Here is a 144179-nt window from a genome sequence, read left to right as displayed (position 1 = left end):
TGAAACTAGTACCTTCACTTCCAACACGAGTCCTCATGTGGCAACCTGGACAAGACATCTGCAATTGCATTTTGCTTTGAGGTGCGATATTCAATCATGCAGTCATATTGTGACAACACCACTGCCCAATGTTCCATTCTTGATGCGGCCATTGCAGGGATGGCAGATTTGGGCCCCAATATTACTATGAGTGGTTTGTGATCAGTTATCAGGATAAACTTTCTGCCGATCAGGTACTGTTGAAATTTCTTGATTCCAAACACTATGGCGAGTGCTTCCTTTTCAATTTGCGCGTCGTTTCTTTCGCTCTTTGTGAGGGTTCGCAATGCGAACGCGATTGGTTTCTCTTGGCCATCATCCATTACATGGCTTATGACAGCTCCCACACCATAGCTAGAAGCATCACACGCTAACTTAAGCTCACGCTCTGTGTCGTAGTGCGCAAGTAGAGCATCACTAGAGAGACTTCTCTTACAAGTGTCGTAAGCTTCCTGTTGTGTTTTCGTCCATTTCCACTGGACATCCTTCTTGAGGAGCTCATGCAATGGAGCTAACATGGTCACTAACTCAGGTAAGAAACATGCATAGTACTGGACCATTCCAAGGAAAGATCTTAACTCAGACATGTTCTGTGGCTTTAGAGCATTGATGACAGCATCAACCTTTTTCTTCACTGGTTGCAAACCATTTGCATCAACTTTCAGACCAAGGTACACAACCTCGGGCTGCACAAAAGCACATTTGCTCCTTTTCAATTTGACGTTGTGGGAATTCAACCTTTGAAGCACAAAATCTAACACCTCTAGATTTTCTTCCTCGCTGCTTGTTGCGATCAGTACCACATCTTCATTGCATAAGTAATTTGGAATTCCTTGCAAAATCTTAATCATCGTAGACCAGAAGATTTTGGAGGAGGATTTTACACCATACGGCAGCTTGGTGTATGAGAACAATCCCTTGTGTGTGTTGATGGTGAGATACTGTTGACTCGTTTTGTCAGCATTCAGCTGAACGTAAGCTTGCGACAGATCAAACTTGGAGAAAATTTTTGATCCAGAGATTGCTGCATACAAATCTTGCGATGTAGGTAATGGGTATTAGCTCATCGTCAACTGCTTGGTTGATAGTAACTTTGTAGTCACCGCACAAGCGTACAGTTTTGTTTGCTTTGGGCACTACCACAATCGGGTAGCCCATTCACTTTTCTCAGGTTTTACTAGCACTCCGTTCTCTCTCAGCTTCGCTTGCTCTTCCTCCACCTGACTTTTCAACACATAGGGGATTGGCCTTGCCTTACAATAGACAGGCTTCACGTTGGACTTGATGCGGATATGCACATCATACCCAGTGATGTCCTCATAACTGTCTGTGAACATGCTTTTGCACTTGTTCAGCATTGTGTCAAGTCACTTCTTTAAAGCATCTACACTGAAGATGTTTTTCTAGTCTAGTTTTAACTTTCTCAACCAATCTTTGCCCATGAGGGTTGGCCTGTTGTGGCTCGCTACAATAATAGGCAGCTTTACTGACTAGCCATTATGTTGAACTGTACATTCCATTTGTTCACATGTCTCTAGGATTTCTCCGGAGTAGGTTTTTAACTCTTTGTAAGTGGTATTTGATTAAACTTACTCTCATATGTGTCCTTGCTCATGATAGAGCAGTCCGCCGCCGTGTCGATACACATATCAATATATTACTCGTTGATCAAACGTTTTGCACGGAAGTCTTTCTCATGACTGCTAGCATTGCTGCTAGTAGCTCCAGGGAAAGTGAAGGATGCATCGTTTGAAGACATTGATGCCTAGATCTTCAACAGCAGGTGTGTTCACTTCAAAATTGTGAACTCCTCCCTTTTGTTCTCACTGCTTTACATTGCCACTATAATGGTTCTTACTTCCTACTTCAGATCTAGCTCTGCAAGCTGTTGAAATATGGCCTTGCTTCTGGCAATGAAAACACTTCACGTTTCTGTATTGGCAGGACTGTGGTGAGTGGTTTCCATTGCAGCGATAACAATTCACTGAACTGCTCTCACCGACAGGCTTTTGACTCGGTCTCACAGCTGTAGGTTCAGCGATGGCTTTGTGACTGTAGACCTCAGCTGCTCTAGTCACTTGAGTTGGACGGAGCTCCCTAGCATTCTTAGATGCCATCTCCATAGATAGGGCAATTTTGCATGCTATGTCAAACGTTAGGTTCGGAGTGTTCAGTAACTTGGACTGTGTGCGCTCATCCACCAGTCCACACACAAACCTATCTCGCAATGCACGATCCAAAAGTGTGCCGCAGTTACAATGCAAAGACAGGTTCTTAAGAGCTACAATGTGCTCACTGATGGTTTCACTTTTTTTTTGGTTTCTGGTACCAAACTTATAGCTCTCTGCTATTTCAACAGCTTTGGGTCAAAATGGTCCTCAAGTTTCTCGACAATGTCTTCAAATGATGCATCCTTCGCTTTCCCTGGAGCCATTAGGTTTGTCAACATTCCATAGGCATCTGGCCTGATCTCCATTAGAAAAATTGCTTTTTTACATTCATGAATTACTTTATTTTGAGCTTGAACATTCTCATCTGCACCTTCGGTCTCAATAATGTAATTCGCCTTAAAAAACATCTCCATCCACTCAATGTAAGAACTGAATGGTTCGCGAGCTCGATCATACAAGCCGAGGCTTCTGATGAATCCCATAGGTGCGACCATGATGGTCCCAATCCCTTCCAACAGTGACTCAGCATGCTACCTGTGTACCTGTGAGAATCAACGCTGCTGTTGCTGTGTATACATACACGCGAAGGTGAAGCACAGACAATTCTGCATCAGCATTAACAGTAAAACATCGCAAAAATTCAGTTTAGGTGACACAAATTCACCTTAAACTTTTACACATGAAGGTTAAACACTGTGTCCTTCCATGATCCCTAAAAATGGCTTTGGGATCCCATCCTTATCACCAAAATGTAATGTATGTGGGTAGAACAAATGAAGGATAGCGACACGATCAGTTGCTAATCTATGTGCTTGCTTTACTAGGCCAGAGCGAACTGAGCATGCTCATACTAAACCATGTGACAAACCATATGATAACACGTTATAATACCTGAGGTGCACCCCTAGTGGCACAGGAGCTCGAAAAGGCCATGCAACTGAGGTCACCCCCCACTGACCTTGCAAACTGCAGCAGCATCAGTGCTGAAGGCCACACTGGACACACGCTGGGATGTCCCCTCCTCCCCTCTGAATATTTGGCCACTGCCTTTTTACTTTTGAGTACCCAGGTTTGAATCCAATTTGGCCAGATTGCATGATATCCTCTTCTGGCTATAAGTATGCTATGCAAAATGAATTTGGAAAATCTTAGGCTGGTTTCTCATAGATGTGAGCACACAGTTACAAAACTTGAAATCATTTGGCATTATGGGGTAGATTTGACATATTATTGCTCTGAGAGCAGATCTTCGCATGGCAGAGGTCGTAGAGGTCACTGTGCCCAAGCTCTTACTATGCCCCCTACAGCACGAAGCTCTGCGACAGGGAGCTAAATCCTAAACTGCATCCTTGTTTTAACAATCTCAGTCAGAAAGATTTTAACAATCTGTCAGAAAGATTATAAAAATGGCTGCTGTGGGAAATGGAAAATGCCACACTCGTATGAAATTGGGACTAATACACATTTCGAAGTAGATTAAGTGGAACTGTGCCCTACCTGAGAGTGCTGGATGCTGATTGCATTCCATTTAGACCATGAGCGCAAAGCTGGAGGGCATAAGCGTGAAATTAAGAAGCCTCAAGTGAGACCGGAGATTAGGAGAGATTCTTTCCCCACGGAACAGTTGATACACAGAACAGACTCCCAACCAAAGCAGATAATCCTGTGTAAAGCAAGAACTGAATCAATATCTGCCAAGGGGTAGAATTGAATATTTTAGGGATAAATGTAGTCATATATTGTCAATTGCTTCTGGTTTCACAGTAATGTTGGAGACAATCTCTTGTCTGAGCAGTAAATGGGAGCTGGTGGGCCGTAGGTGGGGTGGGTGCAGAGACCTGGCAGCGGGAATCCGTGCTATTTTCTGGGTAACCTGCTCATTACTATGTGGCTGGTTGAGCTTCTAGCATGAATCGCACTCTCCAATGGCAGCTCACTGAATTGGAGATGAGAAATTGGGCCGTGTGTCCCCACTTCTTAAGGGCCTACTAACAGCAACTTAAAGGGGAGGTTTATTTTTTGTATGGCACGAAGAGAAGAAACACTGGAGCAGCAGACAACATGAGTTCAGAACATACAGCAGCTACTACAAGCACATTCAAATCCTTGAAGGTGAAAAAACCCACAAGTTACAGCAAGGAAAATGGCCGGAATTTTCCACGGTGGCGGGTCGGGTGGGAAGTTGTTATTTTTGACAGCGGGTTGGGAACCGGCAATGGCAGGTGACCCAATTGAGATGATTAACAGTTGGTTGTCAGACCCTTAACAGGCTTTATTCACTTAATTTTTAAATATAACTGCATGGCCATGGGAACCAAGCTGCCCGGGAAGCATGTCTGTCAACCTGAGGCGGGGGTTCCATGGTCATTGCTCTAGCTGATTACTTGACAACATGAAATGTACAGTAAAAGCTCCCACCTGACAGATGATCACTTTCATCAGGCAGAAGCTGTTGCTCAGTCCATTTCCAGCAGAGATTCTGCAGGCTTTCCACTTTCCACTCTCCATCCAGTCTCACCTCATTGGAAGAACTCTCTCACCATTGACAGAATGCTTCTGTCATCTCTACTTCACCTGCCATCTATTCCATCAACATCGGTGTCATTTATACTGTCTCACCTTGGTCCTCAGAATCCGACCACGATGAGCCTCAACACCGGCAACACCAGGCACATCAACAGCACCAACCTTCTCTATAATCACCTGATGCTACACAGGACAAAGGGCATCAGCACCTGAGCATATTGCTGCCCGGGAGGCCAAGGATGGCCTCACCATGGCCAGATTTACTTAACTTTACACTGTACACCCATATGGCTGCCACATGATGTGCCAGGTTGGAATCACCCCACAGCAACACCATAACGCATCCCTACAATGATCAAAGCATTCCTTTCACACTCATCACCATTGTGGGGGTTACCGTTATGTCTCACCATTCACTGCAACTTACTAAAACACTTCCAAAGGTGCACACCAATCTGTCCAAGACTGGAAAGTGTTGAAAATAAAGATTTTTATGTTTGTCACCACATTAACATAAACTTTACAGAAACATTGGATAAAACACCCAAGTGGCTATCCTTGTGTGTTGTTAGTTGGTATATTTGCACGAGGATGAGGGTGAGTGTGAAGGGTGGCTAGTGAGATGGGGAAGTGATAATGTAGATAGAGAGGGATGGGTGGTGGTGCAAGGTAAGTTGGTGTGAGTAAGGATGTGCCGGAGTAGGGTAGAGAAAGCAGAGTGATGGGGATGTGGAGAGAGGCACAGCAGGATGAGGTTGAGTGGGGCTTTGCACTAACGTTTCCTGATCTAATGAGATCATTGAAATGTTTGCTGCACTGCACCCAGGTCCTCCTGACCATATCCCTGCTTGTGACCTCCACTGCAATCTGCAACCAGACTGTTTTGGTCTTCTGGGGAGGTCTCTTCCACCCATTGGAAGGGAAGAGGACCTCCCTGCGTGCTCTGACTCCCTCCATAAGCATATGGAGGGAGTCATCAGAGAACTTGGGTGCAGCCTGTAATGATCAGTAACATGTCATTCTAGAATGGTACACTAGGTGGAGCTGTATCTTTAGTAGGGGGCTACCCACAAGGCAGTAGTCCACATGGCTGAATAAATGATTAGCTCAAGCTAGCTGTTCAGAATGAAAACGTCTACTTATTTATGAACATAACATGGTACCATGATTGGTAATATCTGCTGAATATTGTGAAACACGACATGGAGAATTTGAAGCCACCGGAGGGTTTGAAACTCATGGGGAATGTCGACTGCAATTGGCGGACTTTCAAACAACAATTAGAACTCTACATTGCTGCCATCGGGTTCGGTACGAAGCCAGAGGCAAGGAAAATAGCGTTGCTGCTCACGTTTGCAGACCCGCAGGCGATAGAGGTATTTAATATGTTTGTATTTGATCAAGAGGACAGAGAAAAAATGGACGATGTGCTAAAGAAGTTTGATACACATTGTTCTCCTACAAAGAACGAGACCTATGAGAAGTACATGTTCCGTTCACGGACACAGCAGCAAAATGAGACTTTTGATAGCTTTGTGACCGATCTGAAACTGAAAGCACAGACATGTAATTTTTCTGAACTGAAATCATCCATGATTCGGGACCAGATTGTGTTTGGTATTCATGATAAAAAGGTCAGGGAACGTCTGTTGAGAGAAACCGAACTAACATTGGAGGATGCTGTGAAAATATGCCATGCCAGTGAGCTAGCTCAACAGCACGCAAAGACTTTCAGTGAAATTAATAATGATGCGACTGTAATGAGTGACTGTGCTGCTGTTGGTGCTGTGTCCTACAAAGGGAAGAAACATGGGCAGAACAGAAATGCAAAGCAATCGGAGGGTGGAATTTTTAATTGTAAACGCTGTGGTTACCAACACCAGTCAAGTGTAAGATTCGAAATTTTCATTAATAACCACGCAGTAAATTAGGGTTAATAAGACAGTTTTATTGACCAAAAGATGCTTGTACAGAGAAACCTTTGATAAAAGGGCACACAAAATGGCCGCCGGACCTCGTGACCAGTTTCTGGGACCATTTGAATTTCTGTTACTGCAAGTCAGACAGGCTTGTGGATTGAGGACATTAAGCCCGCGAAAACCAGTTTCGGGAAACCGAAACTCAGGGAACTGAGCATACATATTGATTAGATTATAGGTACAGGACAGATTTGGGTAGCAGGATGAGGCCCATCAAGAAATGGGCGGACAATTGAACGAACACTTAAACCCAGTTACTGTACAAAGAAAAGCCGTTTAACAGCCATCAAGGGCAATCTCCAGACCGATCAATATACAAACCAAGTTACGGTGACAAACCAAAGACATTATCGGCCCAGGAAGGCCAGTTCAGCTATCACCGACTCCCGTTATGAAGACAAAACACCCCTGCAGAGAATTCTGCCGCCAAAAATATTACAAAGACAGGACTATGATTTGGTGGGAGATAAGAATGTTCCAAAAAGGTATAACTGTGGATTGAAAAGGTCCATCAGCACGCTCAACGCTTGGGAGTAGCTTCGGAACTTCTACAGGGCTTCACTTCGGTTTTCATTTTCTTCAACGCTTCGGAACTTCTACGGGACACTTCACTTCACGATTCACCACGCTTCACTTGTAGTACACTTCTTCAGGATGATTTGTAGCTTCGGAACTTCTACGACTCTTCGGTTCAGGCAGCACTTCGGTTTCGGAACGTGGTCGGTGTTCGGCCAGGCAAGGCTCGGCCACGACGGGAAGCCGACGAGGGTGGCCCGGGTACTTTTGTCGGGAGATCATCGACGACCCAGGCCGAAGGAGAAGACACCCTCGGGGAAAACGACGATCCAGGCCGGAGATAAAAGGACACTCCGGGCCCAGCATTCCAGTGCCTCAACAGCCCATCGGTAACGGTAACACAGGTGCATTCAGTGCTTCAACACCACGCCGGTAACAGATTCATCCGTGGCGAGCGCTCACCAAGGCTGTATCGGCAGCCTCATCGCGGGAGAACCAAGAGGAAAACAAGTTGCGCCAGAAGTTTCCAAATCCACGTGACGACGGAAAGCTGTGCCAAAAAGGCTGCGAACCCCTTTTCGCAATTCTGAAAGTGGTGAGCATGATCCCGAGCTCCTCAAGTCGAAACTTAGTTAGGTCTAGGGGAGGGGGTTAAGGGTAGTTGTAATGTGTTACCCCTTTTACGATGTGCCGTGTGTTCCCCATTTCCATAGAGTTAAGTTCATAGATGTGTGCATGCTTGTAGTAGCTTTAATCTGTGCTTATGACATGTATTTTATAATGCTGCAAACTGTTTAATAAAAGCATCCATTTCGTGCTATTCAACCTGGTCTATTGAGTTTTTCTCTGCACTACAGTTCCCTGCACCTAAGTCCAAGGTCTAGAACCGTAGGGAAGAGTGGGTCGAACCACTCAAGGGTAATTATTGCAAGAAGACTGGCAGGAGACCAGAGCAAGCAAGAGAAACCCCCTACAGAGATGGCGACCGTGGCAGGACCTTGGCAGCAAGAATGTAGTGTTTTAGATGAAGGTCTGAATAAACGAAATGTGATGGATGAGAGAATAGCGGATTATGTTTTTGGGAAGGTAAACCTTACGAAACAGTGGATATCTGACCTATTAAGAGATAGGCGCCCGCTAGATGCAGCCATCAAGTGGACAGAAAGCAAAGAGCACAAAAGATCTGTAGAGAAGGCGGTCTGGCTGACGTGCTACAAGAAGCAAGTCCAGCTTTTGGACCAAATCGTTGTAGCACAGACAGCCCAGATAAAAGGGTTACTAGCAGAAGTAGAGGAAAAGGTTGCGGGAGGTCAGAAACTGATTGAATCGCTTAACGCGCTGAATCAGGAACGCCAATCCGTAACTCACCGCCATGAGACCAGGATGGATTACTTGGAGTGTCAGGTCATTGAGGCCAAGGCCAGTGAAGGTAGGGTGAGAGACAGGTGTTTCCGCCTAGCTAAGCAGGTAGAGACACAGGAGGAAAGTATTCTGGGAGCTAGGGCAGCATACAAGATGGCCATGGAGAATAGGTCTGAGAACACCGACCATAGCGCTTGCCACAGGGAGCTAGAGGACATGAGAATGGCCCTAGCGAAGGCAAATGGCTTGGTGTGCCTCATAAACCCACCAGCGAGCCAGCTACTGCTAGCCAAGGAATCCAAAAGACCGATTCCGCAAGAGGCAGTTGGGGTACCAACCCCCGAGCCCTCGGCACCTCCCGCCTAGACTGAGTCTTGGACTCCGGGGAAGGAAACGATGAAGTTAGACAAAGAGGTTCATGAGGTAGAGCAACCCCAGGTAGCAGAGTCGGGGCCGGCGCCGATGTGACAAACTCGACACCGGAGGCTCGGCCCGGGTGTAGCGGGTGGCGAGGATGGACCCCTCGTGAATCAGATCATAATGCCCCACAGCGCACAACAGCTGAGGGCAATGATAAGTCACATCCCAAAACTCTCCGAGTCAGGAGATCCCTCCGTCCATTTTAGGGACGTGGAGCAGACCGCAGCAGTTAATGACTGCGATGGGGTTGAACAGTCCAAAATGCTGCTGTTCTCCCTGGACAGCTCGCTCCTCCAGTGTCTCCCTGACGAGAGCAAGAGAGGGCACAAGGCATATGAGGAGTTACAGGACGAGATCCTGGAGATTATAGGGGAGGGTGACGGAAATCCGTTCCTCCGATTGGAAAGGACAATACAGCTAGAGGGAGAACCCCCGCGGGTTTTCGCCGGAAGGTTATGGCCAGTGTATCGGCGCAGCTGCCCGGGCGGGCTGGCCCGGGCCGGGCTGAATAATGACCAAAAGGCTCATTGGCTCCGGTGCCTGGTCGCCAATTGCTTGCCACAGGTGAGGGAGCAGGCCAAAACATGGTTTGACCCCACTAACCCCCGCTCCACGGAAGAGTTAGTACTTGATCAGCTCACGATAGGTTACAGGAACAACAAGAGTAGGGATGTGCCTTCCTCAAAGGGAAAGGTGCATGAGGCAAGGCCTGCAGCTCCTGCTAAAAAGGAATGGCATCAGGAGGGGAATCGCCCTCCCCAAGCCAAGAGCAGTTGTTACGGGTGTGGGAAGGAGGGTCATTGGCGCCGGGACTGTAAAAATTCCTGGAAGGATTTAAAGGGAAAAACTCCCTCAGCCCCAGCCCAAACCCAAGCCGTAGCTCCTGCCCCAGCACCAGGAGCGGGTGCGGTTGTGGATCCCGCTGCGATTGAGTCAATCATACAGACAATGCGGTCTCTGATGACCTCGCAGGGGAAAATAGCTGTCACCACCGGCCTTGGCGCTCCCGAAACTCCGATCGCTGTCCCCAAGTGACTAGAGTTGGCGCAGCCCGTCTACCTGTGCCCGCTCCGTTATGATGCATGGAGACGACCCCTCATAGAGATGGAGGTAGAGGAGGTGAAGGAAACCTATCTGTTGGACACGGGAGCATCGTGCACCGTAATCCACGCAGATAACCCCACCGCCTCGCCTCTGTCCACCGGGGTCCCATATCGTCTGTTGGGCTTCACGGGCGAAGAACAGGCTGGCGCACATTCCCTTCCCCTCTCCATTTGTTTAGGACCACTCCGCACCACGTGGCAGTGTATCCTGATGAAGTGGGAGGTGGGAGGTGGAACGGGAGTCCTGGGGTCTGATTTCTTGGTAGCCCACGGGATCCACGTGGACCTGAGAAATCATTGTCTCTGGGGAGAGGGTACGAGTGTGAAGGAGATAGAAAGTGTTAAGGAAACCCCTACGAAGGCGCGGGTTGGCCGGCGAGAAGTAAAATTCTTGGGTCTAACCCTATGCGCTGGCAAGAGAACCGTAGACCAGGAGGATGAGCCGGAATCGGTGCAAAATCCGCCGGTCTGCGCCACTCATACAGTAGAGGTGTCCCGACGCAAAAGGTGGTTTAACATGAAGCGGTGTAAACTGTTTAAGCCGGGTGCACAAGGGCCAACAACAGGGGCCAGGTCTGAGGACAAAAATCCTCAGCCTGCGACAGAGTCACAGACCACACAGGCTGGAACTGTAGCCTGCGTGAAGGGAGGAGTCATCCCATCGGAGTGGGAGGTCTCCCCTCTAGTTTGGGATTCGGACGAGGAAGAACCCGAACAGCTCGACCCCGCCCTTGACTCGATCACGGAGGAGGAAGAATCGGAGGACGAAGATCCCGCCCTCGACTCAAGCCTAGGGGAGGTAGGGATTGGGGGCGGAGACTCTCCACCTGTAGGGACAGGTGAGGTGGAGTCGGATGCCACAGATCCCGGCCCCGGGGGGGCGGAGCCTGAGGAAAGGGAGCCGGAGCCGGCAGCTGTGGTGGGACCACAGGCTGTGACGGTGAAGGTCCCGATCCCTGGTCCATTAGCCCTGGGAGCCTCGCCCAAGGCGCCCCCTCGTAGGTCGGTTCGGACGCCTCAGCCCAGAAAGACTTGGCCAGATTCTCCGTATTTTCCCCAACCTCGGTCCAGGGTAGCCCCAGGAAGACGCGGTTCCCGTTCAGCAGCGACAGGCTGCGGGGGATCAAAGCCGAAGGTCAGTGCAGCCCCGCCACAGGGAGCGGCACGCTGCAGCCCTCACAGGAATTAGGTAGGCTGCCCGAAGGAGGGCGGCGCTGTACATAAGTTTAGGTAATAATGTTAAGTTTAAGTAATTTTAATGTTAGTTTAAGGTATGTAAAGTTTAAGATGATGGGGATGTTTTAAAAGGTAGTTTTCGGAGTCTGCCCAGTATGTGTGTGTGTTTGGAAGCGGGGTCAGGGGACCCCAGCGTCCGTTTAATTAAGCCAGCACCTATTGGGAGCTTGGCTACATCATCTTATCGGTTACAGAAACCAGGAATACAATGGAGAGGATTCTCGTGGTGCTCACGGCGATCGGGTGTGGGTTGGCCTACCGAGGCCGCACCAAGGACGTCATCGTGTTCGGATGCTCCGGGGACACAGCCCCCATCGCGACAGATGGGACGGGGAAGCGAGAGGTTGAGGAAACCGCCACCTACTTCCACGAAGGGAGATGGCCAGGATGGCTGGGGTCGAATTCCACAGAATACACCAGCAAATCCGGGTTTGCCTACCAAGAGACTTCATTACTGTGCCCTCGGGTGAGGATCATTGCACCCAGAGTCAGCGTTACCATGGGAAAGAGGATCTGTTTGGTGTGTAATGGGAACGTACCGCTAAGTAGATGGTGGTGGCTGCGAAAGCTGGGAAAGAATATGAAGAACTCTACAATCGAGTGGGAGCGACTGGGTAACAATACCCATCGGAAAATTACGGGGACTCACGGACAGTTACGTGTGTGTTGGGACAAATGGTGGGAACCAGATGAAGGGATATATGTCTGCATGTGGGGTTCGAAGCGCGTTTGCCCCAAGGGCATATCCATCTTTTTCCAGAGGCAGTGGCAGGATGAAGGAAAAGGGATGAGGTGGGACGTCAACACCCGGGCGTGCGGAGCCCCATCCTCCCCGATTCCGGTAAACGCCACTGAACTCATCACCCGCCCACGCAAGCCCCTGCCCACGATTCCGGTAGCACTAGCCCAGAAGGAAAGGTGCCCCACCACCACAAAGGGACCCGGGAACGGTTTAGTATTGGTACCCACCGGTCAGGTGCTGTACCAAGGGGTACACTACGCGGTGGCCTCAGTGATTTTAAACCTCACTGAGGTACGATTGCCGGAGTGGTGTCCCAAGGAAACGGAACAATTGTACCAGGTCCTGTTAACCAGAATGTTCAGACAATTTTACGAGTTTGACTTTGCCGACATCGACAAAGCCAAATTGTACACCACACCACAGGAAGTTTTGGATCGGGTAGGGAGGCAAAGAAGGGGTACTGTAAATGACATTTTCACTGCTTTTAGTACCGGGACATCTGTTGTCAATGCTCTAGACAACATGAAGCTGCAGACACAGGTTAATGGTTTAAAGGCCCAGTTAAGGAACATACTGACAAATGAAAATAAGGTAGTGGGCTCTGAACTACATGAGGATCAGGCCATGACACTACACTTAAAAGAAATAATCGCTGAGCTGGAGAAACACGCTAGAACGGTAAATGCACTCATTAGGGAGGATCGGAATGCGTCCGATCAGGCAGCACAGGACGAGGCTTGTGTGCTATACGGGGCGTGGTTACTGGGCGAGGGCCGCAGTAATCTGGAGAATTTAAAACAAGGTTTGGTCCCGTCCTGGATCAGCAACAAGCACTTGCAAGCGCTCCACCCCTTTGAGAATGCATTAAGTCTGTGCCAGCTCAGACTAGCTGCAGAGGCGTACCCAGTCCCAGTGGACTGCGGACGCTCGAATCACACTATCATGGGAATAGTGGTAAGGATGCTGGTGTTGGGTCCCACAGCAAGGCCCGCCCCGGTATACAGGGTGGAGAACATTGGAGTCATACAGGGGGGTGCGCACATTCGTTACGCAATGGTCCCGCCTTACGTCATCAGATGGGAGCGTACGATGACAGGCACTGACCTCTCGGGGTGTCGTAGCCGGGGAGCACACATCATCCTGTGTCCCCAGCACTTGAATGCCTTTTGGAAACCACAGTGCGGGTTCAGAGCCGCTTGCGCGAAGCCGATAAATTGCACCATGGAGGCAATGGCAAAGGACCATGTGCCCCCGCAGGTGGCATATATCGGAGGTGGGACATACTGTGTCACCACTGCAGTGCCTCACTACCACCACGGACAGCACGGGTGGTGTCCGGTCAGTGACAGCAGTTTCTGTTTCAAACCCAGGGCTGAAGTTCAAGTGGCACAACAGCGAATTGTCCCCATTCCTGTACCTTCCACCATTCACCTCACTGTTAAAGAGAATTTCACGGATTTATAGCGATTCGTTGTGCATTTTGGTTATGTCATTCCCCCTCTCCCCGAACACCTCACCAAGATTTTAAAAGCCGTAATAGTCTCACCGAAGCATTTTTACACATTAGAGCAGAAGACATTGGAGATAGGGAACGACATATTAGACATAGTCACCCCACCATGGTGGGACCTGTTCACTAATATAGAGATCCCACCCTGGATTAGAATAGCATCCCATATCCTAGTAGTGTGTCAGGTTTTGATTGTAATATTTTTATTGGTCGTGCATTGCAAGAGAGGCAAACGCCTCCAGAGGCACGAGAACACAGGAGAATGGAGAGAACGCTATGTACGAGTGGGTGAAGAGGACACCCCAGTTTAAGCTGCTAAGTACTAAAGGATAAAGTGTCCCTCCACTCTTGGTTTTTAGTTACTGTATGATTTAAGTGTGAATACTGTTGCGTTATAGCCGTTCAGAAGGTTTTCGTTTTTTTGATTAATAAAATGTGTATGCAGGTGGTGTAAGGGGTATCGGCCCCTTCACATCTGAAAGATGAATGTGTTATAGTTTAAGGTAGTACTGCCTATGATTGTCCAACTGTACACAATGTAATTTTCTGAAATGGGAACTGAATGTGTCATGGGGGTCATAGATAGCTAATTACCAGGAATGTTTGGATGTGGGGAATCAGGGAAAATTTGCTCACCAAGGGTCAATTGATACTTTAAGCAAGCTATCAGTATCACAGGAGGGACTGTAAGATTCGAAATTTTCATTAATAACCACGCAGTAAATTAGGGTTAATAAGACAGTTTTATTGACCAAAAGATGCTTGTACAGAGAAACTTTTGATAAAAGGGCACAAAAAATGGCCGCCGGACCTCGTGACCAGTTTCTGGGACCATTTGAATTTCTGTTACTGCAAGTCAGACAGGGAAATCGAAACTCAGGGAACTGAGCATACATATTAATTAGATTATAGGTACAGGACAGATTTGGGTTGATGAGTTTTGGGTAGCAGGATGAGGCCCATCAAGAAATGGGCGGACAATTGAACGAACACTTAAACCCAGTTACTGTACAAAGAAAAGCCGTTTAACAGCCATCAAGGGCAATCTCCAGACCGATCAATATACAAACCAAGTTACGGTGACAAAGCAAAGACATTATCGGCCCAGGAAGGCCAGTTCAGCTATCACCGACTCCCGTTACGAAGACAAAACACCCCTGCAGAGAATTCTGCCCGCCAAAAATATTACAAAGACAGGACTATGATCTGGCGGGAGATAAGAATGTTCCAAAAGGGTATAACTGTGGATTGAAAAGGTCCATCAGTACGCTTCGGAACTTCTACATGACGCTTCACTTCACGATTCACTACGCTTCACTTGTAGTACACTTCTTCAGGACGATTCGTAGCTTCGGAACTTCTACGACTCTTCGGTTAAGGCAGCACTTCAGTTTCGGAACGTGGTCGGTGTTCGGCCAGGCAAGGCTCGGCCACGACGGGAAGCCGACGAGGGTGGCCCGGGTACTTTTGTCGGGAGATCATCGACGACCCAGGCCGAAGGAGAAGACACCCTCAGGGAAAACGACGATCCAGGCCGGAGATAAAAGGACACTCCGGGCCCAGCATTCCAGTGCCTCAACAGCCCATCGGTAACGGTAACACAGGTGCATTCAGGGCTTCAACACCACGCCGGTAACGGATTCGTCCGTGGCGAGTGCTCACCAAGGCTGTATCGGCAGTCTCATCGCGGGAGAACCAAGAGGAAAACAAGCTGCGCCAGAAGTTTCCGAATCCACGTGACGACGGAAAGCTGTGCCAAAAAGACTGCGAACCCCTTTTCGCAATTCTGAAAGTGGTGAGCATGATCCCGAGTTCCTCAAGTCGAAACTAGATTAGGTCTAGGGGAGGGGGTTAAGGGTAGTTGTAATGTGTTGCCCCTTTTACGATGTGCCGTGTGTTCCCCATTTCCATAGAGTTAAGTTCATAGATGTGTGCATGCTTGTAGTAGCTTTAATCTGTGCTTATGACATGTATTTTATAATGCTGCAAACTGTTTAATAAAAGCATCCATTTCGTGCTATTCAACCTGGTCTATTGAGTTTTTCTCTGCACTACAGTTCCCTGCACCTAAGTCCAAGGTCTAGAACCGTAGGGAAGAGTGGGTCGAACCACTCAAGGGTAATTATTGCAAGAAGCCTGGCGGGAGACCAGAGCAAGCAAGAGAAACCCTCTACAGAAGACAATGCCCAACGTTTGGGAAAATGTGCACAAAATGTAATGGAAAGAATCAATTTGCCAAACAATGCTTTTCAAAACTAAAAACAAAGAAAGGGCAACAAGTCAATGTGATTGAGGACACTGATTTAAGTGAGACATTTTTTGTAGGAATTGTGTCATGTGACAATATAGAAAAGGATACAGAAAATGTGCAGCCCTCAGGAATGGACAATGCTGAACATAAAGTTAATGCAGTAAAAGAGGACAAATGGATGATGCCACTGCAGGTAAATGGAGCATTCGTTACATTGAAACTAGACACTGGGGCAAAAGCAAACTTAATCAGCATGAGTGACATTAAAAATATGAAAGGAAAGCCCAAAATACAGAAAAAGTCAGTACTACTGAAGAACTATAATGGACAGAAAATAGATAGCTTAGGTGTATGCAGACTTAAAGTGACAGTCAAAGATAAAGTGCATCATCTCATGTTTTCTGCTGTGGCTGAAGGACTTGATTCACTACTAGGTGACAAAGCTTGTGAGGACTTAGAACTGGTCAAGAGAGTCTACCGTATAAACTGTGCCATAAGCAGACCAGATGACTCAATGGATTCTGTTGTGAGTAATTTCCAGGATGTGTTCAAAGGATTTGGAGTTCTACCATTCACTTACAAGATCCAGCTAAAGGAGGATGCTCAACCAGTGGTACATGCTCCATGGAGAGTTCCAGCACCCCTGCGTGACCGGCTCAAGAAAGAACTGGACAGAATGACCACACTAGGAGTCATCAGGAAAGTCGAAGAGCCAACAGACTGGGTTAACTCCATTGTATGTATAAAGAAAAAGAACAATGATCTAAGAGTATGCATGGATCCAAAGGACTTAAATGCAAACATAAAACGTGAACACTACCAGATTTCCAAGCGAGAAAAAATCACCAGTGAAATGTCAGGTGCCAGATACTTCACAAAGCTCAATGCCTCACAAGGATTTTGGCAACTAAAACTGGATGAAGAGAGCACCAAATACTGTACATTCAACACACCATTTGGCAGGTATTGTTTCCTCAGAATGCCTTTTGGGATAATATCTGCATCTGAAATCTTTCATAGAGTGATGGAGCACATAATTGAAGGTCTGGAAGGAGTTCGGGTCTATGTTGATGACATCATCATTTGGGGTTCCACACTGAAAGAACACAATGAGAGACTGACTAAAGTGCTACAGAGAATACGCCAGAATGGACTGAAGCTCAACAAAGCCAAGTGTCAGTTTGGCATCCAGGAAGTCACTTTCCTAGGAGATAATCTACCTGGTAAAGGAATAGAGCCAGATATGGAAAAATAAATGCCATACTCAACATGCCCCGACCCACTGACAAAAAAGGAGTGCTACGCATCATGGGGATGATAAACTTCAATGGAAAGTTCATTCCTAACTTGTCAGCCAAGACAGCCTGTCTGCGAGACCTGCTACATAAAACAAATGAGTCCACATGGACAGAAAGACATGAACAAGCGTGGATGAACCTCAAAACAGTGCTGACAACTGTTGTGTCCATGTATAATAAGACACAGACTGCGGAGAACAGTACAACAGGTGTTTACTCAACGTGGCTCACAGTGGAACTGATCTGTACAGATTACTACTCAGGGCTATAGACAGGTGTGGTCACTGCCAGTACTGCAGTATACATGAGCTGTAAAAGATAGTTCCTCACTTAAAGGTATATACATTACAATTCCTCCCCTTTTAGATTAACAGTACCATAACACTCATTTAACAATTAAATATCAAACTAATTACAATTAACACTTTTAACATGCAACATTAGCTGAAAATAGTCTATTTATATATTCAGTCTTTGGGGAGGCTTCCTGATCCTTTCTGGATATCGCCTTTCCCGAGTGTCTTGCTCTTGGTGCGGAGGTGATTCTGGCCCCCTGTCATCGGTTGGTTCATCAGCTTCCGATGCTACTGTTTCTGGGGTAGATGCGACCTGTACGTCGGGTTCATTACCAGGTACGTATGGGCGAGGCATGGGGTTGACTTGTTCCTGTGACTCTAGGATCTGGTCAGCATGGCGTCTCACGATGCTCTCCCCAACGTCCACTGTGTACATTAGTGGGCCCTGCCGTGTGCATATCGTTCCTGGCTGCCATTTTTCTGTTCGGTAGTCGCGGGCCAAGACTGGTTGCCCTACATTGAAGCCCCTTGTTGGCTTCTCATGGATGTGCTGGAATTGCTTACTCTCAACATCTCTTCGTACGTTTGGCCTGAGCAAATCCAGGCGAGATCTTAACCTTCGGTTAAAGAACATCATGGCTGGGGCCTGGTTGGTGACTGCATGTGTCGCATTCCGGTAGGCGAACAGGAAATTGTCCACCTTGTGCTGCAGCGGAATGTTGTCATTGTACATATCCTTTATTGCCTTCTTAAAGGTTTGTACGAACCTTTCAGCCAATCCATTTGTGGCTGGATGATACGGGGCGGATATGTAATGCCTTACCGCATTCTTTTTCAAGAACCTCCGGAACTCTTCGGACACAAACTGTGGTCCGTTGTCGGAGCAAATCTGTTCTGGCAAGCCATTCCTGGCAAAAATGGTCCGTAACACAGCAATAGTGTTCTCCGTGGTGGTGGAGGACATTTTGATGACCTCAGGCCATTTCGAGTGCGCATCCACAGCTATTAAAAACATTGAGTCCATGAATGGACCAGCAAAATCAATATGCACCCGTTGCCATGGAGATGAGGGCCACTCCCATGGGTGTAGAGGGGCCTGTGGTGGTGCATTTTGGACTTTCTGGCATCCTGAGCAGCTCTTGGTCAGGTCCTCGATTTGTTTATCGATTCCCGGCCACCACACATAAGCCCTGGCTAGGCTTTTCATTTTAACCCCTCCCAGATGACCCTCATGAAGCTCATTGAGCACTCTATCCCTTAACTTGGGTGGAATTACCACTCGGGATCCACACATCAAGGTCCCCCGGCATACTGACAGCTGTTCTCTCCTTGTCGAGAATGCTGGCAACAGTGAGTCGCCATGTGCTGGCCATCCCTTCACCGTCAAATCTTATACCCGAGACAGTGTCGGGTCATTTCGGGTTTCCTTTTCGATACAAGCGTTAGTTACTGGTAGGTATTCAACTATAGTCGAATGGAATATTTCGACAGGATCCACTGCTGGTGCTTCCTCCGCAGTAGGCAGTGGCAGGCGTGATAGCCCATCAGCATTTCCATGCTGTTTCGTGCCCTTATATTCAATCTCATAGTGGTGCACCCCTAGAAAAAGTGACCATCTTTGTAGTCATTGCGCAGTCATCACCGGAACGCCCTTCTTCGGATTAAAATGGAGACAAGAGGCTGGTGATCCGTCAGCAAGGTGAATTTCTGCCCGTGCAGATAGTGATTGAACTTTTCCACTCCCCACACTAGGCTGAGGGCCTCCCTGTCAATCTGGGTGTAGTTACGCTCGGCTGAGGTTAGTGATCGTGACGCAAAGGCTATTGGCCTCTCTGAGCCGTCTGAGAATTTGTGCGACAGCACCGCTCCAATTCCGTAGGGTGACGCATCACATGCCAACCGAATTGGTAATGCTGGGTTGTAATGGGCCAATACCTCTTTCAATGTGATTAGTGTTTTGCTCTTCTGGAAAGCTCGTCTACATTCGTCACTCCACTTCCATGGCACCCCAGTTTGCAGTAGGGTGTTCAGTGGGTGTAGTATTGTAGACAAATTTGGCAAGAACTTATGGTGGTAGTTTACCAGCCCGAGGAACGACCTCAGTTGTGACACATTTTCCGGTGCTGGAGCCTTGACTACTGCCTCAATCTTCTCTGGGGACTTATGTAACCCCTCTTTATCGATAACGTGGCCACAATACGAGATCTGTTTTCTAAAAAACTCGCATTTGGGGCGGTTAGCTCGGAACCCATATTCCTTCAATCTAGTGAGCACCTGCTCCAGGTTGGCAAGGTGATCACTGTCATTTTCGCCCGTGACCAGGATGTCATCCAAATAACACTGAGCCCCTGGAATCCCTTGCAGGACTTGTTCCATTGCCCTCTGCCAAATAGCCGGAGCTGATGCTACCCCGAATACCAGCCGATTGTAATGGTAGAGACCTTTATGGGTGTTCATTGTGAGGTATTTTTTTGATGCTTCTTCTACCTCCATTTGCAGATACGCCTGGGCCAGATCAATCTTAGTGAAGCGTTTCCCTCCAGATAGCGAGGCGAAAATATCTTCAATCCGCGGAAGTGGATATTGTACGGTGTGAAGGTCCGGGTTCACTATTACCTTAACGTCCCCACAGATGCGAACCTTCCTTGGTTCCCCAGGCGTGCTGCTCAACGACATTTTCATCACAGGGACGATGGGTGTAGCCCACTCGCTCCAGTCTACCTTGGACAGTACAACTGAACGTTCCAGACCCTCCAGCTCTGCTTCAACGGCTGGGCGGATCACATAAGGTACCGGTCTGGCCTTAAAAATTTTGGGGCTTGCGTTTTCTTCAATTTTAATCATTGCTGTCATGCCTTTTAGTGTTCCGAGTCCTTGCTGGAACACTTCTTTCGCGTCAGTTAGGATCTTTGACAGTCGTCCAGGTGTGACGTCGTCATCCTTTTTGTCAGCCACATTCAGTGCCTGTATGGAATGCCAATCCAGTTGTATTTTCCGGATCCATTCACATCCCAGTAATGGTGGTCCTCCATCTTGTAATACATACAGGTCTAGTTTTGGTGTTTCCTTACCGTTATATATAACGGTCACCCTTATTTTTCCTTTGGGGTAGACTTTTTGCCCCGTGTACATCTTCAAAATAATTTTTGTGTCTCTCAAGGGTATGTGTGAGAATAGCCACTCGTAGTCCCGTCGGTTTATGACTGTTAGGGCTGATCCTGTGTCCAATTCCATCTTTACCTGGACTCCTGCTCTCTTGAGAGTGACCCAAATGGTTCGGTGATCCTCCGTTGTGATCACATTATGTAGTTTCAGACAACTCAGTTCCCTGCTTTCGGAGCCATTATCACTCTTTTGTTCGTCTGAACTATTCTCCGTCATCTTATGTACCTTCTTGTACTTTTCTTTGATAGGTTTCTTATTGCTGGTTTTCTTTCCCGACCTGCAGACTCGTGCTATGTGTCCTACTTTTCCACACTGTCTGCACACTTTGCCTTTGAACCAGCAATCATTCTGGTCATGTGTTGTTCTGCCACAGCGATAGCACTTCTCTGTTCCATATGACATTTCGTTTGTGCCATATTCTTGCGGTCTCTGTTGTATCTCTGCAGCGCCCCATGCTGCTGCTTCATATGATACCGCAATGCTGAAAGCCTTTTTCAGCGTAAGGTCCTTTTCAGATAAAAGCCGTTTCTGGGTTCCTTCACTTTGAAGCCCACACACAAACTTGTCCCTTAAGGTATCTGCCAGTCCCCCTCCAAACTGGCAGTGTTTCGATACTTTGCGCAGTTCTGTTAAATAATCAGCATTGCTTTCATCCTTATGCTGGTTCCGTTTGTGAAACTTGAATCTTTCTGCTATCAGCAGCGGTGTGGGGTTTAAATGTTCCTTTAGTATCGTTACTATGTCTTCAAAACTCTTTTCCATTGGCTTCGTTGGGGTTAATAGATTTCGTAATAAACCATACGTCTTTGCACCCATTAAATTTAACAATACCGACGCTTTCTTGTCATCTGACACCTCATTTGCCTTGCAGTACACCTCTATTCGTTCGACATATGTAGTCCAATCTTTGACTTCATTGTCAAATGCGGTGATACTGCCACTCTTCGGCATTTTGGGTGTGGTTTCAGATGGCGTCTTCCAATGGCTTAAAATGGCATCTCCCGCACTTTCCTTCCTCCCCCGCTGCTGCCAATGCCGCTCCCGGCGGTTCTCGTGGCAAAGGCGGCCCCCTGTAGGTTTTGCGCGCTTCTCCTGCGCTGCTGCCAACGCCGCTCTCGGCGGTCCTCATGGCAATGGCGGCACCTCGCGGGTTTCTGCGCGTCTCTCTCTCCCTCTCTCCGACACTGCTCGGCCCCTGAACACCGGCTGCGCCCTGTGCGCTCTGCCCTCTCTCTCTCTCCCCCATCGACGCTGCTCGGCCCTTTGCTGTGCCGCTCGGTCGGGGTCTCGCCCGCCGCTGTCAGGGAAGGGTCTGCGCACTACCTGTTGCCAACCCATTTCGCTGGACCACCTCGACTGGAAAGCCAAGCCTGGCTCTCAACAGCCTCCCCCGCAATTCTCGAGTCTCTGCGGGATGACTGGCGGTTGCCCGTGGTCGACGCCCGAGTCTCTGGCCTTGACCTCCAATCCACTGATCTGCAGGAACGAATCCCCGGGAGGTGATGTAGAGTTGCATGTAGGTTCGAACTTGCCTCGTCGTCAATGTTGTGTCCGTGTATAATAAGACACAGACTGCGGAGAACGGTACAACAGGTGTTTACTCAACGTGGCTCACAGTGGAACTGATCTGTACAGATTACTACTCAGGGCTATATACAGGTGTGGTCACTGCCGGTACTGCAGTATACATGAGCTGTAAAAGATAGTTCCCCACTTAAAGGTATATACATTACAACAACCACACCTGTACTCATCTTCTTTGACCCAACAAAGAGAATCAAAGTGTCAATGGATGCATCAAAAAGATGGCCTAGGCGCGGTCTTGCTACAAGCAGAGGGTGAAGATTGGAAGCCTGTTGCCTATGCCTCCAGGTCTATGACTGATTCTGAGTGTCGATACGCCCAGATTGAAAAGGAATGTCTAGGCTTGGTAGTTGGACTAGAAAAGTTCCATGGCTACATATATGGACTTCCCACCTTCACAGTTGAGACAGACCGCTGCCCACTGGTTGCCATCATAAAAAAAAATCTGAATGAGATGTCTCCAAGGATTCAACGGCTCATGAGGAAGCTGCAAAGATATGACTTTGAACTGATCTACACACCAGGCAAACACATAGGCCCAGAAATTCAGGTCGGGGGCTTCCCGCGGGTGCAAGCCCCCGACCTACACTTACCTATCGCGCTGACATTTGAGGCCTGGGCCTGCGTGGATTTCTGCTCTGTGACCCGGTCCAGCTCCCGGTGCGCTGTGCTTGCGTGATCCAGTGGCGTAGTTAGTTCGATGAGCCGGCTGGGATCACGTGAGCACTGGGCAACCAATCTGAGGTTGCAAAAGTTCATTCATGAGTTTGATAGTAAGAACTGTCAAACTCATGAAAACTCAGGGCACCCAAAACTGTACTTAAACTTCAAATAAAAGTCTAAAAAACAGCCCACTAAATAAATGAACTATGAATAACTGTAAAAAGCTATTTTAAACAATTAATCAAATTTTTGAAAAAAATATTTTTTTAACAAATCGGGTCTAAAAATACACTTACCTTACTGTAAATTCTTTAAAAATAATAAACCTCTGGAAAAATTTTCTAAATTTTATTAATAGACCACTTACCTTTTAAAACTAAGTACTTACATCGGCTTTTTTCACGCGTGAAAACCGGAGGCCTTTATGCACGGGCAACTCTTTAAAAAAAAAGGAATTTCAGCGCGCACGCGCTGCCTGAAACGTCGCATGCATTCCGCCTCTTAACCACTTGCTTCAGAGGACAGGAAATGCCGGTTTTCAGCACATGCGCTGTGCATCCTGAAAACCGGCACTTCCATCGGGCCCACGCGTGAGTACCCCGTCCGTACTAACGCTTTGAGACCCGAATTACTGGGCCAATGTATTAGCAGATGCACTATCCCGAGCACCCACAATGAGTCATGTGAGCTCCACTGAGGAAGATGTGGATGTTCATGTGAGTGTGGTCACTGCTGCGCTGCCCGTGTCAGACACAAAATCAAAGCAAATAGCAGAAGAAACAGTAAAAGATACAGTGTTACAAACAGTAATAGAGAACATTCATCATGGTTGGCCAAAAGGTTCCTGTCCAAAGTACTATCACATCAGGTCAGACTTGAGTGTAGCAAGTGGACTATTACTAAAACAGAACAGAATAGTCATTCCACAGGCTCTAGGTCAAGACATGCTCAAAAGGATTCATGAGGGACACCTCGGAATTGAAAAATGCAAAAGGAGAGCAAGAGACACTGTTCATTAGCCTGGCATAAATAAGGACATTGAGAAAATGATAGGCATATGTGAGATATGTCAGAAACACCAAAACAAACAAGCAAAGGAACCAATGATAGTAGCTGACTTCTGACTTACCAACAGCACCATTGGAAAAGGTTGGTATGGACCTCTTTCATTTGAATGGTAAAGACTACCTAATAGTGATTGACTACTATTCTAAATATCCTGAGATGGCGCTGCTCTCAAGCACATCAGCAAGCAGTGTCATAATGCATGTTAAATCCATTTTCACCAGACATGGAATTCCCAGGATTGCCGTTAGCGACAATGGTCCGTGCTTCAACTGTAAGGAGTGGCAACAGTTTGCAGCACATTATGACTTTCAACACATCACATCCAGTCCTCTGTATGCTCAGTTGAATGGTAAGGCAGAGAAAGGTGTTCAAGTTCTCAAAAAGCTACTGAAGAAAGCAACAGAAATCAAGTCTGATACTTATCTCGCCCTGCTGAGCTACCGAGCCTCCCCTTTAGACTGTGGTTCTTCACCTGCTGAACTCCTAATGGTTCACAAGTTACGCACCACACTACCCTGCTGTGCAGAAGAATAGCAGAGTAAGGAACTGAGACAGAGACTTCAACTGTTAAAGCTGAAACAGAAATCACACTATGACAAGTCATCCAAAACGCCGTTCCCTCCTGAAAACACAAGAAACTATCCAAGAGCAAATCGATGACAATGCCGCAACTGAATTTTGTCACTCACCACCAGAACAATCTAACACAAACACACATACAGGCTCTCATGAAAACACATCAGACTTACCTGTGCTGAGAAGATCCACACGTGAAGTAAAAAAGCCTGATAGACTTAATCTTTGAGTACAAAGAAAACTATAATAAAAGAATGAAAAGCTTAGAGTTCATAAAGTAAAGCTTTGAAAATGTGTTGACTGTTGTGAAGATGTTTATGTTGTTATGATTGATTGATATTGATTTTGTTTAACCTCTAAGGAAGGGGGATGTAATGATCAGTAACATGTCATTCTAGAATGGTACACTAGGTGGAGCTGTATGTTTAGTAGTGGGCTACCCACAAGGCAGTAGTCAAGATGGATGCCTGTACACTAGTCCACATGGCTGAATAAATGACTAGCTCAAGCTAGCTGTTCATAATGAAAACGTCTACTTATTTATGAACATAACACAGCCCTCTGCCTCTGTGCAGTCATTGTCAGTGTTTACAACACTCCAATGTTATAGAACACTGACAGCACTATGTTAGAATAAATGTCAAATGTAATGTGGCCATGGTCTTTTTAAAGATCCCGGCTGAAAACGAGTCATGAATGATGTCACCAGACCCGCTCCATTTAATAGGGCCGGGTAATGTGCTGGGCGGGTTTAATAGCCCTATTAACATAAATTAATTTTCAGCAGCAGGATGGAACCAGCAGCAGGTCACAACCCGCCACGAACACTGCCCGCACTGGACACGCCCAGGGAGACAAAATTCCAGCCATTGTCTTCAAATTCTGTTGGAGATCAAGATCAAGAGATAGTAAAGGAATCTCTTTTGTACAAAAAGAATCCATTTATATTATGTTCCATTTTATATCAAGCTCTATAGTTAAAAGATAAAATGAAAAGCCTGCAAATGCAGCTGACAGGCAATGGGGGAGAAATTCAGTTGTTAGCGCCACCCGTTAGCACCTTAAGAGGGCGATAAGTAGGGCACGATGCCCAGGCGCGGCGAGACCTGCGCCTCTCGTGAAATTGAGCAGACATTTAGCGGTGGTGCAAAACTGCATCGCCCGCTCAGCTGCGCGCGCAGCTCCTGACATCATTTCATGGTGCAACGCCCTTGGGGCGCCCCGAACCGGAACTTCAGTGGCGCCCCCTCCTTTCCGCCTGGCGCTCCCAGCGACTGGTTGACTGGAACGGTTCCCAGTCGCTGTGGGGCTGGGGGGGGGGGCGCTATTTAAAGGGGGCTCTTCCTGGCTTCTTTGTGGTAGCCGTTTTCGCACCACTCCTTCTGTGAGAGAGAGAGAGATTTGCAGAGAGACAAAGGGAGAGAGCATTTTGCATTGAGTCAGCGCTCGCAGAGGTACTTTTGGCTTCTGACCAGAACTTTGTAGTTGGTTTGCTTTTTCACTGGCATAACCTTGAATGGCCACATACTATGGGGGTTGCAATGGGTGGAAACGTTGGGTTTCTCCATTGCATTGAGAGGGCTCAGAGATGCCGAGAGAGAGTGCCAATCATGGCCAGATGGAGGAGGGCCAACAGGAGTCGGCACAGGAGACCTTACCCTCCCAGGGTATTCCGCCAACAGTTCCCATACCTCAACATGTCTGGAGCAGTGTGTTCGGAGGCTTCGATTCAGCAGGGAGGTGGTCACTGAGCTCTGCCACCTGCTTCAGCCAGATCTGCAGCCTCAACTGAGGAGCAGGACGTCTCTGTCGGTGGCAGTGAAGGTGACAGTGGCTCTCTACTTCTATGCAACTGCCTCCTTCCAATCCGCTACTGCAGACATTGCCAATGTCTCCCAGTTCGCGGTGCATTGCTGCATCCGCCAAGTCACGAATGCCCTCTTTAAAAGGAGACGTCAGTACATTTCCTTCCCCATGACCCTGGACAAGCAGCAAGAGTGCGCAATGGGATTTGCAAGAATAGCGGGCTTCCCCATCGTCCAGGGTGCCATTGACTGCACGCATGTGGCTTTGCGGGCACCGCAAGAGAATGCCGAGGATTACTGCAACCGGAAGGGGTTCCATTCGTTGAACGTCCAGTTGGTGTGTGACCACAGACAGCTGATACTAGCTGTCAATGCCCACTTTCCAGGCAGCAGCCACGACGCCTTCATCCTGCGCCAGGCTTCTGTGGCAGACCTTTTCGAAGCCCCGGCTCACCCAGGAGGCTGGCTTCTCGGGGACAAGGGCTATCCTCTGTGCACCTGGCTGATGACCCCGCTCCGTGCGCCCAGCACCCCTGCTGAAGAACGATACAATGAGAGCCATCAAGCGACCAGGAACATCATTGAGCACACAATCGGCGTGCTAAAGTAACGGTTCCGCTTTCTGGACCATTCCGGGGGAGCCCTTCAGTACTCACCTGAGCGAGTCTCCCATTTCGTTGTAGTGTGCTGCATGCTGCATAACCTGGCAATCCTCAGGACTCTGCCACCGCCACCAGACTTTGGAGCACCAGCAGAGGAGGAGGAGGAGGAGGAGGAGCACCAGGACGGGAGGGAGGCACAAAGTGCAAGGGCCGTCCGTCAGCAGCTTATTGCAAGTCGGTTCTAGGCCCCCTCTGAGGGAATGGCTTCTGCCATTGAAAGAACATGAATGGAACCGTTCCGCAATCCCTGAGCCGGTCAAGGCAACAAATAGTTCAAAGAGCAAACATGCACATTCTGAATAAAAACACTTCTTTATTTAACAAACTGTGTGCCCTTCCCGCATGACAAAGTAATAGAGAGAAACCCAAAAAAAAGCAGTCAGACACATAACTGGCTCTCACAACCTGGAGACAATGAACAAAACAGTAACCAAAAAATGACCACGATCCTCGGCCTTCAATAAAAAAATTAACAGTATTTTGCCACTCCTCCTACTTTTTGCCCTTCGAGGGTGATCTGCTTCATTTGTGAGATTGGCCCCTTCCCACCCTGCAGCTCCTCCGCAATGGGATCCCAGTGGCTGCAGCAAGGCAGGGGGAAGGCTGCTGAGTGTCAGAAACTGAGTCGGCAGATGCCCTTGAGGTACGGCCTGGACCAGCTCTGGGCCTGGAGGGCCCGGCTGCTGACTGCTCCAACTCTGCATGGGCGACAGCAGTCTGTCCTACAGGTGGTGGCAGCTGCATTGGAGAAGTGACAGTGTTGGCAGCAGGAATGCTGCCATCCTAACAGAGGACAGCCACTCCCTGGTCGGATGACACACTGGCACTCCCACGGGGCAGCACTGCAGCATGCGGAGCAATCTGCTGAAGCACAGACTGCTGGCCTGCTGCGGCGCGGTGAGGGGCCCAGCGATTCGTGCCCGATCCAGCGAGGGTGGCGGCAGTCAGTGCTTGTGTGGCCTCAGTCTGCATCTGCATCAGACCAGCCACTGACTGCATCGCACCACTAAGCACTTGCGTGGAAGCCGCCTGTGCTGCACCGAAGTCCTGCAGACTCCTTGCCTGTGCTGCACCGAAGTCCTGCAGACTCCTTGCCTGTGCGGCACCGAAGTCCTGCAGATTCCTTGCCAGTGCTGCGCCGAAGTCCTGGACACTCCTTGCCAGTGACTCAATGGATTCGGGCATCCTTGCCACTGCAGCCATGAGCTCAGTGTGCCTATGCTCCGCCTGTACGCCCATTTCAGCGAGGAGCCGCACCTCTTCTGCGCTCACTGTAGCAGGACTGGAGGCCAGACTCTCCCTCCGGGGAGAAGGCCGCCGAGCTTCCCTACCCACCACCCCCCCCCCGCGTTGCTGCAGCCCGCTGGGCCTCGGAGCTTCACCCTCCTCAGACCCTTCCCCCCTGCTCCCCTCCATGGAAGACGTGTCCCCATTATGGCCATGGGCTGCCTCAGCTGAGGGTGGCACTGATGGTCCGGCTTCCTCTTTCTCCTCGCCTTCAGAATCACTCACAGTGGCAGCTTGAGGGCCCGCCTCCTCACCTGGCGAATCAGCATCTGAAAGCAGGGAGGTACAAGAGTTGCTTTAGCGTGAGGACAGGGCAGCAGCGAGGGAGGCATGAGTGCTGCAATGCACTGTATTGGTTCGATAGTGGCAAAGGATGCTGGTGTGAGGCACAAGTGGAAGAAGAGAGGTCAAAAAGGTGATGACCTTACCATTGCTGTCCAGAACGGGGTCGGCATCTCCAGTGGTGACGGGGCCAATCATCTGGCCTGCCATAATCCGCTGGACTCGCTGCTCCAGATCGCTGAGGTCTTGAAGGTGAGGCCAGCCTCCCCCGGTCCATTGCTGCTGCCTCCTGTTATGGGCCAGCTTGCCCTGCAAGAGAAAGGATGGTCTCTGAGTACAGTGTGAAGCCCTGATCTTGGCTGCACTGCCTCCCATGGTCGATTAGACCTTACAGTGTGAAGCCCTGATCTTGGCTGCACTGCCTCCCATGGTCGATTAGCCCTTACAGTATGAAGCCCTGATCTTGGCTGCACTGCCTCCCATGGTGGAATAGCCCTTACAGTGTGAAGCCCTGATCTTGGCTGCACTGCCTCCCATGGTCAATTAGCCCTTACAGTGTGTAAAGTGCTGAATGTGCGTGTGAGTTTCATGAAAGGCCCATAGGTGTTGGATGAGGGCTGGGCATTGGGGCTTTCAGGACCCTTTGGCCATAAAGTGAGGTGGACATGCAGGGATGAAGCGGATACTAAAAAGGGTACTCACCCTGACGACCCGAGTGAGGTCGTTGAACTTCTTCCTGCATTGCACAGGGGTCCTAGGCACCATGCTGCTGGAGGTCACTCTGTGAGCCACCTCCCTCCAAGCTTTGCGATAGTCATTGGGCAGTGGCCTCCTGCCACTGTCCGGAAACAGGATAGATCACCTGCGCTCCACTGTGCCAACCAGAACCTGCAGGGCCCCCTCACTGAACCGCTGTGCTCGCTCCCTGGCCCTCTCCATGGTCCTAGGCATTAGAATGTGGCAGCAGGTCTGTCCAGGCCGAGAATCAGGGCTCCGATGAGCAGGGTGTGGCTGCAATCCAAGATTGAACCTCCCCTTTAAGAGCTGATCGGCGCCAGCGTGTCTGCGTGCAATCGCTAACTGGCCGCACCTGCGCTGCGCCCGCCCTCGGTGCTAGCGCCTCGCTTCTCCGGCTTAGCGCCTTAAGACAGTCGTGCAGTGCCTGTTTTAGCGCTCTAAGCACCTCCTGGGGCGAAGCAGGTCAATATAGCAGTAGGTGGCGATAATTTGCACTGGGCGCTAAATTTCGCGCCCGCTCAAGTATTACGCCCCAAACGTGGCAATACTGAATTTCTCCCCCAATATCTGTAGAATATCAACAAATCTGTAAGGCTGTAACTGTCATCAGAAAAATAGCATTGGATAGTTCGAATCTTCTCATAGATGCATCAATATGTTTATACTTCTCTGTACATGTAAATAGATATGGTCATTTATGTTATGTCCTGAGACTGAGCTATGGAACCTTTTTCCGTCTTTGGTATGTTGAGCTGAATATACCTGATTTAAAATAAAGAGCGAAGGTCATGGAGGAGGAGATGTAATGACCTTTTAGCTGATCTTAAAAAGCAAGACCATTGTAACAGGAGGTTAGAAGAAATTGGAAAAAGAAGAGAGAATAATCTCGATGTTGGCTGTATGTTTCTTTATTTAACCCTCAAGAAACCAGCAAGTGTTTCACGCCATGGGGGAAATTTTAACCTGGCGGAGTGTGTGGTTTGGCTTCGGGTGGGGGCTTAACACTGGCAAAAAAGTGAACACATCAGGACACCGGCTCCAACCCACCGACATCCGCATTTAACTCGAGCATGTTAGGGTGGTTGTGCGCAACATCCTCGGCAGAGGCGGGTTGCCTATTAACATATCCTAATTGCTCAATTAGAGCAATATTTCAATAGTTATAAATTTAGCGGCACATCCACAGGCTTTCTGAAACTCGCCATTGAAAGCAAGGTGAGAACACAACGGCAATTGAGGGGGCTGATTAAAACTCATGGAAATACTGCAACAAATACTCGGTACTCACAGCTGCTTTCTTACCTATTAGTGGGAAAGGGTTTGTTTAACGTACTTTTGCTGAGAGTTTACTTGCTACACTTTGGAGTTTTTCTAAATCACAGCATAATTGGTGGTGCCTTGGCTGCCTTAGATTAGACCTTGGATGAGGACAACTTGACCAGCACCAGCAGCAACAGCAGCCTGCTGTTGAGAGACCTGCAGCTGGACATCTGAGAGGGGAGCTGCAGAGAAGGGAGCTGCGGAGAGGGGATCAGCAGAGGGAGAGCAGCAGAGGGGTGCAGCTCGCAGGAGGCACTACCCACAACACAGGGTGTACAGGTAGAGGCTGAGTTTCCTTGACATGTCAGAACAGCAGTGCTTCAGGAGGCTCAGGTTGTCACGTCAGGTGGTGGCAGACATCTATAGCTTCCTAGAAGAAGACCAGCTGCCTGCTGGACCTGGTCACCTTGCATTACTAGTGGCTCACAAAGCAATTTTGCCTCCGGATCCTTCCAAGGCACTGCCGAAGACAGATCCAGGATATCCCAGCTGGTGGTCCACAAATGCATAAGTCAGGTGACTGTTGGATTGTTTGCTAGGTTTGGAAATTGTGTACTTCGCCTACGATGGTGCCAGTCAGAATGAGCAGGCGCTCAGGTTTACATCTCTAGCTGGCTTCCCACAGGTGTAGGGCGTCATCAGTTGCACACATGTGGCAATCCACGCATCCCCAAATCTGCCAGGAGTATTCGTGAACCGCATGGGCTTCCACTCCATTAATGTTCAGCTGGTGTGCAAGCACAGAAAAATATTTATGTAGGTGTGCGCAAGATTCCTGGGGAGCTGCCATGATGCTTTTGTCCTGCAGCAGTCCACCTTCCCTGATCCCTTCGGACCTGCAAGCACATTTAAGGGGTGGCTGCTAGAAGACAAGGGAACCCATTTCAAACTTGGCTGATGACACCTGTCAGATACCCAGCCAATGAAGCCCAAGAATGCTACAATCAATGCCATATGAACACCAGATGTGTCATCGAATAAGCCATCGGCATGCTGAAGATGCACTTCAGGTGCTTGGACAGATCTGGAGGTTCCCTACAGTATGCGCCAGCCAGGGTCTCCAGAATAGTCGTGGTGTGCTGTGCACTGCATAACATTGTGCTGCAGTGAGATTTGGACCTGCAGGAGGAACAAGGCACTGAGCGCAGTTTATCTGTGGACAATTCTGAGGAGAAAGAGGAGGAAAATGAAGAGGAGGAAGGTGATGAGGGCAATGCACCACCAGCTGCTCACATTGCTGCCTGGGATGCCAGGGATGCCCTTATTAATGCAAGGTTCACTTTGGTTGCACCAGTGGATCGGTGTCAGAAGCACATGCAATGCCGACTCCCCCACTCCCACCACCAATGCCACTGACACCAACCACCCATTGCAAATCCCCCCATTGGTCCCTGTCAATTCATGTCTTCCCTCTCATCATCAAGCAAGTCAAAAGGTGACTTGCCACCCAGCAACTTAGAATGGGCAAGATAGGAAATTGGTGCAAAATAATGAAATTTATGTGATTCTACTAAAGAACGGAAACCTCACAACGTAACATTTTTCATATACCCATGTGCATACCCTTGTGCAACTACAAAGCTTTACTCTTCCTTTTCCTACCACTCCTACGTGGTGCATCCCCTGTGGCTTCAGCTGGGGTAGAAACAGGCTGATCAGATCCCTGTTCTGACTGCTGAGATGTTCTTGGCCAATGGCCTCTGGGTTCCAGAGCCCGTGAGGGCCCCACCAACGTTTGCTCCACCTGCAGACTTAGCCATTGGGACATGAGGAAACATGTCAGGTGCTGACTAAGGGGGGCAACGAATGAGAAGTGGGTGCTCTCTGAGTGGAGTCTCCACTTCCATGTCCCCTTTTGCCATCATCCCTCTCATGGGCCACCTGCACTTCACTGCTACCACTCTGTTGGAAAACACTTTGGTTCAGATCAGTGCGGTGCTGTAAGGCCAAGGCTAAGGTATCTGTCATCCTATTTAAGATGCCAGACATGTTGGCATCCAGAGTCTGCAAGTGGTCAAGGCCTGCATCGACTCATTTGATTGCTGCCTTTGATGTTCCATGGAGTTGGTCACTCTATCCACGCAAAAAGACATCATCATAATGCCCTGCAACATCAATTCACTCATGCTTGAGGCAACTGTTACATTCTCTCTACAATCATGGTCAGTATGCTTGGAAGGCCTGTCAGTGCATCGCAAATTCTCTGCTGCTCCTCAATTATTAAATCTTTTCATTGACGGCTCCTGGGGTACAGCATCTGTGCCCAGCTGAGCTGAGCTTGGAGAGGGCTGCACGCTCTGAATCGGACCTGTCACCGCTCTTGTTCACTTGTGAAGCGTGAGTCACCAGGTGAAAGCTGTCTAACTGGTCCCACCAAAGTGCTTGTATCTGAGCGGGTGCATGATAAGCATGAGCACCCTCAGAATGAATCAGCCCCTCTGAGTATTCGTTGTCTGCGAGGTCCATGGACTGCTGCTACACACATGAAGGTTCTGGCAGAGAGAGATATGAATTAGTATTGGCATGTTAAGTATGTTGTAACTTATCATTATGAAGATAATCATATTTCACTCACTGTAGAAATCAAATCAACATGAGTCATAGGGGGAAAATTCAGTTGTTTGCGCCTTCCGTTAGCGCCTTAAGAGGGCTCGCGAAATTAACTAGACATTTTGCAGTGGCGCTAAACACTACCGGCACGATCTCCTGCGCTGGCAGATCATGATGTCAGTCGAATGCGCAACGCCCCGGTAGCGCCCTGGACTGGATATTGAGTGGCACCCCCTGCCTTACCGCCTGCTGTTAGCAACGACAGGTTGAGGGGCGCGTTTTGCAGTCAGGAAGGGACTGGGGGACCGCTATTTAAAGGCAACCGCTTCCTGCCTTTTTGTTGGTGACATTTTTGCACCACGCATTCTGAGAGAGAGAGAGAGAGAGAGAGAGAGAGACGTCTGGAGAGATTCAACGCTGTGTGAAGGAGTTTTGGGTACTGAGCAGCACTTTGCAGGTTCATTTTGATTTGCCCTTGTATCGATTTAGAAGAGACTGTGGGGGCTGCACTCTGAGCTCTTTCCCTGGGCCTCTCCATTGTTCTTTCCAGCAGATTAGATGTACAGGTCTCTCCAGGCCGAGATTCAAGGCTGCAATGAGCAGGATGTGGATGGAGAGCAAAATCAACTCTCCCCTTTAAGATAAAAACAGAAAATGCTGGAGAAACTCAGCAGGTCAAGCAGCATCTGTGAAGAGAGAAACAGAGTTAACGTTTCAGGTCGATGACCTTTCATCAGAAGTCCCCTTTAAGAACTGGCCGGCGCCAGTGTGTCTGTGTTCCATTGCTGGCTGACATCACATGAGCTTCGCCAGCGCTCTGAGGTAGCACCTCGCTCCTCGGCCTTTGCGCCTTAAGACAGGTGTGAAGCGCCTGACTTAGCGCTCCAATCACCTCCAGGGGTGATAAAAGCCAGGTTTGCTGTCGGAGGAGATAATTAGCGCCAGACGCTAAACTTTGCGCACGGCCGATAATGGCACCCCAAATGGGGCGATACTGAATTTTTCCCCCAAAGAGTCATAACGGCACAGAAGGAGGCCATTCGACCCATTGGGTTTGTGCCAGCTCACTGTAGAGCAATCCAGTCAGTCCCATTCCCCCGCTCTATCCCTGTAGCCCTTCAAGTTTATTTCCTTCAAGTGTCTATCCAGTCTCCCCTTGAAAACATGGAGAGTCTCCGCTTCCACCACTTCCGTCAGCAGCGGGTTCCAGGTCAGCACCACTCGCTGCATAAAAAAGTTTTTCCTCACATCCCCCCTGTATCTCTTGCCCAAAACCTTAATTCTGTGTCCCCTAGTCCTTGTACCATCAACTAGCGGGAACAGCCTTTCCCTGTCTAGCCTATCTAAGCCCGTCATAATCTTGTACACCTCTATCAAATCACCCCTCAACCTCTTTTGCTCCAATGATAACAAATCCAGCTTCTCCAACCTGTCCTTGTAGCTAAGATCCTCCATCCCCGGAACCATTCTGGTAAATCTCCTCTGCACCCTCTCAAGGGCCTTCACATCCTTCCTAAAGTGTGGTGACCATAACTGGACGCAATACTCCAGTTGTGGCCTAACCAGCGCTTTATAAAGATTCAGCATAACTTCTCTACTTTTGTACTCAATACCATCTATTTATGAAACTCAAGATCCCATATGCTTTGTTAACCACTCTCTCAATATGTCCTGCCACCTTCAGGGACTGATGTACATTAACTCCCAGGTCCCTCTGTCCCTGCACACTCTTTAATAAAACTGTGCTATTAAATGTATATTGCCTCTCCCTGTTCCTTCTGCCAAAATGCATAATTTCACACAATCTGTATTAAATTCCATCTGCCACTTGTCTGCCCATTCTGCTAGCCTTTCTATGTCCTGTTGCAGTCGATTGGTAACATCCTCACTGTTTGCCACACCCCCAAGTTTTGGTGTCATCGGCAAATTTAGAAATTCTGCTCTGTATTCCAATATCCAGGTCATATATAAAAAAAAAGCAGTGGCCCCAGCACTGACCCTTGGGGAACACCACTGTCTACCATCCTCCAGTCTGAAAAACAGCCATTTAACAATGACTGAGTGTTCTATGACATGTGGGTCGCTGGTATTTAATTGTGTCACCACATAGCTGGGAGGTCCCCATCTCTCCATCTCCGATGGCCAGGGATGCCAAAATGCCACTGACCTCCAGCACTTCTTCCATTGCAGCTGTTAGTTGGGAAATCTGTGAAGGACCACCTCTGGTTCTCTCCCTCTCCCTGGTGTTCTGTGCTCTCTTCCCCTGCAACGAGAGAAAGAACAGACCTATGAGCGAGTGTAATGGCATCTGCTCACCCGATGGATGCAGTGCATTTGGTGAGCATAACTATCAGGGAGAGGCATCAAATTGTATAAGGATGAGGGTGGTGAATGGATAGATGGGTATTTGAGGAACTGTATGGAAAGAGAACCATAGGTGCACTTGCAAAATAAGTGGGTGTGAGGAGTGATGTGATGGTGTAGTCTTGACAAAGCAAAGTGAGGGGGTGGAGGGAGGCGTCATTGAAGCAGGGTGCAGCCTTTGAGAATCCGGAATCCGGAAAAACACCTTGTCTTCCCTTGCTTCCAACTCCAACTCCTCCAAATTCCTTCTTTAGATTGGCCCTTTAAATACTGGAGTTGAAATCATGTCCTGCAGGTCCTCGTCAAGCCCGGTGCTGCGCAATCAACGCCAAACCCAGAAGTAAATGATCATGAGCTGGCTGCGCTAAAAAGCCACTGACAGACGTGCTGAATTTACTTTCGGGTTTCCCATGCGATATCAGACCCGCCTGCTCCCAAAGCACCTCCAAGTTAATATTGGGGCCCATGTTTCGAACTCATACTTAGCATATGGACAATATTATTACAAAAATACCTTTCCATCATGCTTTCGACAGCTTTACCTTGCAGCTGCTGAGGATCACTTTAAATATTGTTTCGAATGGCCCCCTCCTAACTTGTATCGCCTGTAGTTGGCGGGCGGGAGCAGAAATTGGCCACAGTCAGGTGGCGAGGGTGGAAAACGGCATTGGAGTCTAATGTACGTCATTGGACCCCTATTTGCATGTATTCATGAGGCTTCCGCCTGTTTTCAACGGGAGCTGTGGCCAGGATTCATCTCCGTCCAATAACCAGTCCGCACATAAAAGCAATGGTAAGTGGGAGGTCACTACCGCCCAGGTCACTACCACCCTGGCGGGGTTTTTTTAGCACAAATTAGATGTTAATGAGAGAAAACTTCCCTCTGTCATCTTTGGAAAGTAAATAGATTTGAAGGGGGAAAAGTGCAGATAAGAGCACCTTTGTGGATCCGGGAGAAATTCTGCAGCACTTTTACTCAGGAGATTAACTAACCAGGGCAGAGTCCACAATAGCGAAGACTGTATTTGGTCTGTGAAAGGAATGGGTTAAATATTCCATGTTACCTTATGCAGGACTCTATCATTTGGAAAGGTTCGAAATGTTGTTTGAAAATTAAAGTAACAATGTATATGCTGTAGAACAGAGTATCATAAATTCTAAAGCAGAGAACCTAAAAGATAATTGGATATTGACAAGAACTGCATGACTTTTCATGGTGGAGCACTGGAAAATTCATCGTATGATATTTATTATAATATCTTCCAAGCCCTAAGCTCTGTAGCCATCCACATACTGTACTGTAACAATATGTATTTTGCAATCTGTTGTTCCCTTTAATTCTTCAGGAACCATTGTTTTTTGGAGGGGTTGGGGTGGGGGTGTTCCTATTTTCAATCAGTCCTGGAGATCCAGGTAATATTTCTGATACCTCGGATCACTGCCATTTTCTTAGAATAAATCATTATGTCAGCAGACTTCATACAAAATACTGTGGCATGCCAATTATTGTAGTAATGAAAAATATTTGAATTGCTTGAAGAAAAGAAAAAGGAAATGTATTCCTTGGACTCTGCTGATATTTTTGCTGTTGACTCATTGAAGTGTAACCAAAGGATTTTAGAACAGGAAATTGAACTTTTTACAAATCCAAATGAATAAGGTCTTTCCTTCAAAGGATTTGAAAAAAACCTTCACAAGCACTCGCGCTGTGAAATGCTGTGACAGTTTGGTTTCACAGAGAGCTTCTCTGGCAAACATTATTTTTGAAATAATTCTCAGTGCTTTGCAATCAGATCATAGGATTTCAGCAGCTCCGGCTGGTAGTTTTTTCATTTTAATACAATTGAAGCCTGACACTGATAGGTTTCAATAGGTGTGGAACATAGTACATTAAATTATTAAAAGCAAACGAACAAAATATTCAATTTACAGCACTGTCAATATACCATCATTTCTCATCACATTGTACTAGAATCGAACTGGGTCTAAAAAAGTCAACCCATTGTTTAGGCATCCCCTCTACACCATACATCATCTCCCAGCCAGGAGACAAATGAGCGTACCATCACTGTCATTCTGTAACCAGCTGCTAAGGTGTATGTCAGAGTAATCCAAGCTGATTCACTACATAGGATTACATAAGATTACATAGGATATACGGCACAGAAACAGGCCATTCGGCCCAACCAGTCCATGCCGGCGTTTATGCTCCACTTGTGCCTCCTCCTGTTTTTCTTCATCTTTCGTTCTCTAACACCTCAGCTCCATTTGATGGTTCCTCCTGACAGCATTCAACACAGGTGTACTCTTCTCTTATCACCCTATTGTGTCGCAGGTTAACACATGGGACCATCTCTATCTCTCATTATTTTTGAAGTAAGGTCTCTCTGCCTATTGACATTTACTTGTCCCACTTGACATAATTGGTCTTAATTGAGTCTTTAGGTATAATATTTTGATGGAGCCTATGATAATTGGCTTCAACTGAAAATACATATGGTGGTGCATTTTGGGATTTCCTGTGCAGATGCTAATAATTCAGTCCAACTATTCAGCTGAACATTTTGTCCTCTTTTCTCATATAATGCTGTTTTCATCATTTTATGCGAATTAAATATTGTTAAAGCAGTCTACTGGTAAATAATTTATTCACAAAGTGTTCGTGAATATAAACCATTCACATCTTGCTTTTAAACTAAAATTATGGATGCTGGCAGATAGCTGCAGGGATAGCCAGCAAGGAATGTCTTTATTTTTCTCCTACAAATGTACATTGGTAAGCCATAACCATTACTAGAGGATGACTGAGTGAAGCAGAACCTTCTGAACCAAATAAGTTTGGGAAATGGTTTCCCGTAACAGCAATCTTTGTTTTCCTTGAGGTAGTGCAGAAAATGATGATGTAACTTAAATGGCACCCACCCATAGGTACCAAGTCCCCACACTTACAAATCAAGGCACTCCTATCTTGACTTCAGCAGTTAGCCATATTTTAGGAGGATCCCTTATGAGGGTACACAGATGTTCAGCACCATTCTTATCTTGGATGTGAAACCCACTTCCACCAACCAGAAGTACTGCATTGCTAGTATCAATAAAAGTAACAAACACCCTCAATGTATATGCCACTGGGTCGTTTCAATCTGGTTCATGCAGGAAATGCATATTCACTGCAACATTACTTAGCACTTTCACCTCTGAGTAAAAGTATTGTGGACTCAAGCTCCACTCCAAACACTTAACCACATAATGTAAGCTGACACAACAGTGTAGTACTGAGGAACTCCTGCACAGTCAGAGGTGTTGTCTTTCAGCTGAGATGTGATAAGACTGGAGACGCTGGGATTGTTTTCCTTAGAACAGAGAAGGTTAAGGGAAAATTGAATTGAGGTGTTTAAAATTCGGAGGTGTTTAGATGAATAAGGAAACAGTGTTTCCACTGGCAGGAGGGCCGGTAACCAGAGAACACAGATAACTGGTGAAAGAGCCAGAGGGGAGATGAGGAGACGTTTTTTATGCAATGAGTTGTTATGATCTGAAATTCACTGCCTGAAGGGGTGGTGGAAACAGATTCAATAGTAACTTACAAAAGGCAATTGGATATATACTTGAACAGGAAAAATTTAAGAAATATGGGGAAAGAGCAGGGGGGTGGGACTAATTGAATAGCTCTTTCAAAAAGACAATGTAGGCAAGATGGACGATATGGCCTCCTTCTGTGCAGTATGATTCTATGGGCTAGATTTTCAGTTGCTTGCGCCAGCAGTTAGCGCCTTAAGAGAAGTGATTTTCGGGCGCTATGCGTGTAGCGCCCGGGCGCAGCGCAGTTTGCGCCCCGCCCCAAATTAAGTTGCCCGTTAGCGCCGGCGCAAAGTTTAGCGGCCGCCCGGATGCGCGCACAGAAAATGACGTCACATCCTCGTGCAACGCCCTTTGGCCGCCCCGAATCCAAACTTCAGTCGGACCGCCCCATTGTGCGGCTGGCGTCCAGAGCGTTTGTAAAATGGAACGCAACACACCCTGGGGAGCGCAAATTAAAGGGCACTCCTCCTGCACTATAAAAGGCAGTCTGCATGTGTTGTGTGGAAGGATCCAGTGTGTTGTTGTGAACGGTGTATTTATGTTTCCCACCACCACCACCACCACCACCACCACCACCACCTCCTCCTCCTCCTCCTCCTCCTCCTCCTCCTCCTCCTCTTTTCCTCCCCAGACACTGCCTTTGAAAAAAACACATGCACCCTTCCCCTTTAAGAGCTCACTGGCACCAGAGTGTCTGCCGTGCGCTGCGCCCGAGCTCGGGTGTTGCGCTCTGCAACGCCGGCTTAGCGCCTAAAGATAGTAGTGGAACGCCTCTTTTAGCGCTCCACCAACCTCTTAGGGCGAAGCCACTGAATTTCCGGCAACGGGGCGCTACTTTGGGGCGGGCGCTAACTTCGGGCGGGCGTTAAGGTTAGCGCCCCAAAACTGTCTATACTGAAAATCTAGCCCTATGATTCTAAACCGAGACCCCATCTGCTCTCTCAGGTAGATGTAGACTATTTGAAAAAGAGCAGAAATTTCTCCCAGTGTCCTGGCTAACATTTATCCCTCAATTAATCTCTTAGAATTTCACATTAATTTTGAGAGTGACTTGCTTAAGTCCGAAACTAGAGTCTTAAACTTAACTAAAGCCAATTACATAGGTATGAGGGGCAAATTGGCTAAGTTAGATTGTAAAAATAGATTAAAAGGTATGGCGGTAGATACACAGGCCTAGAAATTAGCTATAGCCCCGCCAGCTCGCTGGCGGCCAGAATTTACCGCTGGGCGCGGAGCCACTCGCGCCCAGCCGATATTCAGTATCAGCGCCCAAAGTCGAGGACGGCCGCTGTTCAAGGGTGTGGCCGCCCCCGCTTGGGGCGCTGAAACTGAATATCAGCACGCTAGTGGCCGCAGCGCCACCCGCAGCGGAGCGGCAGGCTGCGGTACTGCAGGCCTTCCTCCCTCTCTTAAGGGGGAGGTGCCTGCAGCAGCCGGAGCCCCGATCGCGAGTGCCGGCAAAAGAGCCCGGCACAACGGAGAAGTGCCGGGCTCCCGGAAACCAGCCGGCAATGCCGTGGGGGGGGATGGTGGAGGAGGCCGGGGAAGGAGGTGCGGGCAGGCGGCCGCCGAAAAAGTGGCCGGCCGCACCTCCACCTTAAAGCGCCCCACTAAGGCTGCTGTACGGACCCGGTCTCCGAATGTTATTAGCGGCCGCCACGGAAGAGGCGGCCGCCACTGAAGATGGGGGTCGGGCCGGTGTCGGGGCGGTACCGGGGCGCTGCGCACACCGATGACGTCATCAGTGGCGGCGCAGCACTAATGGCTACCGCCGCAATTAGCGCGTCAATGAAGTTCGCCCGAAGTTTGCAGACTGGCGCAGAAGCCCTCTTTGGGCGGTAACTGGGCACAAAGCCCACTGAATTTCTAGGCCACAGTGTTATAACTCTCATCATCAAGAAACTACTTATGAAATAACGCTGGACGGCCAGCTGGTGGCGCCATCCAAGGAGTATAAATACTCGGGCATGGGCCCCAGCTTGCCAGGGACATTTTGTAAGACAAGGAACTAGTGAAGTAAAACTAGACCTCCATGTTCTGAAACAAGTTGATTAAAGCCTTGCTTTATGCTCAAACCAAGTGCGTAGTGAGTTTTATTACGTCACGCAGTGGCTAGCATTTAAATAAATGTTTCATAATTCTCAAACAAAAATACATTCCATTGAGAAACAAAAACTGCATGGGAAAAGTGATCCAACTGTGGCTAACTAAAGAAGTTAAGGATAGCATTAGATTGAAAGCAGAAGCTTATAATGTTGCAAAGAATAATAGTAAGCCTGAGGATTGGGAGAGTTTCAGAAACCAGTAAAGGTTGACCAAAAAATTGATAAAAAGGGAAAAAATAGAATATGAGAGAAAACTAGCAAGAAATATAAAAGCTGGTTATAAGAGTTTCTACAAGTATGTTAAAAGGATAAGAGTAGCAAAAGTAAATGTTGGTCCCTTAGAGGCTGAGACAGGAGAAATTATTATGGGGAATAAGGAAATGACAGAAATGTTAAACAAATATTTTGTATCTGTCTTCACAGTAGAGGACACAAAAAAGCATAACAAAAATGGTGGGGAACCAAGGGTCTAATGAGGGTGAGGAACTTAACGTTATTAACATAAGTAGAGAAAAAGTACTAGAGAAACTACTGGGGATAAAAGCCAACAAATCCCTTGGATCTGATGGCCTACATCCTAGGGTTCTAAAAGAGGTGGCTGAAGAGATAGTGGATGCATTGGTTTTGATCGCCGCAATCTTCTCTGGATTTGGCTTGACTCCCTCTGGTGTATAAATCATACCGAAGAATTGGCATTCCTTGACTTCTTTGACATACATCAAAAACAAAGGACGACAGCAGAACCAGAGAAAGAAACACAATATCCATGCCATGGATGAGCAGGATGATGATGATGATCACGACAATGCACTAAATATTGAAACCATAAAGATACAGCTTCACGAGATGTCCAGAGCAGAAAATACTCCGAGGAGAGAATTGCACACCATCATCCAAATCAAAAAAAAGGTCAAAGGTCGGCCCACAACCATCAACTTAAAGTTGAAGCTGGACACAGGGGCTCAGAGCAACATTCTCCCATTGAGACTGTACCAGCAGCTCTTTCCCGAAAACCTGAGAGAAGATGGCTACCCGAAAAGCGGTTGTTTAAAGGCAAGTAATGTCACGCTGACAGCATATGGGGGAAGTGAGATTAAAGAACTCAGAATAACCTTTATCAAAGGGACACATAAAAGAAAGAACATCAACTGCATGTTCTATGTCACCGACACTGAGGGGCCAGCGATCCTGGGATTAAACAGCTGCGAGAAGTTGAGATTGATCTCAGTGCATCACGAGCTGACGGAAACGTCACTGAAGATAGACAGCAACACCCCACAGGAGAACCACCCACAAATCAAGAGTAAAAAAGACTTGATAGACATGTATCCGGAATGTTTCGATGATACAGTGGGATGTTTCGGAGATTTCCAATACCACATCTCCATCGATCCAGAGGTAAAGCCCGTTATCCATGCTCCACGAAAAGTACCCACCGAGCTGAAGACAAAGCTTGAAAGAGAGCTAAAGGAGATGGAAGAAAAGGGAGTGATCGTAAAGGTCACTGAACCCACAGACTGGGTAAACTCAATTGTGGTACGAGAAAAGCCAAACGGGCGTCTCAGAATATGTTTGGACCCAAAAGATCTAAACCAGGCGATAAAGAGGGACCACTATCCCACCGCTGCCACCATGTTGTGTCTCCTTGTGTTCTTATTTACTTTATATATATTACAGACACTTTTAGTTCATTTTAGTTAGTGCTTTTACTTTTCTGTATTCTTGCTTTTGTTACAGTGCTGCCGCATGGTGCTGAGTGATACCAGATGTCCGACGCTGCACTGTGCACTGCCCGTGCACAGTGTGCCACATAGCAATATAGCTACACCATACCAAAGTAGTTCCATACCAAAGTAGTTCCATTTAACGATGTGACACTATAACAATGTAACAGGGTGAATTAGAGTTAAATCAAGTACAGAAAGAGAAATAAAGAGATGGAAAGAAAGATTGGATGAATGAGAGAAAAAAGTGACAGAAAAGAAAAGTAAGAAACAAAAAATTTAAAATTTTAAATATCTCCACAAACAATTTACTACCAGTAGGAATGAGACTCCAAAGTTTCAATTGTTCCTTTTCTGGGCTGGAGAGGTTGAGTGGCATTGCAGGAACATAAATCTCATCATTAAAATGGTACTTATAAGTACCAGCCCTAATTTTCTGCGGCAAGTTTAATTGGTAATTAATGCACAAATGCAGCAATTTCTTGAAAATCACGGGAAGGTTGATAGTGAGCTGCCATTTTCGCGAGGCTAATGGTGGAGTGGCACAAATCATCCAGCAATTTGTGGCAATTCACAACTCACAAGGTATCTGTAATGATCAATAACATGTCATTCTATAGTGGACACTAGGTGGAGCCGTAGAGCTGTGTAGAGCTGTATATAGCTGTATGTATATAAGACTACACTACCCAGCTGTATGTATATTAAGACTACATTACCCATGAGGCACTAGGCTACCCACAAGGCAGCAGTCAAGATGGATGCCTCTACAGATACTGTACCTAGTTCACATGTGCTCAATAAAGTGTCTAGCAAAAGCTAGCTGTGTTCATAATAAGAATGTCTATTTATTAATGAACATAAGATGATACCAGGATGGTGAAGATCTGCTGAAAATTGTGAAAAGCGACATGGAGAATTTGAAGCCACCAGAGCGTTTCAAACTCACAGGAAATATCGACTACAATTGGCAGACTCTTAAACAACAATTCGAACTCTACATTGCCGCCATCGGATTCAGTAAGAAGCCAGATGCAAGGAAGATAGCGTTGCTGCTTACGGTTGCAGGCCCACAGGCAATAGAGGTATTTAATACATTTGTATTTAATCCAGATGCATGGAACAGGAAAGCTACAGTTCTTGAGGAAGTAGGACCAAGGTCATACACTGTTAGAACTGAGGAAGGACAGATTCTCAGGAAAAAACGCCGTTCCCTCCTAAAAACACAAGAGACTATTCAAGACCAGATTGATGACAATGCCGCAATTGCATCTTGTCATTCACCGCCAGAACAATCTCATGAAGACACATCAGACTTACCCGTGTTGAGAAGATCCACACGTGAAGTAAAAAAGCCTGATAGACTTAATCTTTGAGTACAATGTAAAGCTTTGAAAATGTGTTGACTGTTTTGAAAATGTTTATGTTTATAGAGCACTAACAAAAGTGTTACTGATATTGTCTTTATTGTTTTCTTGAAAGTTGATTGATATTGATTTTGTTAAACCTCAAAGAAAGGGGGATGTAATGATCAATAACATGTCATTCTATAGTGGACACTAGGTGGAGCCGTAGAGCTGTGTAGAGCTGTATATAGCTGTATGTATATAAGACTATACTACCCAGCTGTATGTATATTAAGACTACATTACCCATGAGGCACTAGGCTACCCACAAGGCAGCAGTCAAGATGGATGCCTCTACAGATACTGTACCTAGTCCACATGTGCTCAATAAAAGAGTCTAGCAAAAGCTCGCTGTGTTCATAATAAGAATGTCTATTTATTAATGAACATAAGAGTATCCCTTCCCCGTCACAAGTTGCTGGACAATTTACAGATTAATAACAGCAAGCGCCATTAAACTCGCCGTTATTTTGCCTGCAAATTTTGGCCCAAGCCTCACTAATCAGAGGGGCATTCACTTTGAATTCACTGAAGAATGGATCTATTCCCAGGATATAGGTGAGGAGGAACTGGCATTTATCAGAGAAGTTCATGACACCAGCACTGAACACAACAATTGGAATCTCTGTAGCCAATATTTTCAGTTTACCATATATTTTCTGTTTAATTCATTCATTCCATTTTCATTATTTTCTAATAATGTTAAAGTTGGTGTTATCATGCAGCTGCTGAAAAGTCTCATAGCCTTTATTTCTAGCTCATTCAGGTACTTAATCAGGACTTTTATTGATATCTAATGATTGGATGACTTACTGACAGTGTGAGTTAAGAAGCAGTGGATTGGAATTTTGCGCACTAGTAGCTGGTGATGCCTGAATGTAGCTAACACAGTGATTGCCCAAAGCCCACAAGTTCGATCATACAGCTCTTTGGATTTAGTCAGGTGAGGCAAATGTTTTAAGGGATAATTTACTGACAGACACATATGTAGCATTTTACACGAATGTTACATTTTGTCTTTTACCCAGCTGTGAGGCAAAATGTACTTGTGTATAATATATGCATCAAAAATTCTGTTTCCAATAAAAGAGACTGAAGGTTATTATAGTCATTATCTTTGCTAGCTTTCAGCTGTGAGTATATTTAAATAGCTCTTTTGGCTTCAGTCCAGGCTTTGATCTCGGCACACAGGATAATTACTGACATTTTATTCTGAATTCATTAATGAATTGCTAGGGTGTAAAAAAATTCAAATGAAATATTAGACGATAAACAGGAATAAAATGAAAGCAACGGTGGTGGCAGAATTAGGGCAATTGCATCTTATTACAAATTCTGGTCGGCCGTAAATATCTCCCTGGGTTCAGTGGTGTCAGTCACTCCCATCTGAGCACTTTATTTTTATGGAAGTTACTTTCCACAACCTGATATCTACTTGTACCATAGTGGGACCTTGGAGCATGGCCATCCAAGACTTTCCCTGCAGTCTCCCTACTTTTCCAGTAGTACTGTGTTACCTGACTGCCTTATGGTGTTTGAGTTCTGATTTTTGAAAGCTTCCCTCACAGACCAACAGAGATTTAAAAAGATTTACAGCACCGAAGTGCGAGGTGTCTTTCTGAATACCCAGACATGCTAACAAACTTGCCATTTCAAATGTTAATTACCTCTTGTCTGATTATGGATCCACAACCCAAGTTTGGGGATGTATTGAGAAGTTAACCTCTTTGGTTAGCCTTTTTGTTAAGCTTTTGCTCAAAACACATTTTTTAAATGGTGGGACTTTACCAAAATGTTTTTGATGATCCAAAAATATGGTATAATGTCCATTTAACTGTCCTCGAATATCCTCAAAAAACTCCAGCAGGTTAACTAAACATAGCAGCCTAGAAATTTGGTCATGCAGCATCTGTTTTTCAGGCACCAAAGGGCCTACTATACTCTTGATATGGTGGGCAGGATGCTTAATCTAGCCATACATATTTCCATCTCTGCAACTGATCAAAATTGGCAAATGACTTTCAACACAGACAAATGTGAGGTATTATATTTTGGTAAGACAAATAAGGCAGTCACATAATACGTGGGAAATACGAATCTAAATAAGAAAGAAAGAAATACTTGCCTTTATATTGCGCCTTTCACGACCACCAGACATCCGAAAGCGCTTTACAGCCAATGAAGTACTTTTGAAGTGTAGCCACTGTTGTAATGTAGGAAACACGGCAGCCAATTTGCGCACAGCAAGCTCCCACAAACAGCAATGTGATAATGACCAGATAATCAGTTTTTGAAATGTTGATTGAGGGATAAAACATTGGCCAGAACACTGGGGATAGCTCCCCTGCTCTTCTTCAAAATAATACCATGGGATCTTTTATGTCCACCTGAGAGAGCAGATGGGGCCTCAGTTTAACGTCTCATCCAAAAGATGGAACCTCCAACAGTGCAGCACTCCCTCAGCACTGCACTGGAATGTCAGCCTAGATTTTTGTGCTCAAGTCTCTTGGAGTAGGACTTTGAACCCACAACTTTCTGACTCAGAGGTGAGAGAGCTACCAACTTTTTTAAAAATATTATACTTTATTGAACATTAAGAACATTTACAACATCGTGATCATTACATTGTATTATACAAATCAATTCCACCCCTCTGCACAGCCATTCCGCCACCACCTTTTAACATCAAAACCTGAAGTTTAATTTGTCACCTGCAACATATATTAATCGATTGTACTTTAAAAATTGGTTGTAAAATACTGTCCTTAAATTTCTTTCTGAATAAAACATCCACAGAGCCTTATAATGATCTTTTAGCTTACATTTAAAATACTCTTTTAGATGGATTCTCCTCCCCTTAAAAAACAGAGCATTCCTTCTTTGCACAATCACGAATCTAGCCAAACTGAACATTAAATTAATTGCCGCTCCGCTAGACTCTGGCAGACTCTCCTGCAATCCCCATCTCAAAATTGAGTCCCACGGAATTCCCATTCTCGCTCTTCGGTACTTAAAGTCATTTAACTGCGGACATAACACCAGTAAATGGGACAGAGTCTCATCCTGTGTCCCACACATTGGGCAAGTTGCCGCCTCCACTCGTCCAATCTTGCACAAGACCGTCATGGTAAAAATCCAGTTATGAGCCAATTTGAAGTCCAGTTCAATCCATTCTGGACATTTAAAATTCATCCACACCGCCTTCCAAATCCTGTTGAAGTCCAGCTGTGGGTATATACTCTGCCAAAACTCCTGACCAGCAGGTGTCTTGAATCTCCATTCTCTGAATACCTCATAGAAATCTCGAGTATTACAGTTGTCAAATTGGACCAACTCTCCCCCTTTCTCCAGTACAAAGCTTGGAAAAGCAGGACGCATTTTACTTCCTTTGGAGATTTCCGCATTTATTTCTTCCATCCAATCCTGTGGCATTGCCCTCACAATCTTCTCATACATGATTCCTATTGCTTTTCCTTCTACCTCCTGATCCTCCTCCCAAACCATATCCCTCACTATCGCTTCCGGCAACCAACCTGGAATCACCTCGTATAATACATCTTTCACAGATATAATCCCAGCTTTTATAAAAGCTTGATTAAATAAAACCTCTGTAAGGGGTTTTAGATCACAGAGGTTTCTCTCTCTAGAGGCCTCTCTCTCTTGCACAGGAAAACTGTGAGTGGTTCGACTCACTCGCCCCTTAGATTCTGTACTCTGGACTTGGGGGCAGGAACTACAGTGAAGAGAAAACTCTTATAGACCAAGTTTGATGAAACGAAATGGAATTTTATTGCATAATGTAGAACAAATCAAAATGCAAGCAAATAAGAGGGTACATGGGAGGGGAAAACACAAACAAATCATAACGACACAGTACTAACTAAGGCAAATACAGGCATAGTATACTCCACAAAGATCATCATGAAATGGGGAAAACACACGGAACATTGAGGGACAACTCATGTTAATTATACCCTTAAATGTCCACCCCCTTAAACCTATCTGGATCTGATTAAGAAGGGCCAGAAACATGCTCACCAATCCAACGAGGAAGTGCAAGGTTTTGAAACGGTCTGCGTTTGATCCTTTCAGGCGTCCCGTCTCCACGTGGTTGTTGGAGCCCCAGCGAACTGCGCCACACCTCTCTCCTGAGGTGGGGGTCGGGGACGGCTGGACACCAGCTGATCTGGATGTCGGCGGGGTCGGGGATCGTTTGCTCAACCCCGGTCAGAGGAGCCTTGGGCTGGCCCCCATCATCTTTTCTGTAGTTTTTTCTTATCTCTTCTCCCGAGCCGGAGTGGGTCGATGGCCTCTCGTTTCATCAACGGCCCGGGGTTGGTCGATGATCTCCCGATGTTTTACCCCGGGGCGGGACGCCAGCTCGAACCGTCTTCCTCTCTGATGATGGCCGTTCCGTTTATGGCTTCCTCCCATTTTCCATGATGCTTCCCTCGATGACTTCTTTCTACCCCTGGGTTCCCAGATATACTTCTCATCAGAAGCCCTTATCTCGCGCCAAATCAGGTTAGTCTTTTGTTTTAATTTTGGCGGGCTGGGAGCACAACGGGGTAGTTATTATATTTTAAACTGTTCTTGGATGGCCGGTAACGGGCCATCTCTGGTCTGGAATGACCTTCATTGTTTTTAATGTCCTGGTGATGTCCTTAACAGGCCCTTGATGCTCTTCTTATGAATATGAAACTGTTCCCTTTTGTCTGGTTAAACATTTAGATGGCCTTTATCCACAGGCCGATCTTGACTGGATCTGCATCCAATCTATATGTATATGTGGGTGTCTGGTTTTGTTCTCTCAGAAACGGCTTCCAGAACTTACTGTGGGCTGAATCCACAAAGCTGTCTGAGGGCTGCAGGAACCATTTTAAAGTGTCACAATAAGTTGGTCAAGGGGTCTGGCGCCCATTTTGAATGCCCCTTTTTCCTAGGCTTCTTTTAAAACAGTCTCTAAAATCATGGCCTCTTCTGCCATTCGACCCTTTATAATATAAAGTTCAATTTTGCGAATCCTACACTCCCCCCTGATGATACTGTAACTTGCTTGAAGTATCATAATTCTGGGTGAGCAAAATTTTCTGACTTTCCATAATCAAACCATCCCCAGCATTTACATATCTATGACCCCACGACACATGCATTTCCCATTTCAGAAAAAAACTAGTGTACATTAAGCATCTATAGATGACAATACTTCAGATGTGAAATTTGACATACTCACTTCCAGGCATGGAGGGGGGCCTAATACCCTTACATCACCTGGTGCATACACACTATCTTTTAATAATAACAACACATCTAATAAACTGCAAGAATAAAAATAAAGTACACACACACAAAATCAAATGCACATGAATACATATCAAAATAATACAGAGGAGGGAGGGAAAACTTTAACTTTATACAGAGCAGCAAAAATCTAAACGGGTGTCTCTTCTTCTACCCGCACATAATGCTCCCTCCATTCCCCTCCGTTCTCATACTTTTGCGAATGCTTGACCTTTTTACAGTGTACAAACAGTAAATAAACTACAATGATAACCTGGCACACTACAAGAGTGTGGGAGGCTATCCTAATCCAAGAAGGGACTTCTATACTAGTGAACAGGTCCCACCACGGTGGGGTCACTATATCCAATGTGTCTGCCCCTATCTCTAAAGTCTTCTGCTCCAGTGTATAGAAATGTTTCTGTGACAATTCGGCTCTGTCGACGTCGGCAAAGTCGAATTCGTAAAACTGTTTAAACATGTTTGTTAACAGGACCTGGTACAATTGTTCCGTTTCCTTGGGGCACCACTCAGGCAAGCGCACCTCGGTGAGGTTTAAAATCACCGAAGCCACTGCATAGTGTACCCCTTGGTACAGCACCTGACCTGTGGGTACTAATACCAATCCGTTCCCGGGTCCCCTGGTAGTGGTGGGGCACCCTTCCTTGCGGGCTTTGGCTACCGGAATCATGGGCAGGGGCTTGCGGGGGCGGGTGATGAGCTCAGTGGCGTTTACTGGGATCTGAGAGTATGGGATTCCGCACGCCCGTGTGCTGACGTCCCACCTCATTCCTCTCCCGGCATCTTGCCACTCCCTTTGGAAAAATATGGAGACGCCTGTGGGGCAAGCGCGTTCTGAACCCCACATACAGATGTAGACCCCCTCATCTGGTTCCCACCATTTGTCCCAACAGACACTCAACACCCCATGAGTCCCCGTAATAGTCCGATGGGTATTGTTACCCAATCTTTCCCACTCGACTGTGGAGTTCTTCATGGTGCTGCTCAACTTGCGCAGCCACCACCAGCGATTCAAAGGTACATGTCCCAGACATTTCAAACAAATCCTTTTCCCAACAGTGACGCTGATTCTTGGTGCGATGATCCTCACCCTGGGGCACATCAGAGACGTTTCTCTGTATGCGAACCCCGTCTGGCTGGAGTATTCAGTAGAGTTCGACCCCAGCCAGCCTGGCCATCTCCCTTCATGGAAGTAGGCAGCAGTCTCTTCAGCATCCCGTGGGCCGGTTCTGTCAATCGCGATGGGGCCTCTGTCACCAGAGCACCCATACACCGTGGAGTCCTTAGTGCGGCCCCGATAGGCCACACTGTACCTGATCACCATGGCCACGACAAGGATCCTGCTCATCTTTCTCCTGGTTCCTGCAACAAAATTAAACAATGCCGCCAGGCTCCCGAGAGATTCTGGTTGAGGTGAAGACATGATCGGGGCTTCTGACCTCGATCCAAACAAACGCACGTACTGGGCAGATGCAAAACTACTTATAACTCTAATTACTTTAATATATACACAACTTAACTTAAAACTTAAACTTATGTACAGCGCCGCCCGTCCCCGGGCGGCTTGCCTAATCCCTGATTGGACCGCAGCTTGCTGCTCCCTGTGCCGGGGCTGCAGTGACCTGTGGCTTGGGTTCCTCACAGCCTTTTGCTGTCAACTGGGGACTGCGTTCTGCCAGGGGTTTCCCAAGTCTGCGTTTACTGAAGGTGGGGGGATCGGGCCTTGGCTGGGGCGCTCGAGGCGACCTGCGAGGGGGTGCCTTCGGTGAGGCTCCCGTAGCAAGTGGACCTTTGGGTGGGACCTTGACTCTCACAGCCCATAGCTCCTCCACGACTGCCGGCTTTGGCTCCCTTCCCTCGGGCTCCGCCCCTTTGGGATTTGGGTCTGTGGCAGACAACTCCTCCTCACATGTCCCTACAGGTGGAGGATCTCCGCCCCCAATTTCTACCTCCCCCAAACTTGAGTCGAGGGCGGGATCTCCATCCTCCGACTCCACCTCCTCCAGAATCGTATCAAGGGCGTGGCCCAGCTGTTCTGGCTCCTCGGCTCCGATAGCGTTCAGATCGGGGGAGGGCCTTGATCTTCGGGCTCCTCCTCGTCCGAGTCCCAGGCCATAGGGGAAACCTCCCCCCAGGTGGGCGGGACAGCTTCTCCTTCCAAGCAGGCTACCGCGCCAGCTTGTGTGGTCTGTGAATTTTTGCACGTCTCAGGCTGAGGATCTTTACCCTCAGACCTGGCTTCGGTTGCTGGTACTCTTGCACCTGGCTTAAACAGTTTGCACCGCTTGATGTGAAACCATTTATTGCGTCGGGATACCTCCACTGCGCGACTGGCAGGGACCGGTGGATCTTGCACCAATTCCTGTCTATCCTGGCCTGTGCCTCTATCGCCAGCGCGGAGGGTCAGACCCAGGAATTTGACTTACTGCCGGTCGACCCGTGCTTTCGGTGGGTTTGCCTTGACTCCCCCGACTCCTTGTTCCCCCATGCCCGCTCCCCAGAGACAGTGATTTCTCAGATCCACGAGGATCCCGTGCGCTACCAAGAAATCGGCTCCAAGGACTCCTGTTCCACCTCCCACTTCCCATTTCATTAGCGTACACTTCCACGTGGTGTGAAGTGGTCCTAAACGAATGGAGAGGGGAATGGAATATGCGCCAGCCTGTTCTTCGCCTGTGAAGCCCGATAGAAGATAGGGAACCCCGGTGGACAGAGGTGAGGTGACAGGGTCATCTGTATGGATCACGGTGCACGATGCCCCCGTATCCAACAGATAGAGCCCCTTCACCTCCCCCACCTCCAATTCCATGAGGGGTCGCCTCCATACATCATATTGCAGCGCACACAAATAAATTGGCTCCGCCGGCTCTAGTCATTTGGGCACAGCGGTCGGGGTGTCGGGAACGACAAGACCGGTGGTGACGGCTATCTTCCACTTCGCGATCATCAGGGAAAGCATTGTCTCTATGATTGATTCAATCGCAGCGAGATCCATAGCTGCACCGACTCCTTGTGCTGGGGCAGGAGCTACGGCTTGGGTTTGGGTTGGTGCTGGGGCGGCGGTCTGGGCTTGGGCTTGGGCTGCGGGAAATTTTCCCTTATTATCCTTCCACGGATTTCTACAGTCCTTGCACCAATGTCCGTCCTTCCCACACCCATAGCAATTGAGCTTGGCTTGGGCAGGGCGATTCCCCTCCTTCTTGCTTGGGGCTGTGGTTTTTGCCTCATGCACCTTTCCCTTCTGGGGAGGTGTTTCCTGACCTCTACAATTCTTATACGCAACATTGAGCTGGCCGAGTACCATCTCCTCCATGACACCGGGACCTTGGGGATCAAACCAAGATCTGGCTAGGGCCCATATCTGTGGCAAGCTGTTGGTGACCAAGCAACGGAGCCAATGAACCCGCTGTTCGTCATTCATTGCAGCCCGGTCAGGCATGCCCGGACAGCTGGCGGGGTCCAGCATCGCCATTTGCAGTGTTGGGACCGAACCTGTGGTGCCGAGCAGGACACATTGGTGCCGGCTCCGGCTTTGCTACCAGTGGCTGTTCTTCCTCACATTCCTCCTCGGCTACCTCCTCTTTTACCAGCCCCTGATTTTCCGGCCAAGCCTCACTGTAGCTCGGCGGAGCTGAGGGCTCGGTGGCTGGTACCACAACTACTTCGGCTGGAATCGACTGTTTCGAGGCTGTTTCGGGCTGACGAGACACACCATGCCTTTTGCCTTAACCAGGGCCGTTCTCAGGTCCTCTATGGTTTTTTGGCAGGGGCCATGGTCTGTGTTCTCGAACCCGTGCTCGAGGGTTAGCTTGTAAGCTGCCTTAACCTCCACTACTCTCTCCTCCTGCGCTCTTAGCTGTTGTGCGAAGCGAGCGTTTTACTCCCGTATCCTCGTTTCATTAATCTTTGCCTCAGTAACCTCGCACTCCAGGTACTCTATTCTAGCCTGATGTTGACTAGCTACCACTTGGCGTTCCTGATTCAGCGCGTGAAGCGCTGTGATGAGTTTTTCCCCGCCCATGGCCTTTTTCTCTATCTCTGCTGCCTGTGCAGTGATCCTGGCTGCCTGTGCTGCCACGACTCGGTCCAAGATCTGGACTTGCTTCTTGTAACACATCAGCCACACTGCCTTCTCCACTGACTTCTTATGCTCTTTGCTCTCTGTCCACCTGATGGCTGCGTCCACCGGACGCCCATCTAGTAAGAGATCGGAAATCCACTGCTTAGTGAGATTTACCTTGCCGAAGACATAATCTGCTATCCTCTCATCCATTGCATTTCGGCCATTCAAACTTGGATCTATTACATTGCAATCCTGCTGCCAGAGTCCTGCCGCAGTCACCATTTTCTGTAAGGGGTTTTAGATCGCAGAGGTTTCTCTCTCTAGAGGCCTCTCTCTCTTGCACAGGAAATCTGTGAGTGGTTCGACCCACTCACCCCTTAGATTCTGTACTCTGGACTTGGGGACAGGTACTACAATGAAGAGAAAACTCTTATAGACCAAGTTTGATGAAACGAAATGGAATTTTATTGCATAATGTAGAACAAATCAAGATGCAAGCAAATAAGAGGGTACATGGGAGGGGAAAACACAAACAAATCATAATGACACAGTAATAACTAAGGCAAATACAGGCATATTATACTCTACAAAGATCAACATGAAATGGGGAAAACACACGGAACATCGAGGGACAACAACTCATGTTAATTATACCCTTAAATGTCCACCCCCTTAAACCTATCTAGATCTGATTATGAAGGGCCAGAAACATGCTCACCAATCCAATGAGGAAGTGCATGGTTTTGAAACAGGTGTGCGTTTGATCCTTTCAGGCGTCCCGTCTCCACGTGGTTGTTGGAGCCCTAGCGAACTGCACCACACCTCTTGTGGTAAACCACGTTCACTATCGTATCACTGTTAGTAGTTAGCACTGTTCACCACTGTTCGTTATAACTGTATCACTGACCACTATTGTATCACGGTACGAGGTCGCCTCTTGCCACACTGCTATACCTGGGATGACCACCGCCGACTCCGCCTTGGCTCCACCCACCAGGCCAGGTATAAAGGTGAGCGACTGACTGGTATTCCTCCTGCTTGGATCGGATCACCCACGAGAGTGGGCTCTGTTATTTAGTCAATAAAAACCTTTAGTCACCTTCGTAACTCTTCGCCTTTTATTGGAGGAATTGATAGGTATATCAATTTTATTGACTAAATTTAATGATGTCCGACAACGAGTCACAACCGGCGGAGGAGCCACCAGCGCAGCTCCCAGGAGCACAGCCACACCAGCCAGCTTGGCTGCGAGCCCTCAGACCGCCGTACCTGGACCTGAACCCACGAGCAGCAAACTCAGCCGCAGACTTTAAACACTGGCTGGTCTGCTTCGAATCATACCTGAGAGAATCCAGCGTCCCTCAGGCATCCAAACTAAGTGTCCTGCAGGCGCAACTGAGCCCGAGAGTATACACTCTCATCGAGGACATGACTACCTACGAGACCGCCATCAACCTGCTGAAACAGAAGTACCGGACCCCGGTAAACTACATGTACGCTAGGCACCTCCTAAGATCACGGCCGCAACAGCCAGGAGAATCAGTAGCCGAATTCTCACAGGCGCTATATGCACTCGCCAGGAACTGTGACTTTAAATCGGTGTCGGCAGCCGAAAATACTGAAGATAATATCCGCGACGCATTCCTGAAAGGCCTACGGTCCGAGTACTCACGGCAAAGACTGCTGGAAGCTAAAGACCTCAGCATGGAAAAAGCTGAAGCCCTCGCTATCTCCCTGGAAGTGGCCCACCAAGATCAGGAAGCATTCACCAGGTACTGCTCGCGACCCTGGGACTCGGGCCCGACCCCTACCACAGCACCCTTCCCAGCGCCGCCCCCGGGACCTACCTCTGCGTCGGCGTCCCGGACCCGACCGGCCCCGCCACCCCCGGCACCGGCCCCGACATCGGGCATCCGCGATCGGGCCGCCGGCTGTTTTTTTTGTGGCCAGGAGAAGCACCCGAGGTCGCGCTGCCCAGCCAAGAACTCCACATGCAGAACCTGCCTGAAGAAAGGCCACTTCTCCAAGGCCTGCAGGAGCGGATCCTCAGAGGCCAGCAGTGCCGCATGCGAACTATGGGGGCGGCCATCTTCGTTTAGGGCAACTGAGGCCAGCATCCCCACACATGAGTCATGGGGGTGGCCATCTTTGTTTAGGGCAACTGAGGCCAGCATCCCCACACATGAGTCATGGGGGCGGCCATCTTTGATTAAGGCAACCGACCCCAATAGTGCCTCATGTGAGCTACGGGGGCAGCCATCTTCTCCGTCATTTTGCCCTACCTCGTGGGAGACGCCATTTTACTCACCACGCCCGACCGCCTCGCCCGCAGATGACAACGACTCGCTCAGCTACACACTAGCTTCCGTCACCCTGGACCAAGCCCGCCCGCACCATCTGTCCAAGTCAATGATGGACATCAAAGTGAACGGCCACGCCACGACCTGCCTGTTCGACAGCGGAAGCACGGAGAGCTTCATCCACCCAGACACGGTGAGCCACTACTCCCTCTCTGTCCTACCAACGCGCAGCCGAATCTCGATGGCATCGAGGTCCCACGCCACGGACATCAGCGGCTACTGTGTCGTGACCCTGTCGGTTAAGGGCACGGAGTATAAAAACTTTAAACTCCTCGTCCTCCCCCATCTCTGCGCTGCCGTCCTACTAGGGCTGGACTTCCAATCCCACCTCCAAAGCGTAACCCTAGCATACGGTGGACCCCTCCCCCCACTCACAGTCAACAACCAGCAAACGTTAAACCGCCCACCGCGTAACACCTGCAGCCTCTCCACCCTCAAGGTCCCGCCACCCTCTCTGTTTGCTAACCTTACCCCTGACTGCAAACCCGTCGCTACCAAGAGCAGGCGGTATAGCGCCGGGGACAGAGCCTTCATTAGCTCTGAGGTGCGGCGCCTCCTGAAAGAGGGCATTATCGAGGGGAGCAGCAGCCCCTGGCGTGCCCAGGTCGTAGTCGTAAAGACCGGCGATAAAAACCGCCTGGTCATCGACTACAGCCAGACCATAAACAGATATACCCAGCTGGACGCATACCCCCTCCCCCGCATATCTGACATGGTCAATCAGATTGCACAGTATAAAGTATTCTCGACCATCGACCTGAAGTCGGCCTACCACCAACTCCCTATCCACCCTGAGGACCGCCAGTATACCGCCTTCGAGGCGAATGGGCGCCTATACCACTTCCTTAGGGTCCCCTTCGGTGTCACTAATGGGGTCTCGGTCTTCCAAAGGGAGATGGACCAGATGGTTGACCAGAACGAACTGCAGGCTACATTCCCCTACCTAGATAACGTCACTATCTGCGGCCGCGACCGGCAGGAACATGACGCGAATCTGGAGAAATTCCTCCGTACGGCCCAACGGCTGAACCTCACCTACAATAAGGAGAAATGCGTGTTTAACACCACACGCCTTGCCATCCTCGGCTGCGTAGTGGAGAACGGAATCATCGGCCCCGACCCAGAAAGAATGCGCCCCCTCATGGAGCTACCCCTCCCCCACTGCCCTAAAGCACTTAGGAGAACCCTGGGGCTTTTCGCCTACTATGCCCAATGGGTACCCAATTACGCGGACAAAGCCAGACCCCTCCTGAAAGCCACTTCCTTCCCCCTCACGGAGGAGGCGTGCGCGGCCTTCTCCCTCATTAAGGGAGACATAGCCAAGGCCACGATGCACGCAGTGGACGAGTCCATCCCCTTCCAGGTGGAGAGCGACGCATCCGACTTCGCCTTAGCCGCCACCCTAAACCAGGAGGGGAGGCCAGTGGCCTTCTTCTCAAGGACCCTACAGGGCCCCGAGATCCGACATTCGTCGGTCGAGAAAGAGGCCCAGGCGATCGTGGAGGCAGTACGGCGCTGGAGGCACTACCTGGCAGGCAAACGATTTACCCTCCTCACCGACCAGCGTTCGGTGGCTTTCATGTTTAATAACAAGCTGAAGGGCAAAATCAAGAATGACAAGATTTTGAGATGGAGAATCGAGCTCTCCACCTACGATTATGAGATCTTGTACCGGCCAGGCAAGCTGAACGAATCCCCTGATGCCCTTTCACGAATGACATGCGCCAGCGCGCATATCGATAGGCTTCAGACCCTCCACGACCAGCTCTGCCACCCCGGAGTCACCAGACTCTACCATTTCATTAAGGCCCGCAACCTGACCTACTCCATCGAGGAGGTCAGGACCATGACCAGGAACTGCCAGACCTGTGCGGAGTGCAAACCGCACTTCTATAGGCCGGACCGAGCAAGCCTGATCAAGGCCACCCGCCCCTTCGAGCGCCTGAGCATCGACTTTAAGGGGCCCCTCCCGTCCTCTGACCGTAATGTGTACTTCCTCAACATCGTTGATGAGTACTCCCGTTTCCCCTTTGCCTTCCCCTGCCCCGACATGACCAGTAGCACGGTCATTAAGTGCCTGAATGCCCTCTTCGCCTTGTTCGGGTTCCCGAACTATATACACAGCGACCGGGGCTCCTCCTTCATGAGCGAGGAACTCCGGCAATTCCTCCTAGAGAGAGGTATTGCAGCAAGCAGGACCACCAGCTACAACCCCAGAGGTAACGGTCAGGTGGAAAGAGAGAACGCGACGGTATGGAAGGCCGTCCTCTTAGCCTTAAAGTCTAAGGGCCTCCCAACCTCCCGCTGGCAAGAAGTCCTCCCGACAGCGCTGCACTCCACCCGGTCATTACTTTGCACGGCCACTAACACCACCCCCCATGAACGAATGTTCGTTTTCCCCAGGAAGTCGACTACGGGAACCACTCTACCAACCTGGCTGACCGCCCCGGGGCCGGTCTGGCTGCGGAAACACGTGAGGGCCCATAAAACGGACCCCCTGGTCGAGAGGGTGAACCTCCTGCACGCCAACCCCCAGTACGCCTACGTGGCGTACCCAGACGGGCGGGAGGACACTGTCTCCCTACGAGACCTCGCACCCTCAGCCGATCCGGAAACACCGCCACCACCCCCCCCAACCCCAGCCCAGGTAGACGGCATGCCGGAACCCCACGAGCCCTCGCCGACCACGCAAACACCAGCATCAACACCGGATAAGGCACCAGCACCGGATAAGGCAACACCACCGCTGCGGCGATCGGAGAGGCTTACGAAGCCTCCGGACAGACTGACCTACCAGAATTGGTAGTACACTTCACCCCGCCGGACTTAATTCTAAACAAGGGGTGAATGTGGTAAACCACGTTCACTATCGTATCACTGTTAGTAGTTAGCACTGTTCACCACTGTTCGTTATAACTGTATCACTGACCACTATTGTATCACGGTACGAGGTCGCCTCTTGCCACACTGCTATACCTGGGATGACCACCGCCGACTCCGCCTTGGCTCCACCCACCAGGCCAGGTATAAAGGTGAGCGACTGACTGGTATTCCTCCTGCTTGGATCGGATCACCCACGAGAGTGGGCTCTGTTATTTAGTCAATAAAAACCTTTAGTCACCTTCGTAACTCTTCGCCTTTTATTGGAGGAATTGATAGGTATATCACCTCTCTCCTGAGGTGGGGTCGGGGACAGCTGGACACCGGCTAGTCTGGATGTCAGCGGGGTCGGGGATCATTTGCTCGACCCCGGTCAGAGGAGCCTTGGGCTGGCCCCCATCATCTTCTCTGTAGTTTTTTCTTATCTCTTCTCCCGAGCCGGAGTGGGTCGATGGCTTCTCTTTTCGTCAATGGCCTGGGGTTGGTCGATGACCTCCCGATGTTTTACCCAAGGGCGGGACGCTGGCTCGAACCGTCTTCCTCTCCAATGATGGCCGCTCCGTTTATGGCTTCCTCCCATTTTCCACGATGCTTCCCTCAATGACTTCTTTCTACCCCTGGGTTCCCAGATATACTTCTCATCAGAAGCCCCTATCTCGCGCCAAATCAGGTTAGTCTTTTGTTTTAATTTTGGCGGCTGTGAGCACAACGGGGTAGTTATTATATTTTAAACTTGTGGTAAACCACTTTTGTCGTTCACTATCATTACACTATAGTTATCACTGTTATATCGTTACTCCATGGTTATCACTGTTCACACTGTTGTATCACTATACGAGGTCGCCTCTTGTCACGCTGTTATACCTGGGCTGACCACTGCTGACTCCGCCCATGGCTCCACCTACCTGCCCAGGTATAAAGGTGGTCGACTGGCTGGTATTCCTCCTTGTTGGATCCGATCACCCACGAGGGTGGGCTCTGTTATTTAGCCAATAAAAACCTATAGTTACTTTCTTAACTCGTCGCTTTTCATTGGACGAATTGATAGGTATATCAATTTTATTGGCTAAATTTTAAAATGTCGACACTTGAGCAGTCAAACGACCAGTCAAACGATCAGCCAAGCGACCAGCCAGACGCCCAGCTACAACAGCCACAGCAGCCAGCCTGGCTGCGAGCCCTCCGACCACCGTACCTGGATCTAAACCCACAGGCAGCAAACTCAGCCCTCGACTTCGAACACTGGCTGAGCTGTTTCGAATCCTACCTGGGAGAATCCGGCGTGCCTCAGAAATCCATGCTAAGAGTTCTGACCGCCCAAGTGAGCCCTAAAGTATTCGCACTCATCCGGGACCTTAAAACATACGAAGCCGTCATCAACCTGCTGAAACAACAGTACCGGAGCCCGGTAAACTCCATGTATGCCAGACACCTCCTAAGATCCCGCCCGCAACAGCCAGGAGAGTCGGTAGTTGAATTTTTACGGGCACTACAAGCACTCGGCAGGGACTGTGACTTTAAAGCGGTATCAGCGGCAGAAAATACTGAAGATAATGTCCGCGATGCCTTCGTGAAAGGCCTGCGGTCCGACTACGCACGGCAAAGACTTCTTGAAGCAAAGGACCTTGACCTGAACACAGCTGCAGCCCTCGCTCGCTCCCTAGAAGTGGCCCATCGGGACCTCGAGGCGTACTCCAGGTACAGTAATTTGCGACCCTGGGACTCGGGACCGACCCCGACCGCGATACCCCTCGCAGCGCCGCCCCTGGGACCTACCTCTGCGTCGGCGTCCCGGACCCGATCGGGACCGCCACCCCCGGTACCGGCTGCGACTTCGGACCCCCGCGATCGGGCCGCCGGCTGCTTCTTCTGCGGCCAGGCGAAACATCCTAGGGCGCGCTGCCCAGCGAGAAACGCGACGTGCTCAAGCTGCCTGAAGAAAGGCCACTTTGCTAAGGCCTGCAGAGGCCAACAGAGATCAACAGAGGCCAGCAGTGCCTCATGCGAGTTGTGGGGGCGGCCATCTTCCATCAAGGCCACAGATGCCAGCATCCCCACGTGTGAGTCATGGGGGCGGCCATCTTTGATCCAGGCAACCGACACCAGCAGTGCCTCATGTGAGTTGTGGGGGCAGCCATCTTCTCCGCCATTTTGTCCAACCTCGTGGGCGCCGCCATTTTACCCTCCACGCTCGACCGCCACCTCGCCTCCGGACTCGACCACCGCCTCACCCGCAGACTACGGCAGCTCGCTGAGCCACACACTAGCCTCCGTCACACTGGACCAAGCCCGCCCGCAACACCTGTCCAAGTCCATGATGGACATCAAAGTAAACGGCCGCGCCACGACCTGCCTGTTCGACAGCGGAAGCACGGAGAGTTTCATCCACCCAGACACGGTGAGCCACTACTCTCTCACTGTCCGGCCAACGCGCAACCGGATCTCGATGGCATCGAGGTCCCACGCCACAGGCATCAGCGGCTACTGTGTCATGACCCTGTCGGTTAAGGGCATGGAGTACAAAAATTTTAAACTCCTCGTCCTGCCCCAGCTCTGCGCTGCCGTCCTACTAGGGCTGGACTTCCAATCCCACCTCCAAAGCGTCACTCTAGCATACGGCGGACCCCTCCCCCCACTCACAGTCGACAATCAGCAGCCTTTAAACCGCCCACCGCGTAACACCTGCGGCCTATCCACCCTCAAGGTCCCGCCACCTTCCCTGTTCGCTAACCTCACCCCCGACTGCAAACCCATCGCTACCAAGAGCAGGCGGTACAGCGCCGGGGACAGAGCCTTCATTAGCTCTGAGGTGCAGCGTCTCCTGAAGGAGGGCATCATCGAGGGGAGCAGCAGCCCCTGGCGTGCCCAGGTCGTGGTCGTTAAGACCGGCAATAAAAACCGCCTGGTCATCGACTACAGCCAGACCATAAACCGGTACACCCAGCTGGATGCATACCCCCTTCCCCGCATATCTGATATGGTCAATCAGATTGCACAATACCGAGAATTCTCTACCATCGACCTTAAGTCGGCCTACCACCAACTCCCTATCCGCCCTGAGGACCGCCAGTATACCGCCTTCGAGGCGAATGGCCGCCTCTACCACTTCCTTAGGGTTCCCTTCGGCGTCACCAACGGGGTTTCGGTCTTCCAAAGGGAGATGGAACGGATGGTTGACCAGAACGGGCGGCATGCCACGTTCCCCTATCTAGATAACGTCACCATCTGCGGCCGCGACCGGCAGGACCATGATGTTAATCTGGACAGATTCCTTCGTACGGCCCAACGGCTGAACCTCACCTACAATAAGGAGAAATGTGTGTTTAACACCTCACGCCTTGCCATCTTCGGCTGCGTAGTAGAGGACGGACTCATCGGCCCCGACCCCGAAAGAATGCGCCCCCTCATGGAGTTACCCCTCCCCCACTGCCCAAAGGCGCTGAAGAGAACCCTGGGGCTCTTCGCCTACTATGCCCAATGGGTGCCCAATTATGCGGACAAAGCCAGACCCCTCATGAAGTCCACATCCTTCCCCCTTACGGAGGAAGCATGTGCTGCCTTCTCCCTCATTAAGGGAGACATTGCTAAGGCCACAATGCACGCGGTGGATGAGTCCATCCCCTTCCAAGTGGAGAGCGATGCATCCGACTTCGCCCTAGCCGCTACCCTTAACCAGGAGGGGAGACCGGTGGCCTTCTTCTCAAGGACCCTACAGGGCCCTGAGATCCGACACTCGTCGGTCGAGAAGGAGGCCCAGGCGATTGTGGAGGCTGTACGACGCTGGAGGCACTACCTGGCAGGCAAACGATTTACCCTCCTCACCGACCAGCGTTCGGTCGCTTTTATGTTTAATAACAAGCTGAGGGGTAAAATCAAGAACGACAAGATCTTGAGGTGGAGAATCGAACTCTCCACCTATGATTATGATATCTTATACCGGCCAGGTAAGCTGAACGAACCCCCTGATGCTCTATCACGAATTACATGCGCCAACGCACAAATTGATAGACTCCAGACCCTCCACAACGACCTCTGCCACCCCGGAGTCACCAGACTTTACCACTTCATTAAGGCCCGCAACCTGCCCTACTCCATCGAGGAGGTCAGGACCATGACCAGGAACTGCCAGACCTGTGCCGAGTGCAAACCGCATTTCTTTAGGCCGGACAGAGCAAGCCTGATCAAGGCCACCCGCCCCTTCGAGCGCTTGAGCATCGATTTTAAGGGGCCCCTCCTGACCTCTGACCGTAATGTGTACTTCCTCAACATTGTTGATGAGTACTCCCGTTTCCCCTTCGCCTTCCCCTGCCCAGGCATGACCAGTACCACGGTCATTAAATGCCTGAACGACCTCTTCGCCTTGTTCGGGTTCCCAAACTATATACATAGTGACCGGGGCTCCTCTTTCATGAGCGAGGAACTCCGCCAGTTCCTACTTGCAAGAGGTATTGCTGCAAGCAGGACCACCAGCTACAACCCTCGAGGGAACGGCCAGGTGGAAAGAGAGAACGCGTCTGTATGGAAGGCCGTCCTCTTAGCCTTAAAGTCTAAGGGCCTCCCAACCACCCGCTGGCAGGAAGTCCTCCCGGCAGCGCTGCATTCCATCCGGTCACTACTTTGCACTGCCATTAACGCCACCCCCCATGAACGAATGTTTGTTTTCCCCAGGAAGTCGACTACGGGAACCACACTACCAACCTGGCTGACCTCTCCGGGGCCCGTCCTGCTGCGAAAGCACGTGAGGGCCCATAAAACGGACCCCCTGGTCGAGAGGGTGAACCTCCTGCACGCCAACCCTCAGTACGCCTATGTGGCATACCCAGACGGGCGGGAGGACACAGTCTCCTTGCGAGACCTCGCACCCTCGGGCATTCCGGAGACACCACCTTCACCCCCCCCACCCCCCCCCCCGATTCCAGCTCAGGTAGACGGCATGCCGGAACCCCACGAGCCCTCGCCGACCGCGCAGACACCAGCATCACCACCGGAGAATGCAACACCGCCGCTGCGACGATCGGAAAGGCTTACGAGGCCTCCGGACAGACTGACATACCAGAACTGGTATTACACATCACCCTGCCGGACTCAAATCTAAACAAGGGGTGAATGTGGTAAACCACTTTTGTCATTCACTATCGTTACACTATAGTTATCACTGTTATATCGTTACTCTATGGTTATTGCTGTTCACACTGTTGTATCACTATACGAGGTCGCCTCTTGTCACGCTGTTATACCTGGGCTGACCACTGCTGACTCCGCCCATGGCTCCACCTACCTGCCCAGGTATAAAGGTGGTCGACTGGCTGGTATTCTTCCTTGTTGGATCCGATCACCCACGAGGGTGGGCTCTGTTATTTAGCCAATAAAAACCTATAGTTACTTTCTTAACTCGTCGCTTTTCATTGGACGAATTGATAGGTATATCAAAACTGTTCTTGGATGGCCGGTAACGGGCCATCTCTGGTCTGGAATGACCTTCATTGTTTTTAATGTCCTGGTGATGTCCTTAACGGGCCCTTGATGCTCTTCTCATGAATATGAAACTGTTCCCTTTTGTCTGGTTAAACATTTAGATGGCCTTTATCTACAGGCCGATCTTGACTGGATCTGCATCCAATCTATATGTATATGTGGGTGTCTGGTTTTGTTCTCTCAGAAACGGCTTCCAGAACTTACTGTGGGCTAAATCCACAAAGCTGTCTGAGGACTGCAGGAACCATTTTAAAATGTCCCAATAAGTTGGTCACGGGGTCTGGCGCCCATTTTGAATGCCCCTTTTTCCTAGGCTTCTTTTAAAACAGTCTTTAAAATCATGGCCTCTTCCGCCATTCGACCCTTTATAATATAAAGTTCAATTTTACGAATCCTACACCTCTCCTTCGATGTTGACCCACCTATTCAAAAATAAGGGCTGTTCTAAACATTCCTCAGCCTCCTTGGGCATAAACTGCACACTTTTTAAAAATTGAGCCCAAGTCTCTACAACCCCCTTATAAAAACTAGGGAGAACTTTAATCAATTTCAAAAACATATTATTGTATTCCATATACAATAATCCCAGCCCTCCTATCCCACTTCGTTTTAAAAAATGCTCAAAACAACTCTTCCAAAAACTTGTATTTGACTTCTGAAGAAATCTCTTCACCCATTTGATTCTAAAGGATTTTTTCTTCAAATCAATATCTGGGAAATTGAGTCCTCCCTGATTTCTCTGTCCAATTATGGTATTGTAAGCCACCAAGGCTGGTTTCCTTCCCATAAAAACCTCACACAAGCCACTCGGATGGACTTTTCTGCCCATTCAGGAATATCCTCCACCGTCAATAAGTACCATAGCTTAGATAGCAGGAGAGCAGACACCACTGTCGCTCTTCCTTGCACTTTCAACCACCTTCTTTCCCACCTTCCCAAAATCTGTTTAATTTTCATAACCTTCGGTTCCCAATTTAATCGATCCACTTCTTCCCTATCTTTCTTGCAGCGCATATGCACCCCCAGAACTTCCAAAACCTCCACCACGTTAAAGGGACATACCCCTAACCATACCCCCCTACCCCTCCCTGCAACCAGGCATTGGGACTTACTATAATTCACTCTGGCACCTGAAGTTCTACAATATTCCTCCACTACCTCCATAGCTTTCCTCACTGACTCCCCATTTCTCAATGTTAAGGTTGTGTCATCTGCATATTGGTGTATCACCGATACCAGCCCAGAACTGGGTACCACAATCCCAACTACACCTTGTTTCTGTTGCATCATGTAACCTAATGGTTCTGCTACCAATGTGTACAGCAATGGGGGCAGGGGACAACCCTGTCTCACTGATCTCTGTATTGGAAAATACTTAGATAAAAAACCATTACATTTAACACAGCTAAATATGTTTGAATAAAAAATCCTTATCCACTGAATAAAATTTTCCATGAAACCAAATGCTTCCAAAACCTTCAATAAAAACTCATGAGAGACCCTATCAAAGGCTTTCTCTTGATCTATCTTTAATACATAAGCCTCCCTCCCACTCTCTTCCATGAGCTCTATCGCATCTCGGATTGAGACCACAGAGTCTGCAATGTCTCAGCCTATGACTCCATAGGACTGAGAGGGCCAAACTACCTCCGGTAACACCTTCTTCAAACGATTTGCCATAACCCTCGCCAAGACCTTATAATCCACATTTAATAGTGTGATGGGCCTCCAATTCTTCAGATCCCGTCTATCCCCTTTATTTTTATATAAGCTAAGCTTATGATACCTCTCCTCATAGACGGGGCCAGGCTTCCCTCAATATTAATTTCCTTAAAAACTTCTAAGAGCAATGGACTTAAAATCTCGAAAAATTCCTTATAAATTCTGCACTTAGTCCATCGGACCCTGGGCTTTCCCCCCCCTTCATTCCACTTATTGCTATTTTTATTTCCGCTAATCCTACTTTTTTATCACACATGCTTCTCTCATCCTCCTTTAAACCCTTTTTAATAAAAGCAGTAACCTTCTCCATCTCCAAATTGGAAATGTCTTCTTTTGTATATAGCTCTTGATAAAAGCTGCTAGCCGCCTCCAAAATCTCCTCACTTTCATGAATGACCTTCTCCCCAACCTTCAACTCTTCAATTAACGATAATCTCTGCCGCAGCTTCTCTTGCTCCAGAAAATATCTAGTGCATCTTTCGCCCTCCAATGCATCTCTAGCCTTTGCACAGAGAATGGCCCCCTTGCATTTTTCAGCTTGCAATAATTCCCACTCTTCCTTTAGCACCCGGAACTTAGTCTCAGCTCCCTTATCCCCTCCGTCAACTGCTTTACAGACATCCGTAAACCTTTTGTTTATATTCTCTTCTCGATGCCGGTTAGCTGCCACTCTCTTTTTCCCATAACGTACCGAAAAAACTTTTACCTCATATTTGAAATTGTCCCAACAAACTCTTCTTTCTTTCAAGAACAAAAGTTCCTTCCGAGCATTCTTTATTATATTTATAATCCCTTCTTTATAAGCACTTTCTTTCAGGTATTGATTGTTTAAAATCCACACCCCTGAACCGATCTTAACTCTGCTGTTCCTAATTCTAAGAACCAAAGCCGAATGATCACTAAAAAATACTTTTTTATAATAAATCTCCATCACCTCCGAACTTAACCCTTCCCGCATTAACACAAAATCTATTCGGCTCTGTTTTAAAACATCACCGGCCCAACCTGCTCTGGAGAACTCCCTTTTTATGGGGTTCCAGTCCCTCCATAAGTCTCTCAAATTTAAATTTGCCATCATTTTTACAATCATCCCTCTGGAGTTATCATCTTTAAAGGTCATCTGGGCTGAAATGTCCATCCAAGTTAAAAATACATTAAAATCCCCCACTATACAAGGATTTTCCACCTCTGCCACTTTAGTGAATAACCCCCGAAAAAACTTGCGACACTTGCAATGGTCGTTCGGTGCATCGATATTAAAGAGATCACAATTAAATCCCTCCATTTTTACCCTTAGCCGTAAAAATCTCCCCTCAGTGTCCTTGTCCACCAAGGCAACGTTCTCTTCTATGGACGGACTCACCAAAACAGCCACCCCTCTACGGTTATTGTTTGCACAACTTGCAAACACCTCCCCCTTCCAAACCTTCTGAACTCTTTCTAGAATATCCTCATCCCAAAAGGTTTCTTGCAGACACAACAATCCGTGCCTTTAAACCCTGCAACAACTGCTGCAATTTCTTCTCACCCCTCAGTCCGTTCACATTAATCGAGACCAATGTAATCATGGCTCCAAAGAAGGGAAGTATGCCCAATAATCTCCCCATCATTTAATCTCTGGCTCTTCCCTCCTCTCATGCTCCTTCTCAACTTTTCAGGCAGCTGTTGCTTTTTCCTGCAGCCTCCGGCTCTTTTTCACCTCCTGTTTGACCCCACCCCAATGTTTCAGCCTCTTCCTTGCCTTAAGTTTGGACCCCCAGGAGCTGCCCTTTCTCCCTCCTTCTGCCCCTCACTAACCTTTCCCTTTCCACATGATGCCACCCCATCCCTGACTTCCATGTCTCTGTCCCCTTCTAATTCCTCACACTCAAGCTCTTCTGCAACCCCCTGTGCCTGCTCCCCGTCAGATAGATAATCCTGCTCCCCGTCAGATACTTCATCTCCCATAGAGAGTCTTCCTGCTATCACAGTTTCTCCCACTGTGCCGCCCCCTTCAACCACGTCTCCACCTCTGACCCTTGCACCTTGTTCCCTCACTCCATGGGACAATGGCACACCAAAATTGTTCCCTTCTGACGGCTCTATCTCGCCGATTCCAACCTGCTGTCCCTTTAAGGCTCCTGCCTCTTGCACCCTCTCCCCGCCCTGCCCCCTCCCGCTCACCAAAATATCTGACTCCCCGCCTCTCCCCGGAGCACTCACTTCCACCACACACCCCGCTCCTGCCTCCCCTCCCCCCTCAGACACCAGACTCCCCAGGGGGAGCCAAACTGCATTAAGGCTCGAGTCTGCACTCGACCCTCGCTGCCCGCTGCTGTCTTTGTTCCCCTCCACAGCCCTCGCCATGTTTTCCGCCATCTCCATCTCGATCTCCGCTCCACCATCCTCAGCCTCTTCCTTTGCTCCTTTTTCCTTCATTTTACCGGCTGTAACCTCCGACTGCACCGCACCTCTGGCCGTTCCACACTCCTCTCCCGCTCCTTCTCCCATCTCCTCATCACTCATTTCACTCCCTTCTGCCACACACTCACAGCGGGTGGGGCCTTTACGACACAGCCCACAGCTCTCCGTCTTGCAGCTCTGTGTGATATGTCCTGACTCGCTGCAATTGTAGCAATACAAATTAGGACAGTTTCTTACGAGATGGTCATGTCCCAGATAATAGTAACACGCCTTTACTTGGTTATCGTGCAGCACACGAAAGTACTGCACTCCTTCCAGTGCCTCGAACTTCATACTGTACGGCAAAGACCTTACCCACTCTGGGAACCGCACCTTTATATACTGGGTTCCGTCTGCTACCCATGTTCCCGGATAGTACCTCCTCTTTATTTCGGAATAGATTTTAATGTCCCATGACTCCAACTTTTTGCTCAGCACTTCGTCCTCGAAGTACACAGGCAAGTTCAAAAATGAAACCACCCCCTCCTCTGAATATAACAGAGTCACCTCCAAGAATTTCTCCCCAACTTTCAGACTGAGCAGCAGTTTTTCCACCTCCTCACGGCCACTGACCGTCACCTCCAATCCCACATTTGGTTTTGGTTTGCAGGCAAAACAGCTTCCCTCACCACAGTCCGCATGAACTGCCTGGATTATATCCTAGGCTCGAATCTTCTTATCTTCACATTGCACCACCACCGTATTTTCTTTACCAAACCTCCTGAGGTCCCGGCCCAAATCTTTGGGCCTTTTTTTTCCCCTTCCCACCACAGTTTCTTCCCTAATAAAATTCCGCTCGGGAATATTGTCCTCTGAGGGGCCCGGCACTCCGGACCCCTCAGCAGCCATCTGGCTGTTATTTGTGGGCCAAAAAGGCCCTAAAACCTGAAAACAACACCCCAAAACCCTCCACCAACTTTTTACAAAACTCCCTCCAACACCCAGCTGCAATTAGGCAACCAGTCACACCTGGCTCACTCCTAGCCCCTCCCACCTAGAGAGTGCTACCCACTGAGCCACAGCTGACACACGAATGGGATAGAACTGGGTGGGGTAGAGGAGCAAAGGGATCTCAGTGTACAAATACATAAATCACTAAAAGTAGCGAGACAGGTTAATAAGGCCATAATAAAAGCAAACCAAGCACTAGGGTTTACTTCTAAAAGGATTGAGTTGGAAAGTAGAGAACTTATGCTAAACCTGTATTTAACCTTGGTTAGACCACACTTGGAGTACTGCGTGCAGTTCTAGTCACCATATTATAAAAAGGATATAGAGGCACTGGAGAGGGTGCAAATAAGATTTACAAGGATGATACAAGAAATATGAAGTTATACCTAACAGGGAAGAATGAACAGGCTGGGTCTCTTTTCTCTTGAAAAGAGAAGGCTGAGGGGTGACCTAAAAGATGTCTTTAAAATTAGGAAAGGTTTTGATAGAGTCAATACAGAGAGAGTGTTTTCCCTTGTGGGGAAGAGCAAAACTAGAGGCCATCAATAGAAATATAGAAACATAGAAGATAGGAGCAGGAGTAGGCCATTCGTCCCCTCGAGCCTGTTCCACCATTTAAGGAGATCATGGCTGATCATGCAAATTCAGTACCCTGTCCCTGCTTTCTCCTCATATCTCTTGATCCCTTTAGCCTTAAGAAATATATCTAACTCCTTCTTGAATATATTTAATAAGTTGGCCCCAACTGCCTTCTGTGGTAGTGAATTCCACAGGTTCACCACTCTCTGGGTGAAGAACTTCCTCCTCATCTCAGTCCTAAATGGCTTACCCCTTATCCTTAGACTGTGACCCCTGGTTCTGGACTCCTCCGCCATCGGGAACATCCTTCCTGCATCTAGCCTGTCTAGTCCTGTTAGAATTTTATAAGTTTCAATGAGATCACCTCTCATTCTTCTAAACTCTAGCGAATATAAGTCTAATCGACCCAATCTCTCTTCGTAAGTCATTCCTGCCCTCCCAGGTATCAGTCTGGTGAATCTTTGCTGCACTCCCTCCATGGCAAGAACATCCTTCCTCAGTGAAGGTGACCAAAACTGCACACAATACTCAAGGTGTGGTCTCAACAAAGGCCCTGTACAACTGCAGCAAGACATCCTTGCTCCTGTACTCGAATCCTCTCGCTATGAAGGCCAACATACCATTTCCCTTCTTAACCGCCTGCTGCACCTGCATGCTTACCTTCAGCGACTGGTGCACAAGGACACCCAGGTCTTGTTGCACTTCCTCTTTTCCCAATCTATTGCCGTTCAGATAATAATCTGTCTTCCTGTTTTTGCCACCAAAGTGGATAACCTCGCATTTATCCACATTATACTGCATCTGCCATGCATCTGCCCAATCACCCAACCTGTCCAAATCATACTGAAGTTTCTCGGCATCCACCTCACAGCACACTTGCCCACCCAGCTTTGTGTCGTCTGCAAACTTGGAGATATTACATCTAGTTCCCTTGTCTAGATCATTATTATATATATTGTGAAAAGATGGGGTCCAAGGACTGAGCCCTGCGGTACCCCACTAGTCAGTGCCTGCCACTTGGAAAAAGACCCATTTATTCCAACTCTTTGCTTCCTGTCTGCCAAACAGTTCTCTATCCAAGTCAGTACCTTACCCCCAATCCCATGTGCTTTAACTTTGCATGTCAATCTCTTATGCTGGACCTAATCGAAAGCCTTCTGAAAGTCCAAATACACCACATCCACTGGTTCTCCCTTATCTATTCTACTAGTTACATCCTCAAGAAATTCCAGTAGATTAATCGAGCACGATTTACCTTTTGTAAATCCATGTTGACTTTGTCCGATCCTGTCACTGTTTTCCAAGTGCTCTGCTATTACATCTTTTATAATGGACTCTAGCATTTTCCCCACTACCGATGTCAGGCTTACCGGTCTATAATTCCCCGTTTTCTCTCTACCACCCTTTTTAAATAGTGGGGTTACATTAGCTACCCTCCAATCCATGTGAACTATTCCAGAGTCTATAGAATTTTGGACGATGACCAGCAATGCATCTACTATTTCTAGGGCCACTTCCTTAAGTACCCTAGGATGTAGATTATCAGGCCCTGGGGATTTATCGGCCTTCAATCCTGTCAATTTCCCTAACACCATTCCCCTACAAATACTGATTTCATTCAATTCCTCCCTCTCATTAGGCCCTATGTTCCCCAAAATTGCTGAAAGGTTATTTGTGTCCTCCTTTGTGAAGACAGAACCAAAGTATGTATTTAATTGGTCTGCCATTTCTTTTTTCCCCATTATAAATTCCCCTGATTCTGACTGCAAGGGACCTACGCTTGACTTCACCAATCTTTTTCTCTTCACATATCTCTAGAAGCTTTTACAGTCAGTTTTTATGTTCCCTGTAAGCTTACTCTTATATTCTATTTTCTCCCTCTTAATTAATCCCTTTGTCCTCCTTTGCTGAATCCTAAACTGCTCCCAATACTCAGTTTTGCTGCTTTAACTGGTCAATGTATATGTCCTCTCCTTGGATCTTATGCTATCCCTAATTTCCCTTGTTAGCCACAGTTGAGTCACCTTTTTTGTTTTATTTTTATGCCAAACAGGGATGAACACATTCTGTAGTTCATCCATGCGATCTTTATAAGATAGTCACCAAGAAATCAAATAGGGAATTCAGCAGAAACTTCTTTACCAAGATAGTGGTGAAAATGTGGAACTCACTTCCATAGGGAGAGGTTGAAGCAAACAGTATAGATACATTTAAGGGGAGGCAAGATACAGGAAACTTTGTGCTATCCGGCACCGACGGGCCCGAGCTGCTGCCGTTGCCTAAAAAGTGCCGTACACTCCAGAGTTAATGTTGAAAGATACGGCTCCGTATCTGACAACAATCACTGTTGCTTAGCAACAGCTTCTAAACACTCGTGTGTGGCTGCAAGGGTCTGTAGCTAAAGCTGTTGCTATAGCTACAGACCTTGCACTGCTTGACTGTGGAAAAAAAAGCAAAGAAAACAAACAAGAAGAATAAAAAACGGCACCTGATTTCTGCCGGTGGCTCCAGTTTGCCAGATAGCTCACCTCCAGATAGCACAAAGTTTCCTGTAATCATATGAGGGAGAAGGGAATAGAGGGTTCTGCTGATAGAGTTAGATGAGGAAAGACAGGAGGAGGCTCGAGCGGAACATAAACACCGGCATGGACTGGTTGGGCCAAATGGCCTGTTTCTGTGCCATACATCCTATGTAATCCTATGAAATTGAACCTTCCAATTTCAACAAATGATAATTTACAAATTCATTGGCGTCATAGTTAATTTCTAATATCACTTCTGTTTTTTTTCATCAAAACTGGCTTCAATGTTTTCTTCTTTTGGATGATAAAAATACTTAAGGATTTTTTGATTAATATCAGTGATAATTATACTTGTTTCTGTTTCTTGAGGTTGCACATGGAGATATTTTCAACTTCAGGACACTTTGGCTGTTAATATTTTATGGAATGTGGGATGAGTGAAACGGTTGAGTAACTGAGCAGTTGATACGACTGTCACAGAAAAAGATTTGAATAGGTGTGAACCTGATGTGTATGAGTACAACAATGACATTTCAGATACAATTGATTCTTTTTAAAAGCATGCATCATTTTCCAACCAAGTCCTGCAGTGAAACAAAATTATTGTTTTGACCGGAACTTCCGTGACTTTCCTTTAAAAATTCAATCTCTTTGCTGACCAGACCAACTTATCAATAATTAGCCATCATGTCAGGTGAATAAGAGCAGCCCTTTAAACTTCTCACTCTCCACCATTACTAATATTTGCAAAGCTGTTAAAAAAATTCAATGCCATCTCAGTAACAATTTATGGACTTCATCTACACTAAAGATTATTCCCATTCATATGTCTGTTTTTTTTGTTTGTTTATGTATGTCTGTCATATGTACACAGCAGATATGTGTTTCTTTCTGACTGCCTACCTATCTTTCGCTGTGTCCTAATGGATGTAAAGTCAATCATCATGAATTATTCTTCATCTCATTTCCTTTCTCGGTGCAGTCATAGATATTTATTGTATCTTCATTCCCACTTCATCATGTAGCATTACTGTTTGAATGTGGGCTTCTTTTTGAGACTCCTGAATACTGCTTTGTACGCATGAGTACCATAGCCTAGGGTGGAAGAAAGAAAGCGGAAAGAAAGAATGGGAGGGGAGAGAGAGAAAGAGGTGAATGAGAAAAAGAGAGAGAATCAGAAAGAGAGTGGGGAGAGAGAGCTGCCCTTGATATCAAGCAAGCATTCAACTGAGTTTGGCACCAAAGAGCTCTAGCAAAATGGAAGTCAATAGGGCTCAAGGGAAAAGCCATTCAATGACTGGGGTCAGAGGTAGACCCTTTAAATGTTGGAGGCCAGTCATCACAGCCCTAGGACATCAATGCTTGGGTTCCTCAAGGAATATAATATATTTAAGAAGGAGATAGATAGATTTCTAGACACAAAAGGCATCAAGCGGTATGGGGAGAGAGCGAGAATATGGTATTGAGATAAAGGATCAGCCATGATCATATTGAATGGTGGAGCAGGCTTGAAGGGCCGAATGGCCTACTCCTGCTCCTATTTTTCTATGTTTCTATATTTCTATGCGTCCTCGGTCCAACCATTAAAGACCTGCCCTCCATCATATGGTCAAGCATGGGGCAGTCCACAGTGTTCAGCTTCATCCATAACTCCTCTGATAATAAAGTAGCTCCTGCCAGCCTACAAGACCTGGATAACATCCAGACTTTGCTGACAAGTGCCAGGCAGTATTCATGCAACTTAAATGTTACACCATTGTTCAAAAAATGGTGTGAGGATAAACCCAGCAATTGCAAGCCAGTCAGTTTAACCTCGGTAGTAGGAAGCTTTTAGAAATGATAATACAGGACAAAATTAACAGTAACTTGGACCAGTGTGGATTAATTAAGGAAAGGCAGCATGGATTTGCTAAAGGCAAATCGTGTTTAACTAACTTGATTGAGTTTTTTGATGAGGTAACAGAGAGTGTTGATGAGGGCAACAGAGAGTGTTGATGAGGACCATGTGGTTGATGCGGTATGCACGGACTTCCAAAAGGTGTTTGATAAAGTGCCACATAATAGGCTTGCCAGCAATGTTGAAGCCCATGGAATAAAAAGGACAGTGGTAGCATGGATACGAAATTGGCTCAGTGACAGGAAACCGAGAGTAGTGGTGAACGGTTGTTTTTCAGACTGGAGGAAGGTACACAGTGGTGTTCCCCAGGGGTTGGTACTCGGACCACTGCTTTTCTTGATGTATATTAATGACTTGGACTTGGGTGTACAGGACACAATTTCAAAATTTGCAGATAACACAAACTTGTAAGTATAGTGAACAGTGAGGAGGATAGTGATAGACTTCAAGAGGACATAGACAGGCTGGTGGAATGGGCGGACACGTGGCAGATGAAATTTAACGCACTGTGGCTGCAGTATGTATGGTCTACAAGATGCACTGCCACAACTCACCAAGGTTACTTCAACAGCACCTCCCTCCCCTGCAACCTTTACCACTGAGAAAAACAAGAGCAGTGATGTTGTGGGAACACCTTTGCCTCCAAATTCACCTTCAAGTCATACACCACACACCATCCTGATTTGGACGTTTATTGCCATATCTTCAGCTTTTCTGGGTCATAATCCTGGAATTCCTTACCCAACAACATTGTGGAAGCACCATCACCATAAAGACTGCAGTTGATAAATCCCATCACCACCTTCTCACAGTAACTAAGGATGGACAATAAATGTGACCTGGTCTACATAACCCACATCTCAAGGTAAGTAAGGTATCTGTTTACAAGTCTTTGCAAAGTGAATCCTATCCACTGTTTCTAACACATGTGTGTGCTCCATTACTTCATCTTGGAGTTGAACGTTTCCTTTAATCTCCACCTTGGGGTTTTATTATTCCAGTTGAAGGTAGATAACAAAAAATAACAAGTCACATCAAATTGTGTAGCTTCTTTTCATCTGCTTTCTTCACCTACATACGTGTAACACAATACAACACTCCACACCCCTTTGATTTAAAATCTAATTCAGTTAGATCTCTCTCTCTCTCTCTCTCTTCCTCTTTCCTCCCTCAGAGTCTTCTCTGAACTAATTTCCCTACCTCAGTCTGGCTTTTCTTCCCTTTCCTTAGCAATCTACAAAACACATGGGCTGGAATTTTAATCAGGAGGCGGCTCGGGATGGGGGACTAGAAAGCAGCCAGGAAACCCGGGAGAACGGGTTAGCATTTCAAAGCTCTGATTCCCACCAGCAGCCAACCAGATGGAGAGTGGCTGGCAGCGGGTGGTTAGGCCTGCAGCACTAGGCCACATAGAGGAGGGAGGGAGGGATTGGTTAGGGGGTGGTCATGGGCTGGAGGATCAGGCCCGAAGGATCAGGGTTGGAGGAGCATTGGGGGTGGGGAAGGATAGGGGCCAGAGGATCGGGGCCGGAAGTTCTCCATAGTGGGGGGGTGGGAGTAGAGAATCGGGCCAGAGGATTGTGGTCAGAGGAGCATCGTGGGGGGGGGTGGTCGGGACCTGGGAGCTGGAGGAGCATCGGAGCTGGAGGGGGGTGATTGGGAGCAGGAGGGGGGATCATGGTCCAGAGGGGGGATCAAATGTCTCTGGGGGGACTGGAGGCCTCATTGGGGGGATTGGAGGCCTCGTTGGGGGGATTGGAGGCCTCGTTGGGGGGATTGGAGGCCTCATTGGGGGGACTGGAGGCCTCGTTGGGGGGACTGGAGGCCTCGTTGGGGGGACTGGAGGCCTCGTTGGGGGGACTGGAGGCCTCGTTGGGGGGATTGGAGGCCTGGGGGGGGTGCCCGATCGCGGGGGATTGCTGAGGCAGAGGCACTGGATCCAGCAGGTAAATGTAAAGGTGCTTATCTCCTGGATCCAGCAGTCCTCGCCTTACTTTAGCTGGTGGATTCCTTGAGGCCTCAGATACCGGAGCAGCCAGAGTTAAATCTGAAATGGAGGTTCAATCTGAGGCACGCAGCCTCATTATATTATTTAAATAGATGACCCGCCACAACTCCAACCTTGTGCCTTCCTCATTTCACACACCCAAGAAATGCAACCTGCCCAGCCAGTGCTTGACCAAGAAGAGGGAGAGGAGAGTGAAGAAGAAGAAGTAAGAAACACCGTTACTTGATTTGACACTCCCAGCCAGCAGCTACTCAAGGTAGACCAGCAAGGCCATTAGCAGTATCCCGCACTGAAAGTCAGCAGCCTTCCACCAGCCATGCTGCAGCCACTGGGGTAGCACTGCGGGACATCAGTAGGATAGGCAAAGGCACACACAAGACAGTCACTAAGGGAATGCATAAAGGTGATGAGTTGATTTCTTGATGTAATATTGGATGGATAGATGTGTAAAGTTGGATTGGAAAGTTTGTTTTGTGGTGGCTTTTATTTCAGCATTGCGGCCAAGAGGACGCTGTGATGGTCAGTAACAGAGGGAAGGTAAGGTGTGGGACAAATGTTGAAAGGGGAATTGGGGTTGTGGTCATTGGTACTGCAGGTGGATCGTTCCATCCTGGAAATCGCGGCCAGAAAGGGGCTGTCTGCGTTGCATCCTTCCTTCAGCTTCCTCCTCTTCTGCGTCTTCCTCTTCTGCGTCTTCCTCTTCCCTCTGCGAGTGGCTGCTGGAAATCTGAACTAAAAGCATAAAATGCTGAACATACTCTGCAGATCAGGCAGCATCTCGACCTGAAACATTAACTCTGTTTCTCTCTCCACAGATGCTGCCTGACCTGCTGAGCATTTCCAGCATTTTCTGTCTTCTCAGAGGCCTTCCTTTAGCATCCGTGGCCTTGCAAGTGTCCCTGCACTCGCTGCACAATTAAAAAACTATTAACATGTATTGTACCAAGTGACTACTTCAATAAAGTAAAAAAAAAATCCAGTCCAAAAATTTAATGCAAACTTACCTGAATGATGTTTGTATCCCTTTAAGAAGTGCTGACAGCATCTCTATCAGTCTGCGGCACACTCACTTTTCAGTGTGAGCTTAGTACCCAGCGCTAAACTCATTGTTAACGTCCAAGTTCGCATAGCGTGACATTAAGCTGGCATGACATCACACTCTCCATATTTGTATCTCCAGGGCCAGCGCTAAAGCCCTCACCAAAATCGCGGCCGCCAAGTCCCGCACCAGAGAAGAGCGTTAGAGTGACAGCTGCCATTTTTTTCCAGGATTGCGGCGGTAACTCATGGCGGTAAATATCTGGCCCAAAATTCTTACTTCACTCCTTTTATATTATTAAAGTGTGAGTGAAGTTCCACTGCTTCATTAAACTGCTAATTAAATTATGCAGTGAACAGACTTTGGTGAGGCATTGCATAATGGAAAACCCATCTGAAAATTGCACCTAGTTTAAAAGTTTCTATAATGGTCAGTTTTGGTAATTAGGAAATATTCTGGGAGATCTTTTCTCGCTGTATCTTGGAAATGTTCAAAGGAATAAGGAGTGGAGACATGTTACGTCAAGTCTCCACCCACAGTATGTTGCCATGGAGGTAGCACAAGAAGCCACTATTCGTAATGCACTGCCTTTGCTTGGACACGTAAGAGTGGGAAAATGCAAAGACAGTCCCATGTAGCTGGACAACAGAGAATGGAGAATGGCATGGTCTATCATATCAAAAGCTGTGGAGCAATGTTCCCTCTAATTTTTTTTCCCTGCACGGGCCCTTTAAGTTTGCTGCATAGTATCTCTTCCAGTGGCAATAGCCGGTGAGCAGCCTATGCAGGAACTTGCGATTGGTGCGCAGCCACGCACCTTAGGAGGAACATTGGTGGAGAGTTTGCAGCATTTCAATAATTATCACCTTGGCTCAGTGGTCGCACTCAGACCCAATTTTAACTCTGCCCACCTGGGGCAGGGGGTGGGGCGGGGATAATATGCGTTGGGCGCTTCCTGTTGCTTTCCTGACACATTCGTGCCCACTACCCTTTCAACTGCAGGGCTCTTGGTACTGTGGGGGCCACCAGTCTCAGGCAGGTGGGGGCCTTTTCAGTATTTAAATGCAGGGATCCAATTGTGTCATTCAGTCCCTACTGCTGACCACAGCAGTTCTTGTCTCTAAGTCATGAAGGTCATGGTATGAAGTGTGAACTTCAATGTAGGTTGATACTTAGTACAGAATTGCTGGAGTACTGTACTGTCAGAGGTGCCATCGTTCAGATGAGATATTAAACTTAGGAATAACAACAGAGAATGCCGGAAAAACTCAGCAGGTCAGGCAACATCCATGGAGAGAAATTTGAGTTGAAGTTTCGGGTTGAAACCCTTCTTCAAAACTGGAAAGGAAATAAAAAGATCGAAGGCAAAGCTGCGATTGAACAAAAGAAGAAAAGGAGACAATAAAAGGTATTAGAAGCCAGATGAGATGGTAATGGGCCCGTGGAGACAAAAGGCAGCTGAGATTAGGTGTGAAGTGTACTGGCAGGATAAGGACAGCTGCCAGGTGAGAGAGAGAAACAAAAGGAAAGGAGGGGGGGCGGGGGGAGGGCGGAAAAGGAGGACCCAAAACAAAGGGGTGGAAAAAATTTAAAGGAAAATGTAATAGAAGCCGAGGTTATGATCTGAAATTATTGAACTCGATATTGAGTCCGGAAGGCTGCAAAGTGCCTAATCGGAAGATGATTTGCTGTTCCGATTAGGCACAACATGACACAACATCATGGCTTGCAGATGCCTGAGGAACAAGAGGCTCATCACATAGCCTCCTCAGATGAGGAGGAGGAGGAGGAGGAGGAGGAGGAGAGCGACAACGACCAGCTTGCAGAGGCGCATCAACCAGCGCCAGCAGCAGGCGAGCACATTGCTGGCCGGGATGCAAGGCACGCACTCATCTTGGCCAGATTTGCTTCAGAATTTTTAATGACACTAACCAACTGATGGATTTTCAACATTAAACATAACATTTCACCCAAGTGACTACTCTTCTGACTACTTGTGCATTATCTTCCTCTTACACATGCTCCTACATGGTGCTTCCCCTGTGGCTTCAGCAGATGTGGAGGCCCCTTGCTCACTTTCTTGCTGCTCCTGCCTCAACACCTTTGGCGGGCGTCCTCTGGGGTTGCAAACCTGTGAGGGCTCGGCAACAGTCTGCTGCTCCTGCGGCTGTGCAGGGGTAGAAATGCCGATCTCAGTTGGGTGGGGACTCTGGTGGGGCTCTGACCAAGGGCTCTACAGTGGCATGGTCGTGTGAGTGCTTGGAGAGGAGCCCACACTTTCTTGTTGTATGCCACCAAGATCCCTCTCATGGGTCAGCCCCACTTCAGAGCTAGCAAGTGGCTTGACAGCACCTTGCTGCAATTCAGGGGGCCCATGATGTAGTGTCCGCGTATCAATAACACACGGACTGCAGGAGAACGGTAATAAGAGGTGTTTACTGAACAGAGGGTATGCTGGAACTGAAAGTACAGAAGCCTGCTACGGCTTTATATACAGGTGTGGTCACTGCCGGTACTACAGTATAAAAGCAGTTCTCTCTTAAAGGTACATACACAACAATTCCTCCCCTTTTAGATAAACAGTACATAACATTCATTTAACAATTGAATAATAGCTAATTACAATTACAATTTTCTTTGTATACTATATACATCAGCTGAAAGTAATCATTTATAAATTCAGTCTTTGAGGAGGCTTCCTGATCCTGTCTGGATAGCGCCTTTCTCGAGTATCCTGTTCTTGCGGCGGAGTCGATTCTGGCTCATTGTCATTGGTTGGTTCGTCAGCTTCCAATACCACTGATTCTGAGGTAGACGCAATCTGTACTTCGGGTTCATCACCAGGTGCGCATGCTCGTGGTATGGGTTTGACTTGTTCCTCTGACTCTAGAATCTGGTCAGCATGGCATCTCACGATGCTCTCTCCAACGTCCACTGTGTACATTAGTGGTCTCTGCCGTGTGCATATCGTTCCTGGTTGCCATTTTTCTGTTCGGTAGTCGCGGGCCAAGACTGGTTGCCCTATCTTGAAGCTCCTGGTTGGCTTTTCATTGATGTGCTGGAATTGCTTATTCTCAACATCTCATCTTATGTTTGGTTTGAGCAAGTCCAGGCGACATCTTAACCCACGGTTAAAGAACATCATGGCTGGAGCTTGGTTGGTGACTGCATGTGTCGCATTCCGGTAAGCAAACAAGAAATTATCCACCTTTTGTTGCAGTGGTATGTTGTCGTTATACATCGCCTTTATTGCTTTTTTAAAGGTTTGCACAAACCTCTCAGCCAATCCATTTGTGGCTGGATGATATGGGGCGGTTGTGTAATGCTTTACCCCATTATTCCTCAAAAACCTCCGGAAGTCCTCGGACACAAACTGTGGTCCATTGTCGGAGCAAATCTGTTCTGGCAAGCCATTCCTGGCGAAGGTGGTCCGTAGGACTGCAATAGTTTTCTCTGTGGTGGTGGAGGACATTTTGATGACATCTGGCTATTTCGAATGTGCATCCACGGCGATTAAAAACATTGAGTCCATAAATGGACCAGCAAAATCAATGTGTACCTGTTGCCATGGAGATGAGGGCCACTCCCATGGGTGTAGCGGGGCCTGTGGTGGAGCGTTTTGGACTTTCTGGCATCCTGTGCATCTCTTGGTCACTTCCTCGATTTCTTTATCAATTCCCGGCCACCACACAAACGCCCTGGCTAGGCTCTTCATTTTTACCCCTCCCAAATGACCCTCATGAAGCTCATTGAGCACTCTATCTCTCAACTTGGGTGGAATTACCACTCGGGATCCACACATCAAGGTCCCCCGGCACACTGACAGCTGTTCTCTCCTTGGCGAGAATGCTGGCAACAGTGAGTCGCCATGTGCTGGCCATCCCTTCACCATCAAATCATAGACCCAAGAGAGTGTCGGGTCATTTCGGGTTTCCTTCTCTATACTTGAGTTTGTAACAGGTAGGCATTCGAGTATGGTCGAATGGAATATCTCAACAGGGTCCACTGCAGGTGCTTCCTCCACCATAGGCAGCGGCAGGCGCGACAGCCCATCAGCGTTTCCATGCTGTTTCGTGCCCTTATACTCTATGTCGTATTGATGTGCCCCTAGAAAAAGGGACCATCTTTGCAGCCGTTGTGCCGTCATCACCGGAACGCCCTTCTTTGGGTTAAAAATGCAGAAAAGAGGCTGGTGATCAGTCAGTAAGGTGAATTTCTGCCCGTGCAGATAGTGATTGAACTTCTTCACCCCCCACACCAGGCTGAGGGCCTCCCTGTCAATCTGGGCGTAGTTACGCTCAGCTGAAGTTAACGAGCGTGACGCAAAGGCTATTGGCCTCTCTGAACCGTCAAGGAATTTGTGCGACAGCCGTAGGGAGACGCATCACATGCCAACCGAATCGGTAGTGATGGATTGTAGTGGGCCAATACTTCTTTTGAAGTGATTAGGCATTTACATTTCTGAAAGGCACGCTTACACTCATCACTCCATTTCCATGCTACTCCAGTTTGCAGCAGGGCGTTCAGTGGGTGCAGAATTGTAGACGAATTTGGCAAGAACTTATGGTAGTAGTTCACCAACCCGAGGAACGACCTCAGTTGTGACACATTTTCCGGTGCTGGAGCCTTGACTACTGCCTCAATCTTGCCTGTGGACTTATGTAACCCCTCTTCATCAATCACGTGGCTACAATACGAGATTTGTTTGTGAAAAACTCGCATTTGGGGCGGTTGGCTCGTAGCCCATATTCTTGTAATCTAGTGAGCACCTGCTCCAGGTTGACAAGGTGTTCACTGTCATTTCCGCCCGTAACCAGGATATCGTCCAAATAACACTGGGTCCCTGAGATCCCTTGCAGGACTTGTTCCATCGCTCTCTGCCAAATTGCCGGAGCTGATGCTACCCCGAATACCAGTCGGTTGTACTGGTAAAGACCTTTGTGAGTGTTTATCGTGAGGTATTTTCTAGATGATTCATCTACCTCCATTTGTAGATACGCTTGGGCCAGATTGGGCCAGATCAATCTTCGTAAAGCGTTTCCCTCCAGATAGTGAGGCGAAAATATCTTCTATCCGCGGAAGTGGATATTGTACTGTGTGAAGGATTGGGTTCACAGTTACCTTAAAGTCCCCACAGATGCGAACCTTTTTTGGTCCCCCAGGCGTGCTGCTCAATGATTTCTTCATTACAGGAACGATGGGTGTGGCCCACTCGCTTCAGTCCACCTTGGACAGCACACCCGCACGCTCCAGACTCTCCAGCTCTGCTACCGATCTGGCCTTAAAACATTTTGGGTATGCGTTATCTTCAATTTTTATCATTGCCGTTACGCCTTTTAGAGTCCCAAGTCCTTGCTGGAACACCTCTTTCGCGTCAGTTAGAATTTTTGACAGTCGTCCAGGTGTGGCGTCGTCATCCTTTTTGTCAGCCACAGCTAGCGCCTGAATGGAATGCCAATCCAATTGTATTTTTTGGATCCATTCACGTCCCAATAATGGTGGTCCTCCATCTTGTAGTATATATAGATACAGTTCCTGTGTTTCCTTGCCGTTGTATTTAACGGGCACCCTTATTTTTCCTCTGGGGTAGGCTTTTTGCCCCGTATATGTCTTCAAGACAATGGACGTATCCTTCAAGGGAATGTGTGAGAATAGCCGCTCGTAGGCTCATCGATTCATGACTGTTAGGGCTGATCCTGTGTCCAATTCCATCTTTACTTGGGACCCTGCTATCATGAGGGTGACCCAAATGGTTCGGTGATCCTCCTTTGCGATCACGTTGTGTAACTTTAGACAACTTAGTCTCCTGCTCCCGGAGTCATTATCACTCTTCTGGTCTTCTGAACTACTGTCCGTCATCTTTTGTACTTTCTTGTACTTTTCCTTAGTAGTTCTTTTAGTGTTAGTTTTCTTTCCCGACCTGCAGACTCGTGCTATGTGTCCCACTTTTCCACATTGCCTGCATACTTTGTCCTTAGCCCAGCAATCCTTCTGGTCATGGTTTGTTCTGCCGCAGCGATAGCACTTTTCTGCTCCATATGCCATTTCATTGGTGCTATATTCTTGCGGTTTCTGTTGTAATTCTGCAGCTCCCCGTGCTGCTGCTTCGTAGGATGCTGCAACGCTGAAAGCCTTTTCTAGCGTAAGGTCCTTTTCCGAAAGTAGTCATTTCTGGGTTCCTTCACTCTGGAGCCCGCAGACAAACTTATCCCTTAAGGTATCTGCCAGTCCTGCTCCGAACTGGCAGTGCTTCGATAACTTGCGTAGTTCCATAAGATAGTCAGCATTACTCTCATCTTTGTGCTGGTTTCTTTTATGGAACTTGAATCTTTCTGCTATCAGCAGCGGTGTAGGGTTTAGATGTTCCTGTAAGATATTGACAATTTCTTCAAAGCTTTTCTCCATTGGTTTAGCTGGGGTAATTAAATTCCGCAATAGGTCGTACGTTCTCGCGCCCATCAAATTTAATAATACCGACGCCTTCTTTTCATCGGCCACCCCATTTGCCTTGCAGTACACTTCAATTCTTTCCACATACGTGGTCCAGTCTTCTATTTTGTTGTCGAAAGCAGTGATACTGCCACTCTTCGGCATCTTGGGTGGTTTAAAATGGCGCCTCCCGCGCTTTTCCTTCTTCCCTAATGGATTAAAATGGTGCCTCCCGCGCTTTTCCTTCTTCCCCTTGCTGCCAATGCTGCTCCTAGCGTTCTAAACAGTAATGGCGGCGCCCCGCGGCTTCGGCGCGTCTCTCCTTTGTTAGTTAAATTCCTTAGTTTTATTCTTCTTCGACGCTGTCCACTGCGCGTCTCTTTTCCTTCCCCTCTTTTATTTTCTCTAACGCTGCCCGGCTCTTGAGCATCGACCGCGCCCTGTGCGCTCCACCCTCTCTCTCTCTTTTCCTTCCCGACGACGTTGTACGGCCCCCTTGCAGAGCCGCTCGATCGAGCTCAAGCCCGCCGCAGTCCGGAAGGGTCAGCGCACTACCTGCTACCAGCACAATTTGCTGGAACACCTTGACTGGGGAGCCAAGCCCAGCTCTCCACAGCTTCCCCTGCGATTCACTGAACTCCGATGGATCACTGGGCGGTTGCCCACGGTCGACGCCCGTTGCTCTGGCTTCGACCTCCAAGAAGCTTCTTTTCAGGGATCGATCCCCGTGAGGTGATGCAGTACTGCAGGTGAGTTCGAACCTGCTCATCGCCACTGTAGTGTCCGCGTATCAATAACACATGGACTGCAGGAGAACGGTAATAACAGGTGTTTACTGAACAGAGGGTATGCTGGAACTGAAAGTACAGAAGCCTGCTACGGCTTTAGATACAGGTGTGGTCACTGCCGGTACTACAGTATAAAAGCAGTTCTCTCTTAAAGGTACATACACAACACATGAAGACCCGTTTCTGTACTGGAAGTCCTACTCCCGAAGACTTGCCTGAAGGTGTGGTTTGTTTGCTCAAGAGCTGACCATCGCTACTCAAGAGATGTCAGTCTATTCTGAACAATTACCATGTTTTCAAGACCCTGGCGACTTAGCTACTCCATGGCTGTAGCCATCCTCTCCTCTACCAAGCCATCCTCTCCTCTACGGTAGCCAGCCTTACTATGGAGGTAGCCGTCCTTTCCACGGAGGTTGCCATCCTTTCGGTGGTGATGCATTCATGCACCAATGCCTCCACAAAGGCTCTGCTCATGTTAGCGATGGACTCCTCTGCTCCACACTTGCAGCGACCCTGGAGACAAAACCTGCCAGAGACTCCTGCACCTGTTCCTGGAGTTCCAGCACCGCTTTCCTTCTGGATGGACCCGGAGGCACAGGGTCAACATGCAGCTGAGCTGAGCTGGGAGAGTCCTGCGCCCTCCGATGAGGACTCTCCACTGCTGTCCCTGTCTCCACCATCTGCTGATGCTCACTTGTGAGCTGTGATACTTTAGCTCCCAAAGTGTCTGCGCTGGTGCTGTGTGCGCTTAATTCTGCTGACGCTGCGCCCTCAGACGTTACAGCTTCCTCTGAGGAGTCTGGTGGCTCAGGCTGTTCCTCCTGGACAGTGGGGAGGGGCGCTGTCGATGGTCCTGTGGGGGAGTAAAAGAAAGAGTTAGACATGTGAGATAAACGTTGCATGCATATTGAATTGTGCAGATGATCATAAGTCAATCTGTTAGAGCATTAGAATTATGATCAGTCACTCATGCAATGTCAATGAGAGAGATGAAAAACTATTCTGTCACCAGCTTGCTCTGATGTGCCCACCTGTCCATCCCCCACTTGCACATCCTTCTCGACTCCCATGATCTCCAGGGCCGCCTCCTCTGCACTGGTGAGCTGGGCTATTGATGGTGGCCCTCCTCCTGTCTTCGCCCTTTCCCTCTTATTGTGTGCTCTCTTTCCCTGCAATGAGGGACACAAGTGGAGTTTGAGTGAGAATGATGAAGTCAGTGTAGAGAATCCATAGCATAGATGCTTAGAAGGACACAAAGATGGAGTGAGGTCCCAAGACCAAGGGCCTTCCCTGTGTGTTGTAAGTTGTTGTCATAGCATCACAGTGATAGGGAGTGTGAGTGCTGCATAGTTGAATAGTTAAGTGAATGTGAACATACAGAGAGAGGGAGTGGTTAAGGGTGCAGCGATGTTAGGGTCAAGTGGGATGTGGAGGAGGAGGTTGGCAATGAATAGTGCTGGTGATGAGAGGTGATGGGGAGCAGATTGAGGGTCATGGTGATGTAATAATCACTTTTCCTGTGCGGAGAAGGTCATGCAACCTCTTTCGGCACTGCAGCCAGGTTCTGCTGCACATTGAAATGGCATTCACCTCCTGTGCCACTTGCAGCCACACAGCTTTGGTCTGCTGGGGAGGTTTTTTTCTCCCAGAAGAAGGAAACAACACTTCCTTATGAGCTCTTGCTCCCTCCACCAGAACTTGCAGGGATGCCTCATCAAAGCGGGGTGTACACTTGGGTCTGGAGCTTGCCATGTTTGCACCACTAATCCCTCAGAAGTCTGAGCAAAAAGTTGTAAGGCAGAAAATGAATGAGGGCTACTTGCAGGCCTTCAATGCAGCTGCATAGATGACATCATCAGAGGCGTGTTTCAGTATCAAAAGACTCATTGGCCACACGCTGGAAATTAAGTGCCCAATTAGGGCAAAATCGCTCAATTGTCCCGCCTCACATCGGAGGCGGGGGCAGGACCCGCCGACCACCTGACCCGTCCCCAATCCGCCCCCAATGGCAAAATCCAGCCCATAGTCTTAGAAACCACAATTCCTAGCACCTTGTGGCTGTCTCAGTCTATTTTGGGGAAGCATTCAACTTCCTTATGCTAAAACAGAATATAAATAAAAGAAACTCAAAGGTAAGTAATTCAATGTGGAATTTATCCCATATATGAGTTGTACAGGTCCCCCTCATAACTGGGGTAAATTCTACATTCAGTGATTAAACATTCAGTGCCCTGTTTATAGCACACGTTTAACCTTGGCAAAAATACAAATTTAACTAAATCCTTGTAACTATCACATCCAGTTTTATGGTGACTAATAATTGCAAACTTAACCCTCATGCAAATGATAGAATGTGATGGACTTTCTTATCTTTTGGATCAGAATCATGTATCCAATTAACTTTACATTAACACATGATTATAAACAGAACTGTTTATTTTCCACTCCAATAAGGTTCTTGAATCATTAACTAGGGGCTGTAATGGAACATATAACACATTAATAACCACTATTCAATTTTAATGAACATACATATAGGAAAGAGTATTTTATGCGAGAATAAATGCATTCACAAATCCGAGTCTTTAAATAGTCACATTAAACATTCTTTGGTTTGAATGTGTATTGTAAATTTTAAAAAGCCATATAATTCAAAAAGCTGCAGCTGGGAGTAGAAGCATTAGCACATTTCTCTGCCGTGCTACATGTTTTTACATTGATAGCTATAACTTTAAATCAAACCTGCTCCAGGGCAGCACAGTGGTGCATCACACGATTCAGGTTCCTACACTGCTACAGTCTTCTTCTTAGGCAGTCCCTCGGAACCGAGGATGACTTGCTTCCACACTAAAAATGAGCTCTCAGGTGACTGATGAGTCCAATGCGGGACCTACAGTTTCTCTCGCTGTTGGGGTTGTCCATGAGGGTCCTGACGTTCCAGGTCCCGAACTTCATTTTAAAGGGTGGAAGATGCCTGTGCGTGAATTCTTTTAACATGGGGTGACCGTTGCACACCAGCTACCACACAGGCTTGACAGAGCAAGCTCTTGGCCCAATGGCAAGGGGATCCAAGACGATTGGAGACCAGGCTCTGCTACATCGGCCTGTACACACACACACAAACATACTCCTACTGTCCTCCTCCCTCCTTCCGGCAGGTCCTCTCTGCCTGGGTTTCCTCTCGACCCCGCTGCTGGTCCACACTGGCCACTCCTGGACCTCAACTTATCAACTTACATAGTCCTACACACACACCAGGCAGAAAGAACTACTACCCATAGTGAATATTCAGTCTCAACTGTTCCAGTAAGTGAAGCCATTGCACAAAGGACAGACAGCACCTCACAGTTTAATATCTAAGAGTCATCCCTGGATTTCTATCTTTCAGCTCATGTTGGCAGGCTTAAGAGTGGCTTTAGTGGATGTCTAAAGGGAGGTCACTGAACTCTGTTCAGGGGGAACCTGTTGTGTAGTCCAAGGACAGGCAGGTTAATAGACAGCCCTCTCCATTTTCTTCTTTTTGCACCACTGGCACTAACATTGTTCACCCTCTAAATTTAATAGTTGCACAAGTCACCTTTTAAACTGCACTGTGGTTAAGGGGGGACTTGCTTCCCATAACACCAATTACTTGCAGGCAGAGCTCCTTCCTTCACTTTGACAAGGTGAAACCAGCAGATCTATTACATCAGCTGCCTAAATCCACATGCTAGCCTTACCCTCAGTCTTGCCACTGCAGAAACTTGCACACAATCCCCATGAAAGGCAGGGGACCAGAGGGGACATTCTGGACACCGGAGAGTTAACCCTTCATGAGAAGCAAACTATGAAGCTGCTGGGGAGATGTTTATTTGAGTTGTGGGAGATGGCACGAACAGTGGGACAGTGTAGGCAGCAGGTTAGTGAGTGGCCACCTATACTGTCACATTGGCATACCTGTGAAGCACCACACATCCCCTTCTCTGCCTCCTTAACCCTAAAGGGATTATGCTCACCCATTCTTAGTTAATACCCTCCTTTTCTTCAGATTAATCACAGCAACAAGTATCAAATTTGCTTTGCCAGTTTTTCATGCAACCATTTCTACCTGGCTTACCCGCAACACCCTCAGTTAATCACATCTTCTCTGTGTCTTTAATTTCTTTGATTTATCTCATTATGCCTCCTATTATCTCAAGTTAATATCACTTCAGCCATTTAACCATCTCCTGTTTTACTTTTAAGCACTTTACATGTTCTATTATTTCTTGCGCACATATGCATGTGCATGTGTTTGTGTGTACATGTGTGTACTCCTTTTTAAATGCTGTTCATTTGTAACTTTATCCAGTTCTGACATAAGGGCCACACCTGAAACACTAACTTGTTTGCTTGTCTCTCCACAGATGCTGAATTACCTGCTGAGTGTTTCCAGCGTTTTTTGCTTTTGCTTTTCAATTATTGCAAGTTAAAAGTGGGAATTTCAAACCGGAGGCTTATAGCATATAGCAATTTATTAATTTCTCAGTATAAAATATAGAAGTCAAATAACATGTGCTTTGCATATGATCATGATGAAAATAATTTCTAAACATGTATGTTTGTGCATCAACAGTAAACTGTTTCGATAACATCAAAAATAAAAAAGAACAATAACGTATTTCAAGTTAGCTAAATAGAAAATTAAATGGGAAATGTCTTTGCTTCCAACTGTCGATACTTTCTGACCCTGAAACCTGAGAGACTGTTTAATTACATTTTTATTACACACACTAATGCTGTTTTTCACCTACTCCTAACTCCCTATGACACGTCTCATTGGCAAACCAAGAAAATATGCAAATGCTCCTGAATTCAGGAATGCTGCTCTGTAACCAGCAACTAACAGGTGAAAATAAGCACCTTAAATTGACTCACCCTGCAATTTGCTACAGCGTCCGGTCCATTAGACCACTGAGCAACTTATAATTGGCCTCTATTTCAGGCTTAATAGCTTGCGTTGCTATGGTCACTAAAAGCTAAAGGTTATTAAGAAACTTAGGATGGTCATCTATTCCATTGGTTGTTTTGCTAAGTCGTACTATAGGTTCTGAAAGTTTTCTTTATATTACGGATGCGTGCTATAAAAACAAGTAGCAATTCTGGCACTTTCCCATTTCAGTTATCTCTCCTTGCTGGCAATTCCTGTTCAGATAGGTAAGTCATAGTCATAGTCAATGATGAGAATCCGGTACTATTGAGTATGTTTACCTTGCCAGTATACTCAACTTTCCTCATCCCTCCTTATCTCTGTAATCTCCTCCAGCCCTACAACCCTCTGAGATATCTGCACTCCTCTAATTCTTGAGCATTCCCGATATTAATCGCCCCACCATTGGTGGCCGTGCCTTCAGCTGCCAAGGCCCTAAGCTCTGGAATTCTCTCCCTAAACCTTTCGGCCTCCCTACCTCTCTTTCCTCCTTTAAGGCGCTCCTTTAAACCTACCGCTTTGACCAAGCTTTTGGTGATCTGCCCTGATCACTTTTCATGTGGCTCGTTGTCAAATTTTGTTTGATAACACTCCTGTGAAGTGCCTTGGACGTTTTACTATGTTAAAGTCGCTATATAAATACAAGCCCCAGGATATCGCTGCAGGAGTTCCTCAGGGCAGTGTTCTAGGCCCAAACATCATCAGCTGCTTCATCATAAAGTCAAAAATGGGGATGTTCGCTGATGATTGCACAGTGTTCAGTTCCATTTGCAACTCCTCAGATAATGAAGCAGTCCATGCCCGCATGCAGCAAGACCTGGATGAAATTCACGCTTGGGCTGATAAGTGGCAGGTAACATTCAGGCCACACAAGTGCCAGACAATGATTATCACCAACAAGCGAGAGTCTAACCACCGCCCCTTGACATTCAATGGCATTACCATCACTGAATCCCCCACCATCAACATGCTGGGGGTCACCATTGACCAGAAACTTAACTGGACCAGCCACATAAATACTGTGGCAACAAGAGCAGGTCAGAGGCTGGGTATTCTGCGGCGAGTGTCTCATCTCCTGAGTCCCTAAAGCCTTTCTGTCATCTACAAGGCACAAGAAAAGAGCGTGATGGAATACTCTCCACTTGCCTGGATGGGTGCAGCTCCAACAACACTCAAGAAGCTCAACACCATCCAGGACAAAGCAGCCCGCTTGATTGGCACCCCATCCACCACCTTAAACATTCACTCCCTCCACCACTGGCTTACCGTGGTTGCAGTCTGTACCATCTACAAGATGCACTGCAGCAACTCACCAAGGCTCCTTTGGCAGCACCTCCCAAACCCACGACCTCTACCACCTAGAAGGACAAGGGCAGCAGGCACATGGGAACACCACCACCTTCAAGTTCCCATCCAAGTCACACACCATCCTGACTTGGAAGTATATCACCGTTCCTTCATTGTCACTGGGTCAAAATCCTGGAACTCCCTTCCTAACAGCACTGTGGGAGTACCTTCACCACATGGACTGCAGCGGTTCAAGAAGGCGGCTCACCACCACCTACTCAAGGACAATTAGGGATGGGCAATAAATGGTAACTTTGCCAGCGATGCCCAGATCCCATGAACGAATTAAAAAAAAACAAGTTATTTTGTTGTTGCAAGGCCTTGCCAGGGTGAAGGGTTGTGGCAGTAGATGTCAAGGCCATGTTAAAGGCTGAGGACAGGAAATTTCAGTGCACTGCTTCGGTCCAGCACAGGAGCAGAGGGGGTGCTGGGAACCCCTAAAAATATTACCATGAGCTAAACAAAATCCACCTTGTAATCATATCAAATCATTGCGATTTGGTAGATCTCTGTCAGATTTGTGACAGCTAAATTTTACCTAGCAATTCTTAGTGGTGACATGTTATAATCCACTCACCTATGAAGTTGGAGTTTGTTGACACGAATCACACAAGAGACAGGCAGCTTCTGTTAAGCAAAATTTTAAATTTTCAAATGCCTAATTGTTCTAATAGAAATTTATATTATTTGCACCAGCCACATGTAAGCTTGTCATTGATTGATGACATTTTGTATTCTGAAATGCAGTGTGACATGTATATCATTAAATTTATAAGTTTCAGCGTGAATGTCATTATCAAGAAATAAACTGGGACATGTTTTCATTAAAAAAAGAAACCAAGCTAAAAACAAGCTGGGAAATGTTGCCGAGAGATATACAAAATGGATGCGTAGGTTAATTCAAAAAAGAAAAGAAAGATAAACAGATTTATACAAAACCCACATGTTAAAAGGAAGCAAGGACCCTGAAACTCCGTGGGGTTTCTTGTAGCCTTCTGCTGTAATTCCATCGGAAGATCAGAGATACCTCCCGAGGCAATGGCAGAGTCCCTCAGTAACCCAGTTATGCCACTTTCCTCAGGGTTCTGCTGACCTCTCACCAGAGTTACTGTGGGAGATCAGGAGAGCTCCTGTGCGATTTCAGGACCAAAAACTAGGAGGGATGGAATTTTCTAAACCTGGGTAAAGGTGTATTAAAGGTGCAAAATAGATTATCGAGATGAGTACAGCTGAAACATAGAAACATAGAAGATAGGAGCAGGAGTAGGCCATTCGGCCCCTCGAGCCTGCCCTGCCATTCAATGAGATCATAGCTGATCATCCAAATTCAGTACCCTGTCCCTGCCTTCTTCCCATATCCCTTGATCCCATTAGCCTTAAGAAATATATCTAACTCCTTCTTGAATATATTTAATGAATTGGCCTCAATTGCCTTCTGTGGTAGAGAATTCCACAGGTTCACCACTCTCTGGGTGAAGAAATTCCTCCTCATCTCTGTTCTAAATGGCTTACCCCTTATCCTTAGACTGTGACCCATGGTTCTGGACTCCTCCGCCATCGGGAACATCCTTCCTGCATCAAGTATGTCTAGTCCTGTTAGAATTTTATAAGTTTCAATGAGATCCCCTCTCATTCTTCTAAACTCCAGCGAGTATAAGCCCAATCGACCCAATCTCTCCTCATACGTAATTCCTGCCATCCCAGGTATCAGTCTGGTGAATCTTCGCTGCACTCCCTCCATGGCAAGAACATCCTTCCTCAGATAAGGCGACCAAAACTGCACACAATACTCAAGATGTGGTCTCAACAAGGCCCTGTACAACTGCAGCAAGACATCCTTGCTCCTGTACTCGAACACTCTCGCTACGAAGGCCAACATACCATTAGCCTTCCTAACTGCCTGCTGCACCTGCATGCTTACCTTCAGCGACTGGTGCACAAGGACACCCAGGTCTCATTGCACTTCCCCTTCTCCCAAACAATTGCCATTCAGATAATAATCTGCCTACCTGTTTTTGCCACCAAAGTGGATAGCCTCACATTTATCCACATTATACTGCATCTGCCATGCATCTGCCCAATCACCCAACCTGTCCAAATCATACTGGAGTTTCTCGGCATCCTCCTTACAGCACACACACCCACCCAGCTTTGTGTCATCTGCAAACTTGGAGATATTACATCTAGTTCCCTCGTCTAGATCATTAATATATATTGTGAATAATTGGGGTCCGAGGACCAATCCCTGTGGTACCCCACTAGTCACTGCCCGCCACTCCGAAAAAGACCCATTTATTCCAACTCTTTGCTTCCTGTCTGCCAAACAGTTCTCTATCCAAGTCAGTACCTTGCCCCCAATTCCATGTGCCTTAACTTTACACGCTAATCTCTTATGCGGGACCTTATCAAAAGCCTTCTCAAAGTCCAGATACACCACATCCACTGGTTCTCCCTTACCTATTCTACCAGTTACATCCTCAACAAATTGCAGTAGATTAGTCAAGCACGATTTACCATTGTAAATCCATGTTGACTTTGTCCGATCCTGTCACTGTTTTCCAAGTGCTCTGCTATTACACCTTTTATAATGGACTCTAGCATTTTCCCCACTACCGATGTCAGGCTTACCGATCTATAATTCCCCGTTTTCTCTCTACCACCTTTTTTGAATAGTGGGGTAACATTAGCTACCCTCCAATCTATGGGAACTGTTCCAGAGTCTATAGAATTTTGTAAGATGACCAGCAAAGCATCTACTATTTCTAGATCCACTTCTTTAAGTACCCTAGGAAGTAGATTATCAGGCCCTGGGGATTTATTGGCCTTCAATCCCATCAATTTCCCCAACACCATTTCCCTACAAATACTGATTTCTTTCAGTTCTTCCCTCTCATTAGACCCTATGTTCCCCGACATCTCTGGGAGGTTATTTGTGTCCTCCTTTGTGAAGACAGAACCAAAGTATGTATTTAATTGGTCTGCCATTTCTTTGTTCCCCATTGTAAATTTCCCTGATTCTGACTGCAAAGACCTATGCTTGACTTCACCAATCTTTTTATCTTCACATATCTATAGAGGCTTTTACAGTCAGTTTTTATGTTCCCTGAAAGCTTGCTGTCATACTCTATTTTCCCCTTCTTTATTAATCCCTTTGTCCTCCTTTGTTGAATCCTGAACTGTTCCTAATCCTCAGGTTTGCTGCTTTTTCTGGCCAATTTATGTCCTCTCCTTGGATCTTATGCTATCCCTAATTTCCCTTGTTAGCCATGGTTGATTCACCTTTTTTGTTTTATTTTTATGCCAAACTGGGATGAACAAATTCTGTAGTTCATCCATGCGATCTTTAAATGTTTGCCATTGCCTATCCACCGTCAACCCTTTGAGTAACATTCCCCAATCAATCCTACCCAACTCGTACCTCATACCATCATAGTTTCCTTTATTTAAATTCATGACCCTAGTCTCTGAGTGAAATACTTCACTCTCCATCTTAATGAAGAATTCTATTAAATTATGATCGCTCCGCCACAAGGGGCCTCGCACAACAAGATTGCTAATTATTCCTTTCTCATTACATAATACCCAATCTAAGATGGCCTGATCTCTCGTTGGTTCCTCGACATATTGGTCCATGAAACCCACCCGTATACACTCCACGAATTCCTCCTCCACAGTATTGTTACTAATTTGGTTAGCCCAATCTATATGTAGATTAAAGCCACCCATGATAACTGTTGTGCCCTTATTGCATGCGGCTCTAATTTCCCATTTATTGCCATCCCCAACCTCTGCATTACGGTTTGGGGGTCTGTATACAACTCCCACTAACGTTTTCTGTCCCTTGGTATTTCTCAGCTCTACCCATACAGATTCTACATCATCAGAGCTAATATCCTTCCATACAATTGAGTTAATCTCCTCTTTAACCAGCAATGCTACCCCACCTCCTATTCCTTTTTGCCTGTCTTTCCTGAATATTGAATACCCCTGGATGTTGAGTTCCCAGCCCCGGTAACCCTGGAGCCATGTTTCCATAATCCCAATCATATCATATCCGTTTACATCTATTTGCGCAGCTAATTCATCCACCTTATTACGAATGCTCCTCGCATTAAGGCACAAAGTCTTCAGGCTTATTTTTTTTACACTCTTAGACCTTTTAGAATTATTATTTACTGTGGCCATGTTTGATTTAAAACCTTGATTACTCTGACTGCCACTTTTGCTTTTCTCCTTTCTGTGTTTTGCTTCTATCCTTGTTTTCCTTTCCTCTGTCTCCCTGCACAGGTTCCCAACCCCCTGCCATTTTAGTTTAAACCCTCCCCCACAGCACTAGCAAGCACTCCCCCTAGGACCTCAGTCCCAGTCCTGCCCAGGTGCAAACCGCCTGTTTTGTACTGCTCCCACCTCCCCCAGAACCGGTTCCAATGTCCCAGGAATTTGAATCCCTCCCTCTTGCACCATTCCTCTAGCTAGGTATTCAGCTGAAATATCCTTCTATTTCTACTCTGACTAGCACGTGGCACTGGTAGCAAGCCTGAGATTACTACCTTTGAAGTCCTATTTTTTAATTTACCTCCTAACTCCCTATATTCAGCTTTAAGGACCTCATCCCATTTTTTACCTATATCGTTGGTAACTATATGCACCACGACAACTGGCTGTTCACCCTCCCCTTCCAAAATGCTCTGTAGCTGTTCCGAGACATCCTTGACCCTTGCACCAGGGCGGCAACATACCATCCTGGAGTCTCGTTTGCGGCCGCAGAAACGCCTATCTATTCCCCTTACAATAGAATCCCCTATCACTATAGCTCTCCCACTCTTTATCCTCCCGTCCTGTGCAGCAGAACCACCCACAGTGCCAGAAATTTGGCTGCTGCTGCCTTTCTCTGATAAGCCATCTCCCTGAACAATATCCAAAGTGGTATATATGTTTGAAAGTGGGATGGCCACAGGGGACCCCTGCACTACCTGCCTGCGCCTACTACTCTGCCTGGTGGTCACCCATTCTCTTCCTGCCTGTGCATCCTTTACCTGCGGTGTGACCAACTCCCTAAACGTGCTATCCATGACGTCCTCAGCATCGCGAATGCTCCAGTATGCATCCATTCGCAGCTCCAGCGCTGCAATGCGGTCTGCCAGTAGCTGCAGCTGGATACACTTCCTGCACACATGGTCGTCAGAGACACAGGAAGTGTCCCTGATTTCCCACATAGTGCAGGAGGAGCATACCACGGCACCGAGCTGTCCTGCCATGACTTACCCTTTAAATAATTCAATTTAAATTATATCAAATCAATCCCACCAAGTACACTACAATTAAATGATAAACTCAAGGGCCCTTGTTTAACAGCAGTCCCCGCTACACAACTGTGACCCTAGAAACTATAAACCACAAAATTTAAGTTTGGAAAAAATGAGAAAGAGAGAAATACTCACCAACCAATCACTTACCTGCTTTCTGGTGACATCACACTTCGAATACTTTTTACTTCTCTCTCACGCTCTTGGAGCTCTGAGATTTGTAAACCTCTCGGGCTTCGGGCTCTCCTTTAATTGCCGCCGCTGCCTCGCTGCTCCTCCCAGGTCAGCACTGCCACCGCTCCTGCTGCTGCTGTGGGGCCTACCTGCGCGTCGGGCTCTCCTTTTATCACCGCTGCCACTCCTCCCAGGTCCGCACTGCTGCTGCTGCTGCTGCTGTGGGGCCTACCTGCACCTCGGGCTTGCCTTTTATCGCCTCCGCCGCTCCTCCCAGGTCCACACTGCTGCTGCTGCTGCTGTGGGGCCTACCTGCACCTCGGGCTTGCCTTTTATCGCCTCCGCCGCTCCTCCCAGGTCCACACTGCTGCTGCTGCTGCTGTGGCGCCTACCTGCACCTCGGGCTCGCCTTTTATCGCCTCCGCCGCTCCTCCCAGGTCCGCACTGCCGCTGCTGCTGCTGTGGGGCCTACCTGCACCTCAGGCTTGCCTTTTATCGCCGCCGCCGCTCCTCCCAGGTCCGCACTGCCGCTGCTGCTGCTGTTAAGGATTAAGCATTGTACTAAACGTTCTTCTAGTATCATAGCAGTAAAAGAGAAGTTAAGGAGAAAGTTAGAACCCTAAACGTGAGGATTGGCAGGCTATTCAACGATGGAGGGCATCACAGCTGACCTACCCTGAACCGATACCCACATGCGCACCTTCTAGTAAAAGTCACTTAGGAGCAATTAGGAGTGGGAGCCCTTGCCGATTTTCCACACCCTAGACAAAGGATGCTACGGCTAACTTACACTCTAAATGCTGCCCCAACTGTGATCAGTTAACTCAGCACAGACCAGAAATTGAATCTGGGGCCTTCTGATCTGTATGATTTAGTACTACACTTGGTGGTGACTTTACCCATGAACCATGAGGGAGCTAGTACGAAACTTCTAAATGATGATTTGAATGTGACAGTTTTATTGAGCTCTATCAGTATTGAATGTAAGAATCGGGTGAAAATCCAATTAATTGTACATCATATTTTCAGTTTTTCTTTTTCATTCCAGAGGATGGAAGGAGCGAGGTGATGAGCTGCTCTGTGATTCGCTGACAGAAGACACATGTGATGGGCAGGAGGCCATGTCAATTTTTCTTTTCCTGCCATGAGTTATCATAATAGAGTCAACCAATGAAACCAGACGGCGTGTTAATGATGAATAATTTAATGACAAACATAATTGCCTTCCAATCATTTCTCACCCAAGTGTCAACCCGTGGTACCTTTCCTAAAAGAAGGTTTACTGACTCTGCTACTCCTACGAGGTGCTCCCCCAGTGGGCCTGAGCAAAGCTGGTGGAAGACTGCTCTTGCTTGTGTTGGGACCCTGGAGATGCTCATGGCCGGCGACTTCGGAGCGCTCAAGGCTGCGAGTTGAATTTTTCTAACAGGCCTCTTGTGAGATACCTTCTGAAAATTCATATGGACTACTTTCCCTTTATCTATCCAACCAATCACTTCAAAAATAATTGCAATTAAATTTATCAAACACAACTTACCTTTAACAAATCCATGCTGGCTGTCCTTTATTAAGCCTTGCATTTAACAATGCTTACTAATTTTACCTCATACAGTATTAAGGATTCAAAGGGGCTTCCCACAACTTTTTTTTATATTCATTTATGGGATGTGGGCATCGCTGGCAAGACCAGCATTTATTGCCCATCCCTAATTGCCTTGGAGAAGGTGGTGGTGAGCCACCTTCTAGAACTGCTGCTGCTCCCACAACTGATGTTAGGCTAATTTGTCTATAGGTACCCAGTGCATCCTTCTCTCCCTTCTTCAACACCGATATTACATCAGCAACTCTCCAGGTCCCACAGCACAATTTGCATATTTAAGGAGGGTTGAAAAATTGTCACCAGAGCCTCTGCTATCTCCTCTCTGACTTCTTTCAACAGCCTAGCGTACCTGTCAACATTGCCCAGTGACTTAGCTACCTTGAGTGTAGTTTGTTTTTTTCAAAACCAATTTCTTTCCTCCAATAAGCTCTGTCAATTATTCCACATCATCCTCTGCACCAATGTTCTCACTACCACCATCATACGTAAAGACTGACGCAAAATATTTATTTAATATCTCTGCCATACCTTCATCCTCTGCACTTAGCTGCCCCCGCCCCCCTTCTGAGTGGTCCTACCCTCTCTTTAACGATTCTTAAATGTTTATATGCTTCAAGAAGCCCTTACTATTCCTTTTATATTATCAGTTAGTCTTTTTTCATATTCCCTTTTAGTCCATTTATCTCCCTTTTCACTCCCCTGCTACACTTCCTATATTCTTCATGATTTGTTTGAGTATTGTTCACCATAACTTTATCAAATGCCTCCATTTTAAGTTGGTTTTACTCTATTTATCCACAGAATTCTTTACTTAGATGCACCCAATTTTTCCCTTATAGGAATATATTTATTTTGGTTCTATCCATGTTGCATCTGAAGATTTCCCTCTGATGATCTGTCAACATATTCATTAACTTTTCTACCCAGTTATTGTGGACCAGATCCCTTCTTACCTCAATGAATTTTTCCTTTTTCCAGTCCAGCACCCTTATCCTTGATTCTTCATTATTCCTTTCTTTTCTTACATTGCATCTAACTATTTCTCATTTGTTCTCCTATTCTCACATCAGTTAATCTCACATCAGTTATTTGTCCCACTTCATGTTCCAAAACTAAAGCATGCAATTTTTTTTCTTGTTGGACTAGAAACATACTTATCTAGGAAACAGTCCTGAATGCATTCTAAAAATCACTTTCCACTTTGACCACATGTATTGCCTTTATTCCAGTCTATATTGGGATAGTTCTAATGACCTTGCGTTATTGTCCTGATGTACTTACTTGCCCCTCTGAACTCTCTGCTGAGCTCACGTCTACCTTATTTCTACAGTTTGGCCTGTAATGCACACCAAAAATTGTACCATTTTCTTTCCTATTTTGTAACTCTATCTGTTTGGATTCCATCTTAACACAATTCCCAGAACATTCTTGCATTCTAGTGCTGTGATAGAATCCTTCACCAACACTGCCACCCCACTTCCTTTTCCTTCCTTCCACTCTTTGGGGGAGATTTTCTGACGCTGGAAGAGGCGGGTTTGGAGTCAGAAAAGGCGGGAAAATTTGAATTACTGAGGTCAGGTCAGAAATCCGACTCCAAGCCGCCTCCGTGGGTTTTCGTTGGTGCCGGTTTTGGCGGTCGGGAAATGCTCCCGCCTCCAGCTGGCCATGGCGTTAATTAATACTGCAAATGTTTGTTAAGGGCCTCTCTAATCCTATTTTGAGAGGCCCTCTTGAATTTACCATCATTTTGCCGTGCTTCAGGCAACTTCTGCACCACGCCAGGTAAACCTGGTGGGTTGACTCATGGGTGGCCTCCTCACTGCTGCAGGTCTAACAAGACCTTGTTCACTGCAGCAAGGCTTACTTGCAGGTGCCAGACCTTTGCTTTAAAAGGTCTCTGAGCACTTTTAGAAGGCCTTCCGAGGTTGGAGGTTCTACAGCTTGACTCCATCAACTGTGGGACCTCCTGGGAAGAACCTCGCCCCACTTACAATGAGCGCTTCCCCCAGAGGAGGCATCTGCAAGCAGAATGGGAAACATTCATTTCCTTTCACCTTGGACCTCAGATGAGGATGAGGATGAGGAGGAGGCCGAGGAGGAGGAGGAGCAGGAGGAGGAGCAGCAGGAGGAGGAGGAGGAGCAGGGGGAGGTCCAAGCGCCGGTGTTTCGACCAGTGGCAGTGGCAGCACGTGAACACATGGCTGCCAGGGATGCAAGGCATTAACTTATCATGGCCAGATTTGTACAGGTTGGCCAAGTTAGCACATGTCCTTGGCTCCACGCCAGGACTTCATTGACAATGGACATGACTCTCTGGTCTCCTTTCAGTCAGGCCACCAACCTGACAACACAAGTGTGGCATTGCCCACAATGTGGAACTGCCTAAGGCTAAGTAACAGATGGCGTAATGCCAACATTTTGGCATCAAATCATGTTAATGCTTTCCAAAGGGATGGCATTTCATCAATACACAGAAACAGTCTCCCAATCTGCACACAGATCTGGAGGTTATATCCCTTGCCAGCTGCACCCACACAGCCTTGGTTTCTTTGGCAGGCCTCTTCCTCTGAGATGAATGGAAGAGCACCTCCATGCTAGCTGTCACCCCTCCAACAACATTTGCAGCGCCTCGTCCGAGAGCCTCGGGTAGACCCTTGCCTTGGAATTGGACATAGTGGTTTCTCAAAAGATGTTGGAGGTGGTGCAGGAGACGCAGAAATGCTGTGGAATGAGCCAAGGGAGCAAGAAGCCATAAAATCAGACTGGAAAAGTGCTGTCAACAGAGGTGAGTTTCAGTCCCAAAACACTAATTGAGCAAGGGCATCCCACACCTCTGAAATCAAGTGGAAAATCATGGGAAAATCTCAATTTTTTGAAAACTATAAATGGAGGCGAGTTTCTAACACACCCAAGCCGAAACCCGCCTCCATCTCGCCTCCAGTGAGAAAATCACCCCTTTTATTCTACAATTACTGCCAACAGATTTCTAGCTTCACATGTCAAACACTTCCTTTTTACATTGAAGTTACAGTCATAAGAATGCTCATCTTTGATTCACATTTAATGAATCTGAGCCACTGATGAGGTTTTGCACTGTTGAGCTGTGCTGTGAAATTGTTCTGAAATCTAACTATTAATGTGTACATATTCAACTGAGTGCCACTGGATAGAATTAATCAAAACTTTCAAGCTCTTGCAAAAAAAAAACTTTGTTGCAAATCTAATGGAGCTAAATAAAACCAAGGTATTCTGCCTTGAGTTATTTAACAGAAGAAAAAAAGACAACTTCCAGCATTTGTGTTCACATGACCGATTTGAGAAAGCAATCCAAAACTTACTTAGTCTACAATTACTGGAATATTTTTGGATAAGCAACGAGCAATTAGTAGTATTACCCACCAGCAATTAATGCAATTTGGAACATTTGATGGATCATACGTCGCTTTTCAATTTTTCATGGAGATAGTTAAATTGCTTTTTTGTGGTGCCAAATCTGAGGTTACCATCTGAACAGCCAATATCCCTGCTTACAGGAGCTGACTTTATTGCATTTGATTACATTTCTTTCCAAATTGCTCTGATTTCTATTCTCTTCTCCTGAAGGCCTTCTCTTGAAATTGGTGGTGTATTACAGTCTTTTATTTAAAACACTGACCTCTAAATGAGGTAATGTCCTATATTTTTATGGCTCTATTATTGTTCATCGACCATTCTGAATCAATCCTACTTATGCAGTTACTAATATTTGAGTTTCTCTCAACTTTCTCCATGGCTGCAGAATATTTCACCCTCAAACATTTGTCCGTTAGATGCAATTGGCTAAGATTTATATGAAGGTAGCACTCTGATGGCTCTGTAAATAAATTCACCATGTGGTCTCATACTGGAAAATACAGAACAGAAAGGTTACAGGTTTGATCACTGTCCTGTTTCAAGTTAGCTAATCTTAGCTGGAGCAGTGGAGGGCGTTCTACAATTGGCCTCAGTCTGGCGGGGACAAGACTGGGCTTATTGTGATTTTGCTACTGATGCTTGCTGGCTAGGCTTGTGCATAAATAACAGTAAATTGGATGGAGTATTGGAAAGCAACGGCTGCTGCCCATAGAACTGTACCGCAGCAAAAGTCATCTCCTTCAGGAAAGGAAGGGAAAGCAGGTGAAAAACGTACTGTGGACTTGTGTTGTAGTGAGCTAGCAAACAGTCCTTTTACATCTGAGGTTTGGGTTCAAATTCAGACAATGCAGGTTTCTTCTTTTTTATGCTGTAAGAGTCCTAGATGAAATGAACTCGTGCAACTTCAGCACAGTTCCTATTTTTTTTCAATTTGTTTATGAGATGTGGCCGTCGGTGGCAAGGCCAACATTTATTGCCCATCCCTAATTGCCCTTGTGAAGGTGGTGGTGAGCCGCCTTCTTGAACCACTGCAGTCCGTGTGGTGAAAGTGCTCCCATAGTGCTGTTAGTTAGGGAGTTCCAGGATTTTGACCAAGCGGTGATGAAGGATTGGCGATATACTGTTAAGTCAGGATGGTGTGTGATTTAGAGGGGAACTTGGAGGTGATGGTGTTACCATGCATATGCTGCCCTTGTCCTTCTAGGTGGAAGAGGTCATGGGTTTGGGAGGTGCTGACAAAGAAGTCTTGGCGAGTTGCTGCAGTGCATCTTGTAGATGGACACACTGCAGCCATGGTTCGCCAGTGGTGGAGGGAGTGAATGTTTAAGGTGGTGGATGAGATGCCAATCAAGTGGGCTGCTTTGTCTTGGGTGGTGTCGAGCTTCTTGAGTGTTGTTGGAGCTGCACTCATCCAGGCAAGTGGAGAGTATTCCATCACACTCCTTACTTGTGCCTTGTAGATGGTGGAAAGGCTTTGGGGAGTCAGGAGGTGAGACACTCGCCGCAGCATATCTAGCCTCTGACCTGCTCCTGCAGCCACAGTATTTATGTGGCTGGTCCAGTTAAGTTTCTGGTCAATGGTAACCCCCAGGATGTTGATGGTGGGGGATTCAGTGATGGTAATGCCGTTGAATGTCAAGGGGCGATGGTTAGACTCTCGCTTGTTGGAGATAGTCATTGCCTGGCACTTCTGTGGCGCGAATGTTACCTGCCACTTATCAGCCCAAGCCTGAACGTCGTCCAGGTCTTGTTGCATGCGGGCATGGACTGCTTCATTATCTGGGGAGTTGTGAAATGCATTGAACACTGTGCAGTCATCAGCGAGCATCCCCATTCCTGACCTTATGTTGGAGGGAAGGTCATTGATGAAGCAGCTGAAGATGATTGGGCCTAGGACACTGCTCTGAGGAACTCCTGTAGCAATGTCCTGGGGCTGTGATGATTGACCTTCAACATCCACAACCATCTTCCTTTGTGCTAGGTATGACTCCAGCCAGTGGAGAGCTTTCCCCCCGATTCCCATTGACTTCAGTTTTACCAGGGCTCCTTAATGCCACACTTGGTCAATTGCTGCCTTGATGTCAAGGTCAGTCACTCACACCTCACCTCTGGAATTCAGCTCCTTTGTCCATGTTTGGACCAAGGCTGTAATGAGGTTGGGAGCCGAGTGGTCTTGGTGGAACCCAAACTGGGCATCAGTGAGCAGGTTATTGGTGAGTAAATGTCACTTGATAGCACTGTCGACGACACCTTCCATCACTTTGCTGATGATTGAGATTAGACTGATGGGGCGATAATTGGCCTGATTGGATTTGTCCTGCTTTATGTGGAAAGGACATACCTGGGCAGTTTCCCACATTGTCGGATAGATGCCAGTGTTGTAGCTGTACTGCTTGGCTAGAAGCGTGGCTAGTTCTGGAGCACAACTCTTCAGCAGGACAGCCGGGATGTTGTCGGGGCCCATAGCCTTTGCTGTATCCAGTGCGCTCAGCCATTTTTTGATATCATGTGGAGTGAATCAAATTGGCTGAAGACTGGCTTCTGTGATGGTGGAGACCTCAGGAATAAGCCGATATGAATCATCCACTCAGTACTTCTGGCTGAAGATGGTTGCAAATGCTTCAGCCTTGTCTTTTGCACTCACGTGCTGGGTTCCACCATCATTGAGGATGCGGATATTCATGGAGCCTCCTCCTCCCGTTAGTTGTTTAATGGTGCACCACCATTCATGACTGGATCTGGCAGGACTGCAGAGCTTTGATCTGATCCGTTAATTGTGAGATCACTTAGCCGTGTCTCTAGCATGCTGCTTCTGCTTTTTAGCATGCATGTAGTCCTGTGTTGCTGCTTCCCCAGGTTGCCACCTCATTTTTGGTACACCTGGTGCTGCTCCTGGTATGCTCTTCTGCACTCCTTATTGAACCAGGGTTGATCCCCTGGCTTGATGGTAATGGTAGAGTGAGGGATATGCCAGGCCATGAGGTTACAGATTGTGGTGGCATACAATTCTGCTGCTGCTGATGGCCCACAGCACCTCATGGATGCCCAGTTTTAAGCTGCTAGATCTGTTATGAATCTATCCCATTTAGCATGGTGGTAGTGCCATGCAACATGAAGGAGAGTGTCCTCAGTGTGAAGACGGGACTTCGACTCCGCAATGACTGTGTGGTGGTCACTGCTACCAATGCTGTCATGCATCTGCGACAAGTAGATTGGTGAGGATGAGGTCAAGTAGGTTTTTCCCTCGTGCTGTTTCTCTCACTGCCTGTCGCAGGCCCAGACTGACTGCTATATCCTTCAGGACTCAGCCAGTTTGGTTAGTAGTGGTGCTGCTGAGCCACTCTTGGTGATGGACATTGAAGTCCCCCACCCAGAGTACATTCTGTGCCCTTGCTACACTCAGTGCTTCTTCCAAGTGGTGTTCAACGTGGAGGAGTATTGATTCATCAGCTGAGGGAGGATGGTAGGTGGTAATCAGCAGGAGATTTCCTTGCCCTTGCTTGACCTGAAGCCATGAGACTTCATGGGGTCCGGAGTCAATGTTGAGGACTCCCAAGGCCACTCCTTCCTGACTGTACCCTGGTGGACCGGTGGGCCTGTCCTGCCAGTTGGACAGGATATACCCAGGGATTGTGGTGGGATGGTCATTGGCTGAAGGTATGATTCTGTCAGGCTGTTGCTTGACTAGTTTGTGGGACAGCTCTCCCAATTTTGGCACAAGTCCTCAGATGTTGGTGAGAAGGACTTTACAGGGTCGACTGGGCTGTGTGTGCCTTTGCCGTGTCCGTAGCCGGTGCCAAGGTTGATGACGGGTGATCTGTCCGGTTTTATTCTTATTATTGTATTTCGTAACGGTTTGTTACAAATGTGTGGCTTGCTAGGCCATTTCAGAGGGCAGTTAAGATGGGTTTTTACGACAATCTGATAGTTTCATGGTTACCATTACTGATACTAGCTTTTTATTCCAGATTTATTTAATTACCTGAATTTAAATTCCCCAGCTGCCGTGGTGGTATTTGAACTCACTTCTGTATTTGGACTACTAGCCCAGTAACATTACCACTATGCTACCAAGGAACAAATGTTTAAGGGACCGTTCTAGTCTCTAACAATCTGCCTAGTCCAGATATAGGTATAAAAAAATCTCCATCTTTGTTACCATCAGTAATGACTTTTCATTACTGATCAAAATTTACCACTAATGATGGAGCAGAGGGAGGGAGAGATGCACAGAAGGAGTCAGAGGTTCAAAGAGTAAGGCAGGCGGTATAAGATGGACGGGGGGCTGGGGGACGGTGGTGCTGGAGGAGGGACAAGGATTTTACACTCAATTCACTGGAGGATAGAGAGCCAGTGTATGTCAGCAAGGATGAGGGTAATGGATGAGTGGGAGTTAGTGTGGGACAGGCTATGGTTTGTAAAGCTTTGGATGAGTTGGCGTTTATGGAAGGTGGAGGACAGCAAGGAGGGCATTGGGGAAATTAATTCCAGAGGTGGTGAAAGTTTTGGTGACAGGAGGCATGAAGTCGAGTTGGAGTTGGGCGATGGTGCTGAGGTGAAATTTAGTGGTCTTGGTAATGGATAGAATAGAGAGTTGAAGCTCAGCTTTGGGTCAAACAGATGTTCAGAGCTGGACCATTTAGAAGTGAAATCAGGAAGCACTTTTTCGCACAGAAGGGTAGTAGAAATCTAGAACTCTCTCCCCAAAAGACTGTGGATGCTGGGTCAATTGAAATTTTCAAGACTGAAATCGATAGATTTTTGTTAGGTAAGGGTATCAACGGATATGGAGCAAAGGTGGATAAATGGAGTTGTGATACAGATCAGCCTTGATTTAATTGAATGAAGGACCAAGTTCAAGGGACTGAATGGCGCACTCTTGTTCCTATGTTCCTATGTTGAGGATTTGCATGGCCTGATTTGGTGAATTAATCCATTCTCCTTTCTAGCCAGTGTCGAGGGAATGGAATTGATGGTGGGAGCCAAAACAATGCCTTTGGTCTTCCGAGTGTTTAATTGAGGGAATTTTAGTTCATCTGTGGCTGACAGACAGCCTGATAACACAAAGATGGTCTTGTGGTTGTGGGAAGTGATTGAGAAGTACACTGGTTGTTGACAGTATATACATGGAAGCTGACTATTTGCTACAGATGATCTCATGAAGGGACAGTATGTAGACAAGGCAGAGGAGAGTGCACCTCTGATAATACTTGGAGGCAACTCTTTAGGGGTATGGTGTGAAGCCATGGCTGGAGGTGCACTGATGGCCATTATGTATCCTTTTTCTGGTGTATTTCTTGAAAATTGTGCAAAATAGCTCATTTTAGTACAGCAAACAGCTTCTAAACTTCAGAGGGGAAAGTAAAGTGTTGAATCCCCACCTCCCCAGTGGTGTGATAAATAAGACAAAAATCTGAACTATCAATTCAATTTTATAAGACACCATAATAACAAAAGATCTTCTTTTATCACCACAAAAAGGCACAGTTCCCAGAGAAGTTCTATATTCTTTAAGTCATTAATGGCAATTTTAAGGATCTTTTCATGCTCTGAAATTTAGAGGTTTACAATGAAAGACCTGCCGACAGATCTACACAGTAATTCAGAATTACTAGTCATTTGCTCCCACATCACTAACCTTCTTCTATGTTGGTTCATGATAAACACTGTCCACTTTCAACGTTATGCTAAGTTGGGGGGGGGGGGGAGGGGGACCAGAGAGATCAAGAAATGCAGAAGAAGAATCTGAAAGCAGTAACAATAAAGGGTTGACCTGAATTAAATGGAAGACTGAACTACATTGACAAGTATTAATTCCTCATTTAATAATCCAAAAGCAACTGAGCAGTGTGTTGGATTCGCTTTTCAGTAGTGTTAGTATATATGTGGTGTAAATGTGTAGGATTTGCAAAATTGAACATTGTCCTATAAGGGTCTATTGGCAGAAAAGGCCTTAATTTTAAAGACTGTTTTAAAAGAAGCCCAGAAAAAGGGGCATACAAAATGGCCACCAGACCCCGTGGCCAGCTTTTTGGGAAATTTTAAAATGGTTCCTGCAGTCCGCAGACAGCTTTTGTGGATTCAGCCCACAGTAAGTTCTGGAAAGCAGTTTCGGAGAAAACAAAACCAGACAGAACCACATACATATAGATTAGATGCAGATCCGATCAGATCAGCCTGTAGATAAAGGCCATCTCAATGTTTACCCAGACAAAGGGAAACAGCTTCAAGTTCAAAGGGGGACATCAAGACCCATTAAAGATAATACAAGGTCATTCCAGACCAGAGATGGCAGTTACCGGCCATCCCGAAGGTACTTTAAGCACAAAAACTACCCCGCTGTGCTACAAGCCCGCCAAAAGTTAAACAAAGACTAACCTTGATTTGGCAGGAGATAAGGGCCTCCATGAAAAGTATAACTGGAGACCTGGGGAGTCATCTAGAGGGTGCGGAGTTCAGAGGCAGCTTCATTGGGTGTGGTCCGGAGGGAGATCATCGAGAGAGGGTGGTTCGAAGTCATCTTCATTGGGGAGGATTCGAGAGACCAGAGCAGATCAATTTCGAGAGATTGCTCGGGGGTCCGAAGAAGGCCGTTCAGACTCGGAAGAAGAAGACGAGACCCGGGGTAGTTATCGGGAGATCATTGACAAACCCCGGGCCGTTGACGAGACGAGAAGAAAGGTGACGAAGAAGAAGAAACAAAACGCCTTACAGAACGGGTAGCCACCAGCGTCGTATGCAGGAGCACGGAGAAATCGGGGCTGTGACCACCATCGTGGTGTGAAGGAGCACTGAGAAAATGGCCTGTGGGCGAAACGATGGTCGGCGCGTCTTGCTGAAATAAAGAAGCCATCAGCTTGAGCAGCCCGCTGCTCCTACAGCCCAATGACCACGTGGAGACAGGACGCCTGAGAGGACCAAAATGCAGACTTTCAAAACCCTATACTTTCTAACTGGATTGGTGAGCATGTTTCTGGCCCCTCATAATCTGATCTAGCTAGATTTAGGGGGTGGGCATTTTAGGGGATAGTTAACAATGAGTTGTTGTTCCTCGATGTTCCGTGTGTTTCCCCAATTCATGGTGACCATTGTAAAGTATAGTATGGCTTTATACATATTGGTTAGTATTGTATTATGATTTGTTTTTCCCTCTCATGTACCTTATTGGCTTACATTCAGTTTTTACTTTATGCAATAAAATTTCATTTTGTTTCATTAAACTTGGTCTACAGAGTATTGTCTGTATTGTAGTTCCTGCCTCAAACTCCAGTGTATAGTACCTAAGGGGTGAGTGGGTCGAACCACTCGGTAAATTACTGTGCAAGAGAGAGAGGCCCCTAGAGCGAGAGAGAGACCTCGACGATCGAAACCCCTTACAGATAATGGCGACCGCGACAGGACATTGGCAGCAGGATTGCAATTTATTAGACCCAGGTATAAATGGACGAAATGTTATGGATGAGAGGATAGCAGACTATGTTTTTGGTGAGGTAAATCTCACTAAGCAGTGGATTTCCGATCTCTTACTGGATGGGCATCCGGTAGATGCAGCCGTCAGGTGGACAGAGAGTAAAGAACATAAAAAGTCAGTAGAGAAGGCAGTGTGGCTGATGTCCTACAAAAGACAAGTCCAGATTTTGGACAGAGTTGTTGCAGCGCAGGCAGCTAAGATCAAAACCCAGGCATCAGAAATAGAGGAAAAGGCCATGGGTGGGGAAAAGCTGATCGCAGCACTTCATGCGCTGAATCAGGAATGCCAACCTATTGTAGGATTCGCAAAATTGTACTTTATATTATAAAGGGTCGAATGACAGTAGAGGCCATGTTTTTAAAGACTATTTTAAAAGAAGCCCAGAAAAAGGGGCATACAAAATGGCCGCCAGACCCTGTGATCAACTTATTGGAACACTTTAAAATGGTTCCTGCAAAATCCTCAGAAAGCTTTGTGGATTCAGCCCAAAGTAAGTTCTGGAAGCCGTTTCTGAGAGAACGAAACCAGACACCCACATATACATATAGATTGGATGCAGATCCAGTCAAGATCGGCCTGTAGATAAAGGCCATCTAAATGTTGACCCAGACAAAAGAGGACAGTTTCCTATTCATGAGAAGAGCATCAAGGACCCGTTAAGGATATCACCAGGACATTAAAAACAATGAAAGTGATTCAGACCAGAGATGGCCCTTTACCGGCCATCCCAAAGTATTTTAAAATATAATAACTACCCTGTTGTGCAACAAGCCCGCCAAAAGTTAAAACAAAAGACTAACCTGATTTGGCGCGAGATAAGGGCTTCTGGTGAGAAGTATATCTGGGAACCCAGAGGTAGAAAGAAATCATCGAAAGAAGGCATCATGGAAAACGGAAGGAAGCCATAAACGGAGCGGCCATCATCGGAGAGGAAGACGGTTCGAGCCGGCGTCCCACCCCGGGGTAAAACATCGGGAGATCATCGACCAACCCCGGGCCATTGACGAAACGAGAGGCCATCTCCAGGCTCGGGTGAAGAGATAAAAATAAACTACAGAAGGAACCTTGGAGGCGATGGGGGCCAGCCCAAGGCTTCTTTGACCGGGGTCGAGCCGACGATCCCCGACCCCGCCGACATCCAGGCCAGCCGGTGTCCAGCCGCCTCCGACTCCCACCTCAGGAGAGAGGTGAGGCGCAGCTCGTTGGGGCTCCACGATCCACGAGGAGACAGGACGCCTGAAGGGATCAAAACGCAGACCTGTTTCAAAACCTTGCACCTCCTAGTTGGATTGGTGAGCATGTTTCTGGTCCTTCATAATCAGACCTAGATAGGTTTAAGGGGGTGGATATTTAAGGGTATAATTAACATGAGTTGTTACCCTCGATGTTCCGTGTGTTTCCCTATTTCATGATGATCTTTGCAGAGTATAATATGTCTGTATTTGCCTTAGTTAGTATTGTGTCGTTATGATTTGTTTGTGTTTTTCCCTCCCATGTACTCTCTTATTTGCTTGCATTTGATTTGTGTTACCATATGCAATAAAATTTCATTTTGTTTCATCAAACTTGGTCTATAAGAGTTTTCTCTACATTGTAGTTCCTGCCCCCAAGTCCAGAGTACAGAATCTAAGGGGCGAGTGGGTCGAACCACTCAAGCTTTTACTGTGCAAGAGAGAGAGGCCTCTAGAGAGAGAAACCTCTGCGATCTAAAACCCCTTACACTATAGCCAGCCAACATCAGGCTAAAGTAGAGTACCTGGAATGTCAGGTCACTGAGGCAAAGTTTCATGAAGCGAGAGTACGGGAGAAAAATGCCCACCTTGCACAACAGCTAAGAGCGCAGGAGGAGAGAGTAGTAGAGGCTAAGGCAGCTTACAAGCTGGCCATGGTGAACGGGTTTGAGAGCGCAGTCCACGGCCCCTGCCAGAAGGCGTTAGAAGACCTAAGAATGGCCCTGGCGAAGGCAAAAGGCATGGTATGCCTCGTAAGCCCAAAAGCAAGTCATATAGACGTCCTGAAGGAATCCAAAAGACCGATTCCACGCAAAATAGTTGTGGCACCAGCCACTGAGCCCTCAGCACCGCCGAGCTATAATGAGGTTTGGCCTGAAGTAGGGGTGGTAGAAGGGGAGGAAGCCGAGGTAGAAGAAAAGGAAGGGCAACACCCGGTAGTAAAGCCAGAGTCGGCATCAATGTGTCCTACTCGGCACCAGAGGTACTGTCCCGTCGACGCAAATGGCGCTGACGGATCCCTCCTGAACCAGATCGTGTTGCCCCACAGTGCCCAACAACTCAGAGCGATGGTGAGCCACCTTCCAAAACTCTCCGAGAAGGGAGATCCCTCAGTCCATTTCAGGGAGATAGAGCAGACAGCCACCGTCAATGACTGTGACGATCCAGAATCGGCGAAAATGTTCCTATTCTCCCTGGATAGCACAATCCTTCAGTGCCTCTCAGACGGGAGTAAGAGGGGACAGAAAGGGTATGAGGAACTCCGGGACGAGGTCCTGGAAGTTCTGGGACTGGACGACGGCAACCCGTTCCTCCCTGTGGAAGGGACTGTGCAGCTAACTGGAGAACCCCCACGGGTTTTCGCAGAAAGGCTGTGGCCGGTGTATCGGCGCAACTGTCCGGGCATGCCTGAACGGGCCGCAATGAACGATGTCCAGCGGGTTCATTGGCTCCGCTGCCTGGTTGCCAACAGCTTACCGCAGATACAGGCCCAAGCCAAATCTAGGTTTGACCCCCAAAGTCCCGGGATCACGGAGGAGACAGTGCTCCGACAGCTCACCATTGCATATAAGAATTGCAGGAGTCAGGAGGCACCTCCCTCTAAGGGAAAAGTGCATGAGGCAAAACCCGCAGCCCCAAGTAAAAAGGAGTGGCATCAGGAGGGGAATTGCCCTCCCCAAGCCAAGCTCAATTGCTACGGGTGTGGGAAGGATGAACATTGGCGCAGGGACTGTAAAAATCCGTGGAAGGACAATAAGGGAAAATCTCCCGCAGCCCAAGCCCAAGCCCAGACCGCCGCCCCAGCATGAGTCCAGGTCCAAGCCGCAGCCCCTGTCCCAGGAAAAGGAGCCGGTGCAGCTATAGATCCCGCTGCGATAGAATCAATTTTAGAGACAATGCGGTCTCTTATGATCTCACAGGGGAAGATAGCAGTCACCACCGGTCCTATCATTCCCGCAGCCCCGACCGCTTCACCCCAATGACTAGAGCCAACAACCGAGGCCAGGTCTGAGGGTAAAAATCCTCAGCCTGAGGCGTGCAAAAAGTTACAGACCACACAGGCTGCCGCCGCAGCCTGCTTGAGGGGAGGAGCTATCCCGCCCACCTGGGAGGTTTCCCCATTGGCCTGGGACTCGGACGGGGCAGAGCCCGAAGACCAAGGCCCTCCCCCTGACCCGAGCACAGTTAGGGGGGAGCCCAAACAGCTAGGCCCCGCCCCTGACATGATTCTGGAGGAGGTGGAGTCGGAGGACGGAGGTCCCGCCCTCGGCTCAAGCTCAGAGGAGGTAGAACTTGGGGGCAGAGATTCTCCACCTGTAGGGGCAGGTAGGGAGGAGTCGTCTACCACAGAACCAAATCCCAAAGGGGCGGAGTCTGAGGGAAGGGAGCCGAAGCCGACAGTCGTGGAGAAGCCACGGGCTGTGAGGGCTAAAGTCCCAACCAAAGGTCCACTCGCAAAGGGAGCCTCGCCCGAAATACCCCCTCGCAGGTCGTCTGACCCGAGCACAGTTAGGGGGGAGCCCGAACAGCTAGGCCCCACCCCTGACACGATTCTAGAGGAGGTGGAGTCGGAGGACGGATGTCCCGCCCTCGGCTCAAGCGTAGGGGAGGTAGTACTTGGGAGCGGAGATTCTCCACCTGTAGGGACAGGTAGGGAGGAGTCGTCTGCCACAGACCCAAATCCCAAAGGGGCGGAGTCTGAGGGAAGGGAGCCGAAGCCGACAGTCGTGGAGAAGCCACGGGCTGTGAGGGCTAAAGTCACAACCAAAGGTCCACTCGCAAAGGGAGCCTCGCCCGAAGTACCCCCTCGCAGGTCGTCTCAGACGCCTCAGCCAATAAAACTCTGGCCAGATTCCCCCTACTTCAGCAGACACCGACTTGAGAAATCCCTAGAAAGACGCAGTCCCCAATTGGCAGCAAAAGGCTGCGGGGGACTCAAGCTACAGGTCAGTGCGGCCCTGCCACAGGAAGCGGTGAGCTGCAGACCGAACAGGGATTAGGCAGGCCGCCCGGGGACAGGCGGCGCTGTACATAAGTTTAACTTTGGTAAAGTATAAGGTGTGTAAATTTTTAAGGTGATGGGTATTATAAGAGATAGTTTTTGAATCTGCCCAGCATGTGTGTTTGTTTTGGATCGAGGTCGAAAGACCCGATCATGCCTTCACCTAGGCCAGAATCTCTCGGGGTACCATGGAAAGGATTCTCATCGTGTTCACAGTGATTGGGTGTAGCTTGGCCTATCGGGGCTACACCAAGAACTCCATCGTGTATGGATGCTCCGGGGACACAGCCCCCATCGCGACTGATGGGGCAGGTGAACGGAACGTTGAGGAAACAGCCACCTACTTCCACGAAGTGAGGTGGCCAGGATGGCTGGGGTCGAGCTCTATGGAATACTCCAGCCAGTCCGGGTTTGCATACGGAGAGACTTCTCTAATGCGTCCCAGGGTGAGGATCATCGTGCCCAGAGTCAGCGTCACCGTCGGAAGGAAGATTTGTTTGGTGTGCAACGGACATGTTCTTTGGACAGATGGTGGTGGCTCCGGAAGCTGAGTAAAACCATGAAGAACTCCACGGTCGAGTGGGAGCGACTGGGTAACAATACCCATCGGACTATTACGGGGACTCATGGGGAATTGAGTGTCTGTTGAGACAAATGGTGGGAACCAGATGAGGGGATTTACATCTGCATGTGGGGTTCAGAACACGTCTGCCCCACAGGCGTCCCTATCTTTTTCCAAAGACAGTGGCAGGATGCTGAGAAAGGGATGAGGTGGGACGTCAGCACACGGGCGTGCGGAGTCCCTTACTCTCAGATCCCGGTGAATGCCACTGAGCTCATCACCCGCCCCCGCAAGCCCCTGCCCACGATTCCGGTAGCCAAAGCCCGCAAGGTAGGGTGCCCCGCCACTACAAAGGGACCCGGGAATGGACTGGTATTGGTACCCACAGGTCAGGATCTGTACCAAGGGGTGCACTACACGGTGGCCTCGGTGATTTTAAACCTCACCGAGGTGCGATTGCCAGAGTGGTGCCCCAAGGAAATGGAGCAATTGTATCAGGTCCTGTTAACAAGCATGTTCAGGCAGTTTTATGAGTTCGACTTTGCCGGTGTCGACAGAGCCGGATTGTACACCACACCACATGAGGTCTTGGACAGGGTAGGGAGACAAAGAAGGGGTACAGTCAATGATATTTTTACCGCTTTTAACACAGGGACTGCCGTTATCAACACTCTGGGTGACGTGGAGCTGCAGACCCAGGTCAATGGTTTAAAAACACGGTTGAGAAAGGTACTGACAGACGAGAATAAGGTAGTGGGTTCTGAGTTACATGAGGACCAGGCCATGATACTACACTTCAAAGAAAGCATAGCTGAGCTGGAGAAACACGCTAAAACGGTAAATGCTCTCATCAGAGAGGATCGGAATGCATCAGATCAGGCTGCGCAGAACGAAGCGTGCGTGCTGTATGGGGCGTGGTTGCTGGGCGAGGGCCGCAGTAATCTGGAGGATTTAAAACAAGGTTTGGTTCCCTCCTGGATTGGCAATAAGCACCTCGCAGCCCTCCACCCTTTTGAGAACGCATTCAGCCCGTGCCAGCTCAGACTAGCTTCAGAGGCCTACCCAGTCCCAGTGGACTGTGGGCAGTCTAATCACACCATTATGGGTATAGTGGTAGGAATGCCGGTTATGGGAAAGACAGCTAAACCCACCCCGGTATACAGGGTGGAGAACATTGGAGTCATTCAAGGGGGTGTACACATTCGCTACACAGCAGTCCCACCTTACGTTATTCGATGGGAGCATGCAATGATGGGTACTGACCTCTCGGGGTGCCGGAGCCGGGGAGCACACATCATCCTGTGTCCCCAGCACTTGAATCCCTATTCGAAACCACAGTGCGGGTTCAGAACTGCTGGTGCAAAGCCTATAAATTGCACCATGGAGGCAATGGCACAAGGCCATGTGCCCCCGCAGGTGGCATATATAGGAGGTGGGACATACTGTGTCACCACTGCAGCGCCCCGCTACCAACACGGACAGCATGGCTGGTGTCTGGTCAGTGACAGCAGTTTCTGCTTCAAACCCAAGGCAGAAGTTCAAGTGGCCCAAGAGCGAATTGTCCTTATTCCTGAACCTTCTACTGTTCACCTCACTGTCAAAGAAAATTTCACCGATCTGCAATGATTCATTGCACATTTTAGCTACGTCATTCCCCCTCTCCCTGAACACCTCACCAAGATACTAAAAGCCGTTGCCGTTTCACAGAAACATTTTTACACGCTGGAGCAGAAGGCATTAGAAATAGGGGCAGACATATTAGATATAGTGATCCCACAGTGGTGGGACCTGTTCACTAATATAGAAGTCCCTTCATGGATTAGGATAGCCTCCCACATCCTTGTGGTATGTCAGATTTTTATTGTGATTTATTTACTGTTTGTACATTGTAAGAGGGACAAACGTTTCCAGAAGTATGACAACAGAGGAGAATGGAGGGAGCATTACGTGCGGCTGGAGGAGGAGACACCCATTTAAATTTTGCTGCTATGTATCATGTTAGAGTTTCCCTCCCTCCTCTATTTTTGATAGTATTCATGTGTGATTTTGTGTGTATTTTTCTTTCTTTCTTTTTTTTTATTATTGAAGTTTATTATGTGTGTTGTTATTAATAAAAGATAATATGTATGAACCAGGTGGTGTAGGGGTATTAGGCCCCCCTCCACGCCTGGAAATGTGTGTGTCAGATTTTAATTCCAATGTATTGCCATCTATAGATGCTTAATGTACACTGTGGGTTCTCTGAAATGGGAAATGCATGTGTCGTGGGGTCATAGATAGGTAAATACAGGGGATGGTTTGATTATGGAGAGTCAGAAAATTTTGCTCACCCAGAATTATGATACTTCAAGCAAGTTATAGTATCATCAAGAGGGACTGTACGATTCGCAAAATTGAACATTGTCCTATAAGGGTCTATTGGCAGAAAAGGCCTTAATTTTAAAGACTGTTTTAAAAGAAGCCCAGAAAAAGGGGCACACAAAATGGTCACCAGACCCCGTGACCAGCTATTTGGGACATTTTAAAATGGTTCCTGCAGTCCGCAGACAGCTTTTGTGGATTCAGCCCACAGTAAGTTCTGGAAAGCAGTTTCGGAGAAAACAAAACCAGACAGAACCCCATACATATAGATTAGATGCAGATCCGATCAGATCGGCCTGTAGATAAAGGCTATCTAAATGTTTACCCAGACAAAGGGAAACAGCTTCAAGTTCAAAGGGGGATATCAAGACCCATTAAAGACAATACAAGGTCATTCCAGACCAGAGATGGCAGTCACCGGCCATCCCGAAGGTACTTTAAACACAAAAACTACCCTGCTGTGCTACAAGCCCGCCAAAAGTTAAACAAAGACTAACCTTGAGTTGGCGGGAGATAAGGGCCTCCATGAAAAGTATAACTGGAGACCTGGGGAGTCATCTAGAGGGTGTGGAGTTCGGAGGCAGCTTCATTGGGTGTGGTCCGGAGGGAGATCATCGAGAGAAGGTGGTTCGAAGTCATCTTCATCGGGGAGGATTCGAGAGACCAGAGCAGATCAGTTTCGAGAGATTGCTCGGGGGTCCGAAGAAGGCCGTTCAGACTCGGAAGAAGAAGACGAGACCCGGGGTAGTTATCGGGAGATCATTGACAAACCCCGGGCCGTTGACGAGACGAGAAGAAAGGTGACGAAGAAGAAGAAATAAAACGCCTTACAGAACGGGTAGCCACCAGCGTCGTATGCAGGAGCACGGAGAAATCGGGGCTGTGACCACCATCGTGGTGTGAAGGAGCACTGAGAAAACGGCCTGTGGGCGAAACGATGGTCGGCGCGTCTTGCTGAAATAAAGAAGCCATCAGCTTGAGCAGCCCACTGCTCCTACAGCCCAATGACCACGTGGAGACAGGACGCCTGAGAGGACCAAAACGCAGACTTTCAAAACCCTATACTTTCTAACTGGATTGGTGAGCATGTTTCTGGCCCCTCATAATCTGATCTAGCTAGGTTTAGTGGGTGGGCATTTTAGGAGATAGTTAACAATGAGTTGTTGTCCCTCCCGTGTGTTTCCCCAATTCATGGTGACCATTGAAATGTATAGTATGCCTGTATACATATTGGTTAGTACTGTATTATGATTTGTTTTTCCCTCTCATGTACCTTATTGGCTTACATTCAATTTTTCCTTCATGCAATAAAATTTCAATTTGTTTCATTAAACTTGGTCTATAGAGTATTCTCTGCTTTGTAGTTCCTACCTCAAACTCCAGTGTATAGTACCTAAGGGGCGAGTGGGTCGAACCACTCGGTGAATTACTGTGCAAGAGAGAGAGGCCTCTAGAGCGAGAGAGAGACCTCGATGATCGAAAGCCCTTACAAATGACAACATCCACATCACTGCCTCAACAGAACATAAGTATGTTAAAATCAATATTGTCCTGTAAAAGCAGTATTGAGAAATCTTCATGCAGCAACAGATCTTTTACAAATATTCCCAGCAGTTAAAATAACAGTTTAAATAAAATACTTTGCAGAGCAGCCTGCTTCAGGAATGGAGCCTGTCTGATAGCTTTGTGAAGAAACAGCAGCGTCTGTTTCATTCTTTTCACCATTTCTTCCTGAGTTACACTTGTGCAGTCTTCAGGCAGCCAGCAGCTATCTTCATGTTGAGGAAGTGGGGTGCCACACTGCTGGTCTCTTCCCACCAGCCTGAACGACTTTCCTCAGGTGATGGCTCCTTGACACTGACTATTTAAACGGAAGATTTAAATAGGTATGAAAATTTAAATAATGACTTCTTTTTGTTACTTATAGTAAAGAACTCATTTGATGCACTTCAGTGCAATGTTTTGTCTCAATTGAATCTTCAGATTACAAATAATTCGATATGTAAACTTTAAAACACTTTTTTAATCTCTTTATGGAAACTGGCTAATCTGTTCACAAGTTCATCATGAACTGCATAATAATAGAAAAAGGTTTATAATGTAACACACTACACAACAGTATTCCTGTCATTCTTTCTCTTCCTGTCACATGATACTATCCAATGGTGAATACTGAGAATCAGCACATGCAGCATGGGAGGCTATTCAGCTTATCCCACCTGTGCTGGCTCTCGGAAAGACCTATCCATTTAAGTCAATTTTCCTGTCCTTCTAAAGTGGTGATTTTAACCCAGCCCATCCAATGGAAATTGGGGGGGGGAAGGGCAAATTAAAATCGCCCATGAGACCCGTTCTCTTGCCCCCGGTTGCGATTTTAACCTGCTCTGATGAGAAGGTGAGTAGAACCCTCGCCGGAAACTGGCGGAGCAGTTTATATCTGCAGATCAGGCTCAGACGATATCATCTGGGCCGGACTGTTATTTTAACCATGTGCCTGAGTGGGGAAGCGGGTGTGGCTTTCCTGTCAAGTCAACTCAGAGTGAAGAGGAGACAGGGCCAGAAGTGGCCCAAAAAGGTAAGTTTTATTTTAAATTGTGACTATCCTTATGGAACTAAGAGGAGCAGGAATGCCCCACAAGGAACTTTTCCTTTGGCCTCTTGCCACCCAACATTGCGCTACAGCCTCCCAGCCAGTTGCCGTTTCCCACTGGTTTCGGGTGGGAAATTGACCAGGGGCATGTAAATGAGGCCTTTGAGTTAAAATAGGCTGGGCCTCATGCTGGCAACATCAGGGGGGTTCACTGCATTCCACAATCCCTGCCCAATTCACTTTCCATGTTAAAATTAGAGCATAAGTTTTACTTTTTCAAATATTTATGCATTCCCTTTTAACAGCTGCATTATGCTGAGTGGTAAAGACAAGCCACATCCTAGCAACACTCTGTATAAAAATACAAAGTGAATATTGACATCACTGTGTCAGCCAATGAGTTGGAGGCGGGGTGGGAGTTACAGCAGGACTTACAGTAAACTGAGTCTATTTTACAGCAAACAAAGTCTACTTACTCAGCAATCGGAAAACAGAGACCGGAATTTTCACCTCCACGTGGGGTTGGGTGAGTGCGGGCGGCGTAGCGGGTCCGAAACATGATATATTCAGCAACACGCTGCTCAGAGCGGCTTTCACTTAATGGCCCCAATTGAAAGAGTCATGCGCGTTTCCCGGCCCTATTAAATGGTGTGGGTCTGATGACATCATCGATGATTCATTTCCAGCGGCCATATTTAAAGCAGCCTTGCACTGAACTCACTTGCAGGTTTCCAGAGGAGGGTGGAAGGTGTCAAAGAAAAGCCACAGGAGACATAAAACTTTTGAAACATGGATAGCCAAAGGCAGAGGGCTGCACCCCAGTTCTCAGATTCTTCCTTGCATACTCTTGTGGAGGCTGTCAGAGCACGCAGGGAGGTCATCTTCCCTCCCGACAGGCAAAGGAGATCTCCACAAGCAACAAAGACAGCCTGGCTTGATATTGCTGAGGAGGTCAGCAGCAAGGATGTGGTCAGGAGGACCTGGATACAGTGCAGGAAGCGCTTGAATGTGCAGCCTCCCCTTAAATGATTCTATACTATTCACTTCAACCACTCTCTGTGGTAGCGAGTTCCACATTCTCACCACTCTTTGGGTAAAGAAGTTTCTGCTGAATTCCCCATTGATTTCCTTGGTGACTATCTTATATTGATGGCCTCTAGTTATGCTCTTCCTCACAAGTGGAAACATTCTCTCTGTATCCACTCTATCAAAATTTTTCATAATTTTAAAGACCTCTATTAGGTCACCCCTCAGCCTTCTTTTTTCAAGAGAAAAGAGACCCAGCCTGTTCATCCTTTCCTGATATGTATACCCTCGCATTTCTGGTATCATCCTTGTAAATCTTCTCTGCAGTGCCTCTATATCCTTTTCATAATATGGCAACCAGATCTGTACGCAGTACTCCAAGTGTGGTCTAACCAAAGTTCGATACAGGTTTAGCCTAAATTCCCTACTTTTCAATTTAATCCCTCTAGAAATAAATCCTAGTGCTTGGTTTGCTTTTTTAATGACCTTGCTAACCTGCATCGCAACTTTTAGTGATTTGTGTATTTGTACTCCGATATCCCTTTGTTCCTCTACCCCACCTAGGCTTGCACCCTCCAAGTGCTAAGAGACCTCCCTATTCTTCCTACCAAAATGCAATATCTCACATTTATCAGTGTTGAACTTCATTTGCCAATTATATGCACATTCTGCAAGTTTATTGATGTCCTCCTATAACTTGTTGCAGTCCTCCTCAGTATTGACTATCCCCCCAATTTGGTGTCATACACAAATTTAGAAATTGTGTTTTTGATTCCTAAGTCTAAATCGTTAATGTAAATTGTGAACAGCAGTGGTCCCAGCACTGATCCTCATGGAACACCATTTCCTACCTTCTGCCAGAATAGAAACCCTTTACTCCCACTCTGTGCTTTCTGACCTGAAGCCAGCTAACAATCCATTCTGCTACTTGTCCCCTGACTCCGCATTCTCTGACCTTGTTCATCAGTCTATTATGGGGTACCTTATCGAAGGCCTTTTGAAAATCCAGATAAATTACATCTACTGCAATACCATTGTCTACTCTCTCTGTTACCTCTTCAAAAAATTCAATAAGGTTGGTCAAACAAGACTTTCCCTTTTGAAATCCATGTTGACTATTCATTATTATATTTTTGGTTTCTAGATGTTCTTCTATTTTCTCCTTTAGTAGTGATTCAATTATTTTTCCGACCACTGATGTTAAGCTGACTGGTCTATAATTCCCTGGACATGTTCTATCACCCTTTTTAAATATCAGTATTACGTTAGCAATCCGCCAGTTCTCTGGCACGATACCTTTTTCTAAAGAATTATTAAATATGTGTGGTAATGCCTCTGCTATCTCTTCCCTAGATTTAACCTTGACCATTGGGCCTTTGGGTGAGAGCAATAGCTTGGTCATTGTAGGGATGCTTTATGGTGTTGTTGGGGGAGGGGGTGTGGGGGTGCAGGAAACTTAGTACAGCATGTGTCAGCATGTGGCTGCATTGGAGCAAGTTAAGTAAATCTGGCCATGATGAGGTCATCCCGGGCCACCGGGGCAGCATTGTGGCATCTGCTGGTGGCTGCTGGTGGCATCTGCATCTCAGCTTTCTCCTCCTCCTCCTCCTCCTCCTCTTCATCTTCCACCTGCTTGTTCTCCTCCTCCTCCTCCTCTGAAGAGGCTGTGTGCTGTGTGCCATGCTCCTCCTGCAGCTTCAATCTTCGCTGCTGCGCTGTGTTGTGCAGAGTGCAGTAGACAATGATGATTCTGGAGATCCTGGCTGGTACGTACTGAAGGGCTCCTCCAGATCTGTCAAGGCATCTGAAGCACATCTTCAGCATGCCTATTGCTTGCTCTATGACACATCTGGTGGAAATGTGTCTCTTATTATTATGCTCCTCAGCCTCAGTAATTGACCTCCTCAGGGGTGTCATGAGCCACATCATCAGTGGATAGCCCTTGCCTCCAAGCAGCCAGCTGGAAAGCCTGTTTGGCGGTGCGAAGAGTTGAGGGAGGGAGGACTGGTGCAGCACGAAATAGTCATGGCAGCTGCCAGGGAATCTGGTGCACACATGCATAATCATCTTTTTATAGTTGCAGATGAGCTGCACATTGACAGAATGGAAGCCTTTGTGGTTCACAAACACTACTGGGTGATGTGGGGGTGCCTAGATGGCCACATGTATGCAGTCAATGATGCCCTGCACCTGTGGGAAGTCAGGCAGAGCCGCAAAGCTGAGCACCCGCTCAGTAACACTGGCTTCATCAGTGGCAAAGTAGATATAATTGGCTGACTTGTGAAACATGGCAACCGTTACTTGTGTGCTGTATCTGTGGGGGGCCGAATGCGAGATCCTGAAAATATCTGCTGCAGATCCCTGGAAGGGGCCTGAGGCAAAGAAATTGAGGGCGGTGGTGACTTTGACAGTAACTGGTAAGGCGTGTCCACCAGGACCTCTGGGCAGTAGGTTTTGTTCCAGCAAGCTAGAAATGTCTGAACAATCTGATGCATTAGCCTGAACCTCCTGAAGCACTGCTGCTCAGTCATGTCCAGGAAACTCATCCTCTGCCTGTATACCCTGTGTTGGGGGTATTGCCTCCGGCGTGCTGCAGCCCTGTAGTGCCCCCGTCTCTGCTGTGGAGCATCAGGTCATTGAGGAGAACACTGCTGTTGTGGTTGCTGCTGCTGCTGGTGTGGCTGGTACTCATCTTGGTCCAATTCTGAGGACCAAGGTGTAAGAATTCGCAATAATTTACAGCTCCGAAGATTAATTTCTTTGATTAAAGAATCCCTGGGTGATGTGCCTTTAAAAGATTTCAGGGATCAAAAATGGCCATTAGACCGCATGGCCGAAGACAAAAGACTTGGAAAACAGCTTTCTGTGTCTGTGAAGAAAGGTTCAATGGCAGTCAAATCTGTCATTCAAAGGGGAGTTTCCCCCGCCCTGCAGCAGGACAATCGATGCCTGTTTACAGAACGTTCTACAATGTTGACTCTAAGATCAAGTGCTTGAAACTGCCAGCATGAACAAAGGAACTTTGTTTGCTAAGCACTCAAGACTGTCAATCAATTGTGGTTCCAGATGACCACAGGACAATGCTATGTTTACAAAGAAATTGAATGCTATTAGCATTTGTTTGCATATCAAGTGGACACATCCAAACTGAGGAGAAACCATTTAAATGAATGGGAGAACACATTCAAACCCATTACTGGACAATGGGGCAGTTGGATCCCTTTTGTTTTAGCCCAGAAACATCCAGATCTGGGCGGGCCCCAAAAGGGGGTATAAAAGATAGCTTCCCAGAAGCTCTCTCTCTCTCTCTGGCCTTGCCTCCGTGTGCCTCTACAGCATGGGAGCCTGCCTGAGGAGGTAGAACACTAGCAGTCTACTTTTAAAACAGTGGGGAGTTTCTTGCTTTGGGGCAGTGAAGATCTAAGTTCGCAGGGCACAGAGCAGGCATTTCCAGTGGTGAGCATATATTTTTCTGGCCTTCCACAAGGCAACTTAGGATAGGTATAGGGGTGGGAATTAAAGGGAATTTTGTTAAGAACTGTAATTTTAGTTGATCTTCCCTCGTTGTGTCCGTTTCTCCTCCCCTATTTAAGTAAGACAGTGTTGCACCTAGCAGAGAAGTGCTATAGTGAACACTGAATTTGGTATTTAAAACTGTATTAAAAAGGAGTAGCTGTTTCAAAGTACTGTATTTAAAACTGTATTAAAAGGAGTGTTGCACCAAGCAAAGAAGTGCTGTGGTGAATGCTGTTAGCTGTTTTTTTAAGTAACTGTATTTAAAGTGCTGTTTTTAAGTAAAAGCCACTAAGCTAAGGTGCTGTAGTGAGCAAAGTGTTCCTATATTAAAAGTGCTGTTAAAAGGAGTGTTGCGCTAAGCAGAGAAGTGCTTCAGTGAACACTTTACAGCTGTATTAAAGTGCTGTTTTTAAGTAAAAGCCACTAAGCTAAGGTGCTGTAGTGAGCAAAGGGTTTTTAAGCAAAAGGTGCTGGATTTAAAATAAAGTAGTGTTGCACTGAGCAGGGAGCGCTCTAGTGGACACTGAGTGTACTGCGTGTATTTAAAATAAAGTAGTGTTGCACTGAGCAGGGTGCGCTCTAGTGGACACTGAGGGTATTGCGTTAAGCAAAAGTGTTGTACCAGGCATAAGAGTGATATTGATTTTTCTAAGTTGTTTCTTTCTTTTGTTTTCAATAAATACTGGTCTGTTTTGTACCCAAACCACGAGTCATGTTGCTTTCTGTCTACATCGCTACCGAATAAGTCCGGTGGTCAGAACTCAGGAATAGGAGAGCGCTTCGAAACCCTGGAGCAGCTCAGAGGCTTCTGACTGGCCAGAGACAAATAACCCCAACCCCGCTAGTGTGTGCTAATTCCTTACAAAATGGCGACCGAGGCAGGGACGTCAGCAACGGCGTGCGATGTGGCAGACAGTGGTTTGGGTCTGGAAAGAGCAGCAGTTATTGGTTTCCTTTTTATCCCACTAGTTTGTCTGTGGTTAGGTTTCAGCAGGCTTGGGGAAGTCACCTGCAGGCTTAGGGAAGCCAGGGCAGAGAGTTGGGATAGGTAAAGGGAGGTTGAGGAATACTAGGCCAAGGTAGAGCACCTGGTAGTTAAGTTTAGTGAGGGCAAATGCCACGCGAGGTACGAGTCAGTGTACCTGAAGTGCCTAGTTGCAGGGGCTACGAGCAAGGAGATGAGGGTGTGGGAGGAGAACGCTCGCCTCATACAAGAAATAAAAGAGCAGAAGGAGAAGTTTAGGGAAGTAAATGCAGCATATAAGCTGGCCTGCGAGCAAGGGTTTGAGGAAGCAGATCATGGCCCCTGTAGGGCAGAGATAGAAAGCCTGAAGATGGCTTTAAGGAGAGCAAAGGGGATGATTTGTCTGATCAGCCCAAAGGCAGGTCCGAGCTTTCAGGAGCTCTGGCAGCAAAGGGGGGTGGAGGATAAGGTGGTAGGGACAGAAATTTCCCACCCCCGGGTCGAGTCACTATTGGAGGCAATGCGGTCACTTCTGACTGGCCAGGGGAGTGTAGCAGCCACCACCGGTGCTTTGATCCCATCCCACTCCCAGCAATGGCTGTAGCCACGCAGCCTGTTGACCTGTGTCCCTGCGAAAATGCTGAGGGGAGCAGGCCCTAAGTTTAGATGGGGGAGGAGATGGTGCAGGGGAGATATTCGGTGGACACTGGAGCCTCCAGCATGGTGGTCCACTCGGAAGACCTGACCAATTCACCCCGGTCTAACAAGGTCCCATGTAGCTTAATGGGACCCACAGTGAAACAGGCAGCTGGGAGTGAACCTGAGAATAGTAATCCCCAGCCCACAGCAGGTCCAAGTTCACAGGAAGGCACTGTGGCTTGTGTGGAGGGAGGAGCCATTCATGATTTTGAACAGGATTACTGGCAGGCAGCCAGTTATATCAAATGATGCAGTTTGTTTAAGCAGGGGGCAGGGAAACAAGAAGCTGGGATTGTAGCAGCTCCCCAGCACTTGGCTCGAGTGATTCCCCCTCTCTTGTGGGACTCCGGGGAGGAGCCTGAACCAGGTTTTAGACCTGAAGGGGAAGGCTCTCAGCCACCGGTATCCAGTGGCAAGGGATTGCCTGTCCCCAGCCCAGGTTTGGGAAGGGAGGGACCCGAAGGAGGAGGTCCCCAGCCAGCAGGTAGTGTGACCCGAGCTAAGGGTCTGGTTGCCAGGGTAGCCCCACCGGCAACACGTCCTAGGAGATCTCTTTGGGTGCCCAAGCCCAAGAAAGTATGGTCACTCACTTTACAGTGGAGTAGGGTGGTCTCCTGAACCAGGGAGAGGCCAAAGAACAGAGGTCCCAACCAGCAGCCATAAGCTGTGAGGGACCGGTAGCTGCAATCAGTCCAGCCATGCCACAGGGAGCAGCCTGTGGCAGCCCAACCAGGGACTAAGCTGGCCGCCCGGAGACGGGCAGCGCTTGTATATAGTTTTGGTCAGTTAATGTGTGATTAAAGAATTAAGGTAGGACATGTTATTAAGGTAGAACGTGTATTAAGGTAGAACGTGTATTAAGGTAGAACATGTTATTCAGGTAGAACGTGTGTTAAGGTAGAACGTGTTAATTTTAATTTCAGTGATATATTAGTGTATAAGTTTTGAGTGTGGTATGGTTCCAGGATTGTATTGTGGATCAAGGTCACGGGACCTGATTACACTTCCCCGAGCCAGGGGACCTGGCGAGATGTTTTCTTTTGTTTTCCAGAGTTCTGGAAGGTACCGGGGACCAACGTGTCATGGGATTCACGAGAGGAAGCACCCCTAGTCCACGAAGGAAGGGGTCTGCAGGAATCAGCTGCCCACAACATTTAAGAATGCTGCTGGAAATACAATTTAAGACTAAGAATTTATAGAACTGGTTAATTATTTCACTGCTTGTTTGTAGTTAAAGGAAGCTCGTTTGTCTTCCATCTTTTTAGCAAACATGTTGGCTGGATGACAATCCCTTTAAAGATGTTGAAATTATGTTACAAGCGGTGCAGGGGCATAGGAACCCTCTATGCTTGACTTATTATGAATATAAGCAGTGCAGGGGCATAGGACCCCTCCATGTTTGACTTATTGTGAATATAAGTGATGCGGGGCACTGGATCCCTCTGTGTATTGATTATTTAATAAATTATTGGTTTTCTGTCAATAGATGCCTGCCATACTACGATTCTCTCTGGGCAGGGGAGATGGAGGTGTCAGGGGATCAAAGATAGATTTAGTTAAGTAAAAGGGAAGGTTGCTTGTGGGGGGGTCAGAAATTATTGCTCACTTTTGGCAAGGATACTACAAGCAAGTTTTAGTGTCCGATGGGGGACTGTAAGAATTCGGAATAATTTACAGCTCCGAAGATTAATTTCTTTGATTAAAGAATCCCTGGGTGATGTGCCTTTAAAAGATTTCAGGGATCAAAAATGGCCATTAGACCGCATGGCCGAAGACAAAAGACTTGGAAAACAGCGTTCTGTGTCTGTGAGTAAAGGTTCAATGGCAGTCAAATCTGTCAATCAAAGGGGAGTTTCCCCTACCCTGCAGCAGGACAATCGATGCCTGTTTACAGAACGTTCTACAATGTTGACTCTAAGATCAAGTGCTTGAAACTGCCAGCATGAAGAAAGGAACTTTGTTTGCTAAGCACTCAAGACTGTTAATCAATTGCGGTTCCAGATGACCACAGGACAATGCTATGTTTACAAAGAAATTGAATGCTATTAGCATTTGTTTGCATATCAAGTGGACACATCCAAACTGAGGAGAAACTGTTTAAATGAATGGGAGAACACATTCAAACCCATTACTGGACAATGGGGCAGTTGGATCCCTTTTGTTTTAGCCCAGAAACATCAAGATCTGGGTGGGCCCCAAAAGGGGGTATATAAGATAGCTTCACAGAAGCTCTCGCTCTCTCTTTGGCCTCGCCTCCGTGTGCCTCTACAGTGTGGGAGCCTGCCTGAGGAGGTCGAACACCAGCAGTCTACTTTTAAAACACTGGGGTGTTTCTTACTTTGGGGCAGTGATGATCTAAGTTCACAGGGCACGGAGCAGGCATTTCCAGTGGTGAGCATATATTTTTCTGGCCTTCCACAAGGCAACATAAGATAGGTATAGGGATGGGAATCAAAGGGAATTTTGTTAAGAACTGTGATTTTAGTCGATCTTCCCTCATTGTGTCCGTTTCTCCTCCCCTATTTAAGTAAAACAATGTTTCATAGATTCATAGAAGATAGGAGCAGGAGTAGGCCATTCGGCCCTTCGAGCCTGCTCCGCCATTCAATGAGATCATGGCTGATCATCCAATGTCAGTACCCTGTCCCTGCCTTCTCCCCATATCCCTTGATCCCTTTAGCCTCAAGAAATATATCCAACTCTTTCTTGAATATATTTAATGAACTGGCCTCCACTGCCCTCTGTGGCAGAGAATTCCACAGGTTCACCACTCTCTGGGTGAAGAAATTCTTCCTCATTTCAGTCCTAAATGGCTTACCCCTTATCCTTAGACTATGACCCCTGGTTCTGGACTCCCCGCCCATCAGAAACATCCCTCCTGCATCTAGTCTGTCCAGACCTGCCAGAATTATATAGGTTTCGATGAGATCCCCTCTCAATCTTCTAAACTCCAGTGAGCATAAGCCCAATCGACACAATCTCTCCTCATACGTCATTCCTGCCATCCCAGATATCAGCCTGGTGAATCTTCGCTGCACTCCCTCCATGGCAAGAACGCCCTTCCTCAGGTAAGGTGACCAAAACTGCACACAATACTCAAGGTGCGGTCTCACCAAGGCCCTGTACAATTGTAGCAAGACATCCTTGTTCCTGTACTCAAACCCTCTTGCTACAAAGGCCTTCTTAACCGCCTGCTGCACCTGCATGCTTACCTTCAGCGAATGGTGCACAATAACACCCAGGTCTCTTTGCACTTCCCCTTCTCTCAATCTATTGCCATTCAAATAATAATCTGCCTTCCTGTTTTTGCCACCAAAGTGGATAACCTCACATTTATTCACATTATAGTGCATTTGCCATGCACCTAGCAGAGAAGTGCTATAGTGAACACTGAATTTGGTATTTAAAACTGTATTAAAAAGGAGTAGCTGTTTCAAAGTACTGTATTTAAAACTGTATTAAAAGGAGTGTTGCACCAAGCAAAGAAGTGCTGTGGTGAACGCTGTTAGCAGTTTTTTTAAGTAACTGTATTTAAAGTGCTGTTTTTAAGTAAAAGCCACTAAGCTAAGGTGCTGTACTGAGCAAAGTGTTTCTATATTAAAAGTGCTGTTAAAAGGAGTGTTGCGCTAAGCAGAGAAGTGCTTCAGTGAACACTTTACAGCTGTATTAAAGTGCTGTTTTTAAGTAAAAGCCACTACGCTAAGGTGCTGTAGTGAGCAAAGGGTTTTTAAGCAAAAGGTGCTGGATTTAAAATAAAGTAGTGTTGCACTGAGCAGGGAGCGCTCTAGTGGACACTGAGGATATTGTGTTAAGCAAAAGTGTTGTACCAGGCATAAGAGCGATATCGATTTTTCTAAGTTGTTTCTTTCTTTTGTTTTCAATAAATACTGGTCTGTTTTGCACCCAAACCATGAGTCACGTTGTTTTCTGTCTACATCGCTACTGAATATGTCCGGCGGTCAGAACTCGGGAATAGGGGAGCGCTTCGAAACCACAAGGGGGTCCCTGGAGCAGCTCAGAGGCTTCTGACTGGCCAGAGACAAATAACCCCAGCCCCGCTAGCATGTGCAAATTCCTTACAAAGATGAGTCAGTATAAGTGGCACATATGCTGAAGTCATAGATGACGGGTCAAGTAGCAATCAGAGGGCAAATCCCTCAATGTTGTGATAGTGAGGAGCAATGTGGTGAGAGTGGCTTCTGAGGTTGCAAAAATGACCTGCAAACTCTAGAAACCTAAATCTGTGCACAAAATGAAGTCCTAAACAGCCTTACCTTTTGGCAACTGATGAGGTGTATGGTGTGTGTATTTATCTGGTATTCCCAGCTGTCAATTCTGGCCTTTATCCGGAGGTTAACTGTCCGGAATGCTCGAGCCACCGGCAAAATTCAGGAGTCGGTTCAGTAAGTTTTTTTCCTTTTCGTTGCTTTTTTTTCACTAGTCAGTCTCTGCAAGGTCTAGCTAAACCCGAGTAAGAGGCCGGATCTTCTGTGAAAAATTTGCAATCCAATTAGAATAGTAAGAAAACAGTCCAACAACTTGTTGCAAAGCCTTAGAATTAGTAGGACAAGGTAAATCAATCAATGGTCGCAGACGTTCTGGGTCTGGTTTAATCTTGTTTCCCGAGATAATGTACCCCAGTAGATTTACCTCAGTGGTCGAAAAGGTACACTTCTCTTTATTGAAAGTTAAACCAACTTTTTCCGCAGCTTGAAGGAATCTTTCTAAATTAGAATCATGCTCCACCCTTGATTTGCCACACACCATGATGTCATCTAAGTATGAAAAGGTGTCAGAGAGAGAGTTATCACTTATAAAAGCATCCATTGCCCGTTGAAAACAAGCAACACCATTAGTAACACCAAATGGTATTCGGCAAAACTGATACAGCTTTCCACCAGCCTCAAAGGCCGTATATGGTTGATCCTTCTTAACAATAGGAATCTGATGATAAGCACTCTTTAGGTCAATAGTGCTAAAAACCTTATACTGAGATACTTTATTGATAAGCTCATCAATCTTAGGCAAAGGGTACGCATCTAATTGAGTATACCTATTAATAGTTTGGGAATAGTCTATCACCATTCGTTTCTTATGTCTCTCGTTAGTCGTGACAACTACCTGTGCCCGCCAAGGCGAACAACTAGGTTCAATGATTCCTTCCAATAAGAGACGTTGAACTTCAGAATTAATAAATTCTCTATCCTGACTGCTATACCTTCTTGACTTGGTAGCAATTGGCTTACAATCCGGCATCAAATTGGAAAAAAGTGATAATGGAGAAATGGATAAAGAGGTTAATCCACAAATAGATAAAGGTGGCTTAGTCCCTCCAAATGAAAGACTGAGAGACTCGTGTAACTGAAGCACATCATGACCAATCAAAATATCCGCACAGAGATTAGGCAAAACAGATAGGTGTATATCAGTATACGTATTACCTAGAAGAATCAATTTCACAAGGCAACAACCAGCTACTTGTGAAGTGAGAGTCGTCTGAGCCATACACACCTGATAGGAAACAGGCGAAATTTTCAAATGCTTCTCCTTTGCAAACTGAAGACTTATAAAACTCTCGGTACTGCCCGTATCTATAAGGGCCTTCACTTCCAACCCATTAACTTGGGCCGTAACTATAGCTTTGTTTAGGCCATGAGCAAATGCAGCAGAAATTGATGCAATAAACGCCCTATCTAAAGGCTGAATAGTCACAGAGGAGGTAATTGAACCTGATGATTTACACACACGTGCGTAATGACCTCTCTTGCCGCATTTACTACACACAGCCTCCCGAGCAGGACACTTCAGACGAGGGTGCCGGACGTTCCCACAAAAATAACACTTCTGAATCCTAGAGGCAACAGCCGCTAAAGTAGAAACTGTTTCAGAGTCTAGTAAACCACTCCTATTAAGTCCACATAATTCCTTTTCATCCGGAACTGCCGAAAACACAGTCACAGGCCGATTAAAAAGAGCATAAGAATCTGAACTTCTCTGAGCCACATCCAATGTAGAAGCTTGCTCAAAAGCACTCTTAAGATCCAAAGTCTTATTTTCTAACAACCGCTGACGAATTGATCGAGACAGTAATCCATTAATAAAAGCATCCCGTACTGATTCTTCCTTATATTCTTCAGCCGTCACAGCCATATAATTACAGTTAACACTAAGGCACCGAAGTGCTTGTAAATAAGTATCCAAAGATTCTCCCACCTGCTGCCTATGGGCAGATAGAAGGTGACGTGCAAATACCTCATTCTTTGGTTTAACAAAAATCTTTTCCAATGTAGAAATAGCCACTTCGTAAGTTTTACAGTCCAAAATATACTTATACACATCCGGAGCAATGTAGTTGATCAGCATATTCAGCTTATTTAGAGACTCTTGATCCAACACACCCAAAAAGTTTTTAAATGTACAATACCAGTGTTTCCATTTATCATCCACTCCTGCAGAATTAGGGTCAGCATTGAATCGTTCTGGTTGAAGATATCGCTCCATTCTGACATAAAGTTAATAAATTGAAATGAAGAATAGATTTGCCTTTCTAATCTATGCTTTATTAACTTAAAATCCTGTAGCACATCTTCAACACCCAGTCCCAACTAAAGGCTGGAAAGAACTGAATTTAAGATGGCCACCACAAATCACATGACATCAACTACCAATGAGATTACAGCATATATACCAAGGCAGGAAACAAACAACCAATCACAATACTTCTTACTAAACATAAAGAATAATCATCACATTCACCCCTCCTTTTAAAATATACTCCAACCTAAATAACCTTTACAATTTATAATTAATTATTTACAACTAAAACTATGCACAGACAAAATAAAACTATTCAACATGACACAATACTAAGTCAGCAACAATAAATAGTAACATTGCACATAAGTATTAAGTATCTCTCAACTAAAACAATATAATATAATATTTCAACAATTTTAAAACATTACTATCAATTTAAAAGTCCATTTTCAATCGGTCGACCGGATATCTTGTTCGTGTCGACCTTCTTAACCTTGGTGAAATTCCTTGCCCTCCCACACCAGGAGACACAGAAGTATCTTCTGCAGGAAGGCTATCCATATCCCAATTTTCAACGGTTTCCGGATTGGAAATCCCATCAGGAAGTAAACTGGGACGGTCATGAACATCCATCGAGGGCTGACTAATAAAAGTATAATTATCTGCAGTCGGATTGGGAATATTCATAGTATCTGTAACAGCATCCACATTATCTGAATCATGACTATTGTTAACATCCTCAGAAGAGGGCTGGCCACCACAAGGAGCCAAGCCTTTAATTGAAACGGTACTTTCGTTCCCATCTTGGAATCGAATATGAGCATATTGGGAATTTGCCTCCAACAGCTCCACCTCCTCCACTAAAGGATCATATTTTGACAATCTAACATGGCGTCGAAGCAGCACAGGTCCCTGCATAGTAAGCCATGAAGGTACCGAATATCCCGTAGTAGATCTCCGTGGATAGTTAAAGAGCATTTCATGGGGGGTCACATTAGTAGCCATTGAAAGCAATGATCTAATGGAATGCAGGGCATCAGGCAGTACCATTTCCCACTGTGTATTCTTAAGGTTCCGGGGTGTCAAAGCCAACATAACTGCCTTCCAGATCACCCCATTGTATCGTTCGCACTGTCCATTACCCTGGGGATTATACGGGGTAGTTCTGCTAGTAGAAATTCCCTGACTCTGAAGGTATTCCTTCAACTGGGAAGACATAAAAGAACTTCCCTGATCCGAATGGATATACGCAGGCATCCCAAAGATGACAAAAAGTTGAGTCAGACATTTGATAACTGTAGCAGCTGATACATCTGCACAAGGAAAAGCAAAAGGGAACCTTGAAAACTCATCCACAACAGTAAATATATATCGGTTTTGAGTAGTTGAAGGAAGAGGCCCCTTAAAATCGACGCTCAAACGTTCAAAAGGAGGAGTAGCCTTTATAAGATGAGCTCGTTGAGGCTTAAAGAAATTCGGTTTACACCGAGCACAGATAGAACATGATGAAGTCATCCGCTTGACGTCTTCAACTGAAAAGGGCAAATTCTTACTGCGTACAAAGTGTATCATCCTCATAACCCCAGGATGGCATAAGGCATTATGAAGATTAATAAGTGTATCTCCGTGAATCACAGAACAATAAGCCCTCGACAGCGCATCAGCAGCAACATTATCCTTCCCCGGATGATAAACTATATCAAAATGGTAACATGCCAACTCAATCCTCCACCTCATTATTTTATCATTCTTAATCTTTCCAAAATGTTTGACATCAAACATAAAGGACACAGACTTTTGATCAGTTACCAACGTAAAATGTCGCCCCGATAAATAATGTCTCCATTTACGCAGTGCTTCTACTATTGCATACGCCTCTTTCTCTATTGAAGAATGCCTTTTTTCACTATTGTTCAAGGTACGTGAGAAAAAGGCCACAGGTCTTCCATTTTGGTTCAGAGTAGCCCCAATTGCATCACTAGCCTCATAAAACAATCTCTACCAAACACGACTCATACTTCACATTCATAGCTTCACCTCACCTACGCATACTTACTACTGCTGCAATACTCACACACACATCTCACAGCTTGAACACATTCAGCTATTCAATCATGACAGGCACATCACCCAAACACATTACACCACACTCACTGACATACTAACCTTTCTCTTGCAGGAATAGGTGGCACATAATAGATGACAGCAGACCTTAACCAGCAGGGGACAGGCTCACCAGAATCACCTCACCACCTTGGAGGAGACGCTGCTGGGCATTCTTGGCAGGGGCATGGCTGAGCCTGTGGCCAGCGGCGGGGCTGACGGAATAGCAAGATGTCGGTATCCTCATACGTTAACCTCCTTCTCACATCCCACATTCAGCTCATTGCACAATCTCTTCTGATTTACAATCTGCATATGGTGTTAGGAGATAAATTAAAAAACAGGACCTCAAAGGTAGTAATCTCAGGATTGCTACCAGTGCCACGTGCTAGTCAGAGTAGAAATAGAAGGATACTTCAGATGAATACGTGGCTAGAGGAATGGTGCCAGGAGGAGGGATTCAAGTTCCTGGGACATTGGAACCGGTTCTGGGGGAGGTGGGACCAGTTCAAACCGGACGGTTTGCACCTGGGCAGGGCTGGAACCAATGTCCTAGGGGGAGTGTTTGATAGTGCTGTGGGGGAGGGTTTAAACTAAAATGGCAGGGGGTTGGGAACCTGAGCAGGGAGACAGAGGAAAGGGAAACAAGGATAAAAGCAAAAGGTAGGAAGGAGAAAAACAAAAGTGGCAGTCAGAGAAAGCAACGGTTTAAATCAAACATGGCCACAGTAAATAATAATTCTAATAGGTCTAAGAGCATTAAAAAAACAAGCCTGAAGGCTTTGTGTCTTAATGCGAGGGGCATTTGTAATAAGGTGGATGAATTCACTGCGCAAATAGAAGTAAACAAATACGATTTGGTTGGGATTACGGAAACGTGGCTCAAGGAAGGCCAGGACTGGGAACTCAACATCCAGGGGTATTCGATATTCAGGAAAGATAGGCAAAAAGGAAAGGGAGGTGGGGTAGCATTACTGGTTAAAGAAGGGATTAACACTATTGTAATGAAGGATATTAGCTCTGATGAGGTGGAATCTGTATGGGTAGAATTGAGAAATACTAAGGGGAAAAAAACATTAGTGGGAGTGGTTTATAGACCTCCAAACAGTAAGGCGGAGGTTGGGGATGGCATTAAAAGAGAAATTAAAGAAGCGTGCAATAAGGGCACAGCAGTCATCATGGGTGACTTTAATCTACATATAGATTGGGCCAACCAAATGAGTAACAATACTGTGGAGGAGGAATTCCTGGAGTGTTTACAGGATGGTTTCCTGGACCAATATGTCGAGGAACCAACCAGAGATCAGGCCATCTTAGACTGGGTATTATGTAATGAGAAAGGATTAATTAGCAATCTTGTTGTAAGAGGCCCCTTGGGTCGGAGCGATCATAATATGATCAAATTCTTCATTAAGATGGAGAATGAAGTAGTTGACTCAGAGACTAGGGTCCTCAATTTAAATAAAGGAAACTATGATGGTCTGAGGAGCGAGTTGGGTAGGATTGATTGGGGAATGGCACTCAAAGGGTTGACGGTGGACAGGCAATGGCAAACATTCAAAGACCGAATGGATGAACTACAGAATTTGTTCATCCCAGTTTGGCATAAAAATAAAACAAAAAAGGTGACCCAAACGTGGCTAACAAGGAAAATTAGGGATAGCATAAGGTCCAAGGAGAGGGCATATAAATTGGGTAGAAAAAGCAATAATCCTGAGGATTGGGAGCAGTTTAGGATTCAACAAAGGAGGACATAGGGACTAATTAAGAAAGGGAAAATAGAATATGAGAGTAAGCTTGCAGAGAACATAAAAACTGACTGTAAAAGCTTTTATAGATATGTGAAGAGAAAAAGATTGGTGAAGTCAAGCGTAGGTCCCTTGCAGTCAGAATTGGGGGAATTTATCATGGGGGACAAAGAAATGGCTGACCAACCAAATACATACTTTGGTTCTGTCTTCACAAAGGAGGACACAAATCACCTCCCAGAGATGCCGGGGAACATAGGGTCTGATGAAAGGGTGGAACTGAAGGAAATCAGTATTTGTAGGGAAATGGTGTTAGGAAAATTGATGGGACTGAAGGCCGATAAATCCCCAGGGCCTGATAATCTACATCCCAGGGTACTTAAGGAAGTGGCCCTAGAAATAGTAGATGCATTGCTGGTCATCTTCCAGAACTCGATAGACTCTGGAACAGTGCCCATGGATTGGCGGGTAGCTAATGTTACCCCACTATTCAAAAAAGGTGGTAGAGAAAAGGCGGGGAATTATAGACCGGTAAGCTTGACATCGGTAGTGGGGAAAATGCTAGAGTCCATTATAAAAGATGTAATAGCAGAGCACTTGGAAAGCAGTGACTGGATCGGACAAAGTCAACATGGATTTACAAAAGGTAAATCATGCTTGACTAATCTACTGGAATTTTTTGAGGATGTAACTGGTAAAATAGGTAAGGGAGAACCAGTGGATGTGGTGTATTTGGACTTTCAGAAGGCTTTCGATAAGGTCCCGCATAAGAGATTAGCGTGCAAAATTAAGGCACATGGGATTGGGGGCAAGGTATTGACTTGGAAAAAGAACTGGTTGGCGGACAGAAAGCAAAGAGTTGGAATAAACGGGTCATTTTCCGAGTGGCAGGCAGTGACTAGTGGGGTACCGCAAGGATCGGTCCTAGGACCCCAGCTGTTCACAATATATATTAATGATCTGGACGAGGGAATTGGATGTAATATCTCCAAATTTGCAGATGACACAAAGCTGTGGGGGAGGGTATGCTGTGAGGAGGATGTCGTGAAACTCCAGCATGATTTGGACAGGTTGGGTGATTGGGCAGAAACATCGCAAATGCACTATAATGTAGATAATGTGAGGTTATCCACTTTGGTGGCAAAAACAGGAAGGCAGATTATTATTTGAATGGTAATAGATTGGGAGAAGGGCAGTGCAAAGAGACCTGGGTGTTCTTGTACACCAGTCGCTGAAGGTAAGCATGCAGGTGCAGCAGGCGGTTAAGAAGGCAAATAGTATGTTGGCCTTTGTAACAAGAGGGTTCGAGTACAAGAACAAGGATGTCTTGCTGCAGTTGTACAGGGCCTTGGTGAGACCACACCTTGAGTATTGTGTGCAGTTTTGGTCGCCTTACCTAAGGAAGGACGTTCTTGCCATGGAAGGAGTGCAGCGAAGATTCACCAGGCTGATACCTGGGATGGCAGGAATGACATATGAGGAGAGATTGTGTCGATTGGGCTTATATTCACTGGAGTTTAGAAGATTGAGAGGGGATCTCATCGAAACCTATAAAATTCTGTCAGGCCTGGACAGACTAGATGCAGGAAGGATGTTTCTGATGGCCGGAGAGTCCAGAACCAGGGGTCATAGTCTAAGGATAAGGGGTAAGCCATTTAGGACTGAAATGAGGAGGAATTTCTTCGCCCAGAGAGTGGTGAACCTGTGGAATTCTCTGCCACAAAGGATGGTGGAGGCCAGTTCATTAAGTATATTCAAGAAAGAGTTGGATATATTTCTTAAGGCTAAAAGGATCAAGGGATATGGGGAGAAGGCAGGGACCGGGTACTGAATTTGGATGATCAGCCATGATCTCATTGAATGGCGGAGCACACTCGAAGGGCCGAATGGCCTACTCCCGCTCCTATCTTTTATGTATCTATGTAAGGGTGCAGCTCTTGCTTTCCCCCCTCCCCTCACCACAATCCTACCCTTGTGCCTTTCTCATTTCAGACACCCAAGAAATGCAGCCTGCCCAGCCAGTGGTTGACCAAGAAGAGGGAGAGGAGAGTGAAGAAGAAGAAGAAACACCATCACTCGATTTCACACTCCCAACCATCAGCTCAGATACTAACACTCCACGTACTTTAGAGAATAGGTTAGATATGGGATCTGCACGTGGTGAGACATCGGGCATGAGTGGACTACAGCCAGGTCAGGGGAAAGGGTAGCTCAGGTGCCAGCTCCCCGGAAGGCGATGTTGCACATGAGCTCTACTGGACAAGACTCAAATGAAGACCTTCATGGGGCGGCCTACAGAAGAATGCTGATGAGTATGCACAATGAAATTCTTGGTGCATTGGCAGGCCTGCCAGAAAGCCAGAATGTAATGTCAAGAAGCATAGAGGAGTCCAGCTCCAACCTTGCACACGGCTTTGTGCAGAGCTTGGAGCCCATCCTTTCCAGCGTGGAAGAGCTGAGCAGATTCACACACTTTTGAACCCAACCATCATGGTCTGATCAGCTTCCTTTGCACCACAAGCAGAAGCCACCCAATGTCTGAGTGCTACAATGGGAACTCAGACTGAAGTCATGCAAGCATAGGCTACTACCATCATAAGAAGATAAGAACATAGGAATTAGGAGAAGGAGTATGCCATATGGCCCTTCGAGCCTGCTCCACCATTCAATAAGATCATGGCTGATCTTCAACCTCAACTCCACTTTCCTGCACTATCCCCATATCCCTTGATTCCCTTAGAGTCCAAAGATCTATCTACCACAGCCTTGAATATACACAATGACTCAGCATCCACAGCCCTTTCAGGTGGAGATTTCCAATGATTCACAACCCTCTGAGTGAAGAAATTCCTCCTCATCTCAGTCTTAAATGGCGAACCCATTATCCTGAGGTTATGTCCCTAGTTCTAGACTCTCCAGCCAGGGGAAACAACCTCTCAGCATCTACCCTGTCAATCCCCTTCAGAATCATATATGTTGCAATGAGATCACCGCTCATTAGGGCAGCACGGTGGCATAGTGGTTAGCACTGTTGCCTCACAGCGCCAGGGACCCGGGTTCGAATCCAGCCTCGGGCGACTGTCTGTGTGGAGTTTGCACATTCTCCCCGTGTTTGCGTGGGTTTCCTCCGGGTGCTCCAGTTTCCTCCCACAGTCCAAAGATGTGCGGGTTAGGTTGATTGGCTATGATAAATTGACCCTTAGTGTTAGGGGGATTTAAATACATCGGGTTACGGGGATAGGGTGGGATATGTGTTGGTGTAGGGGTTACAGGGATCGGGTGGGATATGTGTCGGTGCAGGCTCGATGGGCCGAAATGGCCTCTATCTGCACTGTGGGGTTTCTGTGGTCTGTGGTCTGTGGTCTTCTAAACTCTAGAGAGTATTGGCCCAATCTACTCAATCTCTCCTCATAGGACAACCCTCTCATTCCAGGAATCATTCTAGTGAACCTTCGTTATACCGCCTCTAAGGCATGTATGTCCTTTCTCAGATAAGGAGACCAAAACTGTGCACAGTACTCCAGGTGTGGTCTTGAACTCCAATCCCCTTGCAATAAAGACCAACATGCCATTTGCCTTCCTAATTGCTTGTTGTACCTGCATGCTAACTTTCTGTGTTTCCTGTACGAGGACACCTAAATCTCTCTGAGTACTAACATTTAATAGTTTCTCACCATTTAAAAATATTCTGTTTTTCTATTCTTCCTACCAAAGTTAATAACCTCATATTTCCTCACATTATACTCCATCTACCATCTTATTACCCACTTACTTAACCTGTCTATATCCCTTTGCAGGCTCTTTGTGTCCTCCCCACAGCTTATTTTCCCACCTAGCTTTGTATCGTCAGCAATCTTGGATACATTACACTTGGTCCCTGCATCTAAGTCATTAATATAGATTGTAAATAGCTGAGGTCCAAGCAATGATCCTTGCGGCACCCCACTAGTTACAGCCTGCCAACCAGAAAATGACCCATTTATCCCTACTCTCTGTTTTCTGTCCATTAGCCAATCCTCTATCCATGCTAGTATATTACCCCCAACCCCATGAGTGTTTCCAGCATTTCCTCTTGTTATTTCTCCATTTAACCTTCTTTGTTCTAATGAAAAGGGCCCCAGCTTTTCTAATCTCTCCTCATAACTAATGCCTCATATCCCTGGTAACATCCTAGTAACTCTTGTCTGTACCCTTGCCACGCCTTTGGCATCCTTCCTAAAGTAGGGCTCCAGCTTACATCAATAGGCTTCCTATTTTCCTCTGGATTATATGCCATACATGTCAAAATAGAGGAAACCAGGTTAAAATCTATAGGCCAGCAATCTTTTAGTACACGTTTTTTAAAAGCATATATATAATTATGTAAAATGACAGATGCCTAGGTGTGGAATTGGAAACTTTTAACACAGTCTTGGGATTCAATTAATATTGCAGTTTATAAGATGATTTCAACTACAGCAATATATTTTCAATCATTTGCTATTTTTATTATGTATATGTAGAGCAAGCTTTTGTTCTAAATTCATCAAAAGAATTCAAGTCGTGCTTGATACAGTGGCAATTTGTACAAAATTCTGGAATTATACCTCTGCTAAAAAATGAAGCGTTTTCTATTTGCGTTGGAGCAGCTGTTCATCAGCTGAGACAAGCTGTCACTACCAATCAAAAAGAAATCTCCTCCTGTAGAAAAACAGCTCTTGTTTTGGAAAAGAAATGAATAGCTTAATATCAAAGACTCTGGCTGTGAAGTGTGACTTTTTGACAAGCTATTCTGTTGAGTTGAAAAGCAGTCCAGCTTGGCTGAAAAAAAATCATTTTTCTGGTTAACTCATTGTATCTTATACAAAAAGTAGTTAATTTAAATAAGGTAATTCAAATTGTATTCAGTATTTTTTTATTAAAGCAATACCAATAATGCGTTATAGACAAAACATAAAATTAATTAGCGCAGCTATATTAATGAAACTGATTCATTGTGTCATCTTCATTTTTTGGCAGGTAAATGTAGATGAAGAAAAATACATTTTGTACAAGTGTGATTTTTTAAATTATTATTTGTCAGCTTTGTTGTCATTTGTGCTACTTTATAACTGATGTGAACTTTGTTACATTGGTGCCATGCAGCATTTGAGAAAGTGTCCAATGCACAACAAAGTCACTGAAGAAAGGCATCACCACTAAAAAATGGTCCTAAGCATAAATTAGGACTGAGCAGTCATTGTGTGCCTAGAATAACAACTGACTGTTGTTGTCATTACTTAATAATTAATTGAATAATGACTGTACTTTAATTGCTCAGATAATTATGTTCTAATTGATTACACAGAACCAACAGTATCACTATTGCATGAAAACCCTTTTTTGGCAGCTTCAGGATTAGAATTGTTCAATTATACCAGTGGAATATGCTCTGGGTTGCTGCAAAATCTAAAAGGATGTCTTACTACAGTTATACAGGGCCTTGGTGAGACCACACCTCGAATACTGTGTGCAGTTTTGGTCTCCTTACCTAAGAACGGATATACTTACCATAGATGGAATGCAGTGAAGGTTCACCAGACTGATTCCTGGGATGGCAGGACTGCCGTATAAGGAGAGATTGGGTCGACTAGGCCTGTATTCACTAGAATTTAGAAGAATGAGAGGGGGTCTCATTGAAACGTATAAAATTCTGACAGGGCTAGACAGACTGGATGCAGGGAGGATGTTTCCCCTGGCTGGGGGGTCTAGAACGAGGGGTGGCAGTCTCAGGATATGGGGTAGGACATTTACGACTGAGATGAGGAGAAATTTCTTCACTCAGAGGGTGGTGAACCTGTGGAATTCTCTACCACAGAAGGCTGTGGAGGCCAAGTCACTGAATATATTTAAGAAGGAGATAGATAAATTTCTAGACACAAAAGGCATCAAGGGGTATGGGGAGAGCGGGAATATGGTATTGAGATAAAGGATCAGCCATGATCATATTGAATGGCGGATCAGTCTCGAAGGGCCGAATGGCCTACTTCTTATTTTCCTATGTTTCTATGTTTCTAAACCAGGGGACACAGGCTCAAACTTAGAAGGGAAGGTGCAACAAGAGTTTGAATTTAAATCCTCTACACAGAAGGTGCTGAATCACGGAAGACAGATAGTGTGGGAAAATTGAAGCAGAATTGGACAGATATTTGAGGGAGTGGGCAATTCAGGGATACTCATTTTTGGCAGCAGTCAGATGGGCTGCAGTCTTTTCCAGGCTGGTACTTTTTAATGTTGCTTTAAAGATAAAGGGGGAAAAATTCATTATAGCCCAGGAAGGGGTGGTAACTTCAGAAAAGTTTGAGATTTAGCACCAGACGCTAATGAATCAGGCTGCATGCAAAATTAAGTATCATCGCTCAAAGAAAGGAATGGAGTGCTAAATCAAGCGCTAATGGCCTAGCTCAGTGGCGTTACACTCAAAGCGCTAACCAATATCAGATGCAGTCTAATTACAAGTCATCATTGCCACAGGCTCTTCCCAGTTATTAAAGGGGAGATTCATTGATGCTGCAGAACCTCGTTTTCAGCAGTGCTAGCTGTGTGCAGCTGCCTCAGCAAGCACAAGCAGGCCAAGCCCTGTGAGCTGGATGACTCAAGCAGGTGTCATGATGGCAGATCCACGCCCCAGGCAGAGAGCCTTCAGATTTTCAGACCAAGCATTGGAGGAGTTGGTGTCCGCTGTGGAGAGATGGAGGGCGGTGTTCTACCCGGCAAGTGGCAGGAGGCCCTCGCCGCAAGTCTTCCATGCCATGTGGAGGGAGGTTGCCCAGCATGTCTCAGGCAGCACTGTGGTCCCCAGGATCCATACACAGTACAGGAAGAAATTTAATGACCTCACTCTGATGGTCAGGGTGAGTCAATGCCTCAACAAATACTACATACCACCGTCTGAACCACAGTCTGCACACACTGGCCAAAGGACCACACCCCCAGCACTCACCCACCAACAATCTCTACCTACCAACATTCACACCCACATCTCACACCTTGCACATAATGACAGCTATTAAACTAATGGCACCTCACCAAAATACGTTGCTCCACATTCACTCACACACTTTCCTTTCTCTTGCAGGCCCAGGTGACACACAACAGGAGTGAGCAGTAGCGCACAGATGGGGGACAAGCCAACACCCAACCACTGTCTGTGCTGGAAAATAGAGTGCTGGAGATTATTGGGCGGCAGGTGGTGGGCGCCGTGACCACCGGCGATGTTGCCCCCTTGCGGACAACAACGTTATGTTCACCCCTACTCCTTCTTCTCACATCCCACTTCCCCCTCACCCCACAAACCTTTCACACTTTCCACCTAATCATGCTGTATGTATGCATTTCTCCCTTCCTGCCCCCCTCCCCTGACATTAACCTGACTCTTGTGCCTTTATGCTTTCAGATAAAGGCCAAGCACCTGAGCAGTCTGTCCCCGAGGGCACTATTGAGAGCGAGGTGGGAGAAGAGGAGGAGGAAGAACACACTGCGTCACTGCATGTCTCACCCGCAGGCACCAGCTCAGATACTGGCACTAGGCATTCTTTAGAGGCTAGTATAGTAGTGGGATCTGCACACGGTGATGCACCGGGAATGAGCGGGCTGCAGCAAGACCGGGGGAAGGGTAGCTTGGGGGCGAGCTCCCCAGAGGGTGAGTTCGCGCGTGAGTTCTGCTGCACAGGAGTCAGATGAGCATGTCAATGGGGAGGCCTTTCGAAGAAGGGTGATGGGCATGCACATGGAGATGATAGGTGCAATGGCAAAGTTGTCCAAGGAGCGTGGAGGAGTCTGTCTCCAACATTGCACAAAGCTCTGCGCATACCATGGAGCACATCATTTCCAGTCTGGAAAGGATGGTCGACTCCCAGAGAGACCGTGGCGACCCAGACCTGATGCCACGTGTGATGGGTGATCTGGCAGCTTCCATTGCAGCACAGGCGGAAGCGACGCAATGTCTTAGTGCTGTAATGCAGTCTATGGTAGGTGCCGTTCAATCTCAGACTGCTCTCATGCAGCCTCAGCTTGATGCCATACAAGCTCTGACTGCTGCCATCATGGCTGGGTCTACCACCATCGACCGGGGCTTTCACAATGTTGCAGCAATCTGTGCTGCAACAGATTGCTAGGGATGCTGAGGTGCTGCCCCAGGGGAGTGGGAGTGGGTCAGTGGAGCAGGAAGCTGCTGTCCTCTCTCAGGATGACAGCATTCCTGCTCCCACTGCTGGCACTCCGCCATTGCCCTTGTTGCTGCCTGTCATCCAGCCAGCCCAGACTGCTGCCGCCCATGCTGAGGTGGTGCAGTCTACAGCCAGGCCCTCCAGGCCCAGAGCTGGTCGAGGGCGTCCTGCAAGGCCATCTGAAGTCTCCCGCACAGACACTCAGCTGCCTTCCACCAGCCCTGCTGCAGCCACTGGGCCAACACTTCGTAGGAGCACTAGAGTCGGCAAAGGCACAGTAATGAGAGGCACTAAGGGATTGCACAGGGGTAAATATTGTTGTTGTAAATATGTGTTCACTGATTATTGATAAATTTATTAATTCACTTTAGATTATTTTTTGGTGTGTTTCTTTCAGCTTTGTGCTGTGAAATGGCCTGCAACAAGGATGGAATGATGGGGATGTGGTGATCAACGGGGATCTGGGGTTTAATTTATTGGAACCGCAGTCTGATGAGGCGATCACGGACTGCCCTTCCAGAAGGCCGGTTGAGTGGCTGCCTCCTCCCTCACTGCTGTTCTTCCTCCTCCTCCTCTTTCTCCTCATCCTCCTCCTCATCTCCCTCTTCCTCCTCCTGAGGTGGTCCCAC

Source organism: Somniosus microcephalus, chromosome 2 (assembly GCF_052327205.1).
Source record: "Somniosus microcephalus isolate GS21.2 chromosome 2, FLI_Smic_1.0, whole genome shotgun sequence".
NCBI lineage: Eukaryota > Metazoa > Chordata > Chondrichthyes > Squaliformes > Somniosidae > Somniosus > Somniosus microcephalus.
Note: the sequence above shows the minus strand (reverse complement) of the source record.